Source organism: Lycorma delicatula, chromosome 1 (assembly GCF_047948215.1).
Source record: "Lycorma delicatula isolate Av1 chromosome 1, ASM4794821v1, whole genome shotgun sequence".
NCBI lineage: Eukaryota > Metazoa > Arthropoda > Insecta > Hemiptera > Fulgoridae > Lycorma > Lycorma delicatula.
The window spans coordinates 333,355,874-333,473,479 of NC_134455.1; the positions used below are offsets into that span (position 1 = coordinate 333,355,874).

General features: G+C 29.9%; 1 protein-coding gene across 3 annotated transcripts; it reads right to left on the reverse strand.

Moving 5' to 3' along the window:
* Positions 1 to 12,896: 12,896 nt before the first annotated feature.
* LOC142334276 (uncharacterized) lies at positions 12,897 to 110,908 on the reverse strand. Of its 3 annotated transcripts, none has more exons than XM_075382187.1 (11): positions 110,650 to 110,908; positions 84,134 to 84,284; positions 78,422 to 78,549; positions 74,066 to 74,218; positions 63,776 to 63,990; positions 55,575 to 55,694; positions 46,693 to 46,919; positions 32,156 to 32,350; positions 28,913 to 29,042; positions 24,077 to 24,191; positions 12,897 to 14,406 (listed from the first exon to the last, which is right to left on the reverse strand). In XM_075382187.1, exons 2-11 carry the CDS (start codon positions 84,277 to 84,279, stop codon positions 14,078 to 14,080), a joined length of 1,758 nt encoding a protein of 585 aa, XP_075238302.1. In that variant the 5' UTR covers positions 84,280 to 84,284; positions 110,650 to 110,908; the 3' UTR covers positions 12,897 to 14,077. The 3 variants fall into 3 exon arrangements, with proteins under 3 accessions (XP_075238302.1, XP_075238305.1, XP_075238304.1); XM_075382190.1 differs by lacking the exon at positions 110,650 to 110,908 and adding an exon at positions 108,715 to 108,822; XM_075382189.1 differs by lacking the exon at positions 110,650 to 110,908 and adding an exon at positions 106,439 to 106,559.
* Between the last annotated feature and the right edge of the window lie 6,698 nt (positions 110,909 to 117,606).

Below are 117,606 nucleotides of genomic sequence, written 5' to 3' on the forward strand. Positions count from 1 at the left end.
ATCGAATGCAACCTTTGCAGGAAGACATACTTGTCCCCATGCACTGAAAGTCACCTTTCTCGGAGCCAGTGCTTAGCATTTCATCTGATGCACATGAGGTTAGATAATAAGTTATGCAACACTTAATGCAGTCCCATTCACCCAAACTTGGATTGTTTTTACCATAATGTTACTACCAGGGGATAGAGAATGTATGGAAAGTATCCTGCCTTTCCTAGCCATCATTTGTCGAGATTGTGAGTTTTGGTTGTCAGTCACAATAAGTTAAAAAAAACCTAGCCATCCAGTGACTAGGAAACCTAGTCACAACAGACCACAACCTTCACACAAAGAATGCACCAGGAATATTGTCAAATATTCCTGGTTGAAAGGAATAAGCAACTGCAATCCGTATGTAAAGTCTCAGGCCCCAAGCCCATATAAGGATTTGTCTGAAGAGACATCTCTTGTTGACCAGTCAAGCCAGAAATATCTGTAAGAAGGCTGGGGAACCAGCCCTGTCAGCCAGAAATCTTCCACATCAATAGTCTGTAGAGACCAGTTTCACTGCAGTACTGAGTGAAGCCTCAAGTCTGGATTAGATGTGTACCTAACTGGATGTGGCAGAACAAAACAAATTGGCCAGAGGGGATTTCAAATTCATATATTTTTTTATTGTAGAAAGCCATCCCGCCTAGGCAAGTGTGGTTCTTCCTTATCTGCCACAGAGGGACATGCTGCATGACTGAAGTACCACTGTGCAACTTTTTCCACAATCATGCAGGATTTGCAAGACAACTAGTTATTCCTGTTGTTGCCATTTAGAGAATCACTACAAATCAATTATGTTGCATCTTACACAACTTGCTTTATCTTCTGTCATGAATTGCTGTCTGTTCCTCTCCTTTATACTGCACATTAAATTTTTTGTTTTTAATGAACTGTAGGCGAGTCCTTTTGAATTCTGGTAATACCTACTCAAACCCACCTTGGCCATTGGTTACCTGTTATTCTCATTAAATGATCATACCGTTGTACCTGCTTCTTTACGATTATAGACAGTAACGCTTCCTTCTACTGTACTCCTATCAAACATATACTTCTATTAAATATATACTCTTTCTTATACTTTCAAAATTTCACTCAAATATTAAAAAGCAAAAGGGGAGATAAAACTGGGAGATTCATCATAAAAACGTGAGATAACGGTTGCAAAATTACTGTAGTAGGGCTTTGATTATGAAGACATTTTATATAATTAAAGTGGGATTGATCAGAACTTTCATTAACACCTCTCAAATCATATTTAGTGGAACATTGTCATATGCTTTAGCTATAACATGAATAGTATTGCTCTTCCTCTTGCAATCTTTTTCTGTAGGTTGTTTTATGATGAATAGTTGTTTATCTAAACAACTTTGGCTTGTAATCTTTCCATTATTACTTGTTCATACAGTCTACTTATTGACACTTGACACCTGTATCCACAAAATAAAAGCTTGTGTTGGAGAAGGTCTCCACCAAGGTGTGCAAAAACTATTGGCCGTAAAGGATGTAATGCAATAAATGAGAATTATAAAAATCAAATAACACTTGAGGATTGATAGACCTGATCCTAGTGTATGTACCCCCAAAGAACAGAGGCGAATAATTTTTTAAAGTACATAACATAAAAAGGGTAAAGAAATGAGAAAGCAGGCTTTAATGCAAAGCTGGAAGAAAAAATGGCATTGAGGAAATAAGAGGGACCACATGGATACAGGACAGGTAATTTGTGTTTATGGAATTTGATGCAAGTAGTTGTATGCTTGATTTTGAGAAAAATAAGAAAATAACATGGTATAGTGAGGAGGCAGAAAAGTAGTGGGTATAAACTTACTGAGAAATAAGCTAATAAATGGGTAAGAAATTGGTTGCAGGAGGTGACCACATCCCTTTAAAATGGTAAACGTTTACACATTGTTCACTCTTACCAGGAAGTTTCCTGAAATTTAATTTTTATATATAAAAAGTAAGGTCTTTACTTGACCAATGAAAAAAAAATCAAAGTGGCCACAATACAAACAAAAAAAAAAAAAAACTTCCTGAATTAACTTGAACATTACCAAAAACCAAACCATTATAGAAGCTATCACTGAGAGAAACAAAATAGCATTTTTTCTGAACTTATGACCTGGCGATCTTTGATATCAAATTTTTTTATAATTTTTCAGTTTTTTTTTTCTTTAATCAATATCAGCTTTATTCATTCTCTGTAACAAGATAAAAAAGATATAATAATTGCAGTTACATCAAGTGTCTCTCTCAAGAGGACAGTTAGATTAAAGTCATCCAAACAAAATCAAAGTTAAAAAAGGAGACAATTTTTAATAGAAATAATGGAACATTAAATAATAGAAAAATTCTGTAACTTAAGCCTCTCTCTTTTTTCCTGTTTAGCCTCCGGGAACTACCGTTTAGATAATTCTTCAGAGGATGATATGTATGAATGTAAATGAAGTGTAGTCGTACATTCTCAGTTCGACCATTCCTGAGATGTGTGGTTAATTGAAACCCAATCACCAAAGAACACCGGTATCCACGATCTAGTATTCAAATCCGTGTAAAAATAACTGGCTTTACTAGGACTTGAATCTGTAACTTAAGCCTAGGTGAAAAATGCATCTATATGTAATTTAACCATTTGTGTTTGATACGTACAGTATCAAAAGATACCTCTTGTAAGAAAATAACAAAAACAATGATAATCTTACACTAACCAAAGCGAAGATCAAATTTATCTTGTAAAAAATCATCAAATGTTGAACTTAGCCTGTCGTAATAATAAATAATAAGGCCTGTTGTAAATTAATAATAGCAGTTATGGGCAACTGAACAAAATTTTTACAAAACTCTGTACACATATCATTCGCTGTTGTTAATTTTGGATTAGTAGGTAATAATACTCTTTTGTGAAGACCACAAATTCCAGCTATTTACTCTTGATAACCCAACACATGGTGAATGACAACTTCAACATAAAATAACCTTTTTTTTCCGGTTTATCCTACAGTAACTACCGTTCAGATAATATAATTCAGAGGATGAATGAGGATGATATAAATGAAGTGTAGTCTTGTACATTCTTGACCATTCCTGAGATGTGTGGTTAATTGAAACCCAACCACCAAAGAACACCGGTAATCCTCAACCTAGTACTCAAATCAATGTAAAAATAATTGGTTTTACTAGGACTTGAATGCTGGAACTCTCGACTGCCAAATCAGCTGATTTGGGAAGACGCGTTCACGACTAGATTAACCTGGTGGATAAACATAACGTAACCTGGTTATCCCTTATCTTTCTCATTAAGATCCCTTAATAAAAAACTATAATAACTCCAAATCTAATAACATCAGTGCCCCAATGGCAAATATCACTGGATTGTTGGGTTATTCTTTAACAAAATTTACCTGTCCCTTTATTTTTTATATTTCTTGTTTCATGATCGTCCCTCGCAAAAAAAAAAACAAGGTGATTTTTGGCATGGTTACTGTACCTTTTCTCTGTTCTCTGTACTATTCTCAGTGAATACTATATTGTAACTAACAGAATAGTAAAATCTATAAACATAGGTTCTTCATTTTCCTGTTTAGCCTCCACGAATTACCATTTCAGGTATTACTTCAGAGGATGACATGTATAAGTGAAATGTAGTCTTGTATAGTCTCAGTTCAACCATTCCTGATATATGTGGTTAATTGAAACCCAACCACCAAGGAACACAAGTATCCACGATCTAGTATTCAAATCGTAGTAGTTGGATTATGTCCTAGTAAAGGCAATTGTCTTTACTAGGACTTAAACTCTGGAACTCGATTTGGGAAGATGCGTTCACCACTAGACCAACCCGGTGGGATTATAAACACAGGTTAAGGATACATATCTTTTTTCTTTTGCCAAAATTCAATACATATATTCTTCGTCCAGTTTTGTATGTAATAATCATGAATTAAAACAATGTATATGCAGTAAATTCAAGTGAATTGTGTAGATATTTTTTATACATAAATAATATTTAGTAAATCAAAGTTTGTTTTTGCTGAAACTACCGTATTTTTCGGTGTATAAGAAAGACATGCCCAAGAAATTTAATACATTTTTTTTGCCAATTTAATTCTAAATAGAAAATATTCTATTTCATATTGAATATTCTCTCTCATCAATGTTTGCATCCTCTTGTTCATTATCTTCTTCATACAAGAAATGATCTTAACTTCCATCAAGGGTGTTGCTAATTCTGCATTTCAAGAAAAATTTAACTATAGTTTATTCATTCACTTTTGATAAAGACAACCCACTCGCAGACCTGAGATTGATGGCCGTTTCAGGACAACCTTTGATGTTAGCTGATGTACACCAGCATTCATCATCCACTTGTTCCACTCTTCTCTCAAAGACTTTAAAGGGCTTATTAATAATACACAAAGTGGCTGTAGTTGTGATGCGAGTCCTGGTATGACAACCAGTTCAGTGTTGCACTCTTGGAATTTTTTGATTGTTTCCTTCAGATGAGCTTTCTTCTTTAGCAGTGCACCATTCCTTCTTTTCCATACTTTGTCTATCCACAGTTTCATCCATCTAACCTTTTTCAAGAACATGTACAATCACTCCTGTTTGTATTTTTTCTTTAAGCAGTGTCTTCTGCTTAAAAATTATCATTGGCGGCAGCTTCGTACCATCAGCACAATATGCAAGAATACAGTGTAGTGTGTTTTCTCATGTCCACTGGTTTTGATTGTAATGCTTTTCTCACCTTTCTCAGTTAAGTTCTATTTGAGGGTACATCAAAATTTAGGGATATTTCTTTCAAAATTGTGATTTTTTCATTGTTGAATCACATATTTATGAAAGGAAATATTTTTCTTCATATTTATTTGGCATTTTTTGACAGTTTTTACACATACAAAGTTCACTATGTTTCATGAAATTAACACCATGATCCACCACCTTTAAAATTTTCTATGTTACAATTACAGGCTATTTTGATTCTTGTACAGGGTGATTCAAAGAAACGGGAAATTTAAAAAATTAAATAACATCAATGAAATATTTTTTGTAGAAAATGAATTTTATTTCATGTAATTGTACAAATGTTGCCATTTTAGGATACATACATTTTAGTTTATTTTTTAAAGATGACATCTTGCAGGTGACCTCTTTTTCTACGTAAACACTCACAAAGTCTCTTCGTTAAATTGTTCATTGTTTGACGTAACATCTCAACTGGAATTTCCGCAATTGCTTCCTGGATCTTTTCCTTCAGTTCTTAGACCAGCAGTAGACCAGACCAGTAGACCAGCAGGTCTACTGTGAAACACTTTGCTTTTAAGGTGACCCCACAAAAAGTAATCGCAAGCTGAGAGATCAGGCGATCTGGGAGGCCATCTAATGTCACCATTTCGTGAAATGACACGTTGTCGAAACAATCAGTGTACAGCTGCCATCAATATTCGTGCAGTATGTGACGTTGCTCCGTCATGTTGAAACCAGGCTGTGTTAAGAATTGGTGGAAATCTCTTTTGTTGTTCCACAACAAAGGTTTCAAGCATGGCTACGTAATGAGCCGACGTCACTGTAATCGCCAGACCGTTGTCATCCTCAAAAAAATAAGGGCTTGTAACACCGTAAGATGACATAGCACACCACACGGTCACTTTATGCCGAACCAGTTTCCTCAAAATTAGATATCCATGTTTTAATTACATGTGCTGATGGAACACGGTCGTGCCGTCCCCGATTAAAATGACGGTGAAATTCTCTACGCGTTCCTTCCACACTGTCATTGTTTTTGTAAAACGCTTTGATTGCAAATGCACGTTGCGCACCACTCCAAGGATCCATGACAACTAAATGGCAGGTTAGGTTAGAGAGGCTGACGCCACTTATCAAGTAGTACCAATCACCCACGGCTACCAACACAACTTTCAAAATTTCCCGTTTCTTTGAATCACCTGGTATAATATAACTGTAATAAGAACTAATCTGAAATTAAATATCTCAAATTCACTTTAAAATTGTCTTCATGATAGTATTACAGCTTTGTCATGTTGGTAATGATAATAAATAAATATCAGCTGATATCCAATGTAATTAGTACACATTAGGAATAAGCCGTTAATTTTCTTTGTTCTAGAATAGTAAAATTCGTATGAATTTATATGAACATGGGGTAATTATTTATTTTCATACGTAGAACATGCCCTGGTGTTCTTTATTTTTCTTAATGATTATATATATATATATATATATATAAATGCCTCTGGTATATATATTAATACCTCTATTAATAAAAAAAACAAATCAATCATCCCAAAAAGCTCAGAAATGAAAGGTTGACTTAGATGTTACTCTTTCTACTTTTACTCCTACTCAGTCTAGTCACTCTTACTAGTGTTAAATAAAATAGAATCTCAATAAAGTGAGGTAACAAAAATTTAACTACATTAAACATATTATTTATGTTAAAATTTAAACAAGAAAAGTGTTTATTGTTCTTTCCCAATTAATGTTTTTTCTGAATATATTTAAAATTCCTGAGGTATTTAGTTATAAGCAAATGCTGTTATTAATCAATGGATTTTATGTCACTGTAAGTTTCCTAATATAGTAAGTTTCCTGATTGAGCCTATTCTTTAATGACAATTAAAGTTTGTATCTAATTAATCTATTTTAGAGCCAAATTATCTAGCAATATTGGTCTTCCTTACTTAAAATTGCCAAATTCCCCTTAATTCTATCTTCTTTCTTTCTTTTACACAGTTCTTGTATCCTAAATTTTAATCTTTCTTCATAAATTAATGTTCAAGTGTCTGCTGTTTTGAAAGATTTATTTTTATCCTTACTACTGTTGAGGAAAGACGCCAATTTTCTAAATATAGTTACTGAGAGAGATATAATATATAGAGATATATTTGTTAAACACATAATTGTAAAAAAATTATGTAAAATTTCCAGGTTTTTATATTTATGAATATATCTTTGCTTAAAAAATATAGTAATTTATTTCTAAAAAAAAAAATGTATTAATTTCTCCACAAAACCAAGCTATGAACTATTTTAATGTTTTAGTTTAACCAAAAAGAAAGTTTTTTTTTTTTAATAATTATGTTGTTTTTTGTAATATATTTATTCATTTGTTATCTATTTACTGTTAAAATAGAACTTGGTCATAAATACTTTTTCACAGTGGTTGTTACCAGATATAAAAATCCCTTTAACAATATCTTTAAATTGCATTTTAAAATAAAAAAAATAATATATATAAAATTTAAAAAATCATATAACAGTTATAAAACAAGTGTTATAAATTAAAAATCTATCACATTTCAGGAATAGATTAATAATTTAAAATGAACTTCTTTATAAACAGTTGCAAAATTTTCTTTTTAAACTTTTCTAAGACACTATCCTGGTAGGCAAAGGCTGCGTAAATTAATTATATATTTATCTACTGAAGTTTAACTGGTTTTTCTAGTTTTTTTATTTAGCTAGAACCAGATCAAGAAACTGACATCCTGAGAATGTAATTATTAAAGTTGGACTTGGACTGCAGTTATTTAAATTATTTTTTCCTTTAGTGTATAAAAAATACACAAAGCAATAGTAGCCATAATCTGTAATTTAACAAATAATTTATACAACATTTATTATAAAGTTTGTTCTATATCATTAATTTTTTGCGGTGGTGACTGGCCCCAAAACTTAAGTGTGAACTCTTTAATTTATATGGCCTTGAAAAGAACTAAAATAAATGGCAAACTGCTAATTTCAAAGTAGCTCAAAATTTTATTAGTATATAAACAAGAATTAACAGTTTAATACATAAAAACCTTATAACAGTTCTTCAAGAAAGAAGTGGATCTAAAAAAAAATTTAACTTTACCAACCTCATTTTCCACCATTCTTAAGTCAGGCAATATTTTCTTTTGCATCTCTCCTACGTTTAATACTAAACTAAAAACCATTAATGCTATGCACCATTTAATCTTATGCTGAGATTGTATTTTTATTTTAGTTGAATTAATAAATTAAACTTGTATTGTATCAGGCTACAAAACTGATTTAAATCATTCAGTATAACACTGCAAAGGAATGAACCTAGTATACACAGAATCAGTATAGTATACTGTAGTTAACAGTATACAGTAGTATGTAGTATATACAGTATACAGTAACAGTATGTAGTTAATAGTATTTTTTTTTATGTGCTGAATGATCTGATTGGTACACACACTCCCTACTTTTTTTTTTTTTTTTTTTTTTTTTTAATAGAAAAACTTAAAGTTACTAATAATTATTAGGTTTCCTTATCTTATTTTTTTTTTTTACTAAAGGCATCAACAATTAAATCTGTAATAAACCAGGAAACATATGACACAAGAACATTATATTTTAAACAAGTCAAAGGGTTTAGATTATGGTGTGAACAAAATAGTTAGGCAGACCATAAAAATTAATGCTTTTTTCCAACTTGAAAAACTTTTTTTCACAAAATTTACCATTACCCTACAATCTATTGGTAATTTATTTTTATCTTTGTTTTGAATAACATTCCCATATTTTTTTCCTAGTTTACTCTCGCTCTTAATTGCTGACTGCAGCTTTACATTCACTTTGTATATTTGCAGAATAATTCTTATATGCTTTGTTTTACAATATGTAACTAGTGCCTGCAATATTTATTTAAGCTTATGTATTTATTTTTGAATGTCGACTGGTCAGATGTATTAACAAATCACAAAACATCAACAAATTTTTTAATGATGTGCTTCAAAATCTTGAGCCATTTGTTGCAACCCTCTTCACAGACTACACAACTGTATCTATATTTGAAAATAATTATTTAAAAGGAATTGAAAATTTTACAATGGCAAGCCAAAAAATAATTCACTGGATGGATTGTAAACATTTAATTTTAAATATGGATAGTACTGTTGCACTGTACTTCTTGAATACAAATTGATGTCATGGGAATAGAATTTACATTAATGATAACAGTTCTATTTTTGTTATCCATCAAGAAAAATTCCTGGGTGTTCCATTACATTATTTTTGGGTGAGGTGTTAAGTTCTTATGGGATGATCAAATTAATTTTGTTTCTTACAAAAAAAATCCATACTCTTTTGCTTTAAAACATCTTAACCTTGATAAAACAGTAAACATTATTAAATATATATTATGCTTATAGACATCCCCATCTAAAGTATAATTATTTTTGTGGCTCCATCTTCTTTAAAATTCAAAAATGGGCTGTCAGATCCATTATCTAGTACCCATAAGTATGAATTTTGTAAATCAATTTTTAGAAATAAAAATGTTAACTTATCTTGTGCTTTTGTTCATGAATGTGCGATCATTGATAAAAAGAATGATCAGTTATTCTTAAAAAATAACAATTTCTCCTTCTACCAAACCAGACATTATATTATATAACTCAACACAATACTTCGGCTTATCAAGAAAGAACCTTATTGTCCTTCTGTTTTCATTTTCAATCAGTTAACAAACCATTTAAAAGATTTCCCCATGAATGCAAATAAATTATTTTCTTTCCACTGATTTGAACATTGATATAATTAGAATAATAAAAATTTGAAATATGTTATATTATCTAAGCATGTTAAAATTTTATAACCTGTATGTGTGTGTCCAATAACTAAATTATATTTTATCTTCAAAGTTATTAGAAAAGTTGAACTTCTTTATGAATTGTCTTAATCAGCTGTATGTTTTATATTATATTTTCAAATGTTTGAATTTTATATATTATACTATTTAAAAAAAATGTTTTATCTTCAACATGTGTTTTTAATTTCTACTATTCTGAAATCTGATAGAATATTTAACTTCCAAAGCCAGAAAATATTCTACTATTACCTTTTTATTTAATAGAGTAATAATATTTTCAAAGATGCCCTGCATCTTCAGTTCCTGCATGCAGTACTTAGTAAAACATTTTCTCATAAGTTTAAAATAGCCAATTAACTTTATCAACATTCAGATAAGAGTAATATGAATTATTGCTTCTGGTTTGGCTGTTACAGTCATCCTGAAATTAAATTATTCTCTATACAAAGTCTAATTTTTTTATTCACTTTAGCGAATTCTTTAATTAATGTTTCTTTATATATTAATATATATAATAATTTTCCAAAATGCCCTGTTTCTACATTACTAATAATGTATAATTAATTTTAATTATACTCATGTTTTGTTGCTTATTAGTTATTTTTTGTTTGTTTTTTAATAAATGATGTGCTACATTACTGATATTTTTTAAATATTTATTTGCTCTCATGTGTTTTTGAAAATATATTTTTAAGATTTGCATGTCTTTCCATTATAAATGTACTAGCACAGATTTCATTCTATTCTATAAATTTCATTCATATTTTACTTATTGACTGACTATTGTGTTAATCAGTTTTAAATATCGCAACACTGATGGTAAAAACCCTTGGTACGTTCTAGTATCAAGTAGGGCTAATTACGTTTACGTGCAACATATGCTAAAAATATAAATAAAGCCTTAAAAAGGATTTTGATGCTTACTTTTATAACTGATATTCTAAATACTTACCAATAGTCTTTAAATTTCTATTTGTTTATCTAATCCTTGACTAAATTTATGTAAAACTGTATTAGCTTCAATTTTAATAATGCTCTCAATGATTTCAATCACTGAATCTGTTAACGAGTTAACTAAAAAAAGTTTGTTGCCCTAATACTACAAATTAACTTTTAAAGCTCTAAAGTTGATGAACAGTAGTTTTAATGGTTTTGCTTTATTACAAAATCAGCTTCCATGAATATTTGAATTTGCAAAATCAGTTAGTATTCAGTTCCATTTTCTTTCTTTCCTAAGGTAAACAGCAGAACCTGTTTTAAGCCTTTAACAATATGCACGTAAATGTCACTAGCCCTACCCAATATTAGAACATACCAAGAGTTTGGAAGAGAGAAAAAACTTGGATAGTCACTAATGCAGCTTTGGATAGACGTGCATTCCGGAAGAACTTCTAGTTCAGCAACGATATAACCTACAACAATTATTGTCTCTTTAACATACCTTGAGAGTGTTACCAGTAGTGTAATATCTGACTTCACTTCCACTGTATGTTTGTTTATGCCACTGTGGTTGTTTTCAATTTTGTGCATTAAATTTCCTGTGAGTTTGTCAATATCGATATATTATTATTTGATGGTGTCACAGGAACTTTCATTTTGTAATTATGAGGCATATTCATAAAGTAAGGGACGTCTGATTATTAACGTGAGAAAAGGTTTTTACTTACAGTTTTAGTTTACTACATATCTACTTCACTTTTCCTCACTTTTTGTAATGCTGCACCACATTCTTTAATCCCTCTGCACAGAAGTTCACCCTCTGGGAATTGAACCAGTTGACAATGGTAGCCTTGAGTTTGTCATTTTCAAACAGTAATTTCCAAGCCACTTTTTCAAATGCAAGAAGTAGTCGCTAGATGCAAGGTCAGGACTACGTGGAGGTGGTCAAAAGGTTTCCAAAGAAAATCTTGAATCGTCTTTTTGGTTAAGGCAGCGGTGTGTGCATTGTCGTGAAAAAGGATTACGCCAAACAACAGTTTCGCACATCTCAGTTTGGTGAGCGTTTTGCAGTAAATGTCAGCTGTAATTCTTGATCCACGATCCATGTAATCAACCAAAATGACATCCCTTCGTCCCAAAAAACAGTAGGCAACCTTTTTCAACTTGAGTGCAGAGGTTGCTTAAACTTTTTTAGTTTTGGGAAACTTCAATGGCAATTTTACTTTGTTTTTAGTCATCAAGAAAATGTAGTACTATAGTATAGTGTCAAGAAAATTTGATACTATCTACTTTTTAAATGGCAAATCAAATTTAAAAAGTAATATTTTTATAATTTAATAATATATTTGAAATTGTTATTACAACATTCATAGTCATTCTTGTGGTCTTCTTTACTGACTAGTGTTGTGAATCTCACCCTGCATCGGCTGATGTTATTACTAGCAGCTTTTTTGAGTTAGGCATACATGTACTTAGAATTCGGTCAAAGTATGCTGGATTTTAAACAAGCTTATTCATTTAGGGCTTAACGCTATCAACTATCAGTTTATAGATTCAAATAATTTGAAACTTAACCAAATTTTCTATTTGTTCCTCCTTATAGAGTTCTGGTCTCATACATTTAAGTCACCTCCCGTAATGAATTCAGATAAAAATTAGAGCTTTTGTGTAATACTTCACAAATGTCTTTAAAACAAAACAGCATTTAGTCTGTTTAGATTAATGTGCCTACACATTAATCTTCTAGATTTCTATTGCAGTCAAAGATGTTTAATTAAAGAAAAAAAATATTGTACAGAACTGATATAAAATGGTATCCCAACGCAACCCAGCAGACTGGATTTATTTATTTTTTACCTCTAGGACACTGTTAGGTATTTGCTTCAGAGGATGAGATGAATGACAAGTAGCGTGTGAAAATGCCATGCCTGACCAGGATCAAACCTGGGACCTCCAGATGATAGGCTGAGATGCTACTACTTGCACCATCGAGGCCAGCCACCAGGTTGGTATAGTGGTGAACTCGTCATTGCAAATCAGCTGATATCGAAGTCAAGGGTTCTAAGGTTCAAATCCTAGTAAAGGCAGTTACTTTTATACAGATTTGAATACTAGATCGTGGATACCAGTGTTGTTTGGTGGTTGGATTTCAGTGAACCACACCTGAGACTGTACAAGACTACATTTGATTTACATCCACACATATCATCCTCATTTATCCTCTGAATACCATATGGTGGTTCCGGAGGCTGTATATAGAAGAAAGGATCCCAATACATTTTTTTTTAAATTTATATTTAATATGTTACTCTGTTTTGTATTTTAAAGATAAATTTGAATTATGTCTTAAGCATACTACAAGCAGTAAATAAAAATATGTAATTTGCATTATTTTCTGTAACTGTTCTAAGTTTGTTAAGCTAGAACGATATTACTGCAAATTGCATACCTTTAATATCAAATTAATCAGAAAAAATCATTAATTAAAATCTTTAATAAGAACTTAAAGAACTGGTTGAGCTAACTGCAAATGATGTTAAGCACATTGACAATTATACATTATTTTTTACCTACAAATTTGAGGTTAACAATTTTTAAGTTGTTTGCATTTTTACCTTTTACATCTTAGCTTGTAAAATAGAACAGTTTGCAGTATAACACTTTTCAGATATGAAGGAACAATTCACAATCCAGAAATGTTTTCCTAATCAGGGTGGCTGCACACAGCACACAAACGATATGTGTTTTGGGGATAAAAAAGAAAACACTGGGGTTAAAGCTGTGATAAAAAATCACAACATAAAAAACAGCTAAAAATTTTCAGGATTTTGAAACTTTTGTTGTTGTTAGCATGCAATATTCATGAACATTATTTAATTATAATTGGCAAAAATATTTAACAAAATCATTTGTAATGAGACATTTTCATAGGCCTTATCTGGGTTTTAATTAATTTTACCTTATTTTTTCAAAAACTATATTTACAGTAAAAATTAAAAATTATTATTCTTTTTTTTAAAAACCAGAAAATTATACAATCATAATCTAATTTGTTGTGCCTGAAAATAGAGCATCACATTTTTCAGTAATGATTTGCCATGTTGAGCACATGTAATGTTATACATCTTCATTTTCAGCTGGCAATATTTTTCCTCAATTTTTATTTACCAATATATTGAAACGCTTAAATATGCGAAAAAATCTTTCAATGAAAATTTCAATGACCTTTTCTATTTTATTTAGACTATACAATGTTTACATATTAATATGAATGTATTTTCATTTACAGCTCATAGTCATCCTTAGAAAATGTAAATGCTTAATTATTTTAATAAATATAAAAATAGTTGTGAGATCAACCATGTGATATTCAAGTCATCAAAATCTTTTCATTTTTGGAATTTTCCATTGTCAAATACTCAAGAAACTTAATTGAAAATTTACAATTTTTACAACTAAATATAATTGAAATTTACAAAAAAGATTTATTTATAAATATAAACGAAAAGAATGAGAAACTAGTTCATCACATAGTATTGCTTTTCCCCATGGAGTATATGTTGTGCCATCTTCTGCATAAAAATAGGGCCCAAGAATTAGTCGCCCAACTGTTCTGTCTTGTTTCATCATATTTTTTGATAACTTTTGTTTTACAGTTATTACAATGTAATTTTGTTTCATTCCTGTAGAATCTACTTTGAAGTGCTCTGTATAGTTGCATATGACATCTTCATTATAAAGCATAAGCATTGAACATTTAGTTTTTACTTCTCTCCCTTCACTGAAATATTTTATTTTAACAAAAATTTTACACTTCCCTGAAAAAAAATTGAGATTTTTTTTAAACATATTTTTGTTTAGTAACACAATAAATATGCAGCCTAATAATAAAAAAGGAGTAACAACATTTAAAATAGGGAAAAGTAACTAAACTTGAAAAAAATCATCCTTCAATTTATTTTTACTTACGCTTATCGGTAATTAATTTTTCAGAGACTGTTTTGCAACAACTTAATTATAAAGGGTACAATTAATCAGTACATATATTTCTTAGGGATTTGCCATAAAATAAATTAAAAATTCAGAATTTAGAAAGTACTGACAATAATAAAGTAATACACAATTAACTCTCATTAATGTTAATTATTTGAATAAATATAAAAATAATTGTGAGATCAAGCTTGTGATGTTCAAGTCATCAAAATCTTTCATTTTTAGAATTTTCCATTGTCAAATACTCAGGAAAACAAATTGAAAAATTACAATTTTTACAACTGACTACGATTGAAATGTACAAAAAGATTTATTTATAAATATAAACGAAAAGAATGAGAAACTAGTTCATCACATAGTTTACACATGATACCGTAATATACACATGTAAGCAGTTAACAGTTCAAAGAAAGGTATGATAACTCCATTGTTACAATCAGCATCACAAAGGTTGTCACAGTAAAGAGGCATATTAGTAAAAAAGTTATGGAGTAGTAGGCTTCATGTATCCTCCATATAGATTGTTTTCTTTATCAACACAAGCACATACTGCTCGCTAATAATTAAGCACAGTTTAGATAGCAAGTGACACTGATGCTGGTCATTAGCCATTAAAACAGACTGACAGCAACTGTCAAAATGTTTTATATCAATAATTAAGAGGAAGCAGTCCATCAATTACAACTTTGGCCACTGGTACCCAACTTCATACTCTAATTTTCAGATTGCTATTCTCAAGTCATTCAGGATATTGTGAAATCATCAGTTGCAACTATATGGAGTACTGTCTATCTAAGAACCAAAAATTACTTTTTGTCTTATAGATGTAAATATTTTCATATTTGGTTTATACTTCACCAGTATAATGTTGGTGTAATATTAAAACTTTTTTTGCAGATAGTGACACACCCAAATATGTAATACCTTTCAGGAACTTAATTTTTTTTAAAATTACTTATGTTATTAATGCATTACAATACAATGTCTATTCAAATATGAATTGCAATCTGAATAATTCCAGAAATGAAAAAGTTTTACATACTATTTGATCCACTAACGCTGGTACTTGTAGAACAGTTACTAGAATGCTTCATTTGTTCAGTCACCATTGTAGTGTAATTATGTTTTGAATTATTTTATGTCAGAATTCTTTTAATAATTAATAAATTATGATTTAAATTTGGGAATGTTCCTCACATATATTAGATTTTCATATTATTATATTTTATGTCATTAATTTTTAGTTTAAATAATAAATAAGTTTAAAAATTAATTAAAAAGAAATCAGTTTCAAAGATTTGTTCAAACTGGACCTTTCCAATAATAAATTTTACAGTGGTGATTAAGATGACATACTTGTTAAAACAAATATTTGTATTGTTATTGGAAATCATGAAATAAAATTGCTCATTAAAAAATTGGGTAGAGTTAATATAAAATATTTACTGAAGCCACGGAGGCATCAGAATATTTAAAACAATCAGTTGATATGTGGAATAATTTTATTTTTTTATGTGAGTTACTAAATGTACGTATCAAGTTAAATGTTAAATGTGTACTACGTAAGGAAATTGCTGACCTACAGAACATATTAAAGTAAAAGTATCTGTATACATGCTATACTTATCTGAAGCGCATTAAGTTAATAAAAAAACCTTTGGAAAATGTATGGTATTTTGAATAAAACCCTTAGGAGGCTGGCAACCACAACCTGTAGTCACAGGTAATTAATGCTGGTGGTCACAACTGGCTCCAATAGACTTGTTTATCTCTCTTTAAAATTTGGCTATGTTTGATGATCAAACCCATAACAGTTTGATGATAAGAATTATTCAAAACTGTCAACTGTTTTAAATAAACTAAAGCAAATTTAATAAATAAAATGTTTTTGAAAAAAGTACTTAACTTAAAACATTCACTTCTTTCTTAAGATGTGGAAGAGCAAATAAAAATTCTACAAACTTAGTTTTTAAAGGCTACATGAACTTGTTAAATTTGGTTTGATTTCTTATTTAAAAATGTTAACTGATTTTAAAACCTCTTAAATGTACATCTAATTTTAATTTTTCTAATTTGATTTCAGTTAAATCAAATGATTCTTTGAGATCTTTTTATACACAATTTTTAAAAAAAATAAATTTATAAGCAAATGTTTATATTATATATAAAGTACTCAGAAAATACATAATCATAAAATATTTATTCCTATATTGTGGTTAACTTATTTCAGGCAAAAAACAGAATGCAACTTGTCATTTCAAATCTGTGCATTAAGTATATTTTTCATTTATTCATAACTTTTTTTTAAATTTTTAACAATCACAAATTATGTAAATAATTTAATATTGCTGTTTAAATGAAGACTACAATTTATATATATATACAGAGAGAGTCAAATTTATGGAAACCCCTCAACAATCGTTCCCGATAGAATACTGTAACTTTAAGGATAAGGTATCTGTCAATTATTTTACCTTTTGACAATAAATTTCAAACCCTTTTTGGGGGCTGGCCCAGGGGTTGTAACTTATATATTCTAATTGGTAACACTCTTTGTGTGATGTATCATTTTAAAGGTGTCTGTACTCTAGTTTGGATTTTGTAAAAAATTACATTGATAATAATTTAAGGAAGTGTCACAAATAAATAGATTTATACAATATTTATAAAAATTTGATTAAATGGATACTATTGAACAAATTTATTTAAAGAAAATTATTAAGCATTATGTTTGCTATTTACTTTTGTTGTTGTCCTCATGTTGTTTGACAGTGTGTCTGATATTTTGTGGGTTATCATGATAAAAAATACTTTTTAAGTGGTCCCATAGAAAGTAATCTGATGGTGAAAAGGCAGGTGATCTTGCTTTGACCTCTTTGGCCAATCCATCTTTCAGGAAAAAATGCATTTAAAATTTTATACCTTAAGACCAAAATGAGGCGAAGCACCATCTTGTTGAAACCAAATTTTTTAGAAGTTGGGACCAAAAATGTTTTTAACAGGTTACTGTAGGAATACTGATTAAATTATGAAGACAGTTATGTTTGATTCTCACTCATGGATGTAAGCTATGTTTGATGTGAACTTTGTTCCTATCATGCGATTCAACAGTATTAATTCTTTACTTATTAAATATATACTAAAATATTACATGTGGTTAAAATAAATTGTTTCTTTCTTAATTTTATTAGTTTAATAGCTACTTCTTGGAACATAGAAGAAATTTTCCAGAATAACTGCTAAATAATTCACTAGGCTACCAAAAGAAGTCTTATCAATGTTTGTTCATAAAATTTATTAATTTGAAAAAAATAAAGTTGTTTAAAAAAAAAAAGTAAAACTAGTAACACAATTTACACCAGGAGTTACTTTCTATATTCCGTGAATTATTGTCAAATAAAACCACAGGAAAATAAACCAGCAGCAACATATTCAAGACATTCATTTTATTTGTTTATTCAAAGCAAACCAAGAAACTATTGGTAAAACTTAATATTGGAAGAGAAATAATAATTGTAGAGAATCTAAACGTAAAACAACTTAATTCACCATCTTCATTATACGGTTCACACAATTATTCTTCTGGGGGAGGGTCGACCTGGGGTGGTAGATAATCTTTTTCAACATCAACATAGTATTGAAGTGTTGTATGTCTCCCAACAGATTCTTCACGTCTTTTATCTTCGCAAGTTTTATGTTCTCTAAATTTCCTATAGTTATTTTATTAGGCTGGATATCATCATTTGACAAGTCTTTCTTATAAATGGGTTTGTACTGACCACATGATGTGTTATAAAACTGTTCACCTTGAATTAAAACTGTATGTGAAACCTTTGTCCTTTTCAGAAAAAAGTGTTTACATAAGGAAATTTTAAAATGCCATCAACTAGTGTTTTTGAATACTCTTACAGCCTCACTCTTCCAGTCATTTATTATACAATCATTACCAAGCTTTTGAAGGGAAGAAAGATTGATAATTATATTTTTATATTGGTATGGAGAATCAGTTACTTCCTTCTTTTACATTTCTTTTTCAATATTACCAAAAACTCTGTCAGGGAAAGAAATGAATGCCCCCAGACAGGAAAAACAATTTCAATGTTTTCTATGTTTTTTGGAGCATTAAGAAGCCATTTGGAGCAGATACATAAACTTATCCAATTCTTGTTCTGTCCCCTCACATGCATCTGCTACTAGTCTTATTCACTTGTATGGACTCGTTTCTATAGAGTTTAGTTTATGAAATACTGCAGATAGAATCTGGTTTGAGCCTTTTGCAAAAGTATCTTCTGTTCAACAATAACCTGTACAGTTTTCAGGATTTAATTCACTTTTCAAATGACCTTGCATAATCGTAAAATTGTGAAGGTAAAGTTGACGCAAATAGTACGCTTGTTGGTTCGGTACTTTAAAGAGGCAAAGCTTTTTTTGTAGGTCATAAGATACAATAAGAAGATCATGATCAGTATCCTTTAGTAGCTTGTAAAAGGCCTTGGTTCTAAGCTTATGGACTCTTTTAGTAATAATCAATTCTTGCTTCTTATTAGGACCATTTTCCATCTTCAATTGCTTGGTGAGCACAATACAAGTTTAACACGTATCAGACCTGGGACTTTTAAAACCCAGATTAAAACATCCGTTAAATATGTGTCTAAAATAAGCATGACTTGTCTTTAAGTCTTCAGATACTTGTGCAATATACATTTAAAAAAGTTAGTCTGTGCTCAGATCTGATGACAAGTATTTCCTTCCTTACAGAACGTCCTTGTAAATAATGGGACTCAATACATAACAGTGAGCAGATAAACTCTTTAATAGCTTCCCTTTTAGGTCTATATATGGCTGTTTTTCTGAGGCCACATTGCCTGTTGCAACAAATGTTTCAGCAACATAATCAACTCTAGCTCGTGTAATTTGGAGAACATTAAGAAATGTAGGTTTGCACACAAGGATGTGTGTTTTTTTTCACCGTTCTGACATAAAATTTTAACTGTAGACTTATAGGGAACTGGAATGCGTCTTTAGCCCTCCTTTTAACATTTTATTTACAAATATATTTAATTAAAAAATTATCCTGATCTATCTTCACTTTACTACTATAAAAACTGTTATGAAATGATAAAATGTCTTTGATTATTAAAGTAGAACACTGGAATGCATTGGTCTCATGTTTACTTGTTGGGTACCAAGGTAAGAATCTGGTGAGTACCAGTAATGAAAAAGAAAATAAGGCATATTTATGGTATATCAAGTCATTTTGTATAAGCAAGCCTTATTTTCACCACAAAATTAAAAATTGCATCTCAGTAGTGATTTAAGAAAATAGTTCAATAAATTACTGCCTCTTGCTAATTTAACAAGTAGACCTACAAATTAACCTAAAATCTATTTTATTTAGATTTATGCTCATGTACAAAAATATAGATAGATTTAAATCAAAGAAACCTACATAACACATTTATACAAATGAACCCGTTAAATTTGAAAACTAAATTTCTTACAACCTACACTATTAAATTTAAAATAACCCACAATACATTTGTAACAATTTGACATTTATGTAAAAAAAATTCCTAGCATATGCACTATAATACCCATGTGGCTCATTTTTATTTTGAGAATTAAAAAAAAAAATGGTTTTATCTAAAATTTAAATTTGCATCATTGCTAGCAAGATTTTTAAACCCTACAGCACGAATTATACATTCTCGAGTTCTGATGGCTTTAAATGATTCAACAACTACAGGTTCTCCAGTTGCAACAACTTAAATTATTTACCCTAATTATATCTATTAACGAATTCAAGTGATATTTTTATTTTTTCTGTAAATCTTTTTTTTGTGGAATTTCTGAAACGTCCTTTTTTGTTCCATAAACCCAACAGAATGCTGAAACAGTAAATGGTGATAGTCAAAATAGGAAACAGCCAAGGAATGAAAAGGGATGGTTGAGAAATAAATAATGCTTCAAAATGAAGTAAAATTATCTAACAAAAGTTAAAATTGGTTGCAGCTAAAAAAATTATACATAATTTTGATTAACTGTCAAATGCTCTGAAACATTTTTCTTACAAACACTGTTAGAAAGTTTTTTTTACTCATTTTGGAGATTAGGGGACTATTCTAAACAAAACTTATTTTTATGAAGCTCTATTATATGTCAAAAACAGAAAGATGGTGATTTTGTAATTTGACGTGCACTTTCTGTTTTTATTTATTATGTATTTTCAACCAAATCTAATATACACTTCAAAGTACCGTCTAAAGATAGATGTCAAAAATGTGAAACAATTGATTTGATGATTCAAACTGAAAAAGATGAAAATACAAAAGCACAACTTAAAATGGAAAACTCTAGATTGCAATGTTGAAAAGGACAGGCAGGTCTGCATTGAGATGCTGAATCTGCTTCTGAAGTACTTATGACTGCAGAAAACTTTACCAGTTAACAACTTTTTTTTATATTACAAGAGAAACTTGTGTATAACTTCTGAATACATTCCTTTTAACAAGTCAACTAGGTTTATATGGGATGAAACTCTTGGAAGCAAGGGTTCAGAGAAAAAACTTACATCTTACTTCAGGAAACATTTACTGAAACATGCAAAAACATACAACATCATTCTCTTTTCTGATACTTGTACAGGCCATAATAGAAAGAATATTAAAATGGCTCTTACCTCTCTAAAACTAGTGCAAAAAGCAGACACAAACATTGAAATAATTGACCATAAATGACCATTCTTTTCTTCCCAATGATATGGAATTTGGTTTGATTGAAAGAACAGCAAGTGTTAAAGTAATATTTATTTACCAGAACATTGGGTAAACATAATCCAAAAGAAAAAGAAACCAACATTTCAAATAATTTGTAGGAGTAGGGAAGAGTTCTTAAGTACAAAGCATTGGAAAAGACTACCTGCAACCATACAAAAACAGTTTCCATGATAAATGCACTGGATGCGTTTTGAAAAGGGATCTCCTTTCATTATAAAGTTTCTTTAATCATTATCAGACTTGGCTGAATTTAAGGAAATAAAATTTGAAAAAAGTTGAGGCCAATCAGGAAGAACATTACAAACATTAATAAATATTGTTCAGAAATCAATGTGTCAGCGCACAGATGTAAAAATATTCAGCGAGTAACTGCAGCAAAAAAAAAAAATGGTATGATGTCCTTACTGCCATACATTCCACCAGTTTGTCACACTTTTTTTCAGAAACCTTCCAGTTGTTCTAAACACACTATCTGTGCCATCTTATCAAAATTATAAATTGTATATAAATGAGTATTATTCATAATGCCTTTATTTTGTTTCATTATAAATGATTGTTTACTGTTCAATAATGTTGAATATTGTTTAAATGTTTTGTGCATAGTTTGAAAGTTTTATAAAATAATTTTAAATGTTAATCATTGTGGTTAATTTTTCTGTTAGAATTTAGTTTCATTAATGTTAAAGAGTAAATAATAAGTTAACTGTTTATGTGTGTACTTATTATTGGTATCACAATGTTTCTGAGCTGTCTTGATCTTTTCTTTATAATACAAATTTTTACCCAAAATATTTCATTAATGTGTATTACTAATAAACATTATTTAAAAACATAATTCTAATTAAAAATGTTACAAATAAATATATTAAAACAAATATAATATTTCGTTTTATTTTTGAAATTTTTGTTTATATCTTCTCCTATATAAAAGAGAATGTCCTGACTGATTCACTGACTCATAATCAACGTACGTATAAGAAATGATTTGGCGAAATTTTGATTTTAAGTGGCTCAACTAAATTTCATGTTAAGAGCGTTATCTAAAAGCAACATACGCTATACTAAATATTTTACGATTCCACTGCAATGTTTCTGATATGTGTGTCTGCTGTAGACAAAAAACTATTGGACCAATTTACGTGCGGGAAGAAGGGAGAAAGGGAAGAATTGAAAAAGGGAAATGGGGAAAATCTAAAAAAGGTTAAAGGGGTAAACGGGGAAATGGAAAGGGGAAAGAGAATTGAGGAAAGGGGATTAAATAAATTTAATTAAAATTAAATAAAATAATATTAAATTAATTTTAAAATAAATAAATAATTAAATTAAAATGGAATTAAAAAATTACATTATGTAAAGCAAATAATTGCTTTAGAGAGATGCAGATGCAAAAAAATTGGTTGAGATTAAAAGCGTAGGTAAAGCACGGAAATGAAGTAATTCATTACATCTGTCAAATAAGTAATATTAATACATCATGTGCGCGCATGCAGAGTGACAGAATGAGTGTGTGAATGCTACAGAAGAATGCTGTTAAATTTTACAGCTGTATTTCTCTGTTTAAAATAATGAAAAAAGTTCATAATAAACATGTATTCGGAAAAGGCTTTGTTTTTAAATTAGGAATAACAAAGAATTTTACCATGATTTCTGCTTAGTAGCAAAATAAACCTATTCCGAAATTCATAGAAATCCAACTGGAATCGAAAGTCGGGGAAGAAGGGAAAAGGGAAAAATCAAAAAAGGGAAGAGGGTAAAAAGGGAAGAAGGGGAAAAGTAAAAAAAGAGAAAAGGAAGGTGGAAAGGGAAATGGGGGAAGAGGAACGGGAAAGAAAAATAAGGGATAGAGAAACGAGAAGGGAGAGCGAAGCGAGCCATAACCCTCTGATCGTTGACGGAAAGCGCAAGTAACCATAGAGCACGGGCGAAGCTGCGATGGGGATGCTAGGTTTAGGATTGTAATACATTTTTTGTTTATCTTAATTGGACTTTGATATTAAACTATTTTAATTCATAAAATGGATTGGTCTAACAAATATTGTTCAATTTTCTTATCTTCCTTTTTTTGTTTTTCTTTATTTAAGTTTTGGGCAACAATTCATTGTTTATCGTATATTCCCTCAGTATTTCTCATACAAATTTTTATTTACCGTTTTATCAGGATTTAATAAAGATCTAAATATAATATTATTGATTAAATATTTTTTATTTATAAAAAAAATAAGTTTGCTATTAAAAAAAGCATTTCGAATTAACTATATTGGGGCGAAGTAGTGACGGTGTACGCTAGTCCATTATAAAATGATGTTTTTTAACAGCTGATTGATTAGTTTTGTTAAAATTTACAAAGGAAAAGTGAACTAAGTCCAACCTGAAATGGGGAAAACTTGCATCAGTCTTTTAAAATAGTAAAAATTGTAATTAAATCTATATAAGAACTTAAGTTTAATATTATTTTATACCATCAGCTGAGAAACAGGAAAAAATATATTTGTCTGAATTAATTATATCACCAGAACTTTAAACTCAATTTTCTCAAAATGGTGTTGACTGGATTTTGTTTACTTTTATTCTGAACCATTCATATAATCTATAACATTTAAGTAATTTAATCAAGATGAACAATATTTTTATCTGCAACTGGAAGAAGACTTAACCTAACAAAACTTAAGCAAAAATGTATGACTCCTGTCAGCACTAATTCATAATAAAATATACTCACCTACAGCGTGTTCTCCAATTCTTATATCTTCAATCTTAATAACTGTTATACAAATGGTATTTTTATTTTTGTTGAAGGACATTGCAAGTTGGAGGGTACCAGGAGTTACATCTGGCTAGAATTAAAGAAGAAAACAAATTTTAACAATTTTAGGTTTATAATGCATAATATATCACTCTTTATTGCGATGAAGTGTCATAAAATTTAACAGTTTTAATGTATTATTGTATATTTTTGTAGGTATTACATGAATACAGTTTACTACATATTAACAATAAGATTGAAGTAACTGAAACATACAAAGTTAACTTAACTCACTAATTAATTAATAATAAGTACAAAACAATTTAAATCATTATACAAGTGAATTCTATATGGTGATGAAGGATACTTGGCATATCAGCTGAACTGCTTGCACTCAGTCAGTGGACTATACTCAGTTCTAGTCGAGTGGAGAATTCTCAGAACAATAAACTATTTATTTATTTTTTTGGAATTTGTGTTTGTTTTGATGTAGAACACCTATTAAAAGACATCTCTCAACTACAGATAATTCTAAATAATGTACAGTTTTACAATCTCTAGTCCCTTTAAATAGAAGTCGAGAGTTACAGCGTTCAAGTCCTAGTAAAGCCAGTTATTTTTATACGGATTTGAATACTAGATCGTGGATACCGGTGTTCTTTGGTGGTTGGGTTTCAATTAACCACACATCTCAGGAATGGTCGAACTGAGAATGTGTAAGACTACACTTCATTTACACTCATACATATCATCCTCATTCATCCTCTGAAGAATTATCTAAACGGTAGTTACCGCAGGCTAAACAGGAAAAAGAAAGTCCCTTTAAATAGGGTTATTTAATAAAAAATTTCAACAAGAGACATGCTCAACAACATTTGGTAAAGAATGTAGGGAAAAAGATGGTAATGAAAGTTTCATGATAAACCCAAATAAAATTTTGTTCAATATATCAACAAAAATGTCTAGTGTTTCTGTACCAACAGGAAGGTCCAGCCATAAACCAAAATTTAAATGCTTCCACCCTGAGTTTTTCATAATTTGAACAATAAAGGTCATTATAATAGACTAAAAGAACACCTAATTTTTCATAAATGTATTAGGGACTACCTCCCTTATAATTTTATCTATAATTTTCACCCAAAATACAAATAATAATGTACAATGTTTTTTTTTTTGATTTGCTTATTTTATTTAAATAAGCTTATTTGTTTATTGACATGCATGAAAAAAAAATCATAATTTCTGTCTATAGAACCTGACTTTTATATGCATAAATATTATCAGAGCTGAGCTGTGCCTCCAGGATATGACCTGAATCAACAAAAGTTACCTATAATTTCAGTGGAAACAATCATAATTTCTCTGTTCAGTTTGCGCTTAAATGGCTGCTTCCTTTCAGGGAATCCTAGCTTGATCAGGCCGAAAATCCTAAAATCTTAAAAGTTGTAATCATAGTTTTAACTCTCCATATGGTTTTCCTCCAATGACATAATTGTCATGCTGTACAGAGACACCTTCAATTAAAGAATTTTTTTTATTTTAAGGGACAGAGAATAACAAATTTCACTTACATTTTTTTTTTGTCACAAGGACTTGTATGTTAGAATTTACAATAATTAACTAACCTTCCCATCAGGAAGAATAAACCATTAATTTATCATTTTCTCTCAAGTAATGGAGAGCAAAATTGGTTTTTATGTCGTTTTCACTTAAGGCCTCCTATGTATTAAAATCATTACCTCAAAATGTTATTTTAGGATTTTATTTCCACACAACTACAGTTAAATTGGGTTTACTTATAAAAACATTTCAAGCTCTCCCTAAAATATGATTGCAATACGAATTCTCTAATTTTATCTCTGTTTTTCTACATTTTTCTGTCATACCTTTCAGAAATGAGTCTCATTATTTCTGTGACCTAACTCTTTCTTATTACATATAAGTCTGAGGCGAAGGTGAATCCCAAATTTTGTAATTTTCCCTTCAGTTTCAGGCATCAGGGAAAAACATTCATGACTAATTTTTCTATTTCAAGGCCTCATTATGGGGTTAAATTGTTGTTAGTGTGAGTCTGAAGCATGTGGCTTTATTCTATTTTTAAAAATTCACTTTATGAGCTGTATGGCTTGTAATAGTTTAAATGTTACATGCATTACATGGCATTCATGCCATTTTTTTCATAGCTTATTCAAATAAATTGTGAAATATTTTAATGTTATAAAACTGTTTACTAGGATCAATAAGTTACTTTGAAACAGTTATTGCAAGTGGAAAAACAATTTTTTAAAACCCTCTATGGAATGGAGGGTTTTAAAAAATTGTTTTAAAAATAAATACCAAATGATCTGAAATTTTATAAGGGTAAGTATAAAAGTCCAACGTAAACTATATATTTTGCAGAATCATTTTATCAAATTTATAACACTTGAAAATTACATTTACAAAAAGAGAACTAAAAACAAAGCCATACTTTCTCACAATTTTCTATTAATGTACACAATGCATTAATGCTGGTTAAACATAATGTTAATAAAATAATAATACAAGCTTTAATTTAGTAGATGCTATTTTTTTTAAACTGTTAGTTATAGAGTTATAACAACTCAAGTCCATATGCAGCAAGTCTATGTTGCAAGCAAAATGAACTATTGCAACCAACAGTCTATGCCAACAGAACTTAAACTTAGATTACCTTTTTTCTTTAGCCACACTATAAATACTATATACAACAAACATTTCATCACCACAACAGTCAAGTCACTAGTGAATTGCTTAATGAAGTTTAATTGTGAACTTTGTGATCTTGGCTTAAAAATACTTATTTCTAAGTTAAATAAAAGCTGTTGTTGAACTTAAAAGGTTAAGTGCTAGTAATTGTGTTTTAGTATATACATGGGTTTTATAAATCATGGGTTTATTTAATCATGGTTATGAGTAAATCATGGGGAAAACATGGGCTTTTTAGTTTATTCATGGGTTTTATAAAATGGTACTTAATTAATAAATGATTTTCTAACTCTGTCAATCTTGTCTGTGATCAAATTTCCTTTTTTTTACATCATCAGGAAATAAACCCATGCATATAAAAACTTTACGAAATGTTTTTTGTTTTGTTTGTGGAGACATGCTACTAAAAAAAATAACAGTTGCTGTTTGTGATATAAATAATTTCACAAGAAGGAACAAATATTGTGATTACTGGTAATTTCATTTGAAAAACATTGATACATAATATTATGTATCTCATTCTTGGGTCAGATATGAGACTAGTACTTCATGGATAAGAGCTACCTATCTCTACCATACTTGCTCCTGGCAAAAATTTCTGGTTCCAATGAGTATATTGTTGCAGACTCATCGGTATCAATAGATGAAATATATAAAAAAAAATTTAAACACCAAACCACATTTAATGATTTAACTTGAAACTTGTATTTATCTAAAGTAGAGCTCCCCACCCCCCAAAAAAAAATGGAATAAGAATGGAAGTAGTTCACACTTAAAAGAATGGAATTTACTGCATTAAATATAAACATTTTTTTTCTCTCTAAAACAGAGATAAAGAATTACAAAAATATTTTACTATACATGATTTAATTTGTTCCTGTTGTGATAAACATGAAATTGATGTTTGAACTGAGAATTGTATATAATGCTGATTACTCATAGGCTTATAAAAAAAATCATGGTAGTATTATTTAAAAATTGAAAAATAATTCTTCAATACTAGCACTCATGCTGTTGGACTGAAGGATAAATATATAACAGAAAGTATGTCATTGATTTTAAAAGCCATAAGTAACATAAAAATTTATTGTTTAATTGTAGTGATCTTAATTTTATTGCTTCAGGTATATCCTCAAGATGTCTTTAGCTAAATACTGCTACTCATATTTTTTTACTATAGCTAAGCTACAAATAAATTTTATATAGTTTAAAAGTTACTAGACAGAAAATATACTCCAGGCCTGCAAAGTTTATTTTTTATTATTACATAAATAATTTCTCTTTATTTAAGGAGAAATTATTAAAATTTCATTCTCTTTATTTAAAGAGAAAGGATTGTCATATTTAATACAAATTTTCTTACAAAAATTAAAGGAGGTAAGATTTACTAGAAAATTACTTTATGACCAAACACTTAATATTGAATTGGATTCTGAGGAGTTACTGTTGTAGGAAATGTGTACTAGTTCCTGGTATTTTTGGGAATATAAAGATAGAAAGCAGCAGTTTTTTTTTTAATGAGAAGCTTTTGATTAATTTAAAAAATCTGGCTGTTGAATGTTGTTAAAGATTCTTTTTCTGTGTTACTATTTGGTTTTTTTTTCATAAAGTTTGGATACTTAAATAATAAACAGGAAGGAACGGTTTCACTAAGAAATATAAAGAAGGATGAAAATCCATTTGTAGGATGAATCTTTGGTGAGTGTATTGTTGCTGGTTGTTATAAAGAGAAAACTATTCAGTATACAACAGGAATAATTAATTAATTCTTAGGTCAGATAAACTCTTAATTAAAAAAAAAGAAAAGAAAATTGTTTTTTGTTCTTAATTTTGTAATTATATTATTATAGATATCTATAGCTTGCTACAATATGGTTATGGATTGTAAAACATGATTTCGCAAAATATTGTGAACACAAAATTACATAGCAATTTATTTTTCATTTTTATAAAATGAAAGGTAATGGAGCAATATTGATTCAGTTTTTAGATTCAACAGAAAGTCAAATGAAAAGTCACACTTTTTTGAAGAACAATTTAACATTAATGTTATCTTAATTAGATAAATTAAAAAAAAGTACATACAACTGACTGTTTGTAAAGTTTCATTTGATGTAGTTTTGAATACGGTTGAAGTACATCTTCAATATAAAATAAAGCATGACCAACTGCACTGTATTTTCCTTCCTTCCATTTTGTATCAAAAACAGAAAACCTGGAAAATTACTATTCTCAGTATAATTTTGCTATTGCATACTATCTAAGTTAATAAAGTATAAATTATACCATAGTTAGTAACAAAAACAAGCATAACTCAGTCAAAGATCATTTACATATGCTACTTAAATGTTCTGTTAACTAACTTTGCACAATTTTATTGATTTACGTACTGCTAATTTAATGAACAAAATTTTAATTATTTTATTAATATATTTATTTACTTTGGTTAATCATTTTTGTATTTTCAATAAAATCAATTAATTAAAAAAAAATTGGTTAAAAGAAAATTTAAACTATAAATATAATTTTTCTTTTTTTAAATTAAGTTCTGATGACCAAATTATTAGCTCAAATACAATCACGTGCTTGTTAAGATTTCAGAAAAAAGTAATATCAGTATATAACAAGATATATGTACATACATATTTATATCTGTACTGAGTTGGTTTTAGTTTTTATGTATGGACTTCCATAATAAAGACTCAAACCTGAACTTTTACTTTGAAAGTTCCTCAATTATGCACTTTTATAAAGTTTTTTCTTATAAAAACATAATTATCATCAAGATCAAAATTAACTTACAAAACTATTTGTTCCACTTTATTATACATTTGTAGAAATAGCATAATACTATAAAACTGTAATATTATAAGATGTAAAGTATTTATGTCACAAAAAGTACTAGGCAACAGTAGATTTAAAATTTCTATCAATATATAATATACTTTAATTTTTTAATTTATACACCAGTCATACAAATAATTCATGTTTGTAAAATCTTTATAAGAAAATGATTGTGAAAACTATTTATTAATAACTGCAACCATTTTCAAGATAAGAGCAATTAAATTACACTAATAAACAAATTGCACAGGAAATGATATTTCAGGGAATATGCTACAGATTTTTTTTTTGTTTGGTTATTAAATTGCATTCGGTAAACAATTTTTAAACATTATTCTTTTGATATACACTAAGAACAGCAAAGCACAACAATCGAAAGAACCAATAATATTGCCAGTAAAAGCTGGTAATATCTACTGGTAAAGTTGAATGAGAAATAGCCTTCATCAGATGGCTAAATGTTTGTTTTATATAAACAGTCCTTTAAGGTTACATGAATCATTTATATGAACAGTGCATGTTATTGTTACGTAGCAGAAAGGAAGGGAGTGAAAAGAAAAGTTCTTGGAACTTTAAAATGAAAACATTATGGCTATAGTATAACATTATGGTAACCTTGGCCATCCAGGTCAGAGGTTTGTACAGAGGACCTACAGCCAAGCCTCAGTGAAAATAAATCATAACGCCTATTTTTCTTAACTGCAGTAATAAGTCCTCAACAATGGAGCTTTACAACAATATATCATAAGGGTACTTATTTTCATTGGTTTGAGAGTTATAGCAAAATAAAATTTTAATTAATAAATTATTTGGATCTTACTAGGGGAAGGCAATTTTTTTTTTGTAAAAAAGTTTTTGCAATAAATAATTCAATAACAAAAAAAAAATCAGAAGTTATTAGTGAAACAAAATTTTATGTACTTTTCATTTTAGAAAAAATGTGTATATGTAATTTAATAGTCATACAAGGAAGTCATGTGGTGTCCGCATCAGATTTTTTTTAAAATTAGCTGTTAATCATTTATTGTTATCTATTATTTTTCTTACAAATATAATTTTTAATCTTAATAATGAGATTAACCTTCTAACTCATTAAAATAAGCTCTTAAACATCTGTTCCTTATATAGACAAACAAACAATAACACTTATGAATAAAAATCCTGTTATAAATACAAAATTCATATGTAAGTGTGCTCTGTTATAATTTAAATATTTTACCATGAAAAAATTATTTTAAAGAAACTTACATATATCGTGCAAATTTCTTTTTGAGTTAAATTGCATTGAACATGCAAGTAAAATTTGGTGAAAATATTTTTTACACAATATCTTTTGCCATCTATGTTTAATTAGATAAACTGTAAGAGTATGATCATCCATCTGATCAACTCTCAACCATGAAAATATTATAATCACGTTTTATTAATGATAGTAATAAATAATTTTCCCCAGCATGTTATTTTATTACATTACAAATTAACCATTATTGATTAAAAAGCATCACATTTGTCATATCATTTTAGTAACATAATCTTACCCTCTTTTCATAATAAGTCATAATTTAATTTTTTTTTTTCAATTTATAATTCAGAAAATTTTGTTGAATACTTTGCGCCTAATATCTCTGTGGCAGTTCGTGCCAATCTTCATGGTGAAGTGGTAGTGTCTTGATCTTTCATATCTGAAGGTTCTGGGTTTGAATCCCAGTTAGGCATGACATTTTACATACGCTACAAAATTTCCATTTCATGAGCTTGTACCGCTTATGTGGTGAATTAATTATAAAAAAAAGTATACCAACGAATTCTTATCCTATCGTCGTTTTGTAGAATCCTATCGTTTGTTGTATTGTAGAATATATTACTGGAGTCTAAAAGTGTCATAACCACTTTACTTACACGACCATGCTTGAATTTTGCAATATATCTATTTTAGCACTTATGTAAAAGATTTATAAAGTGGCCAATTTTATATTCAGATTCTGTTATGTAAGTTTTTATATCAAAATTTAACTTTTTTATGTATACAAAATGAACAAAACTAAATCTTCCTTTCCAAAGAAATAAATATAGTAAATCACTTTTGGATGTGTACAATGCACAAAAATTTGTTTACAAATTAATCCAGAACATTTAGTTTTTCCAGTTTCTAATTTTTGGATAGTCAAGGATTATTATTATGTGAAAAATAAAGAAATTTGTATGATAGTTTTGTGGATAAAAAAATATAATAGCTAGGGACAGAAGAAAATTACTCAAGTTGAATAGTAATTTTCAATTCGTGGTTCTCAAATAAACCTAGGCTGTATGGAATTAGTACAACAAAAATTTCCTCATCATTATTAGTAGATATGCAATTATCATGCCCAGAAAATTCTCTTAGAATTCTATATTTACACATTTGCTCCCAAGGGAGGGTTTAAATTTTTCATTAAAGAAGTAATTTCTACATTGTTAAAAAATGTAAAAATTTGTTCTACATACCTTAGGACTTTACTGTGAACATCTTTAATATGAAATGCAAAACTTTCATCAATTTTCTTTTCCAAATAATGGTGTACTTTAGTATAAAATGATTTCTTTTCACCAAGTATAGCCAACTTAACTATAAAATTATATGCTTCATTTGTTTTCCCTCTGCCAGCTAATTTAGATACCTTCTCAACTTGTACTTTCAGTCTAGAAAATAAACAATATTACAAAAAAACAAAAAAAAATCACAGAATCAAGTCAAATACAATATTAAAATCCATCACAAATTGAATGCTGAATGTGTGTCCTAGAAGAACACCTCAATGAACATACAATGTTCAATTTCTGATACATCTTCCTTCCTAGCATTAATAAATAAAACACTCAATACAACTTAATTAAGACTAAGTTATCTAAAATTTAAAATAATCTTCACTAGAAACTCTTATTTAAGAGCAGACTGCCAAGTGACAGAAATTTACAAATGCTAAGAAAATTTTTGTAAGTACTTCAAAGTTGTTTCTGCTGATTGATTTCAAACATCCATTAAAAAGAAGAAGCTATTTAGGCTATTAGTAAATAGAACTACTGTTTTTATTGAACCATCTCTGTTTAAATATAGTTTTTAATATAATTAAAAATATTATTACATTGCATGGTTTCATAACTTCAGTTACCGGTAGAATGGTGAATGTTTTTTGAAAGAGAGAAAATTTCTAATTCAACTTAAGAGTTAAGGTGTTTGTTGGAAAGGAACTCAGTCTCTTCATAGAGCTATAAGTGGCAAAAGTTAAGTGCAAGATCTATTCTAGATTCTACCTCTATAAACATTGTCAATCTACGGATTAACATGCAAACCGTGGCATGTCAAAAGCAGTAATCATACTTCTATGCTTTTTTGTATTTTTTCTGCTTTTCATGATTTCTTATATACTGAAATACAGAATTAAGTTAAAGCAGATGATATTGTTTTTTGTATTTTCTATACCAAATAGAAATTGTGCAAACTATCATTAATTAAACTAAATAAAGTTTCTTGTTTAATGATATATGAGGTCTGCTAAAAATGTATCTGACCTTCGGCCAAGGAAAAAATAGTTTACAGTTGGTTTAATTCTAATTCACTTCTAAGTAGTCATCTTGTAGCTCTACATCTTAAATCAGCAGTTCTTCTATTGCTATAAACCCATTAGAAACTCTACTTCCAGTGTGGCTGTTACCTACGATATCATATTCTTCTTTATGTCTTATTTATAGTTCTTACATTTGGCCCCTTTCAGCGGGCAACTTGGGAAATAACTAGAAATAATGAGGAGCCTGGCCTTCCATGCTCGACCAAGAAACCCTGGATCAGGTATTAAGAATAAACAAGGGTGAACTCATGATGCACAACTCTCTCATATCTGGTCTCTTGTGCTCAACCACAAAACATAGCCAACAGAGAACCTTTGTAATACAGTTTGTTAACAGTATCACTTTCTGGTGAAAATTTATGCACAGCTCCGCAGTAGTCAAATTACTGATAGTAGATACATTACTAACTACCAACTGAATTCAGCTATTTTAAAATTTTTAAACCATTCTTTAATTTATGTAACCTCTACAGAATCATATCAAAAACCTGCTAAATCTAATTTATTGTTTCATTTTTGATATCACCAAGCTTCTCAATAAAATTTGGTGCAGTAGCATTCTTCAACAATGATCAATAATTGCATACAAAGTTAAAATGGGGATTAAACAATATGTCTTATCCTAAAATACACACTGGCATCCTGGCTACACCTGATTCACTTCATGAGGCTATGAAATAATACACATCCACACAGTGTCTACACAACACCATGCTGAGTTTGCCACTTGAATCCAGACACTTTCGGAACAGACCTATTGTTTAAATTTATTTATGCAACTGAATAAATAAATGCACGTTTCATTGAAATCAGTGGTCACCCTCGCAGTTCAGGAATGTTGCTTGTTTTGGTCACAAAAATGAGACCACAGACATCTTTTGCATTTACAGACTTACATTTCTTCTTTCAGTGGGTATATATTCTATGGGTATTTATGGGTAACTATCTGCTTCCATTCTATCATGTTGATGGCTCCTAGTTCCTTGTACATTGTTACCTTTTATATTATTCAGAACAATGATATTAAGGTAGATGTATGATGTCATAATTTCATTATCTCTGATATCATAATTTCATATTTTGTTCTGCCTTGAACAACTCTTAAGTGACCTCAAAACCCTCCCATCAGTTCATTATATTCTAATTTATTTTTTGTCTCAACCCTTGCTTCAGATACTTAGGGAATGGCATTAAAAAACTTTGTTTCAGGATGTGTACTATTTTTTTTGTGTCTAGGGTATTCTACAAATTATCTGAAAACTACCCATTTTTATATTAATATTATCATCCACAATGTATACTGCAAGGGCTGTCCAGAAAGTACTCACATTTTGAAATAAAAAACCAACCAAATAAAAAAAAGAAATTTTATTATATACATTTGAAAGAGACAATCTTAAAACTATTTTTCGACATAGTCGCCATTTAAATTGAGGCACTAATCATAACGATGAACAAGCTTTTCAATTCCTTTTCTGTAGAAATCTGCTGCCTTAGATTTTTGGCAGCTGTCTGGCACAAAACTTGTGATAACTAAGCTTCCCCGATACAATTTCATGCAATAAACTTTGTGAAATTTGGGGGGAAATGAAGTGAGAATTCTATAATCGTAAAGCGGCGATTTCCACAAATTTTATCACTGATTTTCTTCATCAGTTCATTAGTCACAAGGCTAGGCCTACCACTGCGGTCCTCATCATGAACATTGGTCCGGCCATTTTTAAACTGAATACACCACTGTCTCACTCCAACTTCACTCATTATTCCATCTCTGTACACCTCACAAAGTTGCAGATGAATTTCAATTGGTTTGAGGTTTTTTTCCAATAAAAACCTAATCACTAAATGCACCTCACAACTCGCAGGATTTTCTATTGAAGTACACATTTCAATAATTCACAACGAACAAAGTAGAAAAATCACAGTCCACACGCTATGACAGCTTGATGCATACTCATTGTAGAAACGTTTTGACACCAAGATTGTGGCTCTCTCCCCACCCACCTTCACACTAGGCACAAACGTAAGTTACTTTCCGGACCACCCTCGTACATCATGCCCAAACCTCGTCTGATATCCAATTATCTAACACAATCCTATTACAAACTGGATCTTTGCCTGTAAATGCCATAACTGTTGTTTTAGAGATTCTCATATTGTATTGATGACTAATTATCTGTAAGAGAGATATGGCTTTCTAAACTTTATTTTTTGGCTCCTGTATTATTACCAAAATTTACATCTTTTAATTTTCACAAATGACTCAAATCATCAATATACAAGTTGATATGTTAAGGGGAAAGTGAGCAACCTTGCCTCACTTCTTGATTTATCTTACTGTTTCCAGTTGAATATCTGCCACAGATAATTCTTATTCCTGTTCTACTATATAATGATTTGATAATATCAATTATGTACTCTAGAAGACCATAGTCTTGGTCTTCTCATTGGTTTCTCATTACGTTCTACCTCTTTTTCATAGTGCTTTTTCATAGTCAGTGAAAACAAAGTACTTTCAAGTTAAATTGAACTCATTTAATAATTGTTTACCTTAAAACAATGATATCACAAATGCCTAATCTGGTGGCCTGAAACACTGCTTGATTTTTTAGTAAAAATCAATGTGCAATTATTATACATTATGTTAGGAATGGTAAGTGTGCAACTCCTAAGATAAGAAAAAGGAACTGTTAAGAATTTTTGTGGAAAGATCAAGCAAAGCCTTGATCTTAATACAGAATACAGAAATTATTACAATAAATATGGCATAGCCCATATTAATAAAAGGTAATAATTATACAAAAACATAGTAGTGCAAAATATGTACAAATATGTAAAACTGGTTCTGAAAAAAATCAGTGATTTTTGAAAGCTTCAACTGAGAAAATAATATTTCAGTACATTAAAAAGAATATTAAATGATGACTATGTGAAAGATGAATAAAACAAACTGAATATGAGAAATTTAATGTCACTAAATTAATTATTTTATGATTTTAATATTTTTAAAATTAAATATTTTATACTCATGAACTGACAACACTGTTGAATTTTTTTTAGAAAAAATTATATTTAAAAATTCACTAAAGTGAATTTTAACTAAATTACTAAGTCCTTTCTTGTAGTCCAAAGTATTATGCCATTTAATAAGAAAATAGTTCAACAATCTAGTTTGATGGAAGTATTTTAGTAGTTTAGTACTACTAGCTGTTTAAATAATAAATGAATAATATTATTAGCAAATTTAAAATTCATAAATATACACAAAATGAAATATATTTTTGTAATTTGCAGGTATTGGTCTGTATGCACAAAAAAGATAGTCTTCATACTGAATAGTATAAAAAAAATATATCTGTAAGCCCACTTCATTGCCTTGAAAACTCCTTTTCTTTTTTTTATATAGCCTTAAAATGTTATAGAATAAGAAAGATTTAGAAAGGAAGCATGTAGTATCAATGTTGAGAATGGATATTTTAAAGTACAACATGTTGAAAGGAAGGTATTGAAAATAACAAAGGAAAAAATATTTATTTTACTTCAGTAAGTTAAAGTGCATAATTAAATTCAATTACATTGAAGTATTATTTAGTACTGACAATCAGAAAAAAACATATTGTTATAATGTAAGCAAATGTTTTGAGAAATTAAGAACTGCGATGGAATTATGTAAACATTTTTTTGCATGCAGAAGTTAATAATTATATAAATAATAATACATTAAAATACAATATATAAATTGTGTTTTTAACACAAAGTAAAGAAATAAAGAAATTTATTATATTTTCTGATAAAAAATTAAAGGGAAATTTGTAAAATATTCTGAGATTAAATTTCAGAATATTTAATAATATAATTTATATTAAATCTTTCCATTTGTAATTGTTTTTACGTGAGTAGAAATTATTGCACAAATATTACAACTAATTCATGCCACAAGTAAATTTAATCTACATTTATATCGTACTTATTTAAGATAATATACTCACACATGAACAGTATACTATTTTTATGCAATTATCAATGGCATGTCTACAAAGAAGTACATTGCAAGGATTTTATTCATATTTAAAGTTAACTATTAATATAAAATTTTCCTGTTAGTTAATTATCTTCCATATAAATATAGTAATATAATCAGTAGAAATGGAAATAATGAACATTCTGATTTTTAAGGAACACCAATGATATATAGTAGGAGATACAAGGAACTGGGGACACTTCTCTGGGATACCACATATTCTAGTTCTTGAAGTGAAGACCTATTTTTTTATAGATTTTTTAATGACAGGTAGAACATTTTAATCAATGTAGTATGACTTTAACTGGATACAAGCAGGTTCTTTAACACCATAACAACTAATCTGTATTTTCATTAGTGGAGATCTAAGTAGAATGGTTTATGGAGATCAGAACATAGAGAAAATATTTTTTTTTTGCTACTCATGTTATTCTAAATATTTTCTAAAATTTGGGAAATACTTGTATCAGAAGATAAATTTTTTCCTAAAATCATGCTGATGGTTTTTAAATAAAATTTAAGACTAAAAAGCCTAACTCTTTCAAATAATTTAGAAAAGATATGGAAAACCTTACTTAACTGAAGAGTTTAGTATATCTAATTTAAATATACATGAACTTTTTTGAACCAAATCAATGAATCTACCTAAGCAGTAAAATGCAAAGAAAATTTTCTTATCTTATTTGATTCATTACTTCCAAAAATGAATAATGTTTTTTGGAGGTACCTCTATCATCAGTTCTTTTTTTTTTTTACAAAAAAAACCCTAAATGTGTTAAATTTTATGTTCAAGTTATTAAAAATAAAAAAGCCGTATTTCTAATCATGTTTACATGAAACTGAATTATATTATCATTACTTATTATTACCAGTGTAGTTAACGTAATAAACTTTATTAATCCTTTTCTGCTTATTTAAAAAAAAATCTCCTTTATCTGAACCAATGCATATAATTAATTATTTCACAATAGATACATTAATTTGTTGCATTACATAATTATCCCAAACTTTCATGGGGCTGTAATTATGTAAAGCATTTTGAGTACTCAGGGCACCCAGTCAAAATTACTTTCTCTCGGAGTGATGGTGTTTTTTTTTTACAGCCAGTCTCTGTCATGAACAAAAGAAGGTATCACTAGCAGGACAGATTTCCTGTCTCAGTGGAGTTGGTAAGCTGAATACATAAACATATATTTGGCTTGGTAAAGGCAAGAGAAAACCACTCCTATATTCACCTTTCCTAGTAAGCTTGGTATGAGTACTTGCTTTTTAGAAAATGGCTATGTAACATTTGAGAGTGACTTATCACTTATGTCAGGTTACCTACAGAAATCACACTTAATATAAAATGTATCCCCTTTATAGTCTGACTGGAATTCTAATTTATGCTTATTTTTAAATTTATGATGTATTGTTTTTTTTTTTTTTGTCTAAATGCACAATCCTATTAGATATAGCTGAACATTTTGGACATAGTATATACTTTTACATGCACTCACATGCTCTAAAATATCTTTTTTATTAAATGATTTGTTGAATTTTCCTGTGTAAATATATTTAGATTGATCACATTTTATTTTTTTGAGGATTTTGAGGTCACAATAGACAACTTTAGTCAACTCCAGTTCGTCTTTTCTTTTTCTTTTTTTTTTCTTCATTGCTTCCCAGTACTTCTTCATTCTGTCAGATCTTGCTTTTTTGAGTTCTTCTGAACAAACCCTCGTTGTTGTTTTGTTTTCTTTAATTTTAAATCTGGAGATTGCTTTTTTTAATAATTTTATATTGTCAGTTTTGTTTTGTAAATCTTCTACTGTGATTTCTAGTTTTTGCATATCTTGTTTAATTTCGGTTATCCAGATCGGTGTTTTGGACATTTTCCAGTATTTCTCGATTAATTTCCTGATGAGCCTGTTCAGTTTTGTTCTTATTATGTGTCCAAAGAAGGAGATTCTTTTCTTTCTAAAGTAGTCTAGAGCTGGTTCTACGTCTTTATGTATCTCTTGGTTTGGTACGAGTCTCCACCAACAGTAAGCTGTCTTTTATTTATGCATGTTCTTAGAATTTTTCTTTCTACTCTTTGCATCTCTGCTGAGTAAGAAATTTTGAATCTTAGTTTGAAGAGTGTTTCGCTTCCATATGATATTATAGGTCTGATTACAGTTTTGTAATGTATGAGTTTGGAATCTATTGAGATGCATATTTTGTTATATGTTGTTTTGGTAGTATTTTGTGCATAACTGAGCTTTTGTGTTCTTTCTTTCCAGTTTATTTTTTCTTTGAGGCTATGTGTGATATTTTTTCCTAAATATTTAAACCATTCAACTAGCTCGACTTTATGTCTGTTATGTTGAACCAAGTTACTTGGATACCAGGGGATTTATGGCCGTTAATCTAATCTTTTCATATGATATTCTTAGGCCTATTTTTCCTGCTTGTTCTTCCAATGAATTTACTTGGATTTTATTTTATTTATAAACATTTATTATGCATACTAATTGTATTAAGTTTAAATATTTTTTAATATTAAATAATTGATTGGTAAAATTAATAACTTTAAATGCTATATTATACAGTTCTTTACTGTATTTTCTCCTGTTTTTCCCCTTTATTTGCAGAGTTTATTGTGTTTATTAAATTTATTTATATATTTTCTGGATATAATGTTTATAAATTTATTATACCTGTTTTATTTGGCTATTATAACTAATTTGTTTTAGCTATTTCTTTAATGAACATATTTTCAAATTCAGATTTGAAAATATACATATGTTTATTCATATGTATATGCATTCATATGTTCTATGAATCATGTTATATGTTTCTGCTTCATTTAGCAATGTGTGGTATAAATCTGTATGTATGGTAATATTATTCATTTACTATCTGTGTACACTAATTTTTATTTGGCTAGATCATCATAATGTATAAAATGAAATACCTAATGAAGTAAAAAAAAATGTCCGGTACCTAAACCATAAAATAAGCAATATACTCATATAATAAGATACATAGTAAGTCCGCATAATCAGAAGTAAAGAGATACAATTTTTTGTTTCTGTTTTTCTTTAATGTTTTTTAATGCATCAAATGCTATCACTCATTTTTTTTTAATTTTTAAATTTAAGTTACAAAGAATATTTCTCAGTTGGTGAGTTCTGTTTTATAATTTCATTTTTCACTAGTTTATTTAAATATTGATTCTGATAATCAATAAATTAGAAAAAATACTGTATTTAAATTATTTAAACAACTTATACTAATGTTGTAGCCAAGTTTGCTACTAGTATTGCTATGATAAATATTTTTAGTGCTATATAAAACTGATCAAATTTATACAAAGGATAACATTTAAGAAAAGGCGCTTGCTATTATATTAAATATAAAATTACAATCAATTTTTTTTTGTGTATACTCCAACACAAGTAAAATTAAACAATATAAACAAAAAACAATTACAACAAAAAATAACAACTGGATGAAAAATCTGTTTAATCTAATTTAATTTTTCAGTTTTAATTAATACTTTATCCTTCCTGGTTTGGTTTATTAATTTTTATTGATCATCAGTTTGAATGGATTGACAAAGTGGAGTACCATAACTAGAGAAAGTCTGATTCCAGGACAAGATATTCTCATGTCAAACTCATTACTTGGGGGGAAAAGAAAGCATAAAGGTTCATAAAACCTTTAAAGTGATTAACCACTTAAAAAGACTTGACCAGCTAAATGCAAATTTTTTTGGATTTGGTTAATTTTCAGAGGCTATTCCGATTTTACTTCTTGATAGTTATCAATGGCACATCTTTAGACTGCTAGTACTTTTTTATGATAGAGGAAAGATTGACATGTTAAATTTTTTGGATTAGCTATACAAGAGTTGTTATACATGTTTGGCAAGGCTAGTAAATAATGATTTTATTTACTGACATCCTTAATACATCCACAGCAGTCTTCCAAATAACCCAAAAGTGAACACTTGTGCAAGGAAAATAAATTTGTGCAATATTTCATTGTTTCATTATGGATCTGTATTTGACACTTGCATATCATTTTAACAGGTGGCATATAATTTCAAATAAATTTGTTCTGATTAACTTGTCTTGAGAAAAATTTACTTTATAAATGATAAAAGAATTAATAAATCTGTTTTTGATGTTACTATCCTTTTAAATTCATTTCTTAAGCTCCATGATTAAAGTCAGAAAAAAATTAATATAAGACAACAAATTGTATTCCTAAAAATAAACTAAATTATGTTAAAATTTCTGTTGGTTGAGTGGAGGAACTCGTAGGAAGTAGATTAATGTTTCTTTTGCTTTGTGTGTTTTCTAATTTTGATTGGGTTTTTTGGTGAATTAATGGTTTGGACGTTAAGCAAAGTTTGCTTGAATATTTACGGACGTGGATTGGATATTTTAAGATTTTTTGAATGACGGATTCATTTTTTATACAGAATTTTACAACTTTGACCTTATTGTCTCTGGCAATAAGGATCATAGTAGACTGTTCTCTCACTGTGCCTGTTGTCACAAGTCGATAGACGACGTAAACAAGGACTTAGCCGATTTTTCATTATTTCTCCTATCCTGGTGAGTTGATTTATTTTTTAAGTCCTCAATACTGTTTTTTCTTATTTTTCCCTTATCCTTCATTCTAGCCCCAAACCCCCCTGGATCACCATCAACCTGACCCTCCTCGACCTTCTGAACCCCCTGAAAATTTTTTATCGGATTTTCACAGAGATACATTTTACCTCCCCCTCCCAAAATCCCGTCATAGTACTTAGTGGGGTGTCATTGAACTTTATTTTCGGCGCTCGACAAGAATCAAGTGTTATTAACTGAATAGAGTTTATCGTTTGGGAGAAATAATAGAAGAAATACCATTCCTAATAAGAACCATGATGTGATTGCCAGCAGAGAAAGAAGAACGAAAACAAGCTCGACGTACAAGTCTGCAAGAGGTTGGAGCCTCACAGGCTACAGAGGGTGAAAAGATGGAACCTGTGGAGAAGATGGAGGAATCTTCAGACCGGGTACCTAAACAGAAAATTGAAGTAATTGAGGTTAGCAGTGATGGAGACCTCATGGAAGGGTCTGACATGGAACATGTCAGACGGAAAAAATTCATAAAATGATCATGCTCATTCAACATAACATGAATATGAAGAAAGAAATCAAAGAATGTGCATATCAAATTCTAGATGGCATGGGATGTGGAAACTGTTGCTAGGCCAATATATGAAGTGGCACTCCCAAAAATTATACTAAATAAAGAAACTCAGTTGGAAGTGAGAAAGGATATGGAGGAGAAAGAAATGGAAACAAAGGAGATGAACAAACTGAAAATTGAGAAGGTGCTCTGCTTGGGTGACAGCAAGGGCTTGGAAGAAATTGTAAGGAGTCGTTGGAAGAAAAAACTATTCAAGAAGGTGGCGATTATGAGAACCCCAATTAGTAATGATGATAGAGCAAGAGTGTCCTAGTTCCTAAGCAACAATGGAAAGAAAGTGTGACTGGAGTAGGGAAGCATCTCAATGTGGAGAAGACGGTGCCGAGTGGCACGATCTTCAGGAATTCTAGAAGCACAGTAGTGTTCTACCCTGAAGACGAAGATGCAAACAAGTTCACCGTACACGTACTAGCGATTAAAGAGAATAACAAAGACTTAGTCCAGCAGATGATGAAAGTGCTATACAGACTGAGAAACGCTGAAGCAGGTAAACTGATATTTTGAGGAGTGATAAGGCCATGAGAAATATATTGGACCGCTTTGCGTTTTAAATATAAAAGCGGGTAGAGGTTCTGTTGTGATGATCCTGACTCAATGTGTATTTACAGTAGTAATATCTCAGCTAACAGCGGGGATGAATAATTTGAAGAATTTATACACAATTTAGAGGAAAGCTATGCGAATGATGAATCAGCCGATAATTCTCACAGGTTTGCCTATGCCAATGATCTGGCAATGTTAGTAGCAGGTGGAATAGAGGAAGATGTGTGGAGAGGGCTGCAAATAAAGCAATAAAATTAGTGAGTGACTGGTTGTGTGCTAGGGCTAATAATTCTGTAAAATAGGGGGTGATAATTCTGTATGCAATACCAATGTGGTTTGTTGCACTAAATAAACAAAAGAATATGGGAAGACTTGCTGCACTTCAATGTTGGGCGGCATTGAGAATAACATTGGCATACAGAACAGTATTCACCAAGACAGCTGGGGTGTTGGCAGAGGGTCCTCCGATTTATCTTCAGGACCTGCACAGGAAAAGTATTTATGAAAGGATGCCAAGAGAAGAGGTAGTGAAATTGCTAGCACAAGATTGGCCAGAGCCTGGGAGAGGGCATGGAATGGTGCTTAGACAAGCAAACTAATACTAGGTTGGACCGTGGCTGGAGAGGGGACATGGAGATGTAAATTATTAATTCCCAGCTTCTCTCTGGTCATGGAGAATTCAGAGAATACCTACATAGATTTGGTAGAAGAGAACTCCCCAACTGCATTTATTGCAAAGAATTAGGTTCCCTTTATCACACCTTTTACGTCTGTCCATGGTGGAATGGGGAGAAAGAGAGGTTACAATTAAGAAACTTAACCCCTGAAAATACAGTTGAATTCATGATAGAGAGCAGGGAGAATTTGAAGTTGGTTGAGAGTTTAACCATCACCATTCCAAAAATGAAAGATGCAGAGGGGAGGCCCCCTCTGAGCCCCCTGCTGAGCTGCCGTTCATTCGTGCTGGCAGGAGTGGGCAGCAGTGAGGAGGAATGGGGACTCCCAGTCCCCAGGCCAAAAAAAAAAATAGAGGAAGGTTTGAGTCCCAGCCGTGGAGTGGGGGCCCAGGATAGCTGGGCCAGCTATCCTGGGATATGGAGTGGGACAGCATAGCTGAGCTGGATCCCCCTGTCCTACTGGCTTGAGGCAGGCAAGAAGAGATAAAAGATCCGAAGGAGTGGGCTGACCTGCCATGCTGGACATTGGACATACAGCCGGTAGGTGGAGAGGTCCATTAGAGTCATAAGGACACTCCCCTGGGTCAAGTATTACGATTGCAGAGCCGCCCCAGGGGAGCAGAAGGAAAAAACGTTTCTGTTAACATAATTTATTTTATTTCTATGTTAACATTTCTGATCTATAAAGTTAGATTAATGCTAATTCTCTTGTCAGACTTACTTTCCTCCTCCCCTAAAAATGTTAACATTTCCTTTTTAAATATTCATTACTTAGAAACATAAGTAAAATAGTTATTTTTTGCAATGAATCGCCGGACTTTTCATTTTTCAGACCACTAGCTTATAATGCACTGGATCTCTTAAATCTACTTAATTTATTGCTTGTTGAAGCATTTTACACAACTGTACATAAATAGTGAAATCTCTATTTTGATTAATAATTCCCTTCTTGATGAAGTTGAATGTTATTTAATACTCACTGAATAAGTTCATGTTAATTCTGAATCTGTATAATTTAATTTCCTCACTAAACTTCATTTTGAAGGTTATTTATAGATCTTGTTTCAATTCTTTTGAAACCTAATTTTGGTGATGAATTTTAGAAATCTTAAAAATTTCAGTATTATCATACTGGTAATTTTTACAATCATTTTAAATCCAGTTATCAAGAATGATTTATAACTCAGTTTTGAGTTAGCAGGAATATAAATCATTAGAATTATAACACCAAATAGTATAGATAATATTTTTATCAATCTAAATTTTTTTTTTAGGTGATCAGATTTTTCAATCCAGACGAGCATGGTACTTTCACATCTACAAAATTCATCCTTCATATAATTCATAACTATAACTGAACATTAACCTGTACTTGATAATGAAAAAATATAAAAGGATAATGGCAATATTAACTTTAGTGGAAAATGTAAGTTTATTTTTAAATTTACAAACTCTTTTTAGCTTTCTAGTTCATGTGTTTAACCTTCAGTAATAGAGAAACATTTTAAACAGGAGAATGAAACATTACATGGATTAATAAAGTTATCATAAAATACAATCCTACAGTAACAAATTTCTACGAATGTTCCAGTTGGTGTTCCAGTCATTTCCAAAATTATTTGAAAAATAAAAATCACTTATTCAAGTTAATTAATTTTTTTATTGCAACAGTGATACCTAAATCCAGTGAAACTATATAAAATATTATTAAAAGTGAAACTGAAATTCCCAGTAAAACTATTATAAAATCTCACCAAAATGCAGGATACTTCTGTCATAACAATTTCTTTCTTTTAGTGGAGGAATTCAAAAAATTCCTTTTTAACAAATTTCTAAATATAATAATATTGATCCATTACAAATAAGGCATTGACCTTGCATAACTTTGATTATGATTCAAATTCAGTTGAGAGCCAAAACAAAATTTGTATTGAAATATAGTGTATAAAATTCAATCGATGTTGATGAAATTCTTGTCATAGGTTTTAAAAAGAATTGTACTATTTCTTTAACAAACTGTTACAGTTTTCTTATAAATTCATAAAAAACAAAAAATAATTTAATAATAAAGCATTTCCAGTTACCTTAAGACTTTCATTATCATACCCTTCCATTTCATAATAAAGGTTTTATATTTGATTTACAATGTTGTTTAAACATGCTTTTTAAGTTATCCGAAAAAAGTAAATGCCAAATCATCATAAATTGTTATCTATGTACACTCCTGCCTAAAATATATTACATTTGGAGCTAATTAAAAAAAAATATATATATAAAAAACCAGAAAGATTTTTTTCAGGACTCACTCTATATAACATTATGATAATTAATTTCTGAATTTCATGGCTACAGTTGATTTAGATGAACTATATTTTTCTACAAGCAATAAAAAATTTGTGTGATGAGTTATGTTAAAAATATCTGCTAATTAGTCTTGGGCTGTCTGCACAGGTCTTAGAGTGAGCTATCTGGGCTTGTGATCTGCAAAATTTTAGGAATGTCTTGTAAACATTGTATTTCTTAAGTACTGAGCTGATGTGATTTTAATGATTTACCTAAGAAAATAAAAAATCTTGGAGTAAGGCTGGTGCCAGTTTTTGTTATCTTGCAAAAGATGGGTAAATCCTTAAGTTAATAAAGTATTTAAATTAAAATAAATCTCATTTTCTTTGTTACAATTTAAAAAAATACAGACACATTGAAGAAATTCAAATAAACAATACTTGAATATAAAACTCTATTTTTCTCTTTTCCAGAATTATATTGATGAAATGAAAACCATTTCAAGTTGTAGCATACCTGATATCATGTATCAAGAAACATTTTTCTAGTTAAAATGTTCTGAATTGTTTAAAGCTGTTTCTCAAATCAAGCTAATACTTTGAAGAAAATTAATAACGAAAACTAATTTAATTACGTATGAATAACAAATTAAAAAGTTACTTCTTTTTTTTGTCCTCATAATCCACTTCAAAAAATATAGTTCCAGAAGGCATCTCTTGATAACCATCTAATTTGCCAAGAGCATCTAAGGTCTGTTGGGCTCTGTCTACTGCTTCAGCTGATTTTGACACTGGCAAATTTTGATACAGACTGAGATCAATCCCATGAGCTTTAGCAATTTCACTTCTTTTATCAGTTTTCTCATCCATAATTATATTCTTAATATCCTTCAATAGAACAAAGAATTGAGAATTTAGAAACTACTAGAAACCTATTATATCAAAAATAGAAACACATACAACAATAATGCACTGACACACAGTTTTGTTATTTCTATTAGTTTGTAGTTACTTAAATTATAAAATACTAATTGCAAATATTAGTTAAAACACCAGAATACATCTTATAACAAATAAAAATGAATATTCTTAATGACTAGGCTGCTAAGCTATACTTTAAACTATTTCTTATTGTATTTTAATGCATATTATCAATTTACTGACAAAATCTTTAAAGCTCTGTGTTTTCAGGCTTTTTTAAAAGCTTGTTCTCTAACAAACTGAAGTAAATCCAAAACAAGAGTAGGATATCCTTTTTCTGTGGATTTATCTAATAGGCATTTCAACATTAGACTTACTGTGCAGCCAACAAGCTGGAAATAGTCTCTGAGTCGGCCCACTTTCACGTCTCTGAACCAGGCAGACACAAGGATGCAATGGTTCTTTAGGTATCATCCAAAGAGTGAAAAACCTAACAGGGCTGACTCAGTTAAGTTCCTCACAGATTTGATAATGAAAGAAAAAAGATTAAATATAATGAATAGTTGTAAGTGAGATAAGGATCAGAGTACATAATGGTAATTTACTGTTTTGTCTAGGAACTAAAATATCTTAAATTAATAATAACTCTTTCTTACTGGCTTCCTGCCCAGAAACAAATCATTTATGGTTAATGTACAATTTTTTTTTTTATGCGACTAACAATTTTTGTGTCTACCATTTATCCCAATTAAACATGGAACTGGTAGGAGGAATTCAGTCAACTTTTATGGTCATATAATCCCTTTAATGCTAACAAATTAATGGATTCCAGCACGGTATTTTGTAAAGGAACATTCAATTAGTTATTAATGTATGATGTAAAGTGTAACAAATTCTGATCATCTGTGATGATAAGCCCAGAGCATTGATCCTCACAAGCTCTCTACTTTGGTTTGTTCAGCTTCATACTTGGAGCAGACATAAGATATGATGCACATCATTAATGGTACTCTGAATCATCAATGGCACTCTGAACAAAAGCCTGAATTAATCAAACCAAATCTGGCCAACCCATCTCAAAAAGCACCATTTTCGGAAAGAGACTATGTAATATGCCAAGTAGGGGAAATCTACCTAACAACCTTCATATTTCTCACATCAGAAAAAATATAATGTGTGTAATGGCCATCGAAAGATTCGGTCCACCTGTCCTGCTGTAAATGGAAACCTTCGTTGTCTATTTCTTTTATGTGTCCAGAGGTAAGGTGGCCTACGTTCTTGGCCAGCTTGTGTAATTGATGCTCAATTGGCTTAATACCATAAATTACAATGACCATCTCTTGTAAGACAGTCCTATAAGCAACATTCACAGTTAACAACAGTATACGCTGGGCTCAACAAAATATTTCTATAACAGTTGTACCTCATTTGTAAATAGAACATGCATGGTTCTGAAATTAAGCCCCCAGTCAGAGTGAACATCTCAAGGTGTCAGGTCTGGACTCCTTGGAGGCCAAAGTATGGGTCCTTGCCGCCCTATCCGTCGATCTCCAAATTTTTCGTTCAAAGCATCTGTGACCGATGCATTGAAGTGCGGGGGAGCACCATCTTGTTGGAAATGAAGTCGATGAATGTTTTCGAGTTCATCCGGCTGAGGAAAGCAATAATCGGTTAACATGTCAAGATACACAACTCCATTAATTGTTTTTTTCACAAAGAAGAAAGACCCTATTACACGATTTTTCATCACACCACACCAAACATTAACTTTAGGCGAATCGCGTTGTTTCTTGATAATTGCGTGTGGGTTTTCAGAGCCCCATATTCGTGAATTGTGTCTGTTAACGCATCCATTCACATGGAATGTAGCTTCGTCTGTAAAAATTATATCATCCAAAAATGATTCGTTTTCACTTATTCTGTCCAACATTTCAACAGCAAAATTGTAACGTTTTACACCATCATCGGGTTTCAAATCCTGCACTATCTGGATTTTATAAGCGTGTAATTTCAGTTTCTTATGCAAAACTTTGTGAACTGTCGATTTTTGAATACCTAATTCGACGCTTCGATGGGGATGGACTTCCCAGGACTTCTAATTGCCGATTGTCTAATTAGTCAACCGTTTCGTCTGGTACACTTGGTCTGCCGGTTGGTTGATTTCTGTTTCTTAACCGATCCGGTTTCTTCGAATTGTTTGAACCAACGTGTTATGTTATTTTTGTGTGGTGGATCTCTTCCGAATTCACGTCGAAACGCACATTGAACTAAAATTACGGATTTTAATTCAGACATCAATAAAACACACTTTGCTTTGTCTTTATCCGAGAACTTAGTAACTCACTAAACTCACCGCAACAACAATACAAGAACTGACGTTGTGGTTACAAATGCTGATAAACAAACTTATGGGTTGGAGGCTTTCAGGGATACCAATATAACATCTAGAAATTTCCCTACAATCTTCCTATGAATTACTGAAACCGCACCATTCTTTAATGATAACCCTGTATATACATACAAACCATACATACATTGCAATAACAAAATATAATTTTTTTTTCGTGTACATTGCAACCTGTTCAACTAGCGAACAGTAAGCAACCCACCCACAGCCCAATTAGATAAGGATGATATATATGACATGTAAATGAGGCTTATACACATGTGGTTAATTGAACTCTAACCATCACAGTACAATGCGTACAAAGAAAATAAAAGCTATGTTGGAGAAGGTCGAGACTGCATTACTACTGAACCTGAAAAGATTCACACCTATCTAATATGACAACAATAATAGTCTATTTTATTAATAGTTTTTTATTAGTTATAATTCATGATTATGTAATTAGTATTAATTATTCAATAAATAAATATTGCAAAAAAAGAATTTTAATTTAAAAATATTTTTAAACTGAAACAAGTGCTTGAATGTATATTGTATCCATAATTACACTAAATTAGATGTATAATTATTATTGTACAATTCTATTTTGCACAATATTTGGAATTTTTTTATGTATAATTTTCAAATTTTGACATTGGATTGAGACTGAAGTGCTTTCTTGGGGTGTGGAAATCCTTTGCCAATCTATTGTGATGATTGAACTTTTGTTTCTCATTATGATCCTTTACATGGATGTTTCATTCATTGTCATTGGCTTTTCCAAGAAGTTGCCGACAAACGTCCACTCAATGCTCTTTTTGCTGTTTGGTCATAAAACGAGGAACAACCTTTCTTGCAACTCGATGCATGTTCAATTTTTCAGTCAAAATACCATGGCATGATCCAATTGAGATGCTACCCTCTTCTGAAAGTTCTCAGACTGTCATTCGGCGATTTACATGCACCAAACAGTTGATTTTCTGAGCGTAGGTGTCATCAGTTGAAGTCGCAGGCCTTTTTGGTCAAGGATCATCTTCAAATGACTGACGACCACTTTTAAATCGTGAAAATCATTTGTAACGTTGCGTACAGACCAGAGGATTGTCTCTGTAAGCTTGTTTCAAAAGTTGAAACGTTTCTGTGAAAGTTTTCCCTAGTTTCACACAAAATTTTACGTTGTATAGTTGCTCCCATCCCAATCGTACATTACAAAAATCGCTACTAAAACACTTAAACTCATTGCACTCAAATAACAGTAATACGAAAACTAAACGAGATATCAACAATCCATGAACATGTGGATACAGAGGAGGTTATGCGGAACATAGTGCTGCCAACTGCACGTCACGAAATATCTCCGTTGGCACGTAATTAAAAATGTTCGGTTATTTTCTGAACAGATTTAGTATCTCGATCAGATTTGAATAGGAATGGTAAGGTAGAAGTCGCAGAACCTGATGACCTTGTTTTTTTTTTAATAGTTCATCAAGACTTGTACCTTTATTTTTGAATTTCAATGTGATTTAATTATGACATACAATTGTGGTTTTAACATTGCTTTATTAAACGGAATGTTCTTTTTTAACCAATTAGTCTTGCCACTTTTATTATCATTTGAATTCAGAGGCTTCCCTAGAAGTGAATATTGGAATGGCACATTATCGATAATTACCACTGACTGAGGAGAAAGACCAGGAATTAATTTTTCAGATGCCCACATCATGAAATTCTTGATGACGCTGTCGTGACCACTTTGTGACCGTAGTCACCGCTTTTCCAAGTTAACATCGTAGTTGGAATAAACCCTATTTTCCTCCAGCGTGGATTATGATTAACCGATTACCTTTACTAATCTACACTTTCACTCCTGCACCACAGCCATCTGACCACGACTTTGTCGTTGAATGTGACGTTAAAATATACGATTCATCCAAATAAACAATTGAAGAATTTTCTTTCTGAAATCTGTCATTTTTCTTAAATATTCTATCTTCTTCCACCGGATATCTTCTTTTTCAATCAAAAGTTAACTATTATTTTCATTTGGTTTACGTACCCTAACTCTTTCAGGATAGCTGCTAGAACATTTAAACTGAATTCTCTTTTTACATTCTTTGCATAATTTATTTAATATAGGCAGTTCATTATGCTTCGCGTGAAACTCGAAGCATAATGTAACTGTTCTTACAACGCCTTGATCAAAACTGTCTAATCCACTCACTGGCTTTGAACGTTAATTATACTTTTTTGGTGTGATGAATGAGCACGACTGTGATTAAGATTTATGAAGATCCTACCTTTCTTTTCAGAGTTTTTGGACATGTAATCTTGAAATCCCACAAGCTGCAGCGATTCTTTTTTCCAATTTGTGAGTGCATATTAAATGTTTGTCATCTTCTAATTTTCCTAACTTCATAAATTCTTTCTTCATACAATTATATACATTATTTACATTTTACAAGCTTGAATACAGAGTTTCCACTCACTGGCTTTGAACGTTAATTATACTTTTTTGGTGTGATGAATGAGCACGACTGTGATTAAGATTTATGAAGATCCTACCTTTCTTTTCAGAGTTTTTGGACATGTAATCTTGAAATCCCACAAGCTGCAGCGATTCTTTTTTCCAATTTGTGAGTGCATATTAAATGTTTGTCATCTTCTAATTTTCCTAACTTCATAAATTCTTTCTTCATACAATTATATACATTATTAACATTTTACAAGCTTGAATACAGAGTTTTTTTATTCTTAACTATGGATTTAAATTCTGCCATTGCAAAAAAATTAACTAATAAACAATGCAAAAACATATGAATTCATTTATTCACAAAAAAAAACTAACATGCAACACATTACAGAAGGGAACAATTATAAGCGGCCTGGTACCATTTGTACCAGGCCGCGGAAAGAACTGAACTAAATCAGTTTTTGAAAATAAAAAGTAAATATTAGTATTGGTATTGAATAAAAAAAAAAAAAAAAAAAAAATACCTAGCTGTTTTATGAATACATATACAATAACTAAGCTATTAATAAATTTTTAAGTTTAAGGCTTATTATTTAATGCTGATATTTATTACTATAAACATCACCAAAAATAATAAACCCATTACAACAACTGCATATAAATATAACTGAAATAAATATTTTGGTAACCTTTATTTGTGTATAATGGTCATTCATTTTAGGGAGGGAGTGTAATAATCTCATTTACCAAGATGAATTATAGCCAGCTTGACAGAGAGGCACTAGCAATTCTGTTTGCCCTAAAAAATTATACTATTATAAATATGGCAAAAAGTTCATACTATATACCAATAATCATCCACTGACTCACATTCTTCATGAAAATTCAAAACTTCCAAGTATGACATCTGTATGACTTCTACGCTATACAACTTGGCTCATAAAGTTTGACTATCAAATCAGACATAAACGGGCAGAAGAAAATGTCCATGCTGATTTTCTGTACCAATCTCCTATTCAAAAAATATTCCTCAAATTGAACAGTATGTGGAAGATTACTTGATTTATTCTTCATTACTTGAAAATATGTGGAATATAATGTGGTATCTCTAATTTCTAATGAAATAATCTGAAGAAACTAACACAATGATCACATATCAAAACTGAAATCAGACCTTTTGAATGGTGAAAATTATGGTTCTGATTATTACCTTCAAAATGGCATAATCTTTAAAGGGCAATGAATAGTTGTACCAATTTCAATGCATCAGTTTAGTTCTCACAAAACTCCATCATACTCACATGTGAATTGGAAAGATGAAACTATTGGCCAGACAATATGTTTACTGGCAAGATCTAGATAAAGACATAGAAAATCTTGTCAAAATTTGTCAAGACTGCGTACGAATAAAGAAAAACCCTTCAAAAGCACCTATCCAAGAGTTCATACAGATTATGCTGGACCGAGAAGATCATCACTTCTTTATCTAGGTCGATGCCATGATAAAGAAGTATGTTACATGGTTGGAAGTAACATACTCCAACCAATGGTTGGAAGCCTATTACTCCAAGAATGCACCAACAACGAGATCCAACTATTCAATTACTTCAAGATATATTTTCAACTCATAGCTTACCAAGAATACTGGTAATCCGGGCGATGATAACGCCTAGGCGTTTTTTGCCCACAAAAAAAAAAGAAAGAAGAATACTGGTCCCTGACAATGCAACAATCTTCAAAAGTGAAACCTTTACAAAATTCTGTTCTGACCATGGCATACACCAAAAGTTTATAGCATTGGATCATCCTGCAACCAACAGGCTTGCCAAATGCAATGTACAGACTTTCAAGCAAAAGTTACAGGCAATGACTTCATCCAACTACCCTTTCAAAGAAAAATTCAAGAATATTAATAATACATTACAGATCTACATCTCTCTCATCTGGTAAATCTTCATCAGAATTAACCTAAAATGAAGATTAAGTATTAAATTTGACCTTCTGAAACCATCACAGCCACCATCACACAATCGCCTTCCAACATCACTCCCAGAGCACATCAACCAAGCATGGTAGATTGAGTACAAGCAAGGTGGTACCCCTCCACTGGCAAACCAATGTGTAGACTTGGAATTGTAGTCCAGAAGCTTGGAAAACTGCACTATGTGGTTAAGCTCGATGGCAAAGGATATTCCCTAAGAGACACGTTGACCAATTACTATTCGTCTCTAATGATTCAATACCAAAGACAACAGTGCATTTGCTCTGTCACTAAGCATGTATGACAAACCAAGAAGAGATCCCCAAAGGGGCTCCACCCGGTGCCTCCCAAGGCTGTGCGGGAACCTCAAGAGCAACCCAGAGTACAACAACAACCTATTTTGAGACTATCAGAAATGGAATGTAGACTGCCAACAAGACTGCAAGACTATGACATATCCTTTTTAAACTTGACAGGTTTTTAATCCATAACTTTTATACTTTAACAATTTAAATCAGTAAATATATATATAAATTCAATATCTAGACTGTTGTATCCCAACATTCAAGATATTGATGTAAGCCAACTATTGAATCGATGATTAGAGTAATGATGTAAACAGTTTTTAACTTTTCATTGTTCACCTTTTATAATTATTCATTATGTTCTCATTAATAAATTTTATTTGAAAATGTATATGTTTATTTAATTAGAAGTAACAACAAGTATTAACTATTTATTTTTTTACTGTATACAGTAAGAAATACTTATAAGTACGCTAAATATTTTTAAAGAAACTACTGTCTGAAATTAAAAAAAATGAAATAAATTTATTTAACACAATGTATTGCAGAATAGTCGGTTTTTTGAATGAGCCTAATGTTATGAGAAAACACTAAATAATGCCCTGTACACTCAGGGTATATTGCGGGTACAGGACCATCATCTCAGGGGATGCTTCTGGTGTAGTGACTGGACTTGCGCCCCTGGATCTCTTCATTTAGAAGAGGGAGTAGATGTACAGAGGAGTGGGTAGGGTGGATGCGGTGGGATCGCTTGTCTGCAGGTGGCAGGTGATGGGATTAGTTGACGAAAGACAGATGGACCTACAGACTGATTCTGCACATCCAGAGATGGCTGTGTTGGAAACATGGGGAACTATGGTACAAATTGACCCAGTTTCTTACCGGTCACAGATGTTTCAAGGCATACTTATGCACATGGATGCTGAGTTCCTCCGCGGATTGTGATTGCTGTAGGGAGGAAGAACACATACTGATTGCGTGCGAATGGTTCCTGCAGTAAGCATGCAGGAGAAACTTCAGTGTGCTTACCCCAGAGAACATCATTGGGACTATGTTTCAGACTGAACAATGGTGGTTAAGATCATCTGAACCAAGTTGTCGGAAGATGTCCAGGAGTAAATAAAAAAAATATATATATTTTTATTTTTTTATTTACACATTATCTTTTACGCATTAATAATGAGATCACAATCATGAATCACATTCGTTATTGGTTTATTGGTTAATCCAACCACTTCATTGCATTAATTTTAATAAATTAAAGGTGGATCCAGTCTTGGTCAGAAATCAATAAAAACAATTTTAATTTCTCTGTAAGAGTGATTAACACTAAAGTACTAATAAAATATATGAGTGTAAAGTTAACTTGTAAATATAAAAAAATTATTCATATATATATATATAACCATAATACAAGCACATTAATGGGAAACTATACTAATGGTTGATCATGCATCAAGATGTATAAAATATTTACTACCTGCATACTTTGAGATTTCATCCAAATAGAATCCTTAGAGGAAACTGGACTCAGCAGCTCCATACTAGGCAGGTCGATGCTAGATTTTGTTGTACATAATGATGATGAATTATTCACTTCCTGTATATAAAATTTTTTTTTTTTTAAATTAGCCAATATCCAATTATATAAAAGAAAATACTTTTTAAAAAGATTTTGTGAAAAATAATTCATGAATTATAATCTAATGATAAAAGGTATCAGAAAAATAGAACTATAATTAAATACACTATATAGTGGCATATTACTTTTGTAAAATACATATTGTTTTAAAGGTAGACTTTTGTAGATTTTCAGGGTTTACTCCTTGACCACTAATTGAATGCTTGAATAAACAAATGAATGCTTTAATTACCCTTAAAAGAAGTGCAAGTTTTCAGGAGTTAGTAAATCACAGAGTCGGAAGGAATGAAGCTCTCTTCTTTTAGGTTTTTCATATGACCTTTTTTCATTTAGGCCTTTTCCATGTCTTTATTCGCTTACTAATTCATTAGAAGAATTGAAACTATTCAATAGTTTGTGTTCAACTGACAACAATCCAAAAATTAAAGACACAATTCAAAAGTGTCTCCTAAACTTCAAAGCTACATATTTATACTTGCAACTGTCGATCACAAAAAGTTTGCAAAATTATGACTTCAATTTACATTTTTAACTGTATAGAGTGTCAGATGCATTAGATTTAGTAATTACTGTACCATTTGAAAATGCAAGAAATTTGCTAAAAAAATGTATCTGGAAATTAAAATTATTTATTCTAAAATTTAAAACAAACGTTTCCATTTTTAATTATTGTTTATTTCTAGTAAAAATCATAATAGTTTCTGGGGTATATTGAACTTAAATGTACACCAGTGATTCAGAAACTGAGAAAAGATTATTCAGAATTTATAAATCTTTTGGAAAGTATCAACAAAGTTTCAAAGAGAGAATGCTAATCTTTGAAACAGAATAACTAATCAGAATTTTAAAAGTATAAAAATTGCAGTAGCAATTTTTATACTTTTGTTTTTTTTCTGAACAGGCCTTTAGAGGACCACGCATATAATTTAAATTCCTTATGTTCTGATTTTTCCTCTTTCTCCTCAAGAATTCTCGCATTCTTTCATTACGCTGTGTTTTTTGGTTGTTTCTGTCCAACAGATGCGCTCTCTTTTCTTTTCTATATTCACAAGAACCGTTTCAATGGAATATTTTTTCTGTGAATTTTTTTTATATTGACAACATACATTCTGCTATATCAGAAAAGCTAAAATCAGATGGGTGGATAAAGTGACAAAATAAGGGGTGTTGTGGCAAATTGATAAAGAAAGAAGCTTTTGGAAAAGTATCCTAAAAGAAGACAGACTTATAGGCCACACCTTAAGGTATCCTGGAGTAGTCGCTTTGATATTGGAGGGAGAGATAGATGGGAAAAATTGTGCAGGCAGGCAACATTTGGATTATGTAAAACAAATTATTAGGAACGTAGGAGGTATAACAAAATGAAACAACTGGCACTGGATATGATATCTTGGAGAGCTGCATCAAACCAGTCAAATGATTCAGCAAAAAACAAAATATTGACAATCTTTTATTTTTATTATTTGAATTATTAAGCTCTTCCTTTACTTGTTTATTTTATGAATGGGGTCAAAATTTTATATTTCCAAAATTTATCAAACTTTTGTTCAATCAATCTGAATCCATTTGAATTATATTTCCCGCAAAATTTAGTCTTATTTTTTTGGTTTCCAGTAACTAAATCTTCAAAAGTTTTATCTTTTTTTTTCTTTAATTTTGTAAATTTCTTTATTTGACTTTATTCTCTACCCATCTTCATTTTTCTTTGGTCATGGATCGTTACTAAAATTTTCTTTTCAGTTTTAAAAGTAATTCTAGATTTGTTATGTTGGAAGTTTCTACCCCGTAGAGGATTACTGGTTTCAATACTGTACTATAGTATCTCAATTTTGCATTTATGCATAAATTGAATAAATTTTATGGAAATTGATAAACTTGAAAAACTATTTTTCTGTCTTTAAACGCTTTTTTATCTGAACCATTTGAGGTTATTATTTCGCCTAGATATTTAAATTTACTCTGTATTTAATTTTGTTATTTATTTTCTATATTTTTTTTTTGTTTAGAATTTGTCATTATTTATGTTTTAGGAAAGGAGATTTGTAAACCAGCTTTTTCAGCAACTTTTCCTTTCCCTGCTCCAATTTCAAAAGCAGTTTTGTTAATATTTCAAAATATTTTCATTATTTTATCTAATACTAGGTTAAAGAGTGTAGAGGATAGGCCATCACCCTGACTTAGACCTGTTTTAATTTGGAAAGGATAGCTGATTTTGCCTAAAATGTTATTTTTGAAAATGAGTTTGGTAGAGTTAGTTTTATTAAATTTATAGTTTTCTGATTGACTCAATATTCTTTCATGATATCAATAAAGTTTCCCTGTCTACAGAATCATAGGTTTTTTGAAAATCACCAAATGTTACAAGCATTGGTTCCAGTCTTAACATCTGGTTTTTAATGATTAATTTCAAACTTAAAATCTATTCTGAACAAGACCATCCCTCCTGAAGCCTCCTTAAAATTCATATAACTTTGGATCAGTTTGAATTTATATTTATTTAATAGTAGTTTACAGAAACTGTTATGTTACTGGTAAGAGGGAGATCTCTCTGTAATTATTAACATCTTTATCATTCATTTTGTGAAGAGGAGGTGGATAATTGCAGTTCTCAAACTTTCAGCGATTTTTTCTTTCTGCCAAATTTTTCCAAAACGTTCTACTATTTCCCAAAGAAACTCTTCATTGGCTAATTTCCACAATTCTGCCATTATTCTATCCTCACCAGCAGCTTTATTATTTTTCAAAGATTTTATAGTATCTTTTATTTCTTCCAAATTTGGTGGTACGGAATTTACATTTTGTACTTATTTTTTGAGGTTTTGCAATTTAATAAATTTCTAAAATATTCTGCTAGAATTTCACTACTTTCTTTATTACTTGTGGCTAGAGATCAATCTTTTCTTTAAAGCATAAGTTTGGTTGCTTGTAGTTAGTGATTTTACTTTTAAACATTTTGTAAAAATTTAGAGTATTATTCTTTTTGAAATCTTTATCTAATTTTTTGATTTGTTCTTTATGAAATTTTCTTCTTTCTTCTCTCAGAATTTTGTTATTTTTCTTAGCTTCTTCAAAATTTTAAAGTTATTCTCATCTGTTTTAGAATTAGCACTGTGTAGAAATACCTCTACTACAAAAACGCCTAAAGTGTTCAGATATTTTTGCATGAATCAATATTTCCTACAACGTGATTCAAAATGAAATATTGAAAAACCTCAGAGAAACGATGTAAAAACCACATTAGAAATGATAATGGGGTGTAGCTCCTGGAAAAGCAACTTCATGGTTGTTAATAAAGACTAAAGGCAATGGTATTGAGAAATATGAAATTTGTTACATTTAATCATTTCTGTGTGCTGTTGTTTACAATTTTGTAAACACTTTCATGTACACTTTTATTTATTATTTTTTATAATTTATTTTATTGTTAAATAAAAATAATAAATTAAAAAACTTATCTTTCCCATAAAAAAGGATGGCACGTGGGTTTGTTTGATGTATGTGTTCACATTTTTATTTTAGCTGCTATTGGGGCAGAGCGGACCACATGGTGCGCCAAGCTACTGTGCGCAGTGCACAAATGATTTATATTTCTTTATATGAATGATTTATCTAAAATTATATTTGTGTTTTGGGGATAAAAAAGGAAAACATTGGAATTAGAGCTATGTTAAAAAATCACAACTCAAAAAAAATCTAAAAATCTTCAGGATTTTAAAGTTTTTCATTGTAAAAGTTTCTGTTGTTAGAACGCTAATTTCATGAACATTATTTAATAACAGTTGGCAATAACATTTAACAAAATCATGTATAATGAAACATAAACCATGTAATATTTTCCTGACATCTAGCATGTTAATTAAGATAACATTTTTTTATCAACTCCATTTTAATACAATTTTTATAATAAAATCATTATAACTATTTTCAATAAAGTAAATACTTCTTCCTAGTTTGCTAACATTATGACCATTACTCACATATCGTGAGGTTGTGCATATAACAAAAATAATGTTCATATTACATAATGAACAAATAACTTGATGCAGTTAAAGATATTTTCAATTATGCACTGAAAAAAATATAAAACTCAAATTTGATAAGTTTGAGTTGTAACTCAAATAGCTGATAACAGCTGTTTTTGCATGAATCAGATATCCTACATAGTGATTCAAACTGAATCTCAGAGAAATGATATAATAACCACATTAAAAATTATAAATGAAGTGTAACTCCTGGAAAAGCATCTTCATGATTATTATTAAAAACTAACAGGAACGGTATTAAGAAATATGAAATTTGTTACATTAGTAATTTCTATGTCCTATTATGGCTGCTGTGTTTACACTGGAATTCACTTTCACATTGAGTTATGACTGTGCTATGCAAACTGTTTCAGATATACAAGCATTATGTAATATTAATATTCTTAAGATTTCACTGAAGCTTTCAAAAATTAATAATGAAGTTAATTTCACATTCATGGGTTTTTCTTGTTTTTTTTTCTGGGTACAAAACAAAGTTTTGTCATCAGCACCCAGACCCATAATGTATTAATATTATATTAATAAATTACACTAACACAATAGAATTACCATCTGAAATTTGCCAAATGGCAAAATTAGCTGAAATATACTTTATTAAAACTCAAATATTTGAATATAAAAGACAGTCCTAAGAAATTGTAAAACATAGCATAACATCATTTCATTATTCTCTAGCATATTTTGCATGTTAGCCCTAGTTTAAGCTTGCAATGCAATGCCACATAATAGACACAATCCACAAGGATAAGGTGTACAGTTAGTTGGCAGTCGCAGTGACCACAAACAGGTGCATCTGTTTTGAGTCATCAGATATCCATGAGTGAGCCTAGTGAGCCCTATTCACAAATGGCAAATAATAACTTCCTCTCGATGGTTATTCTAATGCTTTTAATGAATTTGCAATTTGCCTTATACTGTAACATTTGTTAAAAATTATTTATGTAAAACAATTTTTTTGCAAAAACCATTTTAAAAATTCAAATTATTTCTTAGGAACCCTTTAACCTTATATATATGCCTCTAGAGCATTTCTGTACAGCGTAAATCCAGCACTTGCTATTCTTTCGCTTTGCTTTTTTACTTGCAGAAATAATAAATACACCGTGATTTAACAGTTACCTTACTGAATGACTTAAAGCAGGAATTCTAAGAAAGGACTGTAGAAGCAACTTCAGTAAAAATAAATCACTTCACATGAAATAACTACTTTTAATTATGTGAAAAGAATGTACAACAAAGCATATGATGAAACAAGTAATAAATATTATTACATCACCTGAACAAAATGTCCACCGCAATGGATTAATACTCAAGATTACGGTCATACTCAATATACTCATATACTCATGGTCATAAACAATCACATTGATTACATCATGTGTTTTGACAATATATTACCTTGTTTATACCAGGTGTGTAAATATGAAACTGGAATTTGCCCATTGATGGCCGCAGCTATCAATGTAGTTACTGTCAAATCGCATCATTGACGCCACTTCTTTCTTTGACAGCTGACAAAAAATTTTCAACTCACAATACAAGTTTCATACAACAGCATAGTTTTAATTAGCGTTGAACATGTCAAGTTTTGCGCTAAAAAACTATGATTTGCAGACAGGATTGATTTTCTGTTACCATTTAAAGAAAATTGTAGCAGAATGGTATCGAATGCTTGTCAAAGCTTATGGTGAGCATGCTCTTGGTAAATCACAGTGCTTTGAGTGGTTTAAAAAATTCAAAAGTGGCAATTTTGATGTGATAAACGAAGAACATGTCACCGAAAAAGTTTGAAGACAGTGAATTGCAAGCATTGTTGGATGAGGATGACGCTCAAATGCAACAAATTGTGGATCAATTAAACATAACATGAGAAGCCACTCCATATGGTTGAAAGAGCCATGGGAAAGATCCAGAAGATGGGAAAATGGGTTCCACATGAACTGAATGAAAGACAGCAAGAAAACCGAAAAACCCTAGCGAAATGCTGCTTGCCAGGTACAAAAGAAAGTCATTTCTCCATTGAATTGTGACAGGTGATGAAAAGTGGATATATTTTGAGAATCCTAAGCATAAAAGATAAGGTAAGTCCAAGCAAACCATCAACATCAATTTCAAGGCCAAATCATTATGGAAAGAAGACAATGCTCTGAGTTTAGTGGGATCAAAAGGGTGTCATCTATTATGAGCTGCTAAAACCTGCGAACCCATTAATACTGAACAACAAATTATCAATTTGAATCAAGCATTGCGTGAAAAATAACCAGAATATCAAAAAAAGCAACAGAAAGTGATTTTGCTTCATGATAATACACGATCACATACAGTAAAACTGGTCAAGGAAACGATTGAGACGTTCGGTTGGGAAATACTTTCTCATGCGGCTTACTCACCAGACTACTATTTATTTGCATCAATGGGACATGCACTTGCTGAGCAGCATTTCATTTCTTATGAAAATAGCTTGATGACTGGTTTGCTTTAAAAGAGTAACAGTCTTTTTTGCGTAGCATTCATAAATTGTCAGAAAGATGGGAAAAATGTATAGCTAGTGATGGACAATATTTTGAATGAAATATTTTTTATAATTTTCATACAATAAACATATATTTTCTATACAGAAATTCCGGTTTCATATTTACACACCTGGTATACAACTGTACTTTCATGAAAAATGTTGCATTGTGATTGTACAAAACTCATAAATATAAATGAAAGTTTTAAATTTGGTAAAAAGTTCCTTGTTTGGAGGAACCTCTTAGCAGAGTCCTGGGTGGACTACTGCTCCCACCGCCACAATACAAAACTGTCAATAATTGTCTGTTTGGTGGTGTCAATGACTATCAAATAAGTGTTAATGACCATAATTATTGCACCCATTTGATAAAATTAATGAAAAGGTCATTTTAATTATTTTATTTATTATATTCAGTAAAAAAAATAAATCTTCTAGATTTCTTATCAGTTTTAGTTTTTTAGTTTTTTTTTTAACATCTAATGAAAACTGCAAAAACATTACTTGTGCACTTGTGCATAAACTATGAACGGAATTCATTAAGAATGCTAAAAACTGAAATTTTACCCTACTCTGTGTAAAAATGCAAACCTTAAATTTTAGTAGTAGTAACTATACAAATTATTTTTTTGTAAATTCTGAAATTTATTGTAATTTTATATGAAATGTTTAACTGATGGTTTTATAAATTTCTTTCACATAACATTACATTGTATGTGTTATCTAATATTAATTTCTTGTATTTTCATTTTACATCTTATTGCATTAATAATATAAAAAGAAAATTATCATTCTTTTTTTTGTTTTACACATTTAAATTTTAAAATATTTATTAAAAAAATGTACGTTACTTTTATTAAAAAATTTTAGTTTATACTTCAGCATCACAAATGCCTATTTTGGAAAGAATATCAATAAAACTAATACATGACTTTTTTACCATCTGCTCTGTTGTTACAATTATTTCAGCCAGTAAAATATTCTTTTAAAATCACTTAATGGCAATATTTGGGTATGGTACAGATCTCTAGAGATAGTAAAAAATCTGTCTTATTGTCAGCGCATAATGGGATGCAGAGAATTCGTATGGATGAAATGTAATAACACTCATATGTGAACTGTAGACAGTCCTGAATAAAGTTAAAATAGTACCACTGTTGTCAAACTGACCAGACTGAAATTGAATCATGTGCACAAGGCAACTCATACCAGACAAAGAGTGCCAGTATAGGACCACAGGGACTTGTACCACACAGCAATGAATCCTAACCAATCACTGTCACAATCAATGTGCTGAAGTGCAGTGTGCTAACAAAGCTCATATATATATATTAGGCATAATGAATGTCAAATGAGAGTTAAAAGTAGTGACCTGACTTTACAATTGTTATAAGTTTAACAAAAATAATGATAATTAAAATTTTAGTAAAACTTAAAAATGAAAAAAATACACATGAGGAAATCCTAAAGGTATAAAGTCTTACCTGAACTGGATTAGAATAGAAAACAGATGAACTACTGCTAGGTATAGTCAGCATGTTATTTTCTTTATTAATTTTCTTCTTTTGCACAGCTGATAAAGCTTTATTCCAATTTCCTCCCTTATATTTCTCTTTTTGTGTCATTTTTTTATCAGGCTCCTCACTATTATCAATATGATGACAATTGTCATCATTTTTATCGTGAATATTTTCATCACCTAAAAATAAATAAATAAAAATTGTATTCTGAAATAACAACATTATTTTAATAGAGTTGTGGTATATATTAACTCTATTCACAAACTAAAATGGGTTTCAAGTGTAATCATCTTTAAGTTCTCTCAAATGGTTATCAAATGATGCAATTAAGGTGGTTAAATCCACAGTTAAGCAGAAATGGCATATATCACATTATTTAGACTCAGTATTTGTGATAAGAGTTTCAAATTAATAATAAATGGATATTAATTATAAGTGAAAAGATATGTAAGATTTCACGTAAGTGTCCATTATGAAAATGTCTAACATGATGTATGTTATTAGCATGTTAAAAGTGTTATGAATGTTTTTCATAATAAGAATATCCATTTTAAATATATATATATATATTTCTTTCCATTCTGAAGAATCTTAAAATTCTTTTAGAATAGACTTCCTTTTGGAAGACATGTCATTTTTATATATAATGAAAACTGGTATTTTTTTACATTTCTTTTATTGTTTATATTCTTAAGCATATTCATAAGTGTTAACCATACTTCTATTATGACATTTGTTGCATTCCCAAAGTTTTTGCTTTAAAAACATTTATAGTTAATAATTATTCTAGGACAGACGTCCAAGAAAAAGATCTTTAATTAGTTCTTTATGCACTAGTTTAGTCTTTTGCAAGCATTGTGTTGTTTATATAAACATTTTTGTTTTTATTTTTGATCCTCAGTTAAACAATGAAAATATATTGTAGAATAGATTATGACCAAGATGACGTGAAGAATGTTTCAAAAATTGTTATATGAGTACTGTACAGTAACTATAAGCAAGTACTGCATAATATTACAATTATAAAAAAAACTAATAAAGAAGAATAAGTGATGTTATTTTTTTAATTTTAAAATGACACGTCCTAATAAAATTACTTTTGACAGCACTTATACACATTATATATATACAATTTGACAGCACTTACATATATTCTGATATATAATATAGACCAAGGCAATTACTTTTCTTTTTGGATGATTATTTGATTTTGACAAAATTTCTAGTGCTTAAACTAAAAAGAAAATAATAAATCCAACATAGATGACACAGAAATTGAAATTATAGTGCATGAATGTATTGCATTCTAAATGGGTGATTAACTAGAAAAAAGTCAAGTGTTGGAAGGTTGAGTCATACACACAGCACATCAAATTCTGATCTTAATGAAATGTCTTCTCCGAACTGATCAACAATTTCTTTCTCTTCCTGTAACGTATCATCAGATATTTTTCCTTTGTTTTTCCAATATATTCTTGAACCTATTAGCTCTTTCTTGAATTTCTATTAATAATGTGAGAACCATTCACTGAAGATGGTCAGAAGTGTAACTGAAATGCTTGGAAGTAAGTTATTAAAAACAGGAAATGCAAAATTTGATTTAGTGTCATTTCAGAAGTTTACAGTTCTAAACAATTTTAACTTGACAAATTAAAATTATTGGTCTCTTATTTTTTTTCTACATAGTATTGCATTCCCTAAAGCTATTTTCTTTCCTCATTAAAATATTTCTCCTTCAACCATGTACTTTTGATACTAAAAAAAAATCAGGTACAGACTGCAAAGATTTCAAATACGGTTAAAAGATTACAAAAAAAATTAAAATAATTGTAGGTCCACATTACAACACAAAATTTTTTGTAGTATATAAAGGGTTGTTTGTTAGTTAGATGTATTTTTTATCTTTGAGTATTTTATTAAAACTTTCTTTACTTGAACAAGAAGCCAATTAAAGAAATTAATGCACTTTATTTAACTACTTTATGTCTGGTATTATGGATGTGAATATTAAATTTCTAACTATATCTATCACAATTGGGTACAAATAAATTAAAGTTTTATTAACACATTAATTAATTATTATTATAAAATTTAATTCAGTAAGCAGCAATTTATGGGGCTTTCTTTGTTCCCTGTGCAAAATATCTATCTTTTTTATCCTTCAAGGTATCCCGAATATAGGGTAACAGTCAGAACTTCAACACCAAAAATCAAATTTTTCTGAAATAAACATAATAAGCTAAATGAAGGATGTAAATTGAAAACAGTAATTCTCTTAATACAAACAGAACTCCAAAGATTTTACCATCATGCATGTCCAATATGGATCAAAATCCCAATGGATTCTAAAAACCTACAACCTTTTGCTACTCAAGTCACTGTTAAGTTCCTTCAAACCAGAAATCAATTGACGAATCTTATTCTCATTCAGAAGAGGCAAAACATGTTTTTGTTAAGTTTTTAATTTAGATTGATGTACAGCACCAAAGTACCGACATCTGCATATTAAATTGGTTTTGGTGCAGATTGAAAGTAAATTTTTGATCATGAGCTGCTGAATATCTGATAATCAACAGTTATGACTACTGAATAAACATTATTGATATACACTTCCTGCTGCTTCCTATATGCAAGATTCAACTCAAAAAGTTTAAAATTATCATTATCAAAAGCAACTTAGCTGAAACCTATAGGATTACCAATTCAGGAGGGATAATATAAGACCTTAGACAAATATTCTTTATTCTCTGTTATTGATATTGCAATATTAATAACTGTATTACAATAATAATGAGCAATAGTATTAATAGTTGGGTGATAGTATTTATTATCTTTACAAAGGTATGTTAAACTCTGTTAAGAGTTAGTTAACTTTAAATGTAAGTCTCAAGTAAATAATAAAATAAGTATTGAAAAAAGTACTGTTATTAGTTACTGTTACTGTAAATAAGTACTGTTATTTTTTTACTATAAAAAATAACAGTAAAAAGCTTTTTGATTCCAGGCCTCAAAAAAGCTTTACAGTTACTAATATTTTCAGACTGAATAAAAGCAAAGTAAAAGAAAATTTTATTCTTTTCTGTTAATTCACTATTTCTTCTTTATATATCCCTTTTGTTTTGTAGCATTAAGCCATCTTCAAAATTTAAAACTCTTTTTGATCCAAAGCTAGTGTCTTCAACTGTTTGCAATTCTTTCCCTTTCTTTTCCAATCTAGTATACTTCTCCCCATTTCATCCTGTCACCCACATCTTCCATTACCTTCTGGTCTTGCTCCATAGATATAGATATACCTTGACCCAATTTTACTATTTTTCAAGATAATGATTTAAAGTAATTTTCAAGGGTAATGCAATTCTTTCTATATCTTCTGCTGTTGACTCACTAAATATGACTGTGAAATATAACTGTAATAATGTATTTCATTTATGTAGCAGATGAAATTGGAATTAAAGAAGCAACTGTTCAGTTTCTGCAGGCTAGCGCCATGAGATCAATTGGATCTATGTCATGAGATCAATTGACTAATTATTACTGGTTTGAGAGTTTCACTTGGTTGCTGCCAGGTGTTTCCCTTGTGATATCTTCCCTTCATTTTGCATTCTTGCAACAGAAACCATTGAGCATTCTCTGCTTCAACAATTGTGAGTCCATAACAACTGTGCAGCATGATTTTTGTTGAAAATCTATTGCAGTACTGCACCTCCAGCAATACAGAACATTTGATGCTGGCACCAACAGTTTCAAAAAACAGGATGTTTGTGTAAAATGAAATCCGCAGGTCGCCATCATATTGAGACAAAGACATTGAGCACATCTGGCAGAGTTTTGAATGTAGCCCAGAAAAGTCCACTTGTCATGCCAGCTGAAAGCTAGCCATTCTTCATTTGACTGTATGGCATGCTTTGAGATGATGTTTGTTATTCAAACCATAAGTTTGGATTCAATTGGTACAAGCAGAGAAACATAAAGCAGAAAAAGTGGCACAAGCCACTATGTAAGAATAAGGGGATCAGATCCACCACATAAAACAGTCAAGCATGGAAGAGAGTCCAAGAGTCTTCTGCGCCATTTCCTGAGAAAAGGTTTACAGTCTATATGGTTTTGTGGAAAACAGCGTTACAGGAATCTCATATCTGGAAATGTAACTGGCTTTTCCCACAGTTACGTAAAATTTTGATGAAATCATTTTTCACCAGGATGGACACCACTGCAATGGTATCTAAGATTGAATATTTCTTAACAATGGATTTCAAAGATAATGACCTGGTCATAGGGGGCCTGCCTATTTGGTACTTCACCCTGAATATAACAGCCCACTCACTGATGCACTCCTGGATATAAAATAAATATTAAAATAAGTAAAAACAAGACAAAAAATATATTTCACTAGCATGTTCAAACAAATGCTTAGAGGAATAGTTCACAAATTTAAAATATCTAAACATAATGTGGCCTTCAGAACATCCTACAAAAAAAAAACATTATACAGAGAAAACAATCATCAAACAAACACAATATCCAGGAATATATAAACTAAACTGATCTGCTCTGACTGCACAGTGTTTTATACTGGTCAAACAAGTCAAAATAAGGCTGTGTAATCCTATGTCAAATGTTTTAAAACCTATGCTAATTTTATTATTGTTCTAATTTAAAAATGCATCCTGATAAAGAAAAGCAAAACCAATCTGCTTAGACAAGAGGCTGTATAATATATCCATCCAATCTATTCAGTGCATGTAAACAAACTGCATATGCAGGAGTGGAAGATGGTATAGTAAGACTGATTCACTTAACAAGCTTTCCAGTAGTTCTGTTACTGTTACTGTGTTAGACCATAACCAAATATAACGGTAAACATTTCAAATAAAGAATTTCATTAAACTAATTTCTTACCTTGTTCATAACAGATCACTTTCAATCATGAAACATTTTTGGGTGGCCTTTATTAAGCCAGATTTCTTTGGTACAATATATTTTATGACCTTCTTGACTCATTTCCTTAATTTTTTTATGGTATTTTTTTCTCCTTATTGTAATATCACTAATAATTAATGCTCTTTCCCAACCATAATTTATGAATGTGAAATTAATATTTTTGATAGTTTATTAATTCTGTTTTCTGAAAATTTGAAAAAAATCATGACCTCATTCACTATTTGTATTGCTATATCAACTGCTGGCAGCTTATTTTGAAAATAAAATTCATGTACTTCTCTGAAGATTTACATTTGCATTTTATCTTGATTAGTGATCTTTTCTCCCACTCTCTTGAGTAGTTTAGTATTCTGGAGATTGTATCTACTAATACTGGTTATCAGTAGTGGTAACACGGTACAAATTATCATTTTTATTATTTAATATGCTTGTAACTTAATTATCAACCATGAAAAAAATCCCAGCATATCATAGTTTTATGTTACCATATCTTTATTGATAATAACCTCTACTGCTACCCTCTATCATAATTAAGTATTTTTATTATGTTGTATAAGTTAGCAGTGGGGATACTGGAATATTGTCTTTGAGCTTACTGAAAGTCGACAGACAGCCTTGGTTTAATGTGGTTGTGTGTTACTTTAATCACAGTTTACTTTCAAAATGTCAAATTTCCACTGCAGATCTTGTAAAAATTCACCAGATTTTTTTTTGTTAATGGGCATTTTGAGTAAAAATCATTAGGCAATCTATAACAAAAGAAGTAAAAAAAACCTTTGTTTTGTATTTTTATTATAAAATTACAATAAAAATAAAAATTGGTGAATCTCATGTTTGCTGTTCAAGCTGTAATGTGACACAAGTTCAGTGACTCTATGCCACTTACTGACCCTATGGTGTGATGAGAGCCTGTCAATCATTTTGATGATTGCTAGTTTTACAATCGTAAAATAATAATCAAAAACATAGAATTGAATGTCTGAATGTGCCATCTGCTCTTATGGAGAAGACTTTCCAATATCAACTCCATCAATGTATTCGGATGATATTAAAACATTTCAGAGTTTACTGACAGCAATGATACATAAATTAACTTCCTGAGAACACTTGTGATCCTGCTTAAAGTCCTCAGACATCTAGTGAATCCATCAAAAGTAATTAAATGATTTAGTGTGTGACTTGTGACTTGGACCCATCAAAACACCAGGTTAAACTTCTCGACTTGATTGAAAGAATAGAATCTGTTTGCAGATGGTACAAGCATTACATCCTTCAAAAAAATAAATGCTGTTTTTTCAGTGTTTTAAAAAATGAAGGATTTTTTATGTATGTTTTGACATTGATGGATTAATAACTTTATTAGAAATAGACAACAAGCATATAAAATGTTGCCTTTGTATTAATTTATTTGAATGTATCCTAAAACCAGCTTACTCTGCAATGGAAACAAGAATCATCTGTACCAGTATTCATAATTAGTTTTAGTGGAATAAAATATGACTTGACTATATGGTTGCCATTCTGAGTCCACAATTACATACAAACGGTTTGATTAGCAAGTTTTTAGAGATTTAAAAGTCATAGTATATTAATGGAACCTTCAGCATGGATTCACAAATTATTGCTGTTTTTTTTTTTGTTTTTATGTATATGGAATAGTAGAACGTACAGTTACCATTTTGTAGAAAAAAACTAGTCAAAGCAAACTTCTTTTGAACCATGTGGTCAAAGTGTCTCACATGCATCTCTTGTTGAACCCAAGAAGATTCTTCTTCCTTTACTTTACAAGTAGTCAGGATTGATGAAAAATTTTGTAAAGAGCATGAATGAAGAAGGTGAAGACCTCAAACATATAAAAAAACCTTTTCCACAATTAAGTGAAACCAAACTTAAAGAAAGCACATTTACTGGTCCTATATTATAAAAGTGATTCACAGCCTATCTTTTGAAGTAAAACTCAATGAAAAGTAATTAGCAGAATGTAGATAATCTGTGAATTTTGGAAAGGACAAAAAAGAAGAAAACTACAAAAACCTTAGCACAAGAGCTTCTTTACCAAACCACTAGATCTTGAATTTCACTAAAAATACATTTTCTAGATTTGTATATTGTTGATTTTCCCTGGGAAATCTTGGCACAGTTAGCAATTACAACAAGCAAAGGAACCCCACCAGGACATTAGACCATGAACCCAATACAAAGACTCCCAGGATCCAGCAATGAAGAGTGTCTAATGCTGGTTTGTGAAAACAGAAGATTTTACTCTAAATAAAAATAAAAAAATGGCTAACATATGCTTATGTAGTTGAATAAAATATTACTTTATGATACATAAAAAAGTTTCTTAATAAAATGGGTGTACTGATTATTATTGGTTTATTGTCATTTTCTATGACATGTACAATATTGCTCATAACAAAAAACTTGTATGTGTTACAGCTTTTTTGCAATTATTTTTTTAATTTTCCACAAAAACAGTTTGAATAGATAATTTCATTGATATTAAATGATATTAAAAAAAGAAAGTTTTTTTGTAGACACTGGTTTTTACAGTCCATATTTATATTTTACGTATGAACCAATTATACACTACACTGCGACCTTCATCGTCTTTTATGAGCCCAGAGGTAAGTTGGTCTACCATCTTGACATCATAATGTAATTGGCTCTCAGTTGCAAGGATACCAATGGGCTTAATACTAGAAATAGCAGATAACAGTAGGAGACGCACGGCTCTCAACAAAATATTCCTGTAACACCCATCTGACGTGCCCAGACAGATGCAGCATACAGCTTTAGAGCTTTGTATACACCCTCATATACAAAATGCATGGAAATTAAGCCCCTGAATGGGATGGATTGCTCTCTGAACACTGAAGAAAGCATTATAAGCCTTTTTGGCTGCTTATTGAAAGCGCTCCTTGAATCGCAGATTCTCATCAAGGATAACACCAAGATACTTCTGCAATGGGACATACCTAATTTGATGACCTGCCATTAATACATGAGGTTGTCATATAACAACCAGACTGCCCTTGAGCAACATCATTGTTATTTTCTCTGTGCTAAACACCATCTCAAGTTACAAACTCTACAACTGGAGTATCTTGCAAGTATGGGCTGCCCTGAATTTGACCTCATTCCTCAAAAAACCTTTAACCCGCAAAAATCCATCATCTACATCAAGCAATGACATGGCATCCATTGGGTAACCTAAACCCAGAACAAGGGTCTTAAACAATACCCTGTGGAAAACCTTTAGATAGTGTCTTTCCTACTTCTGAGATGCTGTCTCAGTTGCTGAATAACTATATAACACATTCAGCTCATTCTGCGTACCATAACGCTTCTGCAGCTGAAACAGGGCAGCAGGCCACCACAGATTTATTATTCTGATATGTCCAAAAAGATATCTAAGACATACTCAGACTCACTAGAAGAAACAATGCTCATAACTTAAGAATAGCATCTTTCTTGCTCCTGCCTTAGTATGGGCGAAAACCATACTAATCATCCATCAACAACTTTCTAGAATTCAACATATCATTAACACGAAGACAAAAAACCTTCTTAAAAACATTTCTAATACCTGGCAGGAGAGTTAAAGGCCTGTAAGAGGAGCTTATAGGTGAGGGGGTCGTTATAACTACCTTTAAACAATAATTTTTTTCCAACAAACAGGAAAATAGCCAGCAAAGAGCATCCTATTAAAAATTCTAGTCAGAGTACTAACACAAATTCCGAAAAAATGGACAAGAAGCTCCACTGTGATTCATCAAAACTGGGGGTTTTATTCCTATGAAGTTGGTGTAGCCAAATGGTGTAAGGCGACAGTCGGCCGCGTGCAGTAGGGGTTTTATTCCCACCAGAACTGCAAATTATCTGACGTACCTCTGCCTCTGTAATTTCCACATATAAAAAATGAGAGCAAAAAGCAGCACTTCCTCTCAGACTTGCAGATGATAAGAGTTTACAGTTCTGTCAGTATCTACCACTCTAATTTCTCCACTAGCTGTAACATATTTAACTATTTTGATATACATTTTTTGACATACTTATTGCAGTCTGCAATGAGAGTTCATGAATATGCAATTCATAAGATCAGATTTCATGCGCCCATGCGTAAATAAAGTGAATAACAGTGACATAGTACTCTGGATCTTGCAACCAATTATTAGCATGCATTCTAACTTCTAAATGGCATATATATTTGTTTTAACATCACACAGCATGGTCAGTGAAACACAAAGTCATTAAATGACAATTTTAAGAGACATCTCCAGCCATGCTTAGTTACAACAATGTGTCTATTTTGAAAAAATCGCAAGCATTGCCTTTATTTAGAGATAAGTCCTTAATATAACTTTTGAAGTGTTTAAGCAAGACTGAGAAACTATGATAGAATTTTTATAAGGTAAATAATAGATATAAATGTGAGACAGCAGCGATTGATAAAACCAATGTGAGGTATATAATAAAAGCACGATACAACAATTGTTAAACAAAATATTACATTAATGGTAGTGTATATTTAACAAGTATGAGGCTCAACTGATAAATTTTGCACATATATGTGTAGCATGGGAATGAAAAAAGATACTGGAATGAAATAAAAAATGAATAAAAGTACAGATTTTATGGTAACCCAATTACTCAATAATATGGCTTATTCATTCTTTAATATGGCTAACTGAATAGCAATGCATTGCTGGGAAATTTGCTGGTTACTTTGAAGCAAATCATCACCCTCCTTTTGATGTTTCTTGTCAGTCACAGAAACTGATCTTTCGCTGCAAGGTGCATCCTGAATTGTCACTTTACTAGCTTCACATTCATGAAATTTCAACGCCCACCTAAAAACAGTATTCCTGTCAACAGTTTCACTACCGTAAATCGATTTTAAACAATGAATATTTTTCATAGGATTCACATTTTCTGCTGTTGAAAATTCAATCACTGCGCATTGTTTTAACTGTGTTGATATATTGACCGTAATTGACTCCATTTTAACTGCTACTGAAAACAAACCGCTAAACGGATTTCAACACATTATTGCAGGTTTGTAGAGGGGGATTTTAGCTATCATGTGCTGCCACGCCTAACTTGATTGTACCTTTTGTCTCCATGTAGCACACTAGTGTGCAAAATTTATCAGCCAAGCCTCATAAAATAGTATTTACTGTTTATAAGTAATAATATGTCACAGGATTACAGCTGAAAATAAACATTAAAATGATGTTTATGTCCTACAGGGCACATCAACTTTAATGGCCTGTATACTTCATGTTCACTTTACCCAGTATTCTTACTTACCATTTTGCTTGACATCTTTATTATCTTCCTTTTTTTCTTTTAATGATGGAGATTTCTTATGAACTTTTGAAAGGGCTTTCTTCCACCTTTTTTTATGTTTTATATTTATATGATCTGAAGATGATTCCTTACAATCTTCCATTTCTTCAGTATCTGAAAAATATATATCCTATTTATTTCTTGTCTTTCATTATAAGTTTTCATTTCTAGTAATACCATTTTATAACACATTTTTTAAAAAATTATATGACTAAGATTATATATAATTTATGTTTGTAAACCATGACTTAGAAAAAATAGTGAATTATAAAAACTTGAATGAACTTATTACCTACACTTACTTTTTAACTACTGCTAATAGATTTTCCTTTAGTCACAAAAACTGCCTCTTTAACAATGAAATAAAAATACTACAGAGGCATTATGAATTAAAAGTAAACATAGTAATGGATATGCCTACTTTTATATATTTTTTTATCAGAAACTGACTGTATAATATTTAATAAAATTTGGTAATCATGCTTGTTAGAACAAAATTCTTAGTGAGGTATAATGAAAACCATATATGTATATAGTTTGGATTACTGCTGAGAAAAGCACTATTATTTATGTTTAGAGTTGTAAATAAAAACTGGTGCAGTATTATTTCTTTAGGCTGGATTATTTTTTAGATCTATAAATTAAATATTTACTCACTCTAATAATTTATGCTGTAACTGTGCTTTAAAATTGCATTGAATAAATGAGTGTCATTCTCTTCTTGAAATATGGTGGATTCTTTACCTTAAATCCAGAAGATTCTGGGTTGGAATCTCAGTTAGGGTTGGCATATTTCACATTCTATAAAATACATTACTCATAAAAGAAAATAAGAAAGTGAAGCTGATAAGTGGGCATCAGCCTATAATGGCTGAAGAGAATAAAAAGATTAATAACAATAACAATAAAAATAATAATAATAATAAAAATGTTTCCAGAATGAAAGGACAATGCAGTGACAAATTTTAATTTGTGTAAGTAGAGCAGTGCATTTAAAAATAGTGGAGAAAGAAAAAAAATGAATGCTTGCCAAGACTTCCACACAAGCAGGAACATTGACAACATTGGTGTATTCATTCAGGAGAATAGGCTGAAAAGGGAATGTGAGAATAAATATAAAATCTCTTTTGAGACTCAAAAGTACATGTCTGATGGATTCCATGGTTATTGAGGGACTAATACAAAATTATGTACCTGCAAGAGTCACAAAGCTGATGCCATATTGTGATGAGTAGGAATGAAGATAGTTTCTGTGTATCTACAAGTACAACAGTTGAGATGTGGGTAAGTTACTTGACAACCCAGAACAAACATGTGTAACAGTAAAAACCACACTTTCTGAAGATGTAATGGATTTCCCTGTGGGTCATTGCACAATAAATGCTGATTATTGTTCAACACTCCTTAAAAACCCAGTACAGATGGCCATCAGGAACAAGAGAAAAAGAACAAAAACATCACTGTCATTTATACAGAATAATATTCATATATATGTGACTCCTCTTCTTATTGTCATATATCAACTGAAATGAGATTTAATATTCACATCCTCCATGTAATCCAGACTGTGCACTCTCAGGCTATACTTCTTTGGCCCCTATAGGAATATTTGTAAAGGAAAAGGTTTGGAAATAATGAGGAAGTGATGTAGGCTGTTCAAAATAGTTATATCTGCAACCAAAAGACTTCTACATGAATGGCACTCAAAAACTTCCAAAGTACTGGTACAAGGGTATTGCAAAACAAGGAGATTATGCTGAAAAGTGGCACTTTTACTTAAATGTGTGAGGATAATATGTGGTACAAGAATGAGGATAATATGTATGACTGTAAGTGAAGTGTAGTCTTGTACAGTCTCAGATCGACCATTTCTGAGATGCATGGTTAACTGAAACCCATCCACCAAGGAACACCGGTATCCATGATCCAGTATTCAAATCCGTATAAAAGCAACTGCCTTTACTAGGATTTGAACATTGGAACTCTCGGCTTCGAAATCAGCTGATTTGCAAAGACATGTTCACCATTAGACCAACCTGGTGGGTTAAAATTAAGTATGGGTTAATTCTAGAGAAGTGCACTGTTCTTACTGTGCTTTTTATCAATTATTTTATAATATTTCTCAAAACACAATACTTTTCATTTAATTTAAACACTATTACATATATTTGTCAGTTCCATGCAAAATTATTATCTAATCTTTAATTTTACATTTTCTTCATCCTTTACCATTTCACCATCTATAGATGAAGTTCAAAATAAAACAGCTTGAAATCAAAATAGAAAATAGCTGCTGAATATTCAGCTTCATTTCCTGTGTCAACAATCTACAAAGAATATTCATTATATTATAGTTCTTTGTGTAGTTGAAAATGGTGTTTGCCACTTTTCGCTATTATTAATACAAATGAACTTTCATTATACTTTTATTCATTGTCACTGTAAGAATTCATGTAATCACCATTATCATTACTTTCTTCTGCATAATTTGCTGGTTGGCTACTCTTTTCAATCTGTATCATCATATCTTGTGTTTCAGATGATATTGACAGTTCGTCTGTTAAATATGCTTTTTTCTCAGTGTCTTTTTATTGGTTTAGATGTATCAGGTTGATTCTCATCATATTTTACCCTTTTAGATATTGTAATTAAGATATAAAAACAACCATAGAAACAAAGATCATACAAAGCAGAACACGTGGTCAATGAGTACCAAATTACTTGATTAATAATTACTTAATTAGAAATTAACTAATTACATAATAAATAATGAAAACAGCAAAAAAGATTAGAAGTCTAAAATTGATTGTCAACATTTTTATTCAAAATGAAGCAGCGCATGCATTCCTTTTCTCTCATTTACACTCATCCAGATTGAAAGTAATTAGTCCAAATAATGGACATCACTACTTATGACCATTTTTTTACAGGCAACCATGTGTTATTGAGTACAAAAAAAATTAAATTTCAATTTAGTATATAATCTTTTTGAAAAACAAGATGAGCGTAAATATGAGGGTTATTTTTTTTTTCAAGGTCTGATCGGTCACGAAATTAAAACCACAGTGAAAAATAAAAAAATGTTTATTTGTAACAAGTAGTTACGCTATTTCTCTACATAGTTTCCACTCCGATTTAGACATTTGTCATAGCGTGGTACCAACTTTCCAATATCCTTGTCATAGAACGGAGCCGCCTGTGTTTTCAGCCATGTTTCTACGCTGGTCTGCAGCTCGAAAGTTTTTTCATTATAGAAATGGACCATGTCTCGTCCCCTGTGACAATTTTGTTCAAAAAATCTTCTCCTTCATTGTGGTAGTGCTGGAGAAATGTTAGGGAGGCGTCCATTCTCATTGTTTAGTGATGGTCGGACACCATCTTGGGAACCCATCTTGCACACAGTTTGCGGTACTGAAGTCTCTCACTCACAATGGTGTAGAGAGCTGACCTTGAAATTTCAGGAAACAAATCACTCAATACAGAAATTGTGAATCAACAATTTTCTAGAATTGCCTCATCCACTTGCTCAACGAGATCAGCAGTTGACACTCGCTTCCTTCCCTGACCGCCTGCATCATGAACATTTGTACGTCCTGCTTTAAAGTTCCTGCACCATTGCCGCACTTTGCTGTCACTCATTGAAGTTTCACCGTACACATTACTTATTCATAGATGAATTTCAGCTCCATTATATCCCTCAGCCTGAAGAAATCGAATTAACGCATGCACTTCACACTTAGTGGGAGATGCTATTGTTGTAGACATGTTTATGTGCTAGCTGCATGTTCAGAACTAAACGAAGTGACGTGGCGTGATTGAAGGCCATACTAGAGACGCTGCGCAACATATATGCGTAAAAGTTGATTCCGATTTTTGCGCGGGTTTTTATTTTGCGACCGATCGGACCTTGAAAAAAAAATAACCCTCGTAATTAACAATAACATACCTGTTTACATCTGGTAACTGGGAGGTTGTGGCTGACTGAGAGCTGGCAACCAATTTTTTTTTACATTCTTCACATCATTTTCTTTGAAATGATGTTTAATTCACTTAAAAAAAATATAGTTGCAATTCGTTAAAATAAATTAATTACAATATATTTAATTAAAGGTAATTGCAGCTGATTTTTGCTAGGTAATCCGGCAGTAATATATTAAATTAATATTAATCATTCATTTAAATAGAATTTCATTAAAAACCAGATATCTGAAGAAATCAGCTACCAGATCTTGTAATATTAATATAGATGATAAGAAAATAAACAAATTCATCGTTATCATACATTGAACAGAAATAAAAAGTATATAATTACTCAACCTGGTTGAATGGTAAGAGTAACTCTGTCACATGGAATAGGATTTGGCGATAAAAAATTCTGTCCAGCATTTTCATTATTTGTATCACTACTTCTCCCTAAATCTTCTTTAGAGGGTGTGCGACCAAAACTAGAAATTAATTATTATGAATTAGTTTAGTACAATTAAAATAATAAAAAATTATGCAGGAAAAAATGCAAATAAAATAAATATATTTTCAATTACAAAATTGTAGATTACAAGATTGTAATTTATTTACTTGTGGAAGCACTATCTATTTTTGTGGAAGCACTAGGTAATTATGGAGAAAGAATTCAATGCAGCTGGAGTTCATGTTGGTTGTGTAAGTTCACAAAAAAAAAAAAAAATAGTGTTGGAACCTTATTTCTTTGATAATAGAGTAATTGGCAATTCATATCTTGATAAGTAGTTATTTCCAAGCAGTTAAACTATCTTGTATTTAACACTGACCATCCCTATGGTTAGCAACAAGATGGAGCATTCCTTCCATGCTCCAATCACATTAATTTTATTTGATTTAGCTACAAATTACACACAACCAAAAAGATGAATATTTAAAAACAAAGATTAACAGTATTATAGAACGTATTGACAAAAAATAAAAATCTGAAGATATCATTTTCCAACAAACAGTAACACTGACTGATATTTTAAAAACAACTGCAAGAAGCTCAAAACTACATACATATATCCATTTGATAGTATCAACTCATTCAATTACTATTTAATTGTTCGATCCATTTTTGTATCTTTATTCATAATTAAGCATACAAAATAACAATGAGTTTTTATGTTTCAGTGTATGTGGAAAAATAATGATAATGCTGTGTATGAAGAATTCAATTTAAGGTTTTATTTTTACATTACTGTCAACATTTGCATAAGCTAAACATAAAATCTGAAAATACTGGTATGCATAAACTAGTTGCATGTTAGAAAATAGATTATTTGTTGTATAGACATGGTAAAAAACTTCAAAAATTAATACAAAGGGATTTAGTTAGGCTGGAAATACCCAGAAAAATTTTACAAGAATTCTAAGAGAATTGAGGTGTAAGTGTTATCAGTCATTGAGGTGTTTCACACACTTTGTGAAAATAATTTTGACAAAAAGATGGAATTTGTTGTGAAGTAAATGCTGATTTCTGTAGCTCAGTGATATGTCTGATAAAGTTTGATTCAAAATGAATGGTGTAATGCTGATTTGAAGTAAATGCTGGTTTCTCTAGCTCAGTGATATGACTGATGAAGTTTGATTCAAAATGAATGGTGTAATAAGCCATCATAATTGTGTTTATTAGTTTGGTGAAAATCTTTTTGTAATTATGGAGAAAGAAGTCAATGCACCTGGAGTTAATGTTGGTTGTATAAGTTCACAAAAAAATTAGTGTTGGAACCTTATTTCTTTGATAATAGAGTAATTGGCAATTCATATCTTGATAAGTAGTTATTCCCAAGCTGTTAAACTATCTTGTATTTAACGTTGGCCATCCCTATGGTTAGCAACAAGATGGAACATTCCTTCCATGCTCTTGAAGATATAGAATACTTTGATCAGACTTTAGTTATTGGACAGTATGCTGAGGAACAATTGAATATTATGTTCATGGGATTTGACACCTTGTGATTTTTTTTTGTTCAAGGGGAATTGTTAACAATATGGTATTTTCTTCAAATCCAAATGAACTGAACTGTCTGAAGTTGTAAATGAAAACTCCATTAATATTATAAGTTGGGATGAAATCTCATAAGAAAAAAATGTAATTCAGTAGTTAACTGCTATCACAAATGCATAAGGAAAGAATGATGGCACTTTTAATAGTTACAATGATCTGTAATTGTAATATCTAATAATAAAAAACTTTTTTATTAACTGTTTCCCTATTAGTAACTGGAAAACTGACTTCTAGCCCACTCGGTACATCAGTACAAAAAATCACACCAGTAAATGATAGATATCCTTAATTATATAATATAATAATGATTGTGTAACTAGTAATACAAAATTGTAATAAACATTGTAGTTGTAATTAAGCATATTACAGGACTACCAGAGAAATATTTTCTACAAAATAAAATAATTTAAAAAATTAAAAATTAATGTGGTAGGTAAAAAAGAAAATTAAACATCTTCAAAAAAAGTAAATAGATTAAATTAAGAATCTCCACTTTTTAAAATGAATGAAGGTCATTAAAAAACATGATAAACAAAAATAAATCAATTGTAATGCATTACATATATATGTTTATATGCACATACATTTAAGGGGGGGGTGGGGGTTTAGAAACATTGCTTTATTTATATTTTCTTGAGATAAAAAAAATAAATACTAAAAAGAGATCTTAAAACTTCAGTATACACCACTGTGTGAAGAACGGGTACTTCAGCTAATTTTAAAAAATAATAAATTTTAAATTTATTTAATCAATCACAGCTTGTAAAAACATACAAATTAGTTTTAATAAATTAGTAAACCTACTTGAAAAATATCAACAATTATTTCACAATAAATAAATAACTTATCTAAAAAATGCATCATGCATCATGCATATGTTTAATTATAAAATCGTTTAACAAAACTTTTTAAATTTTATAGAATCAACAAATTTAAATTAACTTATTAGGTGCCAAAAAGGTAGTATAATGAGTGACCTACTCATGACAGCTGAGTTTGCAGCTATGCTGAAATTTTTTACGTTCTAATTTTTATGTTTCTTGTTTAGTTACTGTCGATCATAATTTAATAAAAACTACTGAGATAATTGTTTTATTGAAACAAAAGTAGCATTTTTATTTTATTTTGATAATTATATAATTAAAATTTCATTAAAAATCCTACAAAGCAGTTATTTAGAATTGATTTTGCAAATTTAAAGTTTTTTTTTTGAAAGTTAAAACTTTCATGCTATTATTACTGTATATAATTACTGATATAACTGTAGAGTGTTAATCCCTTAAATGTTTTTTAGTAACTAACTGTAGAAAAACAAAATTTAGCAAATGCTACTATCGTGAAACAATCTATTTTTTGATATGAGGCCACTACACTCAAAGCTTGTAGGTGATAATAGTGAAGTGGGCCCCCACTTCAGTGACTCCTTCTGGATATCAAGATTTTTAATTATTATCAAAGTTATTTTACTATCAAAATTTTTCATGTGGTTATTATTTTAGGTAATACATGTTACAGTTACAATTACTATTATTAAAAATAATAAATTAAAAGTTGATGAAACTAACTGAAAAATAAATAATATACCTGTTTATACCAGAAATATTACCTCGTCATCTGTCTTAGTTATTGTTGAAGATAATTTCAATTATAAAAACTGGAATCATCTTGTTTATACAAATTATGAACACAATGATAAGAATTCATGCACAACAGCTGGCATGCTACTGCAATTACAGGATGAAATTTTTTATTTATTGTTTTATATTATGAAGAAAATAATGCCGGAATATCACTTTCTTTAACTGGAATAAATAATTAAGTAAATTCTTATTCAAAGAATATTAAAAATAACTGAATGAGACTTATGGTGGATGATTGCTGTAAATGATGAAATTATTCAATTGTTTGCATTTTTTTTGTGGCTTAATTAATTTTTAATATCTTCTTTTGTAATAAATTAATAGAACGATTAATTCCCAAAAATACCTTCTGTAGTTTCTGCTATGATATTGTGTTAAATTATGGTTTTAGGATACAAAAGTAGGTGCAAATTTTAAAACAGTTATTTGTTTTCATAATAATTTAAAATAAAACTAAATATTAAATTAATTTTAAAAACATAAAAAAATTAATAAAAAGCAAGTCTATAATTTTGATTTTTAGAAATTGGCATATAATTAAAAATAACTCGCAACTCTTGTCATTAAAAGTAACATAATTATAAGATATATAACAATTACATAAATAATATTTCATCATTATTCCAGTATTTCACTATAGAGTGATGGTTAATGAACTGATATATCAAAGTATTCTTTAAGAGAATAAAATTCCACTATCAGTAACCACTCAGTAAGTGTTTGCCTAAGTTTATGTTGATTTCTATTTTCAGGAAAGTTATTAAAAAGTTTTCACAAAATTTTAAAATCTTGATAATTAGTGGTGATGCAAAAATTATGTTTTAAGGTTATCAAGGTACAGAAAGATTTATTTAAATCTCGTATTTCATGATCATGTAAATTTGTTTTGGTCTTTCATGATTAACAAAAACTTTCATTTCCTACTCTATAAGACAGAGTAGGAAATGAAAGTTTTTGTTAATCATGACACTATAAGTCTTTTTCTATAAGTCTAGACTATAAGTCTATAGTGTCTAAAAGACACTATAAGTCTTTTTCTGCAATTACATCTCAAGAAATCTATTTCAGGTGTGATTTACATCAACTTAGACCTTGCAGTAAGATCAAAGACTTCTGAGTAATAAAATTAAACTTTCAATTACTATGGTGTAAAGCTGCTTTTCATCTCTTTTGAGATGAAAAATTGATATAATTTGTGTAAAATAAAAATATATTCAAAGATAATATCCAATAATAATATTCAATTACTTAATTCTAAAAGAAAAATAATTTAAGAAATTAGTTGCTGCCCAACATTGCTTGTAAACCGGTCAGATATGGTAATTAGTTTATTGGAAAATATGGTTTTAAAAATGTCTGTAATAAATAGCAATTAGATATTTGGATCAACAATGATACTGAAAATTCATTGTTAAATAACAATTGGAAATCAATATTTAATAAACTTTACAAATTTTTAATTCTTAAAAATCATTTTGTGAAAGTTTTCTAATACAAGAACATTAAACTGTTATCCCTTCCTTTGAATTAAGTCCAAAATTTCCCAATTTCTTGTTGGGAGAGTATCTCCGATCAGCTTTTACATTCCATGCTATCTCTATCTTTCTTAAGTTAAACTATATTTTACCTAACCCTATATAAGGGGCATATATTAGACAGTGGGGTCTATGTGAAATTGAGATTCAACTGAATACATTTTTTAAGTGGACTTATTCTTTGGACAGAGGTACTTCTTTTATTTTATTTTTCATTATTTTTTACCAGAAGAAACATTCATTTCATACTATATACTTATTAATTAATCATTATCTTAATATTTTATATTAAGATTTTTTATATTAAGATTTATATCATTTATTTATTATTATAATATTTAATACAAGTACTATTTCCCAATATCTCCAGATGATAATTTATTTAACAATTAAATGGCTATCTAATTTGAGTTTTAAGTAATTTTATTAGTAAACACTTTTTGAACGTTTTCTGATATTTTAATTTATTTAACTATTGCAGTATAAAAAAAAGTTATCAAGTTAAAAAAGAAGAAATTCTACATGCTTCTATGATCATATAAAACAATAAAAGAATATTGGTCAAATATTTTTTAACTCAAATTTTTTTCTGGTATTTCAAAAACTCATAAAATTTGAATAGCCATAGATTATTAAGGAGGAATAGTATGAGCTGTATACAATGAATAGCGTAGGTGAATGACGACTTTCAAACATAATCAGACTAAATGTTTTGTTAGATGGTGCTTTTTTACGATGAAGAGTTGAATGTTTAGAAACCCCCTCAAATTTATTATTATTATTTAATATTCTTAAAAGAATAACATTATTCAAAAATATAAGTAACCTCATAAAGGCTTACCTTGATATGCGACGAACAGTATAGATATTATTCTTTAATGGGATATCTGGTGAAAGAAGTTTTACTTGAGTAGATTTAGTACGTGTACAGCAAGAAAAACAAGATGTTACATGCTTCCAATATATTTTCAGACAAGACAGGAACATTTTTTCTTGAAAAGAGAAATTTAAGAAATTAAAATAGCACGAATGAAAAATACTCTTTTACATAATGAATTCATATTCTATACCATTATTAATTATAAATAAATATAATAATATGGTTGTAATAAAAAACTTTAACATATTTACATTTATTTAGCTCAGTTCAGATAGAGTAAAACCATCATAATTGAAATCCAAATATGTATACTTCATTAAAATCATGTTTATATAACAAGAGATTGTTTGTTACAAAGTTTCAAACCTGTAGCAGAGATGCAACCATTTTATTTCTGTAGAAGTTAAGACATTAATATATATTGTAATGTAATCATTGCTTGATCAAGACATTTAAAGACTAACAATTAAAAATGTTTATAAATATGATTTGTTGCTCTAAGAACATGGAAAATAATAATAATAATGAATAAATTACATTCAAAATAATATTTCAAATAAGGACAAGATTTTTTTTAGAGGTAGTTAAATGATAAATACCAAAATATAGTCCAGTTGACTAAAGACATTATAATGACTGCTAATATTAACACCTAGTATTGCATTAACAACACGATAAGGTTAGATAAGTCTAAATTTCATTCAATTCCATTCTCTCCACACACCTTTGCTATTTACAATAAAACTACCCAACACTTTATGATGAATTCAATAATTTTTTTTGTCACTTTCACTACTGTCTATTGAACTTCCTGCATTCACCCACTGTTCACACTGGAATGCTTGTGACATACACTTTACTCATTGCCATTACACGCTGACTGATAGTTGTCTCATAATCGCAGTGTTCGCTTAATACTGGCCCTTAACTCACTGGTTCTGGAGAATTTATATCCTCTTGACCTTTCTTTTTCCTGTTCAGCCCCCGGGAATTACCATTCAGGTATTACTTCAGAGGATTAATGAAGATTATATCTATTAGGATTATATCAGGAATGGTCGTCTCAGTTCGACCATTCCTGAGATGTGTGGTTAATTGAAACCCAACCACTAAAGAACACTGATATCCACAATCTAGTATTCAAATCCGTATAAAAGTAACCTGCAGAACCAGAACCCTACTGAAGTGTGAGAATTCTCATAAACCACACCCTTACATTTTCCATGAATTCCTATTTCAATCCGGTAACGCTTCTCGTCAAACAATAGTTGTTGGAGGTATGCCATTTACACTATTACAAAGAACAGATTTTTAAACGGACATGTTAGCCTGATAAAAGGGTCCCTTTTAGTTCCCTTTTGAATTCCTTTCACTATTATTTTCTCGTACTTTCTTCTTAATTGGAAAGAATCTGTTACCCAGATCTGTTATATGGATTTGAATACTAGATTATGGATACTGATATTCTTTGGTGGTTGGGTTTCAGTTAACCACAACTCTCAGGAATGGCTGACCTGAGACTGTACAAGAGTACACTTCATTTACATCCATACATATCATCCTCAAACCTCCTTTTATCTATTTGAGATCTGCTTCTAAACTTTTCCTAGACATCTAGAACCTCTTTAACATTATTATTTTTATTTCTTTGTCCTTTTTCAAATATTAATTATTTTATATGTATATGATTATAATCTACATATTTTTATAATTATGATTTTTATGATTAATATATGATTTTTTGTGTTGAGGTTTCCTGTTTCTTCTAAATTGTATACAAATTCAGTTTACCATCATGCCTAACACTACTAGCATTCTTCAGAATTCTAAGTTCTAAATGAATTCAACAATTCATTTAGCCTCTTAACTACTAATGTTTTCTATCACAATATGTGTAATATTTTCCAAGTTCAACAATCTTGAGAAAGCATGGGAGGATCGACCTTGATGGATAGATCTTCCTTTTTTCACCATCCATCTCTTTTCCTTATCTTCATCCCTTCTTCTTCATTATCAGTTCTGTGGGTGCAGGTCTAACCCTACTATGTTATGCATATTGTGGATCATAGGACTCAAAATACCTTGGTATCTAGTAAGGCGCTGTCCCCACCACAAATTCATTTCTAATTTTCATGAATTGTTCATAATAAGATTTTACAATTTTGTCAGACATTTTTAAGTTTACAGCAAATAAAAAAAAATACCATATGTTTACAGAATACCTTACCTTAATGAGGTTTACAATATATACAATACAAAATTTACATAACACTAACTACAATAAATAGTATAACAGTCTAAATAAAAATAATCATATTTTTTATCTGACTGTAACTTATGTAGTTACATCATGTTAACATTAAGCTATTAGATGACTTTTAATTACATATTTAGAATCAGAAATAGCAGTGGATATTTAGTCATGACATCTGCCTTCCCCCAAAGTACACATTAATACCATAAAATGTTTTATGTATCAAGATTTATTTAGAGCCTTTTTAAATTTACTGCTTTATAGCTCTTTTATTTCTGCAGATATAAATTGAAGGAAATAGGCACACCAACTACAGATCTCTCATCATAGATTTGTGAGCAAACTTATCCATTTGAAAAGTATATTTCCTTTTATCTTTTTTGAGCAGAATTACTTTGTATATAAAGAATGTAAGATAAACAACTTTTGTTCATGAAAGATTTCCTTACATAATTAAAAATAATTTAAACCAAAGATTACTCTTATAAGTTTTATCATTTAATATGTATATTAGCAGCACCTTCACAAACCTCGATTCCATATGCTAAATGTGAATATATTGCTTCACAGTAGAACATTTTTAAAATCACAGTACTGCAAAAATTATCTGTTTTAGTAAAAAAATATCTCTTTATTTTTTTTTACATAAAAAAATCGGTATGTTTATTCCTCGCTAACATTTTGAACAACACAATACCAAGAAATCTATACTCATATGTTTCATTAACTCTATAATTACTTTAGTTTCAATTTCATGCTGTTCTTGATTAGTTTTGAATCTAAAGTTAATGTAACACATCTTGGCCAAAAGTTTAAATTTTCAAAATATTTTACTATCACATCAGTATTTAAGTTACAAGTAATCTAAATCTATAAAAAATTTTTTTACATCGTATTAGGGATGTGTCACCTGCTTATGTTGTAGTCTTCCATGTCTGTAGCCGCTAGCTTGCTGAATGTATAGCAAAAGTCCCGCAGAACATCTTTACCCACAATACCCCATTCTGACTGATATTTACTTAGCGAGTTATTCCTTCTATATTGTATTTTTTTACACTTGTCGGTTTTGTAAATAGGATGAAATTAAATCAAAAGCAATTCCTCTAATACAGTTATATAATCCTTCTAACTTTATTATTATTATCAAATTGGACCTTTTTTGAAACAATGCTAAAACCCACTGAGAATATTATTAACTTCCACAAAGTGACAAATTCTGTTTGCAATAGCCTTTTTTAATATTTTACTAAATATTTATTTTTCCGTTTTTACTGATTGGCCTAATGACACTTTTTTTTAAGTAAACAACGAATTTTATCAATTCATCTTTACAGAATTTATTGACTTTTCAGGTTTCCCAAACCACCCAGCTGATTTTTTAATTTTTTAAACCCCCATAATTTTATTTATTTCATCAACAGTTAGTTACTGGTTGAAAATATAGAATTTTGACATTTTACATTACTTTTATTTTCATTGCATAGTTATTAATTAGTGATCACTTTTTTCTTGAGTTTAGATAATGGTTATTAAATATATTTGATATTCTATGTGATATGATATAAAACTATGTTTTCCTGGGCATCTACTTTTTCTATCCTTGTTAATCATGTCTCACATAATGATTACTGTTGTCAGTTTAACTTTCTCATATAAATCATTTTGCCTTTAATTCTTGAATTCCTTTCCTATATTGTGCTTTACATAATTTATAAATAATTAGTATTCAAAATTTCATGACTAAATTTTTTAGTCATGACTGTACCAACCTTCCATTTCGTTTTTGATTTTTAATATGTGTGCTGGAATAACAAGAGGTTTATGGTTGGAACATACAGTTTTAATAGTTTCAAACCAACATGAATTGAAGATCATATTAAATATTTTATAAAAGAATTTCTCATGTGAAATGAGCACAAATAAATTATCCCAACTAATGGAAGACAAATCCAGTCTTTAACATCTCTAAACCTAACATATTCTCTCTCAGTAATACAAAACTTACACTTTAGTGAGTTGATGTCTGAAATCTCAGCAAGGTGATCTGATAGACGACTGTTAAATTATGAGTGTCGCGTTAGGGTAATCCTGAAAGGATATAATTATGTAGTCAATTCTACTACTTGCTGTGATTCTAGTTGATAGTTTAACTGCATTTGTTAGGTTATATTCATTCAATAAATCTTTAAATCCCTTAAATATTTATAATTTGGATCATTGGACAGAGAGCTAAGTTTAGATATCCTGAGATTATAATATTTTGTATTTTATTAATAGACAATAATTTATCAAAGCACACCAGAAATGTGTTAGGTGAGGTACCAGGAAATCTGTAAATCCCTACTATTAAATACTTAATTTTATTACTATATAAATTAGCAGTAGCTAATTCAAACTCATTTCATTAGCTAGTTCACTGAATTTAACATTCACCTTGCTTCAGCTTTTAAAGATTCTGTTTTTCAACTAAGAGAATAGATTCCTGCCTGGTGGCTGCTCAACAAGCAAACAAGATAAGGCAAAAAGTGGTAACTGCATGCCTGTTGGTTAAAATCGTGTCTCCAAATCTACCACAGCTTAATCAGTTTTGGGTTTAATATGTTTGAAATAGTTTATTTTATATAATTTTTTACTCATTAAAGGTTCAGCTGGTACAAGCCTCTTCCATTATTAATTAAATTTAACTAGCTTATATTTATATGTAATTTACCCACTACTATATTTATTTAAACATTAACCCTAATTTATTATTTGAACTGCTATAATACTTTGATTTTGTATAATATGGACATAACATTTTATGAATGGGTACTCAATTCTATAGGTAATTTTTTAAATTCCTTTGCAACAGATGTTACTACCAAACAGAAAATGATGTTTCATGAAGGAAATATTGCATATTGATTAATAGCAGAGAAATATTAACTGGCAACCATCTCAATACAATTAGAATGGTTTTCAATAAAAAATTTTAATGAATACATCGGTGCGTGGATACACTACTGAAGCAAAGCTTCTTACGCAATATTATGTGAATTATTAATGGTGCAAAATAATGTAAATGCAATATGCAAAAAATGATGAAATTTTATTAATAAGAAATATGAACTAACAATGAAATCCAATCTGTTACATCAGTCAAATCCAATCTGTGATTGAAATATTAAATATGAGCATGATCAAAAATCATTCACAAAAGATTAACAATATTATTCTTTGAACACGATTCTTGAATAAACTGTGTTACCAACTAGTGCATGACATCTTTTTTCTAAGTTGATTCCCCATCACAAAGGCTGCATTAAGAAGCTTCGCTTCAATATTAAATAGTTTTTCCATCACCCTAAATACAAATCTTTGTTTAATTCAATGATATATTAGAAAATTCTTTGTTTAATAATAGTTCTTTGAATAAATTACTTGCCAACTTTTTATATGGAAAAGAATTATTAACCGAATTATACTCTGGGGTGAAATTTGACCAATATGAACATCTTTGGGCCATATTTAAAATCTTTCTGTATTTAAAAATAGTAATCCTCATCAATTACCTAGTAATTAATCATTAACTACAATTTTGTTTATTTTTAACATTAAAGTTTTCTCTCATAACATAAAGTCCAAAATAACTGGATTTATCAATTACATTTGATTTATTTTGTAACAACCAAACTTTAAATTTGATTGAAATCTAGATTACAAAATTTGATTCTTTAATTTAATTTCAAAATTAAAAGTTAAATAAATTATTGAAAACTGCTGAATTCACTCATGTATTGGTCATGTACAACCATCACTTACTCACATAAGCTCTGATTCTGTGTTATTTCCACAAAATATTTGTAAGGCCAAACAGATACAAAATACAATTTTGATTAACTTGCATTGTGAAGAAGGGTTGATAAGTGAAAATTAAAAAAAAAGTCCAACAAAAATAATTTTAAATTTTATGTTCTTTAGTATTTTTAATATTATATTATTTTTAATATTTTAGTATTTTGAATTGTTTATTTAAGAACACAAATCACAATTTTTTTTTCAGTGTAATATAAATTTTGTTTAATTTTTCTTTTTTTTAATGTATCTAGTACAATTAAAGAAAAAAAATTGTTAAAAGAAGGAATGTCCTTTTTCACTAAATATGTTTTGTAAATATAAAGATAGAATGTCAATATATTTTAATATATTGATATTATGTCAGAATATTTCAATTATGATTAAACTCCCCATGAAAATATAATTAAATAAATAATTATACATTGTATTATATCATAATAAGAATAGGTAGATGTGCTGCTCAAAAAAAAAAACAACCTCAACAGTTTCCTGGATGGATCAAGAAAAAGTTATATAATTTTGTTCATAGTAAACCCACAAATTACACAACTAAAAGAAATGTTAAAAGGACACATTAAAAATTAAAATTAAGTACATGAAATAATAGTAAATTAAGTGTATGATGATACTAAATAAATTTGAAACCATGCTGAAACCCACTGAGAATATTATTCACTTCCACAAAGTGACAAATTCTGTTACAATAGCCTTTTTTAATATTTTACTAAATATTTAATAATAAACAACACACAAAGTCAATAAAATTTTAATTTTATTGAAAATTATCTGAGCACAGTTTTAAACCCAACCACTGAAATTTTCTCTAAAAGAATGGTTTTATTATATCTTAAATAAATAGGTAGATAGATTTTTTAGAATGGATTAGTAATTTATTAAAAAATACTAGCAATAAAAGCATAATAATAACATTCTTTCTCATATGCTGAACTGATGAGTTACACAAAAATACTTTCCTCTGTTAAATTTTTTTTTTTTGTAACAAGTTACAAGTGACTTTATCAAAATCAGTTCAGTTGTTATTGTTCTACTATTTGAAAATAATACAAATGTAACAAAATAATGCAATTGGGAATATTTGCATTACAATTATTTTATTATTTATTCCTGTTTGAATACTAAGGTATAATGAATTGTGTGAAAAGTATGCTGACTATTTCTGTTTAATTTTTTCTCGTCACACAGCAGCAAAATAATGATTTTAATGCAACTTGCATGAGGAGTTATATATATTCTACCCTTTAACATAAAACATTTATGGAAGGGCTCTTTTCCAGCTAAGATTTTTTTGTAAATTTGTTACATTTCTTGAAATTTCAGTTGAGTTGCATCCTCTGTTTAGTGAATTCGTTTTTTCATGATTTAATTGACCAGAATACATTTTACAAAATGCTGGATGAAAAAAGTTGATAAATGTTTTAGAAATTTACAACAGAACAGAAAAAACTTTATTCCTCAATATACATATTTGGGTCTCAGCAAGGCTCTAAGCCTTATTGGCAAGTGCCCATTCATACAGTACAAATACATTAACAATGAAAAATACAAATACAGGACAAAATAAATTAATAATTATATCAAAAAAGAAAGAAAAAAAAATATCTACAACTAAATTTATTAAAAGACAAACCATACAAAATTGTGTAATACTGAGTTTATAATAAAAATATTATGAAACATATTTACTGGCATCATAAAGTGATTGTGATAAAAATATATATTTCAATCGAACAAAATATTAAAGAATTTCTGTTTGTTGCTTTAAGATTAACAGTTATTCTAAATATTCAGTTTCAGAGGTTAGCTGTCAAAATACTTCTTTCTTAAACAAATCATAATTTGTTATATCTTCAATTTCTTTTGACAACATGTTATATAAACTGGGAACAAGTTTCAATGACTTTCTACCATATATATTGTATTTAACAAATAATAGATTTTTATACCTAGTAAATGAATATTTTTAGTTTTAAATTCATCTTTTATGTGGAACATATTTATCAATATTAACTGATAAAAACCTACAGGGGATAGCATTGATACAGCATTAAAGCAGTTTATCTTCCTATTATCCAATGGGATCTTTACTCAAAATTATTTTAATTACTCTATTTTGAGCCTTTTTAATTTTTTAAGTTAAATAGTTTGCATTGAACCCCATACTTCAACGCCATACCTAATTAATGATTCAAACATTGACTTACATAACAAAACCATTATTTTTGAAGGTAATATACCACCAAGATAGTAAAATTTACTAAAAATTATATTAAGTTTTTTTATTAGATTTGTTATAAGACTTTTCCATTTCAATTTATTATCTTAAGTAATTCCTATGTATTTAAATTCCTCTTTCTCTGCAAAATATTTCAATCACATCCTTTATTACTCATAGTATAATTAAAATCATGAGCTTTGATAATTGGAAGCTTATTAGTAAGCTAGTTACTGGTTCTGAGGTGAACCACAACTGTTTTTATCTTTGTTTAAACAAATCTGTCTTTCACAAGTTCATTTCATAAAAGAATTAAAATCTTCCTGAAGATGTGATTCAGCTACTTAAAATTATTAGTACCAAAGATTACTATGTCATCCATATACATGAAGACTTCACAGTATTTTAGTTCACCGTAGACTATGTATTAAGAACAATGACAACCCTGAATGATTCTGAGGTACCCCAACATCAGTTTTAACAATATCACTCAAATTAGAACCAATCTTTACCACAAACTTCCTGCTTTTTAAATAATTTTCAAATAAGGTCCTTCCACTCCAATCTCTTTCAAACAATGTATCAAGGTTGAGTAATTTAGAGTGTCAGAACAACTTCTGTAAAATATATTTTTCTTAGTTAGTAAAATATTTGGCATAGATTTTTTTGGGAGAATAGTATTTACTGATTTTGTGAATTAATCATGATAGTACATGATTATCAACCAGGTGTTACTGGTTATTCCTGTAAGTGGATTAAATGAAATGTATAACATCAAAGCATTTGAACTTACACTAAATTTGCAGCATATGTATTTACTATATACTTTACTTGCAATATATCTACTCTTTAAGAATCTAAATATCTTATTCAAACTATCTTTCTTTCTCCTGTTCAGTAACTACTGTTTAGATAGATAATTCTTCAGAGAATGAAATGTAATGAGTGTAAATGAAGTGTAGTCTTGTACATTCTCAGTTCGACCATTCCTGAGATGTGTGATTAATTGAAACCCGACCACCAAAGAACACCGGTATCCACGATCTATTATTCAAATCCGTGTAAAAATAACTGGCTTTACTAGGACTTGAACGCTGGAACTCTCGGCTTCCAAATCAGTTGATTTGGGAAGACGCGTTCACCACTAGACCAACCCAGTGGGTTTTATTCAAACTATCTCAGTTGAATGAACTTTACTCACATGACGCTAGATGCTAAAAATTTTCTAGATTCGTCTTCTGTTGTCTAGATAGCAGAAAAAACTGTTTATAGACATTTATAAAAAAGTTTAATTAAAAACCACAATCAGATCAATTCCTCTTGTATAAATTACAATATGAATTTTGCCCAGTATTTGATACGTCTCCTTCTTTATCAGGGCTTGTTGGGATGCCAATTCTGTTGCTCATTTGACTGTCCAAGAAATTGTTTCCTAACCGGGGATGACAAAGGAAATATAGTGGCAGAGATCCCTAATGGGTAATGCATAGTCTCCTACATTATTATAAATCACAAATTTTAAAAATTTATCTCTTCACACCTTGCAAAAATGTCACTACTACTTTTTTTAAACTGAATCTATTTGTGTAGTTTGTAAAGAAGTAAATAATGCACAGATAAATTCTAAGCGATTACAAGATGCCATGCCATTACTCGATGCTAATAAAAGACTACACACAAATTATAAATAAATAAATTTTTAGCTAAAGATGTTTTAAAGAAAATAAAACTCATTCAATTATTTTATAAAATTTTGGGATTGTGTTTCTATTTAAAGAATTTCATTCGTCAGATTTTTGTTCCTCTGAATTTCTAGGTGGTTTGAAGAACACTTTTGTAATTCATGAAAGTGCTCATTGCAGAACTGATACTTGTACTACTGTGCAGGAACCACTGATTTAAATGAAGCAAATCAATACTGGGTGTACAGTATTCAAACTAAATAATTGACACCTGTGTTCAATGTATTACAGTATGATATGTAATTATTCATTAAAATGCCAAAAGTAAAACGCAGCGATTCCCCACCTTTCTAACTACATGACCCCAAAAATAAAAATGAAAAATAATATTTCACGACCCTCCAACCCAATGAAACCTAGTTAAAACTATTTAGATACGACGGGATGAATATGCATGTATGAACTGTACAAACATGAGCAATTTATAGGTTCCAACTTAATGTTTAAGTGCTCATTGTAATTTTGTCTGCTTGCATAATATTCGCTGTGAGAGCATCATATTCGAACATGCATATGGGACATTTGAACGCATCGTGCTCGCAGCAGTATAAAAGAGACGTTAAGTGATTGCAGAATGGCAGTTTAGTTTCGAATGTGGAGTATAAATCTGGTGACTTTATTGAAGTTTTTAAAATTATAATTTCATTGAAAATAATAATACTTTGAAAAATCAACAAGCTTCTATTTACAAATCAAGTTACACTGATAAAAGTACACTTTAAGCATCTTATCTTGTAGCATTAAGAGTAGCTAAGATGTCCAAACCCCATACAATCACAGAAAACCTCAATAATGCTGCAATTGAGATGGTCAGTATTTCAATAGGTGTGAAAGAAGCAAAAATGAAAAAAAAACTTTCTAACAACATAGTATCAAGGAGAATCAAAGAAAATTCAGCAAGTAAATTTTTTAGTAATCAATTTGATGAATCAACAGATGTGGCAAACATTTCTCAGTTTGTATGTTTTATGAGATATGAATGGGATAGGAACAGATAAAATGGGATAATTACAGAAATCATGTTTTTCAAATCAATAGCTGGTCATGTAGTAGGACCATGTCTTTTTGGTAACTACTAAAAACTATTATATAGATTGGTCAATATGTAATGATGGTCCAATGGTGATAACAGGAACGGTATGGATTTTTGAAAAAAATAGAAGATTGTATTACACCAAGGGCGAAATGGATGCACTGCTACTTTCAGAGATGCTCTTGCCACAAAAAATATGCCGAAAATCTCCAACAAATTCTTTATAAAGCTGTAAAAATGGTTAATTTTATTAAAAGTTTACTATTACAGAATAAACTGTTTACTAAACTACATGATGAGATAAGCTAAACGAAAAAAATTCTTTTCCATACGGAAGTCAGATTGTTATTGCGGGGAAAAAGCGTTAACCCAGTTATTGGAATTGCGAGATAAATTAATAATATTTTTCTAGTTAAAACAAATGCCATTGTCAATGATTTTACAGAATAATTAGTATATGTTACTGTTGGCCTACTTAGCCAATGTATTTTCGCATGTAATATGGATTACTCGCCTTCATAGCAAAAATTTCAATATGTTTCCACTCACTTCAGATTATATTGGGAAAAATATGGATGAAAAACACTTATTCATCAGTTTGGATAGCATGAAGCTGCATTTGCGTGAGTTAAAAATTCAGTGGGCGAAGCATTTCCCGGAAGATAAAATTGATTTCTCGAAGAGATGGGTAATCCATTTAGCGAAAACGTTGTTGCATTGGCTAAGGTTACCAGTTGAAATTCACGACCTACTCATCGAAATGTCTTCCAGTAAAACGTTACAACTACAATTCACATCTGAAGATTTAGTTATGTTTTGAACTTGCTCATCAAAGTAAATATGGAAATTTAGTCACAGAAGCATTGAAAATATTAATCTCTTTCGCCATGCCTTACTTCTGTAGTTTTCGTCCATTGTCACGCTAAAACCTAAAAATAGGAATCGTCTTAGTGATACACGTATGGAAAAACTTTTAAATAAAAAATAACGCAACCATCTCATTAAATTATTTTCTTTACATGTGTAAGATACCTATAAGTAAAGTGTTTATAATATATGATTCTTTTCTCATTAATTGCTTTCATTATTGTTTACGTGTAAAGTTGTAGGCTAATTTCGCGATCCCGAGGTTGAGAAATGCTGGTATAGAATTATTCAGAACTAATTAACATAACTTAATTAATCACAACATAATTGATTTATGTAATGATGTAACGGTATAAAAAACACAGTATCATAAATTAATAAGTACTACTGTAACAAACTAAAATTTACAAAAAAGATTACATGATTTTATCTGAAAGATTAAATAATTTCTTTCATACCTTTCTCATATTTAAATTAGAAATTTAGCTCTGTAAGTTTGTAAAATAATAAAACAGTGGTAACAAATTTTAATAAGAATACAAAATCATTAAGTAAAACAAATTATCAGATACGACACTGAAGAAAATTAAGCACAAATGTGAACTGTGATTACTCATGAAATCCAAGGAATTATTTATGCAAATCTAATGGAATATTTTAACATACTAAGTTATTAGATACAGTATGTACTCAAAAAAAAAAAAATTACCAAATGTTTTATGCAGTAATTTAGAAATTAAAATTACCATTAAATAATATTAATTACAATAAATCATATTTATAATGACATTAATTAGGCATAATTGTTTTTGGGGGCAATACTTTCTATTTAACTAACTGAAATGGGGCTCTATCTACCTGTCACTTTGGTGAAATGATACAGTAATGAATTAACTTTATAAACAGAACATCTTTCCAGGTAGTTTTAACAGAAGCAGTGAAGAGAATGGAGTGATGTAAGCTAATAATCTCTTGATTTAATATATTTGAGATAAAAAAATTTAATTACTATAGATGCATTTTAGAATTTTCTTTAATTTTTATACCTCATGAAAAGACTGCTTTAGCACCATTAATTTATTTCAGAAGTAGTGCTTATAAGAATTACCATTTCTATATATAGTTTATTTCTATATCTTGAAAAACTCTCGCTTTGTTAAATTGATATTTAGATGAGTTTTATAGTGTACTTGTATCAGTTCATTATACAGTATAAACAAATGAAAGCCCAGAAATTACTAGGTCAGTTGGTCATAATCTATTTACAGGCATAGTGATTAGATTTCTTTTTTAATAAATTTTCTTTTCATTTATTGAAAAATACCCAGATAATTGCCATTATAAATGTAAGAGAATCTTTAAGAATTTGAAGAACAGTTTAGAGAATGTAAAAAATGATTTTTTACTTTTCTAACATTAGCCCACAGGTCAGACATTTTTTCAGTGTTTTTGAAGAAAATTATTAAAAAACTAACTTCCACATCTGGATACAATTTGCTACATGAATGCATGTGTAACTTATTAAGCCAGGAGTTAAACATTTTTACCTTTTAAAAAATTTGACATGATTTAATAAATAAAATTCTGATACATATTTCAGTTATTTTTTCTCATCCTGCTGCATCAGAATACATATTAATGAAATTTACAAAGGAGAGTTAATCTTAACCATGATCAAAATTCTATGGTTTTACAATATATAAAATATTTACAGGGGTCATTTCCCCAGTTAACTATTTTTCATTTTATTTAATCGTTTGGTTAGTATTTTGACAAAATAATTCAAACTGCAGAAACAGAAACAAAATCATTAAATTAGCAGTAATATGGTAAAAAAATAATTTTGAAATTATAAACGGGACCTGTCCCCTCTCACAGTTTAGTAAAACTACTTCTTATGAATTCAGAAATAAAAATTTCATTTCATAATTATAAAAGCAAACTTTAAAAATTAAAAGGAAATAAAGGACTAATTAAAGTTAAAAAGTCAACTAACTACCCAATCTAGCATTCTTGCATTAGGTCTAAAAATATTTCAAAATACAAAACAAATCCCATATCTAACATCTAACAAACTGCACCAACTTACAGTGTGTTGAGGAATCTATCTCTTTCAAAAAAAAAACATTAAATTATTTTACAATAAGTAAATTGCTTAAAAGACAATATTGTGAAATAATTATATGTATTCCATGCCAATGTTTCTTTTTTTTCATAAGACCCCACAGAATAGTTAACTTCTGGCTAGTTTTTTAGCTCTATTCTCTCTTTTCCTTCTGGATTCCTTTAAATTCTAAGATTTTTTCCCTAAGCATCGTCTTTCTGTCTCTTAAATCTGTCACATTTGTGTGTGCTACCCTTAGCTCCTCTTTAACTTGCTTGAATTAATGTTCATCTTGTAACCATACACTTCTCAAAAATTCTCAAGTTAAGCCTCTTTGAATCCATTTTTTTTTTATGAACATTAGTAAGGAATAACTAATATTAAAAACAAAGTTTTTTAATAATATTAAAACAAAGTTTTAATTATATTGACTATGATTGGATAATTTACAATTTACTTTATTGATGCACACTATATAGGAAATGTTCTTAAAAGGTAAACTGGCTTATAGACCTACTAACTGTAATCTTCATACTTATTAGATAACATCCAAACCTTAGTTAACAGTAATTACACTGATAGACCATAAAAACTGTTTTTAATGTTTCTCTAAGTGTAATACCAATTCTTGAATTGCTTTTTTGCGTACATTACAGATCTGTAAATAGAATTTTTTTATCATCCTTAGTTTTAAATAAATTATGCTTAAAAAAAAAGTTAAGGGAAAATATAGTTAAAATTTATAATTCTGCATGGTCATACCTGTCACTTATGTTTCTGAGGTTGTCCAGGAAAAAATCCAGATGTGAGTGGGGGAAATATATTTTCAAAGACATATTACATCTCACAGCTCCATATGAAGTAAGAAGTTGATTAACAATACGATCATAATTGTCAAATTTTTGTTTGCTGAGAAACTTTTTGCAAACGTCTTTAAATGAAGCCCAAGCTGCACTTTCTACATTATTTAAGATCGAGTTAAATACATCAACTTTGACTAATTCTCTTATTTGAGGACCAACAAATATATTCTTTAATTTTTCCTTCACCTACATTTGCAAATTTCTGCCTGATGTACAAAAATTTGGGATAATCCTTCATTGCTTTCACAAATTTTTTTTCCCATTTGGAGTTAAGTTGTCTCGTTTCTTCCACTCTGTGGTAACAATGTTTATCCCTAGTTCGGCTTTCCCATTCCCAAAGAAAACACATGTACTTATAGCCTAACTGCATCCTAACAAAATAGCTATAACTCAAATCACCAAATATGTTCCGGCTATATTTTTTATAATTTATTTTTTCAAGAACATCTTTCATCACATCATATGTCTCTTTCAAATTAATATCATAAGCGATTGGTATTGAAGGATATCTGTTACTGTTGTGTAGTAGAACCACTTTTAAACTATACTTGGACAAATCTATGAAAAGGCGCCAGCCCTCAGGTTTATGAACTTGTCCTAAGTGTAACAACATAAGCTCATCAATATTTATGCAACAAACTAAATTATTTTCATCAATAAAGTACTGAGAAAGTTCTTTTTGTTGGCTTTAAAAGCCCAAAATTTTTGTATTTTTTTGAAGTACATTTCAACCTTGCAGTCTTGATCCTAACAGTTCAGCTTAAGTTTTTGATAAATTTAAATCTCTAACCAAGCCATTTAATTCACCTTGTGATATAAGATGTGGCTTATTGGAAGATAATTCAAAATCAAAGTGACTTCTTCAGTACTGCCCAATTCTTTATTGCTGCTTTCGAAACGCACATTCACAGGTGGCACAGGAACTGGAATAATTTCACTGTGAGGTACGGCCTGACTGCAATGAAGGATATTTTGCAGTATGTTTAGATTTTTTAGAAATTCCAGTCACACTTGCGATACAAAAGTAACAATCTGTTACATGATCCTTTGGTTCACGCCAAACCATAGGTAGACCAAATGGCAAATCCTTCCGCGTACCTTTCAGCCATTCTCTTAAATATACAGAACAATTACTGCATACTATATGAGGAGCCCACATCTTAGCCTAATAAATAATTTTACACTGAAACTACAAATGCTTTTTTAATTAAAGGAGTGATGTTTTTTCTATTTGATTTTACACATTAAACTCACCACATACATAAAAAAAGGCATCCACATCATTTACACAATTTCGAGGCATTATGACACTGCACTGTTAACAAACTTAAGACAGCAATAAGACTGAACAAAATTAATTCATTCCTAAATCCAGTGCTTAATACAAACACAGTTGTGTTTTCAGCTACACGTTTTGACTTGCAGAGACATTATTAATCTTGTCCACAAAGACTCGCTCTTCAGTATTAGGTATGATGTCATATGTGACTATTGTATGATTTAATTCTTTGTTGTTGCTAATATTGTTTATTTATTGTTTACAAATTATAAATTTTTAACAAAGTTAAACAATAAAAATGAAATAACAAAATACAATATAGAAGCTTAAAATGCTAATTATACATTGAAAATGAAAAGAATTCTTTAATTAATATTTAAAACTTTTTCCAAAATGGTGGGTGATAGAAATATTCTGAGTTCATATTCGTTTTCAGCATCAAAAAGCAGATTAAAATCAAGTATTGCATGCTAGGAAACAAAAATTATGTTTATCAGTGTTATTAAACAGCAGATGAAAACTGCTGTTCATTCCAATTTAAGTAATTCCTAATAAGTATAATCATCACGAAATGGAATGTAAGTATGGCAGGAGTTTCAATATTTCTCCCTGCAGATCGCAGAGCCTGGACAATGATGCTGTATTTTTCTATTATCAGATGGTTTTCATGGGTTATAAATTTTAAGTTTTATTTATGGATGGATTTGGTAGTTTGCGTTCCTATCTGTATGGACCAGCATGAAATTTATTTACAGTCTGACTGTGGGAGACAAGCTTTTGAGCCTAGTACTCCTAGCGTGATTCCCCTTCAGTCCTTGCAGCACTAGCAGGAATACACCTACAGGGGCCCTAGTTATTTGAAGGGGGCCCCCTTCTCTGGAGGGTGTCGCATATAGTGACTGAATTAAATTGTGATCTCTTCATGGGATGGTGTCTAGGTTTTTATAGTTTTAACATAATTTAATTGTGAAAATGGTCACTTTCACGGCTGGAATTTTCATATGGTTTCCATTTATAGATTACGCGATATAGAGGCTCCTAAGCCTGGTTTGTCATTTTTTTGACTCCTGTACCACCTCTTCATGGTGGTTTGCCTAATACGGCATCAGGCAATTTTCTTATACCCTGTGGAGTAGGGCCCTCTCAGCAGATGTCTGTGTTCAGACGCAGCCACTCTCCTGAACAGTCTGCATGCCTGCACCTCCCCCACCTCAGATACAGTGTGTAGTCCCACATCGTGGCGTTTCTGACATACCATGGTGCTCCAAATATCATCCGCAACGCTATATTTTGGACGGCTTCTAATTTCTTTTGAAGCGTGGAGTTATACAAAGCTCCCCATGCCAGGTAAGCATATGTTAGAATCGGCAGGATGTATGGCTGAAAAATGAGCAGTTTGTTCACCAGTGGATGTGGGCTGGCACTGTTCAGTGAGGCCCTGATTGCATTTGCCCTTTGAGTCACATATTTAACATGTTCTCCTAAGGTAAGGTAAGCTGTTTAACCAGGACTACTCTCGGGCACTTGACTGTTTTCCCAAAGATTTACGCTGCCTGGCTGGAGCACATGTGTTGTATGTGAACATCACTGACACTGATTTTTCATCATTGACCTTGATTCTCCACATATCGATCCACGGTTATATTAGATCTTAAATCATATTAAGCAAACCTACTATATTCTAAAAGTCACTCAGTATCAAACATATTTTTAAGAATGGTGTTTCTGTTAGGAAGATGTTTGATTCAGTAGCATCAAATTAAGTAAATTTTGTTTAAATATCGCTGGTAATCTTCCTAGTAATATAGTAGTTATAAATAATGATTAATATTCATACTCAATCCTATTCGTGATAAAAAGATGACCAAAACCATAGAAATGTGACAAACTCTCTATGCTGATTTATAGCAAACTGCAGACATAATATAAAGGAATAAAATTTGAAACAATTTTTGGAAAATAAAGTAATGAGGGTTCAAAAAAATTATTTATTTACAATTCAGTTAAACATGGACTCTTATCACCTTCGAAATAGTTCCCTTGGGAAGCTACACAACACTTCAGATGGATTTCCCACTCTTCATAGCAGTGTTGGAACTCAGAAACCGGAATATTCTTCAGATGGTGGGTTACATTTATTTTGTTTTCTACTGTTCCAAAATGGTGTCTTTTGAGGTGTTTTTTTAAAGTTGGGAACAGGAAAAAGTCTCAGGGACTCAAATCAGGTGAATCAAGTAGTCGAGTAACTACATGAATGTTTTTCTTTGCCAAAAACACATTAATTGAGTGACAGTACAGTGTGACAAGGTGCACTGTCATGATGCAGCAGCGAGTTGTCTTTCATGGCTGGTCTCAGGTGGGCAACTCTTAGCCGCAGTCTTTCAAGAATTTTCGATAAACATATTGATTTACAGTCTGTCCTGTAGGCAAAAACTCCTTATGGATAATGCCATTACTATTGAAGAAGTAAATTAGCGTGGTTCTGATTTTGGATTTGCTTTTTTGGGATGTGGTGAGTTTGAAGTGTGTTACTCCTTGCTCTGGCATTTTGTTTCATAGTCGAACTCAGATATCCAAGATCTTTCACCAGTAATATATTTTTTTAGAAAATCAGCATCGGTTTCAATTTGCCCTAGGAGATTGCGGCACATTTCCACCCTGTTGTTTTTCTGTTCAACAGTCAGATTTTTAGGGAACAATTTTGCATCTTTTTTCATGTCCAATTCGTTTGTCAAAATCTGATGGACTGTGGTATGGTTCAGATTCAATTGTTCTGCAATCATTCTGACAGTTAATTGCTGGTGGTACCACATTAAGTCTCTGATTTGCTCAACATTGTTGTTAACGGTCTTCTAGAGTGTGGATCGTCCACAGCTTCTGATTCTCGGCCATCTGAAAATGCTAAAAACTTGGGCACATGAAAGAGCACCACCTCCATATGCCCTTTTCAGTTTTGAAAAACTTTCAGTAGCATTCTCACAAAGTTTAACACAAAACCTGATTGCACAATGTTGCTCATCATTAGTATCACTCATTTTTGTAACGCACAACATTCAATTCACGAAAGGTTTTTTAATCTCACACGGCAACAAGACTAAAAATATTAATACTTAATATAAATCAGCTGTTCATACAACCATATGGTTATAGTGACTTTACAGTGTTGCCACTTTGGCTGCCAAAAAAACTACTCATTACTTTATTTCAAGACCTCGTATTGATTTTCTTAAGATTGAATAAATCATTGTGACTTTTTAAAATCAAAGTTAATGAAAATTGTAGTTTCTATTCAGTCTTATAAATATTTTATATAGAAATAATATTTACTTTCCACTTTACAGGTGTAAATATTATGATTACCACTTGGCTGAAGCTAAGTGCTAATTTATAATAAAATTAGATAATAACCAAATACCAAACCAATGTGTTTTGAAAATTTTATTTTTAGTATATTTTTATTAGTATTTGTATGTAGCATTCTCTTTTGTTAAAAATAGTAATTTAATTCTCTTTATGTACATAAATAGAGCTTTAATAACAATGTTTACTTTAGTAACAACATATTGGTATTTTATACATTTTCTGATGAACTTGTCTGTGTTCGGCAAATCTATTGTTAGGGCACTTTGGTAAAACTTAAGTATATAGGAATGTTGGGTATTTTGTATTTTTACAAAGGCTTTTGGGGTTTCAGGAAGTTTTTCTCTTAGGAAATAAGTAATGGAAATTTTCCAATGAATAAAAAAAAAATCTGACTAACTGAAAATCATTTCAGTAAAACTTTTACTAAAAGTTAATTTAATTTTTAGTAAAATAAAATTTTTTAATGTACTTTTATTTTTAGCAATTGCATGATTCTTTTTTGTTGAAAATATGGTCATTTAATTCTAATATGCAACAAAATTCATTTTGTTATACCAAATATCACATCTACCCCAGCAAAATATTCAGCATATGAAAAGGGTGTTCTTATTATCCTTCTTTGCCATCTTTAATAAACTATTAATCCATTTGAAATATCTACCCACCAATTTATTTAAAATAAAATCTTCTTTTACATAATATTATTCTACTGATAAGTTTTTAAATAACAAGAAACATAAAAAAATCCCTGAATTTCTGTCTACATATACAAATAATATGAGCTTATTTTTCATTAATCTTTTCTGAATTGTTATTTATTTAGTTACTTAGCATATTTGCATACTTAATTAACTATTCTTAACATGTATTTTGCAATCTGTTCAACTTATAAACAATTATAGCAATCCCATGGCCCAAAGAGATGAGGATAATGTACTATATGACATGTAAATGAGGATTAGTCTTGTACAGACTGAGGTTGACCACTCATGAGATGTGTGCTTAATTGAACTACAACCACCAAAGTACACCAGCATTCACCTCCATGTACAAGTAACTTATTGTAGGAAACAATTAATTTATGAAAATTATTTTATTACTAGACCATCTTAGTGGGTACTATTACTTCATTTATTCATTAATTTAGTTATTAATATAGACTTCAACTATCTTTTTTTGTTTTTAACTGCATTTTGCGACCTACTCTGATCAATGCTTTCCCCCTGTTTTCCTAGATTAATCCATGGAAAATTGTGGAGCAGATTTTTTTCATTTTTTTATCTATTGAGTAACACATCTACCCACTCCAAATATGATCTATGAGGGCAAGTGAAAAAATATTTATACCAGCAAAATCTCAACCTTTCCAGTAATTACGACCAAATTTTTAAACAATATTTTCATCGCGCCTCCCCCTCTCACACAACAATGTATTTTGACACTAAAGCTACACTACAACCTTACAAATTACCAAGAATAACTAAATTTATTGATATTTGGCAACACTGATCCACTGCATTGACATCAGAATCACTGCCTCTCTGTCTTACATCATACATACTGGACATTCTCACGGCTTTGCAAGAAGTTCTGATTTGTCTCAAACATTCTAGAATGTTTGCATGACCATCTGAAAATGGGTATAAATGCTGCACCTTGCTCAATTCCAGCCAGTCTCAGTCTGAATCAATCCTTCTGTCGCTATCGAGTCTAATGTGAATGTGTAAGATGTAATTTGCATCTTAATTGCCACTGAAAGTATTAAATATTTACGGCAGTAATTTATACAGAATCGTGGATAAATTTTTAAGTGAGCATTAGACAATGGTGAAGCATCAGCAACAAGTGCACAGACGAGCGTAGTTCCGAAAATAAAAATCAAGAAAATATTCTTAAGAATATTTAAATTTTGCATTTACCAGTACTGAAGTAAATTAAAAAGAAAGGGCACTCTGTGTCATTTACTCAAATGTTTTGGCAGCAGAGAGCATAATTCTATTAACGAGGAGGCAAACATAGACTGGAAAAGCATATAAGCAGTTGTGAAACAAAAATCTCCACAGTGTGTCTGGACACATGCATGATCCACAAAGAAGATCAGGCTTCCAAAGTAATAAGTCCTCGTCTGAATATTGTGCTAATGACAGTTGTAACTGTAGTAAATTATATAAAAATGAAACCCCTAAAATCAAGAATCTTTTCAGCACTTTTTAAAGACATAGGTGCAGTACATTCAGCTTTACTCTTTTACTGTGAGGCAAGATGGTTATCACGTGGGAGATTTTTGGAACATGTTTATGAATTAAGAGATGAAATTGCCATTTTTCTAGAAGAGGAAAACCGACCAGAAAATGAGAAGTTCGGAGACAGTTTATTTGTGATGGAATCAAGCTACTTGGTTGACATATTTGAGAAGTTAAATAACTACAAGGAGCAAATACACATGTGTTGGATACAAGTGATAAAGTTAATGCTTTTTGTAGAAAATTTGAATTGTGAAGCAGAAATTTAAAGCAAAACCCTAGAAATGTTTGCAAATGTGGATGAATGTGTTAAAACTTAGAAGGCTGAAGAACAACATGTGAAAATTGTTTTTGTAACCATTGAAATCATTTAGCCATGCTGGCAAAGAATTTTTCTGCATTGAAAACAAGCCTATTTCATATACTATTACCATTTTCAACAACCTACCTTTGCAAAACCGGATTTTCTGCAGTAGCTGCTTTGAAGACAAAAGAAATCTCAGCTAAATATAGAAAAAGATCTCTGAGTGTCTATTTCTAATATTTAACTTCCTTCCAAAAACTTTGCTCTGCAAGTCCAAAAGAGTCACTAATAATTATTAAACTTGTTTTTAATTTAGTATTGATCAGTTAAATTACATACATTATTAAATACATTGTACACTACTGATACATTCTTATTTCTACGTGTATTATATCAGTATAAATGTGTATTTTATTATTTATTATGTCAAAATATATTTTGTTTTACTTTCCTTTTAGTAAATTAATAACTTTTTTAATAGCGTTTTTTTTTCGATATGCTTGCGCCCCACATTTAGTGTTATCATGCTCCCCTAGGGGAACACACCCCATAGGTTGAGAAACACTGATCTACACTTTTTGTTTTACAATTTACTTGTACAAAGATAGGGGTTTAACATGTACATCATTTTTCTGCATTGTCAACTACCTTGCCAATGCACTTGCCCAGCGGTCCACTATTTTGAGTATTCCTTCCAAGAAGAAGGTTTTTGGTTGGTCGCAAAGCATCAGTTTCTGTTTAGCAAGTCTGTTGAAAATCGACCACCTCGCAAAGCAAACTTGAGTGGCCCTAATAAATAAAAGTCAGAGGGAGCAATATCTGGGCTGAAGGGGGGTATTCTAGAACCTCAAACCTCAACTTCATAGTTTGAAAAATATGGCAAGCTATACATGGGTGGGTGTTGTCATGCAACAACACTTCTTTGAAATAGACCTCACCATTTGTTGCACATTGCTGGCTTCAGCTTGTTTTCCAACATTTCACTGTAACTCGCGTTGTTGATCGCCTTTTCTTGAAATCTTCCAGTATAGGCCCTTCTGAAACGGTTAACATAGCCATTCCTGATGTTGGCTCAGTTTTGAAATTTTTCTCTGTCTGAGATCCTGAGTGTTTTCCATTCCATACTCTGGCATTTTGATTCTGGCTTGCAGTGACAAACCCATATTTCATCACTGGTTCTACTCAAAAATGTGTCAACCTTCCTTTTGAAGTGTCAAGTAAAGGCAGATGTCAATACTTTGTGCTTGTGTTCAGCAGTTAGCTGTCTTAGTGCACAAACTTTACAGAAGCCGAGCTCGTCGTGAATGATTTGATAGGCAGAACCATGACTGATGTTCAAAAAAGAGTGCTACCTCATCAATGGTAACACACATATTCGCCAAAACCATCTCTCAGTCTTGTTGTCTGTAGTGGAGGTTGACAGACATCCTGCTCCTTCTTCGTGTGTCACACTCTCTGACCACTTTTAAACATCTCGAGGCACGAAAACCACTTTAACATGATAAAGCATTGTCCCTGTATTGTGATAAAATTGTCTATGATGAATTTCAGCCCCTTTCACAACATTTGTTCAAAGAAAGTGGATCACTGCTCAATGTTCCTACTTGATGCAAACTACTAGGGGAGTGGACATATTTTCACTCTAACAGTTGAAAGGCAAATGAGACACAATTGGGAACAAATTTTGCACATGTGATCCCAATCACATATCAAAGAAAGAGAACTCAAGCAGACTTCAGTATGGCAATTGCCAGGATTGCAGTTTTTAATTCTCAATAAGTAGCTGTTTGAGAGCAAGAGAATAAAGAAAAAAATTGAATGTATTCAATTCAATTGTTGTTCAATCTGAACAAATAAGATGATACTTAACAGTCTTTCACAGTATCAAATTACAGTATATTTAAAAATAAACCCATAACCTTTATCAACTACCTTGCATTTATTACTTGCAAGTAATGGGAAAATTGGTTTGTGCGCCTGAAGTAATTAATAGTATGATGTATTATATTCTGTAGTAAATACGGAAGTATTAAGAAGTACTCAACTCTCCACTACCTTTTTATCAAAATCGTTATAACTTCTTTTTTTTTTAATAAAATTTTTTAGTTTTATGTCATGCAGTCATGAATCAAAACAAAAAAAAAATATTATGTATTTTATATTTCTTTTTAAATGTAAATTTTAATAGTGGCATAACTGATACAGTCATCAGACAATAATAGTAATGCCAACCAATACAATGAAACTACAGCCAGTTTTGTTTGGCTTGTTTCAAACAATAATCTAAATGACTTTAAATAGAGTTTTATCTATTGTTAACTCATTCTTATGTCACAGCCTTCGATTTCTAGGATGCTACAATCTGAAAGATTCCAGATATTGTGTAACCATTAAATTGTAAATGATATGATATAACTTACACTTAGCCAGTAATATTACTGTTATCACTAATAACAGTTTCATTTGAGTGCAGGCCCATATTGTAATGTTACATCATGTTAAAATAAGAACTAGCACATTACAAATGCACAAGATTATCACTTGTTATTTATAAATTATGTGTAAGCACACTAAAGAAAAGAATATTTTATAATAAAATATTATATCTCATTAAATAAGAAACATTAATAATGACAAAAATCACTGATTCATACAAAAGAAAAAACCAGTGTGTGTGTGTATATATATATACATATGCACACACACATGTTTGTGTTTATTTGTAAGCATAAAACATTGTTAATAATGAATTTTTCACGGTTCCAGACCAGAATTAATATATAAAACATGAATATATTCTTATCTAATTAACTAAAATGTTACTTCCAAACGGCTATGTAATCCTTGGTTACACCAGTTAATATATGAACTGTTTCTTTTAAATTTATATAACATTGTTTATCACATTTCTATTAGCACTACTTTTTTAGAAAACACTTTCTTACTAAATTTAACATACCTACCAGTAAAAAATACAAGAACCTCAACAATAATTTTCAAAGAATGTAACGGCTATAATGTTTTAGGGACTGAATACATTAAAGAGAAAAAATATCAAAAAGGATTATCTTCAAGCAAGTCAGAAGAATGTGTTACAACAGCTGAAAATAATAATACTAATACAAATTTAGAGATATTTTATCACGTATAGTCATAATCAAATGACTGAATTAAAATAAAAATATTAAGAACAGTAATAAAATTCAGCTTCTTACCAAACAAAATTCAGGCCACATAAAAATTAAAAACATCTGTATAGCAGTATCAAATATTTTAGTCTGTCTTTGTCAAAATATTTAGCATAAATGTTACATTGTCTACAACATAAATGTGGTTTCAATTTTTAATATGATGATGGTTTGATGGCAGTAGAACAAACGAGCCCGAGATATATAATGTTTTGTTGGTAAGAGGCAGAATTTAAAATCTGTATTAATATTTTTTCAATTTAGAAGGAATGGGAATAAGATACTTAAGGTTTTCAAATAGATTAAATTATAATTTTGATAACAATATCTTTAAATATAACTATTCATTTCATAGTTTCATTGAGATATATAATTTCTGTAATTAGTTTAGTTGAAAAAAGGACACAAGGAAGCCAATGTCCTTCAAGTTCACTTAAATAGGATTATTTTACCTTTCCTGCCCATTAACTTATCTTAAAAGACCATCAAAAATTTGAATTGTTAACTTGTTCATCCTAAGGTCTTATTTAAATTAAAATTGAGGAAAAAAGTATTACCATCAAACTTGGAAGTTATAATGAGATTTGTAATTAAATATTTTTTTACAAAAATTGGTTAAAAATTACCAAAAATGAAAAAACAATGTAATTAGTTTGGTTGTAGAATACATGTGATATTAATTTTTTCAGTATAACATATGTAATCTAACTAATATAATCACAACCAAAACTTATTTTTAATACATATAAGGAGATTTAATTAAAATTTATTAATAAATATAAGGTGATAAACAATTTAAAAATAATCTAAAATAAATTTTTCTATTAAACTATTTCTGATTTTTTTTTAAACTTTTTTAAAATAATTTCAGTACACTAAAATAAGGTTGACAACTGTAGCATTTTTTATTTTTAACTGGAATAGAAGAACAAGTAGTTCTCTCATGGTACATAAATTTTAACATTTTTAGTCACGTCAGTATTTTAATGATTTTCTATAATTTCAGTAAAATTTAATCCATGTTGAATAAAATTACTCAGTAACATGATCTAAAATATATCATATACATTATTAAGCAGAATGTTATATGTTAACAAAGAAATATTTTATACAGTTAATTTTTCACAATTAAATATACTTACTCTAACATGTATTCTAATAACTTACTTGTCAAAGAACAAAGAACTTCAAAGGGTAAACTAAAAGCTGTTTTATAAAAAATGAGGCACACATATCAGACAACATTGAACACAATGCATTAACTACAACGTAAGCCGCCTGTAAATGGTAAACTTCAGAAAAACGCATGTGACAGCTGTGCTCATTATGGAAACAGGTGTTTTGTTTACTCTTGTACAGTCAATAATAAGGCTATTGACTACTTGAGCAGTATTATATCTAACTCACTACATAGCAATAACATTAATTTATTTGAATTCAGCTCTAGTTTCAATGTCATGAAATATAATCTAATAAAATAACTTTATTTTAAACATACTAATTAAAAACAGGATGCAGCAATAGATAAACATAATTTTTATGCACACCCACACTTACCAAACTTTAAAATAGGTCAAACAAAAAGTAAACATTTATTAAAATGATTTAACAACTTTCTACTGAACTGTTAATTTTAAAATTTGTTTTAACTAAATAACAATTTAAACAGTGAACTTTAATGTAATAATTTCAATATCATAAATCAAAAGTGACAAAACAAAAAATAACTCATTTTATAAAAACAACAATATTAATAATTATATAATATATTAAAATTCTGTCATATAAAAAAATAGAATACTCTCATATAATGATACCTAAATGTGAATTACTCTACTTCATTAATCACTTACTTTTGTTTTATTTCAAGTGACTTCAAAAATTAAGGCTGAATTGTACCAAAAAATGTTACTGGGCACTCCTCCATTTTCCTGTAGTTGTTTGTTTTTAACATTTTCACATGTTCAAAAAATGTTTTCAACTTAACTACACACACCAAAGTTAGTTTTTTAAATCTACAAAATTTTCTGAGAATTTTTTGAGAAAACTTGGCACTCTAGACGAAACATGAAAATAATAGTACTAATATTAATAATTTATAAATTTACTAACTAAAAAATAAAATCCATAAAATTTATCTTTTGTTAATTTTTAAAATTAGAAACAAGTTTTTCTTATAGGTGTTATAATAAATCAATGAAAATAAAATGTATAATTATTTTTGTCTAAAAAGATTTAAAAAATAATTATTTATTTTTTAATTGATAATATATTTTTCTAGATATCTTAAGTTAGAATGGTCTCAAAAAAAAGTGTATAGAGAAGAGGCAATTTTATGAAGTGCAAGAGTGAGTGGGTAGTTTCTTTGAGATTGGGAATATCGAAATGAAATCTTCATTTTTATTTGAATCCATATTAGTACAATTAAAAGGTACAGGAAAGATATATGTAGCAGAATCAGTTTAAGTTGGAAAAATGAAATTTCATGGAAAGGTTTTTAAAAAATAAGGTGCCAAACAAGGTCGAGTTTCTTTTCACTCAAACATCATCACAAGAATGCATGTAGTTATAGTTAGATAAGAAATCTGAGGATAACTTATGATAGAATGTATCCAGGCAAAAAGATTCTCCATCCAGATAAATGTAAATGCTGACATTGTTGATGGGCATATCACAATTTGCAAAGTACTCCAATGTGAACATCAAAGGTGAGATGAAGTGATAATAAGCTACATTATTAAAAGTACTACCAAAATAATACTATGGTTGGATTATTGCAATTTGGTTATCAGCAGTTAGTCATATACCTGTAATTACATTACTAGTGGGTAAGTTAGCAGCATGTATGGTAGATGAGTATATAATTTATACTATAAATTTTATTTGAAAGAGGAATAAAATGACCAGCAGTTGATGATGGTGAATGTTAAACTTTTAATAACTGAATGATATTCAAACGTAATCTTTATTTCTATGAATAAACACTAATGTGTAATGTCTACTAATTTTTTTATTATTATTATTTTACTTATGTTTTCCATTATTTTAACATTTTACTTATTTTTATTCTTTTTTAATTACGATATGAAGTCCATAATCAAGAACTCAAATACAATCTTAAATTCAAGCTTGAGGAAAAATAATAAGAAAAATGAGAATAACTGTTAATGTAAAATTCTGAAGAGAATTTTATAACAGTTTTTCCCAATTTGAGACGAGACTGTTTATAAATTTTTGGCTTATCTGACTAAAATAATAGTAAAAGTTTTGTAAGCTTAAATTTTTAAAGGCTACAAAAGATTACGCTTTGAAATTGTTAACTTAATTATTAACTCTTATAAAAGTTCGTGATTTTTTAATTAAAGATTAGGTAAACTTAATTTTTTTGTATTTAGCCATCCTACAAATATGATTTAAAAAAATTATGTATTTATAAACCTTGTTTTTTATAAAACGTTTAATAATTTAAGTTAAAAATTTCAAAGCTTACCATAATTTTTGTAGCTAAAAATGTTCTTTTAAAAATTTAAGCTCATAAAATTTATTAATTTTTTAGTATTTAAAAAAAAAAAGCAAAAACATTTTGTTTTAAACTGACATGACCATTACATAATTACATTCTAATGCATTAAATATGTACACTAATCTTATGGTAATTATTCCAAGAAAATTATTAATTATCAAACAATATTTCATAACAATCTCTATCAAGTGAATAAATATTTTATTCAGCTTTTAATAAAAATAAAATAGCATATTGTAATGTAGTCTTGTTTTTTAAATTGTAAAACAATGAATACCTTTCAGAATACTGTCAATTCTGTTTTTCTTTGGGACCGTAGATTTGAACGTAGCTTTTAGACAGTAAATTACTTATATTTTTTTAAGAATGTAGCCCTTAGATTTTTATTATATGTCGTTCATAATTTTCTCAGGAAAATATCATTCAAAAGAAAGAAGTCTATAAAACTTAACTGGTTAAGTTCTTGTATCTAATGATTACATATTAAATATAATATTTAATTGTAAGTAGATATCAAAACTGTTTTATTAATAATTTATAATAAAAAAGAAAACGTAAGAAAAAATTAGCAGGCACAAACTAGATTATTTAACTCTAAAATTAGGGTTTTTCAAAGACTTTATGGCGATGGATAAAAATGGTAATGAAATTTCATTACTTGAAAGAAAGACTTCCTCATGTAAGTAATGCTAAAATCAAGGAAGGAATTTTTGTTGGTTCCAGATAAGATCTTATATTTTAGAGATAGGCAATTCAAAGAACTGTTCAGCCAATCGAAAAGTCACCGTGAAGGTCATTTAAAAGTGTTGGGCAAAACATTTTAGAAAATCTTAAATCTACCAACTACTGTGACATTTTGGGTAAATTGTTCATTATACAAACATATGGGGGACGTAATATGTCCCTAAAAATTCATTTCTTGGATTTTTTCCTAACAATCTTGGTGCCATCAATGACAAGCACAGGGAAAGAATCCACCAGCAAATCTCAATCACAGAGACAGTGGAGTACAAGAAAGTTCACAGATTAGTGCTGGATGCTAAAGAAGGATGATGTGTTTGTGCCAAACACAACAGGAAAACGACTACCACATTTTACATAAGTTGAATCAAGCGCTTGCATGCATAAAAATTTCTAATTTCTTTTTAAGTTTACCTATGCACACAAAAAAAATAACAGTGGGTAATGGAGAGAATCTGTTTAATATATTTGAATTCAACTTGACAAGTTCTATTGCAATTACTTATTTTCTTCCTTGTGCCAAAAAAATAGGTTAATTTCTCAGTCAGTGTAATTCACATTCAAGAAGAAAAAGGAGCTCATTCCAAATGAAATGTCAACTTGGAAAGCCAGTTAAGTAGCGATAACTTATGGCATTACAAAAGTAAACAATTTTATTAAATGGGCATCATAAAAATTAATTCCCAATTTCCTTTCATAGCCAACAGTAATTCTGGATAATGTCCCACATTACATTCACTAATGCTCTATATTTTAACCAAAGAAAAAAAAAAGAGGCAAAAAACTGTGTTTTTTGGTACATTTTCAAGGTTTTCATGTTGTAACTTAAGGGTAACATGACAAAGCCAAAATAAAATTTTTGCAAGTACCACCAGGTATGAGCCGGTTTCACATTGATTAATTCAAATGTAATGTTGGAAGCCAAAATCAGATTTTTGTGAGCACTGCCAGGTACAAGCTAGTTTCACTATAGTGCATGGACATGTTTTGCTTTAAAAAATATGGACAAAGGGTTCTTAGAATTTTGCTTATCATCCAACTCGAATCCAATCAACATTATGATCAACTATGAACACATGTAACTATATAATGCAATATTTTTTATATTAGATGTTCAGGACTTAACAGAGAGAAAGAATGTTCAAGACTTAAAAGAAAGAATGTTCTACTGCTACAATGATTTTTGAAAATAATGTTGCTTTCAGTGTTTTAGCTAGCTTTCAGGGTTTTTTATATTTCATGTTATGTTTATCTCATTTGTTCTCTTACAATACGGCGAGGTACTGTTTATTCTTCCAATAAATACAGAGTTTTTTCTTCTTCCTTTTCAAATAACTGCTAAGTTGTGACTGCATTAATTGCTTAACAATGCTACTTACCAACCACCCACTTAGATTAACCCGTTAATTTGTGTGGTTTTGGAGCCACAAAAAAAGAAAAGATTCAATTGACCCAAAATGATTTAAACTTCAAAACTGATTTTTTAGACACTAAACCCTTTCTTTCATACCAGATCACAGTTTGGATTATTACAAAACTAGCTCGCACCTAGCAGTGTAAGTGAAAACAATTTTGTATCCAAATATGATGTTTTGTATTTAATCATTGTGAAACCAGCTTGCAAAAATTTAATTTTAGCTTTCTAACAAGTCACCCTTCAAGTTACAACAAGAAAACCGTATCCAAAAACCCAGTTATTTGGTTCTAACCAAAAAATCGGTTCCTGTATCGATCCGCTTGAAAATTATTAAGGCTTTATCCCCCAACAGGTTTACATTCCTCCACAAAGTTTTGTCAAAAATCTGTTCCCAAGATCTACATTCGGTAGAGCGGATTTAAAAATCTTATACGTACATAAATATGTATATAAACATTGTAGAATTATATTCAGGAGACTTCAAAACATAAAGAAAAGTTGATCCCTCTCCCAAACACCTCTTTACAAAATCTAACCAAATGCAGTGATTTCTAAAATTTTTTTTGAGATCCGCTAAAAACTGAATCATTAAGATGAGTGTTTTTTTGATGGAAAAATTTATAATACTGCAATAATGAAAACAAAAGCAACTATTCCAATGATGACAATGAACTTGCAGAATTAAGTGCACAACTCAAATCTTATTAAGTTTTTTATTATGGTAAAGTTACATTTAATTTAACAAATTCTTCCAACATTCAAGAATTTTTTTTAATTTATAGTTATTAAATTTACTGTTTCATGATAATTAGAATCAAGTTTTTAAAATTATTTATTAAGAAACGCTTACAGTATTAAATTACTAGAATACTTGTATTACTAATAAATAGGCATCTTTATTCTTCTATTAGCTGTTAATATTTTTATCTCTTGGATGTTTTGACGCAGGCTAACACTTTTCCTCCAGTGTCCTGCCTGATGTCTTCACTAAAAGATTTTTCATTGAACCTTCAACTGCAGAATTTTTCAGGATATTTTGAAGTATTTGACCTAGCAGTTAAAATTAAGGAGTAGTATCACATACAGCAATATTAAATTCAACTGTAGAAGGAACAGGTATTTAAGGACCGCGAAATAGAGATTTAACGTAATCCAGTAATCGTCCAATAATCATCTATATGGGCATATAATTTTCAGAAAGTTTATCCTTACCTTGAGAGTACATGTCCATGTTCCAAATACCTTCCTTTTTTCTATTTACCCTCCATTTTTTCAACTTCCGTTGATTTAAAATTTTATATTAATAAGCAATAATCACTTGTTTATATAAATTAGACTCTGCCCTTCAAAATTTAAAAGTTTGTGTTATAAATTGATTTTTGTTAAATTTACACTTTCCAAAAAATTTGTATCTAACAATAATTAAAGCTTATTGGATCATTACCATCCATAAATAATATCAGTCATCTCAGCATTAAGTAGTAACATTATGTAGTTTTAATGTTGTAATAATATGTGAAAATAAATCTTCATTAGATCCCACAAGGATTTTTATTATTTCAGTAAAACTTTAGAACAGAAACTGGACATCCATCAGTGGGGTGTTCTAATTCAAACCTTTCCTTTTTTAATTAACATTTTTGTTTTTTTATTAGCTTCTCATGACTACTCCCTTTTCTATTGTGTTTATTTAACTCAGTAAATAATTAATCAACCTCATCTTTAGTATGATTTTCTGCATAAGTAGTTGTTTGTTATTAACTTCTACTAGGTAATATTTTTGTTTGTGTAGAATCCAAGCGAGCAAATATAGTAAGGAATTACTTTCCCCACTATCTGTATCTTGACATATGTTCTTCAGATAAATTTCTAATCTCTGAGCTTGTTTCTGAACAAGGTTCAGTAACTACAAAGATGTAACTACTGAACTGAAATAATAACTGTAATATTTATGACTAATTAGCATACCTTTCATAAAGATGACTAGACCACTGTGAAAAACAAAATATTGTCATTCAGTAGGTATTAAATTTTTATTTAAAAAGTACGATTAAATCACTGAAAAAAGGCAGCTAGAATCTGAGTTTCATGAGAGAACTTTACATGACCGCTACTTGAGGTCAGTGCCCTGCTATTATTTTTTTCTGAATTAGTTTCTTTCTTAGCAATAAATCCATTTCTTCTAACTTATATGTAATTTTTATTTTCTCTCCTAGAATAATTACTCCACTTTTAGATTTGCCCTTTAAAATTTGTATTGTTTCCCAGTAAGTCCCCAATATTAGTTACGATAAATTCTTATCATTGTCTTTATGTATATTTTATTAAAATTTACCATGTTTTCTACTTTATTCCAGATAAAAAGCTAAATAGGGGAATATCAAGAGCAACAGATAATGTTAATTTGGTATCACAAGTTAGATCCGAGCTAGTGTTGGATAAC

What these genes read in the sequence shown, in the direction of transcription:
- LOC142334276 (XM_075382187.1), bottom strand. Translation starts at nt 84,279, where the DNA reads ATGTTCCTGTCTTGTCTGAAAATATATTGGAAGCATGTAACATCTTGT. An exon ending in TACTCTTACCATTCAACCAG is followed by an intron (nt 74,219 to 78,421) that starts GTTGAGTAATTA and finishes TATATTTTTCAG; the next exon opens with ATACTGAAGAAATGGAAGAT. An exon ending in TAAAGATGTCAAGCAAAATG is followed by an intron (nt 63,991 to 74,065) that starts GTAAGTAAGAAT and finishes ATTTATTTTTAG; the next exon opens with GTGATGAAAATATTCACGAT.